The following is a 123,177-nucleotide window of genomic DNA, read 5'->3' as shown; positions in this document are numbered from 1 at the left end:
TCATTCTTCACTCAGTCCATGACGGTTTGTGGGACATGGTTGTGTGCAATTGGCTGTAGCGTCTTGCCCGCAAAATATACAGTTAATTCACTTTACAGTATATTCTGTGAAGCCTTGAGATGTCCCGAAGATGTGATAACACTCTATATCAAATACAAGGATTATTATTATTAAAATACTTGAGCGTCTGGGATATGTGAGTCCAGCAGGTACAGTTACTGCTCACAACTAGCTGGAGGTTTGAGTCTGTAAGGATACTCGGTGCTACAGTGGGTTATTATGTTGCCCTTCACCCTCAGACCTGCCTTCATTCTCCACCTGCATTGCTGATGGGGCGCTTTGTCTCTCACCCTCCCCGGGCTGTAATGTTCTCGTGTGAAACTAACATTTGCAAACCACGTGCCATTGCTCAATGCTATCAATCATGCTCAGTTGGTTCACGTCTGGTTTTGGGGGCCAGGCTCTGTGGCTTACAAAACAGTGTCACGTCACTATACTCTACAGTAAATGGTGTGAAGTGCTTTGAGGCGCCCTCCTGATGTGAAAGGCACGATCTCAAATACGAGGATGATTATTATTGGAAACTTCCCTTTCCTTTTGTCACAAATTTAGGCAAGGTTTGGCGTTAAGTGTTTCCTATCAAAAGTTTCTAGCTTCATGCTGCCTGAGTGCGATGACCAATCTGCTGTATATGGTAATATTCACTGAACTGATTGCTATTCCTAAAGTATCTAAGAGAGCTGTGAGTCTGTTTCAAGGTAATCACGCGCATGTCCAGCCCCTCCATCATCTGGAAAGCTTGACAAGGTCTTTTTGTTAAAGTCCAGATTGTTGTTGTATTTGCCTCCCAACTGGAACAGCAGCAGAGAAACTGAAGAAAACGATCAGATTTGGAATTGAGGTGAACGAACACTACTCTGCCGTCATCAAGCAGCTCCATGGGAAGAACAGCACAAAGAGCAATGTTGGGAGAGGGCATTAACAGTCCCAGGTAGCAAGTGAAGCCATCAGTACAAAGATAAATTAATTCACTGCTTCCACTGTTGGCTGATTCACTACTTCCCTCTGGTGTCCATTGTGTCTCACTGCACATTTCCATTGTTATTCATAATAATAATAATATTCCTCGCATTTGATATGGCGCCTTATCACGTCTTCGAGACGTCTTGAAGCGCTTCGCAGAATATGATGAACCAGCTTCTCACTGGATAATTCTTCAGACGTTTACTTCAAATGATTTCCACACTTTATATTTGAGGTTGGAAAGCTTGTGTTGCTCCCCAATGGGTTCGATTTAATTATATAAACTTGCAGGGGGTTGAAGTGAAAAAATACCCTGGATTTTGCCATCAGGAATACATAATAATCTTTTGGGTTTGATATAATCAGGACTTTAACGTCAGGAGGTGATCTCAAAGCTCTTCAGAGGATTTATTGTAATCGGTAACCGTTTTTGTAGATGGCAATCGGAAGGAATAGTGGTGGTGGTGTGATGGGCGGGGTGTTGAGGGGAATATTAGACAGCGTTAGGACTGAAACCCACCAAGGTTAATCCTAGAGTTAGTCACATCCAATCTGCCCCTCAACTTGGTGTCTCACCCCACCCGAAACCCCCGGAATATACTGTACGATGTTGTGTTTGCATGTGTCCTTTTGATTTGAGTTCTGAGACCAGAATGTAAGTGGGATTTAGTTTGCGCAGTAACAAATTGAATTCAAACTCTATTCTCGTAAAATGGCACAGACTAGCATAGCTCGAAGTTCTGGAACTCCTTCCCTCAATCTCTTTGCCTTGCCCCCACCCTCCCCAATTTCAAATCCCATCTAAAGACCTTCCTTTTTGAGCATGCTTACAGTCGCCTCCCCCCAAATTCTCAGACCCCGCCACTGTCAAGCGCTCTGAGACACTACCCTGCATGAAGGGTGCCATATAAATACAAGTTGTTGTTGTCTAGTTCATGGTTGGTGAGATGCTTTTGTTGCTCGTAATAGCTTACTGTGCTCAGGAATGAATTCTTCCCTCCTCACTGGCCATCAGAAATTCTGGTATTCTAAAGATTTGATCTCAACAGCAGCCAGGTTCAGTCTTGGCCAGAAAAACAGACCTGACTTCAGTGGGGAATGAGCTGGTGTTTCTGGCTGGAATTTGTGTTTATCTCTCTGGAGGTCAGGTTTAATCAACGAGGGAATACATTGCCAAAGCAATCATCACCAGCAGCTATAAAGTAACAAGTGTGTGAATAAGATGGCAGTCAAAGATCTGGGGGAGCTGGAAATTATTTGAGTTAACTGGGGAGCTGTGGCTGTTTCTGTCAAGGAACAAAGTAAAATGCCTCGTTGAGGCTGCTCTGTATTTGGCATCATTGAGTACATGACTAAATATTCTACATTGACTTAGTAGTGCTGCTGTCACCTGGACAACCGTGCTTCTGGTGGGACTGAGTGATCAGTGGCAGCACAGGACATCAGGTGATTAGATTTCCTTCTGTCTCAAGAGATTGCTACAGGTATCAGGCCTGGGGAAGAGGCTCTGACTCACAATTCACTCACTCGAATCCCAGTTGTTAGTCGATTGGCACATTGCTTTTCCGGGGGTAATCATTCCTTCAAAAATTTTAAAAAAATAAGATAATTTGTTCCCTCAATCCACGACTGTTTGTGGGACACTACTGTGCGCAATTGGCTGCCGCGATCGCCCACAAATATACAGTCAATTCACTTTACAGTATATTCTGTGAACCGCTTTGGGACGTCTAGAAGACGTGAAAAGCGCTATGTCAAATGCAAAGATTATTATTATAATCTGATGTGTACGAAGCTCTCTAGTTTGTGGATAGCGTTCCCACTTGGACTCTTTATTGAGGAAGCCAGTTAGACATCACCACATGTTAAACCCCAGTGGCAGAGATCCAATTACTATCAGCGAATTTCCATCTTAATTTTCCAAGTGACTTGAGCTCAGGAAGAACATTATAGGATTTATGACTTTTGTCTTTTTTGCATATTATTGAGCATCACAAGGGTTATAGTACAAAGATTACAGTGCTTTCAATTTGTGAAATAGGTTACAATAATTGGAATTATTCTGTATTCATATCCTTCCGGCCTCTGACCGAGATTAGTCTCGTGAGTTCGGAGATTCATTTGGGTTTTGAAGCAAATTTCTGTTAACAGATATGAATCAGCCTTTAATGCAATTCTTTAATGTGGAGGCTTTCAAATAATGGCAGTGGGTGGGGGAGAGGATTGGGGGAGGGGAAGGGGAAGCATACCCCTAGGGGTACTTCTAAGGGTCATAGGATGACTCAGGAATGCAAAAATAAAAATGAAAGTAAAAGAAAATAATGATCTTGAATTGAACTTTTTTTTAACAGTGTATATTTTCTCTAATCCCCTGTGCATAAATATTTCATTTTTGTTTACTTTAATTTAAAAATTATCATCCAAAAAAAAATAATAATCATTTGGTCACTTCAATCCAAGACGGTTTGTGTGACACTGCTATGCGCAATTGGCTGCCAAGTTTCGCCCACAAAATATGCAGTCAATTCACTTGACAGTATATTCTGTGAAGGGCTTTGAGATGTCTTAAAGAGGCACTATGTCAAATGCAGGGATTATTATTATCCACCTGTTATACACATCTTTTGATTCTGTGCATCCACAGACTTGTTTTAAGAATTACTGATTGGTATTCTGTCCTTAAACCAGCAGTTTGTCTGTCCCAAACTGTTGTGACATATAGTGTATTATATATTAAATAAACAGAAAAAATTACATTTGTTAATCAGATTATTCTGCCTTTTATTGCAACTGTGGTAACATTTAGTAGAGTGAAAATCGTAAGTTGAGCAGAAACCTTCAGACAGAAGGGATACAGTTTTAAAAAGAGTTTGAAAATCACTGCTTTAATGGAATCAATATATACGCAGTAAAAATGAAACCAAAGGCATTGGTATGAGTTTTAAAACCATGTGTCATGTAGAAATGCTTCCTGCCGAAATGTCAGAAGATTAGTAAATCATGCCTCACTGTTTGTGTATGTATTTGCACATGGTGCATGATTGTTGTCTTTAAGATTCTAAAGAAGTTGGACAATATCGACCATGACAGGCTGTTTCAACTTATCCAAAATAGTAAAACCAGCGGACACGGCCTGCAATTGAAGGGGGTAAATTCAGAATGAGTCTACGCAAACACTATTTCAGTGAGCGAATAGTGAACCTGTGGAACAGGCTCCCTCGGGAGACAGTTGAAGCAGGAAGTGTTGATTCTTTCAAACACAGATTAGTTTTCTTTTAGTAAATAACATTATGGATATAGTACATAGGTAGTTCGGGACGTATGTGCATGTGACCACCAGGAAGGTGGAAGGCGAACTAGATGGACCTTGGTCTGTTTTCGTCCAGCGTTTCTTATGTTACATACACAAAGTACAAACTCGATCCACTTTACAATATATTCTGTGAAGTGCTTCGAGAGATGGATTCACTAAGTGCAGAGCCACATTCAAAACTTGCAACCATCTGGTCTGAATAGCTTATTGCTATAGCAAGCAATGCTGTTACCAATTTGACCATTTGGAGGAGCTAAGTATCAGGCTCATTTTTTAAAAATTGTATCTTTCCTGAATGGTAGCAGGCTTAAAAATCAAATTGAACAATTTTCACTCACAAGCTTTACAGGCCTGGAAACTATTTTACAAGCTTCATTTCCTGCTACAAAGAATTCTTTTGAAATAACCAAATGTCTGTTGCAGGACAAAATATTCTTCAACTTATTCAATTTAAAACATCCCTCTCGTTTCAGATGTTCGAGATGAAAATGGAAAATCTTACATTGGTATTTTTATTTTAACATGACTGTAATTCGCTCATTATATCCATTTCCAACCCAATTTCAAATCTCTTTAAAGTACATTTACATTATGATGGATTTTCTATTCATCCCCTCAGGCTGAAATGAATGAGTTTAACACTGAATTTCCTGGATGTGTTAATTCGTACATTACCAATTCGATCAATGCAAAGAAAACTAAATTTTTTAAAACCAAATTGGAATTCCACAATATAAATTGAACTTGATTCTTGCATAACAAATGCGTATAAAATTGACTTTAAAGCATATCTTAAAATGTACTCTATCAATGTTTCCCAAGTTTTCCTTCTGTAAGGTAATTTCTTAAATCCCCTGCCACTTCTCCAGCAGTCTTCTATTTAATGGGGCCCTGGAATCACCAATAATTGGGGCAGCAATTGCCATTGATTATGATCACATCACATACCGCAAACATCCCCCTCACATGTCATTTTTGCTGATCAATTTGCTGCACACATGAAACTTTCTGTAAGTAGTGTAACATCAGTGTTGCCTGAGAGTTAAATATTGCGTTAAAGATAAACACACGGTTTAACTGAAGAACTGTTGTCATTCAAAAAGATCTGTTACCAAAAAGAACAAAATGAAATTGATTATGATTCTTGCAGAATTTAAGAGCATTAAAACTTTAAGTTCAAGTCCCCTCTTAACATTGAAAGCAACATTGTCACAGACGGCAAACTGTGACAGTTGGAGGTTGGAGGTGACGGTGCTCGTCAGGGCTCTTTTCTGTCCTCTCCATTACTGAGTGTAAATCCCTCAATGTACAGTCAATTAACTTTCCAGTATGTTCTGTGAAGTACTTTGAGATGTCTCAATGATGTTGATAAGGTGCTATATCAAATGCAAGGATTATTATATTCTATGATTTTTTGTCCCCTCTCTATTTGGGATTGGCTTCCTCCTCACTGCCTTTCTGTTTTTTTTAAGCTATATTTAACCAAGCACCAGTTGCACTGTTTCACACACATTCCTATTCTTTATTTGCATGTTTTATTAGTAAGTTGGTTTTATCCAGAAATAAGTCATGAAATTGTAACTGTCCTGCTTTTTCCACTGGGTCACAGCATGCTCTCGGTTGCCCATAAATTAAGTTTATTTAAATTTCTCAAAGTTTCCTTTATTTTCTCTCCCAGGGAGACCATATGAAATAACACTGCTTTCACGTGGCTGACTCATGTGGGTATTTGTTGTTTCCATTGGGCGTAAAGTTTTTTTGCTCTGTAGCTCAAGTATCGACTGTAAGCCCGATGAATGTGACGTGACATAGAGTACCCATTAACAATGTCACCCCCACATTAACTGGCTTTGAATTCTGTGGTTTGTTCGACCTGTTTAACATTCTCAATGTTATTTGGGAAATATATTGTAAAGTGTATTTCTAGGAGAACGAGGCAGCTAGTTTGCTACATGTGCCACATCTATATCTTATCCCACATCTTTGATGTTATTTGTATTGCCTTTTATCATTACTGACAAGTATAGTGACTGTATTTGTAGGCATGTAATTCTGTGAAAAGATTCAAAGAAAGACTGCTTGGGTTACAGTGATGCTCACAATTAAATAACTCATATTCCAATAAGAATCATTCATTTGTGTTTCTAGTTGCTGAGGGTTTTTCTCAATTAGTACAGCATTTGCCTATTTATGCTTGCGTGTATGTATTTATCTGTGAGCATTTGCCTATCAGTGTGTACCTGGCTGTTTCTGTGTGTGTTTACCTATCGCTGTTTGTCTGCCTATCCACAATAATAATAATTATAATAATACAATAATAAAGAACATAAGAAATGCTAGATGATAAAACACCAAGGTGCATCTAGTTCGCCTTCCACCTTCCTGGTGGTCACATGCACATATGTCCCAACTACCTATGTCCTATGTCCCATAATGTTATATCCTAAAAGAAAACTATCTATAAGAATATAAGAAATGCTAGACCTAAAAAGACCAAGGTTCAATAATAAATAATAAATAAATTGTGGAGTCCTGTAGCTCAGTGGTTAGAGCACTCGCTTTGCAAGTGAGAGACCTGAGTTCAATTCCAGGCAGGGAAACCTTGGGCAAGTTTCCTTACTCCACACGCCTAATAATAATCCCTCCAAAAAACCAAAAACAATAATTAAATTGGTCATTTTCAATCTACGACTGTTTGTGGGACATTGCTGTGCGCAATTGGCTGCCGCGTTCGCCCACAAATATACAGTCAATTCACTTTACAGTGTGTTCTGTGAAGCGCTTTGGGACGTCCTCCTGACGTGAAAAGCGCTATATCAAATGCAAGGATTATTATTATTATTAATAATCCTTGCACTTGATATAGCGCCTTATCGCTTTATCGAGATGTCTCAAAGCACTTCAGAAGATATACTGTCCTGGAAAGTGGATTGACTGTATATTTGTCTGTCCCTTTGTGTATGCTTGTTTTTATTTGTGTGTTAGTCTCTGGCTTCGTGTAAAATGGGATTATCTGCAGATCTATTTTGGAGTGGGTGTGTTAAGCTTATATCATTATCTGACCCAGGCAGAACAGGGCTAAGGGGTTTGTGTGCAGAACACTCCCAGTTTCAGTGAACAAGTGGGCAAGCACTGATGTCAGGAATTAAGAGTGTGCACGAAATCAGGGGGTGGGTGGGAGCGAGAGGAGTGTAAAAGGAGCACATCACAGCATTCCCCCATCTCCCACAACCAGAGCCTCTGCCTCTGTGAAGCTATTTCAACCCTGGAGCAGCAGAGTGAGTGAGTGAAGGCAGCCCAGCTGTGTAACACTGGTCAGTGAGTGAGTGAGTGCTGATCTCTGTGAGGAGGGCGATGGATGAGGTTAAAATCGCTCTTTTCGGGAGCGAAGCAGTTGGCAAATCTGGTAAGGTCTTTTTTTTTATTTTTCTCTTTTCACAAACCGGTAACTATCAAGTTTAGCATTTTCCTTTCGCCTCCCCTGCAAATGACATGACAAGGCAGAGAAATTGCTTCTCTCTCTAAACTTTGCTCTCACTCAAATTGCCCTCTGCACTGCTGCTCTCTGATGTTTTCTTGCAATAAATAAGATCTCCCTGGGATTGTTGTTCTGGTCTCTCTCTCTCTCCACCCACAGCGTTTTGTAGTCGCCATTGATTAATATTTTTATTTTGGGACAAAATTTATTCTAATCCAACTCCCCCTAACTTATTTATTCCCCCCACTGCTGTGAAAAGGCAACAGGGTTTGGCAGAAGCTTCAAGCGGATGTGCAGAAACTGCCACTTCAGCACAGGGTGAATTCTGATTTGAATGACAGTATTTGAATATTTTTATTGGGCTGACACTGTGGGTGTCAATTGGATGCATTTGAATCACAATGAAAGTATCTGTGTATCAGGTTTGCAAAGTCATTCATTGCAGTGTCTGTTTGCATTAAGTTTGCGTTAAAGTTGCGGGTCTGTGCTAATCCCGCAGTGTGTTGCAGCCACTTCTCCTGACAATGTCTTATTTTTCTTCCAGCTCTGCTCGTGAGGTTTTTAACTAAGAGATTCATCGGTGAATACGCCTCCAACTCCCGTGAGTAGATCCCCCTCTAAAACCAGCACCAGAGGGATACATACTTCATTTTCAGGAATCTTAAAGCAAGTGGTTGGTTGTTACTAACCAAATAACAACTGCAGACAAAATAAACAAATCCCATGTTCATTTCAATCAATGCATGGTCTTCAAGTTCACCGTTGTTGAAAACTTTGTGGTGGGGGGAAAAAACACACATACAACGTCTCTCAAACCACTCACCCTGAAGTTGACTGCAATGATCAGTATGCGATTTAATGCCTGTTACACGAATGAATGCTATAGGAGAATGCAGTGAAGTTAGAAATCTGTTAGCAAATGCTTTGCAACCCAGTCTGTAGGTACTTTCTACTGCAGGGGACTCATGGTGAGAGCTTGTAAGTTGATTTTCCAATAGGATTTCTGAAGATTTTCATTCAACAAAAATAGTTTTGCAAATAGTTGTCTTTTAATAATTGTCTTCTTCAGAACTGCCAAATTCGCAGGGCTGCTTTTAACATGCAAACCTTAAACATGATCAAAATCTGAGTCCACTTAAAAAAAAAATGCCTGGTTTAGCAGGAAACAACTGTGATTGTTTCTGCAGTTACCTTCAGAGGATGTTATAGAATAATTTACAAATTTAGATAAATATGTGTTTCAATACCCTAGAAATTGATTTAATACCTGTTAATATTTCTAAGACGCTGGCTACATAGGCGATACTCTAAATTTTCATTTCTTGAATTAAAAATCTACACTTTGAACTTTTAACCCACTGCCACACAATACATTTGTACGTTGCACAGTTGGAATCGTAGAGGAGACTAGCAAAGGTTCATAAAGAAAGTAAAAAAAAATGCAGACTTTCAGAGTGCTGAGTTATTTGAGTACAAGTCAGTTATTTGACATTGAATTTGACCTTCTATTCCCATCGTAATTCAGACAATTCTTTTGAACCATGAAACAAATTGTCTGTGTTCAGTAGACTTTGTGTATGAAATTTGGTACAATTATGGCGCCATTCAAAACCACATTTTAAGCAAATCAGGGTCCAACAACAAAGGAGACAAATGGGTTAATTTCTGAATTGTTTTCTTGGCAAACGATTACAAAAATTATTTTCCTGTATAAATATTTTGGGAACAGAGTTATCCGTTTTGGGGTTACTCTCAGTGCTATTGTGTTTATTTCAGAATATTGGTTGATTGAAATGTTTTAAAAGTTTTGTTTCAAACCAGAAACTGATACTTAATCCTACAAATAAAACTGTCCAGAGTTCACAGCATCAAAGCCCATTTCAAGTTTAAGTGTTTTCTTGGACAAGTAACAATCTTTTCATCGAATTTCAGGGTTACTAAAATTATGTTAGCGATTGTCTCTGCTCAACCATTTGACAACTGAAATAGATTTTATGCACTGGGTCCCAAAGTTACACAGTACAATCTCAACCTATTTCAGAACATACCGTGAAGAAACAATGACAATACAGTACACATTGAGTTTGAATTTCAGTGGGATGCAGGTGGGATGCATGGAATTCTCAGTTTGGTTTGGATACTCTTAAACATGGTAATGGGTTTCCGCATGTTTCAGACACCCGGCCGACAAAAAAAGGAGTTGCGATTTGAAAAATTCATAAGTCAGGCAGATTTTTGGTGAAGTGTTAAATGTAGATTACAGCAGTTATATAAGTAATTGAACAAATATGTTTTACAATTAAATATTCATATTTCTAAATGTTCTTTTGAAACCTCACAGATTCGCTATATCGGAAAAGACTATCAATAGATGGCCGGCAATTGAACCTGGAAATATTTGATCCATGTTCTCGGGTGAGTGAGTATAATGAAATAAAGGGTTTGGAATGGTTAGCCACTTAATTTGCATTATCTTAGTTTTCTTGTGCGTATCATGTGTCGAAATACATATTGGTACTCTCAATTTAGTTACAGCGTTGGGCAGAAGACATACAATGCAGTGTTGCACATCATGGTGAACTTTTGAAAGGAATTTCTATAAAATTTGGTGACTGTTTTTGTAAATAGACATGTCGTCAAAGTTCCACCAAAGACCTTGAAGTGAATGATCAATTTGGAAAACTGTTGGTCAGCAAACCAGAGAAACTGCCAAGAACCAAGTGGCTCAAATATTTACAGAATAAAATGTAAATGACATATAGAAACACAGAATTTCATAGCGTAGGAGGAGGTCACTGAGTCCGTGACATTCTTACCTGTATTTGTAAATCACCCTCTCTTTTTATTCATTACATTTTTCAGCATTTTCCCAATATCCCTTAATGTTCTACTGCCTATTAAAATAATTATTTTTTAAAAATTGGAATTTGCCTTCAAAATGCTCAGTCATTACAATTTACAATGTGTCCAATGATACGCTTGGAGATGTCTTCCTGGCATGAAAAGTGCCATATCAAATGGAGGTATTATTACTATTATTATTATGATTATTGTTATTACTGTTTAAATCACTCTGTACAGATAATTTCTAAGTGATTTTCAGTGCTTGGGCAGTCAGACCAATAACACAGCCACTTTACATATGAATGGATGTTATTTTTCTTCATATAATTGAGCTTCCTAAAATAGCTACATTTGTAGGAGATTGATATTTTGATCACCAGGTATTTTGTCAATAGTTTTCGAACAGTCTTATCAACAGTCCCAGAGACACCAATGACTATATGAACTATGTTAGTTTTACATTGCAAATTGGATAAGTTTCCTTCTTTCCTTGAAATACAAGATCTTGTAGTTTTCCATCTAGGTCTTCTTTGAAGTAGAAGCAAAGAGATATTATTTACCACAGACTAAACAAAAGGACAGTTCCCATTTTGACTGGAGCTGCAGATGCTTATCTGCCCCACTCACTGGCGTGTTCTGAACTCTGATGGTTGTAAATAGGGCATTAAACTGTTTGGTGTACGTGGTTTTCTTGTGACGGTGTAATATGTAATTGTTCTTTCACTTTTTTTGCAACAGAACAGTGAAACCCAATATTCTGTGGTAGAGCCGATGGAATGGGCTAATGGCTTCATTGTGGTTTATAACATCAGTGACCGGGCTTCCTTTGTGACTGCCAAAAGTGTTATTCAGCAGATTAAAGAAGCGCACACAGAACAATGTAAAAGGTAGATTATGCTTGAAGAGATGTTATTGTTGTAAACTGCCCAGTGATTGAAGAAGACAGTCTCTGGAGCCTGTTCTTAATCTTTATTAATGAACAATTCTAAGAATAATAATCTTTGCATGTGATATAGCATCTTATTACGTCGTTGAGACGTCTCATAGAATATTCTGTGAAGTGAAATGATGTTATTAAAGGGGAATGTCTGAGCTGGACTCTGAAATCCAAAGTCTTTATATGTGGTTCATGATTAGATATATGGTTAGTCATTTATTTTTTAGTATCGGTGACTAGTGTATTTTGGATCCAAATCCAGTTGTAGTTTTTTGGTCCCTTTCACAAAGGGAACCTGAGCTCCCTTCTCTGGTCTGTACACTACTTGTGTATTTGTTATGTGCAAGTCATATTAAAATCTGACTTATACAAAACTTTGCACAAGTCATATATGATATGACTTTTGCAAGTTTCACAAAACTCGTACTTTGCATAAATCGTATTAAAATATCTGGTCCTAGCTCATCCGATTTATGTGAGGTTATAAACTAAATCTCGAGATTTGTAGAGCAATAACTTTAGACTTGGTTTTGTCTAAAATATGCACACACACACACACACACACACTTACTCTCACTCTCACACACTCCCACATACACCACCACCAACAACAAGCTGCCGTTTCTTTTCCCAGTGATTTTGAAGTCCCGATCTGCCTGGTGGGAAACAAGCAGGATCTGTGCCATGCCAGAGAGGTGCATGATGAGGAGGCTCGCCTGCTCGCCATTGAGAACAAGTGTCAGTTCCAGGAGCTGTCGGCGGCAGAGAATTACCAGGAAATCTTTAACATGTTCCTCAAACTAATTCAGGCCGTGATGGACTGTCTGAGGAGCAAGACGGACAGAAGGAGATACAGTGGATCCAAATCCATGGCCAAGCTGATCAACAACATGTTTGGAAAGCGAAGAAAATCCGTATAGAAAGAAAGTGTTAACTGGCGCTTCACCCCTCCATTTGCTCATTTAGCTCTGTGTCCCTTTAACTTGTGCTGATGTTCAAGGAAATGAATCAAACGGATAGAGGTGTTTTGCTGTGGGGACACCAGCAGTTTCTACGGCATCGCGCACATGACTTTCCTTCTCGATTAGATGCTGGTATGTTTGATGCTGATCTGACCTGAGGTTTATAAGCCAATTATGTGACAAATTACTAACCTGCAGCTGTTTCCAGTTAAAATGCACTCTGTAAACAGTATGAGTGCAGTGCTCCTGTTACTGCAGAACCAAAAAAAAATGTGCGTCTCACACTGAGCGCCCTAGACTGACGATGTTGCACAGACCAGGCTTGTGAAACAGCCCAACTCAAAAACTCAGCTAGTTATTTGTTCTCTCTCTTGAAGAACATTGGGATTTCGCAACTCTTACCAACTCGTCCTTCCACAAGCTGCAGAACTCTGCACATTGTGTCCTCTCCCGTACCAATCTCCGTGAGACAATCGCCCCCATCCTCACCCGACTCCACCGGCTCCCAATCCCCCAGAGCATTGAGTTTAAAATCATTGTCCTCACTTTTAAAGCCCTTCATGGTCTTGCTCCTCCCAACCTCTGTGACCTATTAATACCAGAGCAACTTCCCTGTCTGTCCACTCAGCGGCTACTGGTCTACTCCATATCCCCCGCCCTGCCTGCCCCACCATTGGTGGTCAGGCCTTCAGCCTTTCTGCCCCCACCCTCTGGAACATCATCCTAGAGTCCCTCCACCTCACACATGTCCTTGCTTCCTTCAAGGCCTGTACCCTCTTTGACTGTGCCATCGGCCATCTTCCCTCTACCAACCCTATTGCCTGCCATGCCTCTTAATTATACCCCCCCAGCTCGAGTGCAAACCCTTGACTGTCCAGTGCCTTGGGACGTCATTCTGATGCAAATGAAGCTACATAAATTCAATCTGTTGTGTTGTTTATCATGTGCTGATTGGCAAAATTGTCTTGAGAGTGGGAATTATCATTTTAAACAAATAGCAAACATTTGGTGTGTTTAGACCTGCCTGTGCATGTGCTTATCTGCAGTTTGGAAGAGACCTCTCATCTATTCTACTGCAAATACCAAGAACTACAAATTGATTCTGCTCAGAAGCTATTTCTTTTGATGAATAATGATATCTCTCAGCCCTTTATTAAATTAATAGTTTACTGGACCATTTGCAGATGAATGAGAGTTAGCTTAATTTTGTTTTTTTAGCATATCGATGTTTGCCCACCGACTGATGCCTTTGCATACGTTCTAACAAAAACAACTGAAGAGTGAGTCAGAGATCTGATTATATTGCATTGAACACTTGGGGTCCACTCATCTGGGAACTGTGGCAGGAAGCCTTTTTCTCACTCTGCATGTCATCTGCCAGTGTGCTTGTGGGCATTGTTTGCACAAATCGTTTACTGCATTCCCCTGCAAATACACAATCATTACATTTTCCAGTAACTACAATACAATTTACATTTATTATAGCACCTTTCACGTCAGGAGGACGTCCCAATGTGAGTGAAACGCTTTAATGTGAAGCATTTTGAAACGTTTCGCCAACATGGTAAGGTGCTATATCAAATGCAAGGAATGTTGTATTATTATTAGCTGTGCTGCCCTGAGTTGCAGGCTAACCTTTCAGCAATAAGGCAAGCTCGGAGCAGAAACTCTTTCAGAGTGGGCAGCTTTCTTTATGTGTGAAGTCAGTTAAGTCTAGTCACACTCTAGTGCTGTTGCTGTACCAAGCTTATTTTCAATCAATGAAGAACCTTGTGCACATACAGCAGAACCCTAATACATTGCATATCTACATGTTAGTGTGCTTCATCGAAGCAGAGACTTGTGCTGCCTGATATGGTGAAACGCTTACAAGTCTTTATTTACTCTTATACGTTTTAATAAACTATTTAAACAATTTCAGTTTTATAAGTATCCTATTTATCAGCTACGTAAGCGGCAAGTATTGAATGTGGATTGTTAAGATGCACAAAATGTATATGACATGCCGAAAAGCACTGTACTTGGGCACTTTGTTTAATTAGCCCCATTCAGCATGAAATAAAATGATTTTGATTTGAACTGATTTTATTATTTTTATATTCAATGGACCTTACGAAAGGTTTTTTTTTTTGCAAGGAATTAATATTAGAATGGTAAACTCCAGTAGAGGAACTGACACTATTATAGGCCCTGAGGGTTGGATGGTCTTCCATGCTGTAAATTCAATGATTCTGTAGGCACAAGCAATACATACATTTACAGTTTCAAGAATGGTTGTCAAAAATATCATGCAGTTAGTTTGATCGGGCAGTAAAAAAAGAATATATTTTTAAAAACATGCATATTGTGGACAAAGAAGATACACAGGGAAAATAATGTCAGCTGAGGAATGAGTCAGTTTTGGAGGAATAAAGTGCATCTGGCACAATTGTAATCACTGTTCAGACCCGGTTTCATTTGGAGGTGCAAATTGCATCCAGACCCATGTCTCCAGGGCGGTATCACAAGGGAAAAGCAAACCGCTTCATGAGCTAATAAACAAGACACAAATTTATTCTTGTGCCAGGAAAATTCCGCTGTGCCTTTAATTACAGGATCTACCAACACAACTATGAAAACATCTTTCCCTGCAATGTTTTTTGTTTGAAAACCAGTAAACAGTACCAGAGTATCCAGCTGGTAGCTCTGCTTCCTATACTGTGCCCAAACTCCTCAAATAAACCCTACACACCACCTAAATATCACTCGCCATATGTGGATTAATGAAGGCGTGACACCCAGAGCAAGAACACACAAATGAACACTGGTGTATTGTGTGCAAGGAGTCATTTTATAAGACTGAGCTAGTCAATAAACTTATAACGATTTACTTGATGCAAAACAAATGTCTCAAAGCTTTAAGGAATGAGATTAATTAAAATGAAATTAATGTCATTATCTTGTTGAATACGATTTTCAAAGTCTTTCATCTTGGAATGAGTCTTTCGCCTGCAAAGGATTCCGTGCAGCCAGTACAATTTGTATTAATAGGTTGGCTTTGTCAAGAACCATTTGTCCATCATTAATTCCAATCAATAAGGTATGCATTTCAACTGATCTGTTTCTTGTCCATCTCTACCTCTCACTTCAAAGAAGAAAACTGACTCCAAAGTTATTGTCAATTAATAAAGCAATGATGTGACGTGCCTGAGGAAGATGTGTGCTGCACATTCCACTCAAAACCCCCAAAATCCAACTTTTTTTTGTTTTGTTAACAAATATTAAATATTTTAAAATATCCCACTTACTTTTTAAAAATCACATCCTCCTGATGTGAAAGGCGCTATACAAATGCAATTCCTAGTTGCTGTTGTTATTGAAGGCCGTATAAATAAGTGCAAGACACAGGTGATTTGGTTAAGTTCCCAATTATTTACATTTTTCTTGAGCACTTGTGTAATGAGGAACAATGTGTTCCTTTCAGAAAGCATTCACCATTCGGAGTAGTCATGCCCAACCCTAGCGTTCTTCCTCCTTCCATTTCTGATCTCCAGTTACTTTACTCAGCAAACATATTACACAATAATAATAATAATAATCCTTACATTTAATATACCAACTTATCATGTTGTTGAGACGTCTCAAAGCGCTTCACAGGATATATTGTAAAAAACAGCCACAAAATTATAATAATAATCCTTGCATTGATGTAGCACCAGTCATGTCAGGAGGACGCAGATTTACTGTGAGGTGTATTGACTGTATAGTGCTCTGATCAATACATTTGAGCAGAGCATTCAAACTTGCAGGAAATTTCACATTGTAGAATATTTTCCAATGAAAATAATGATAATGAATCAACTACTTTGGTCCAGAATTCACTTCATGGGTGTTTGTGAGATGTTGCAGTGCGCAAGTTGGCTGCTACACTCTCCTGTACAAAACACAGTCACTACATCGTACAGTAAAACCTGTGAAGAGCTTTCATACATCCTCCGAACATGAAAGGTGCCATATCAAATGCAAGGATTATTATTATTGTTGTGCAATATGGATGCTAAGTAAAGTTTTTAAACATACTTTACTCAGTAAGAATACTGCACAATTATAATAGTAAAGAGTTTACTGTTTCGTCCACAAACTCCACTTCAGCTGGAACTAATTCTATGTATGTTTTAATGGTGAAATGTGGAAACTCCAGTTGTATATCTGTTGGAGTGCTTGGAATGCCTCAACACCATGTTGCTGAAGCTTTTATAAAGATGAATGGGATGCCCTCGTGGGATTAAGGTGTCTGGATTTCTGCTCTGGAGCACTTGTTAAATGTGTTCACTGTTTGGACATTACATTGAGCCACGTTTGATAGAATTTTGTTTCAAAGAGCGATTTTTCTATTAAAACCAAATGATCTCTTTCCAGCCATCGGCTTGTTGGTTTTGTTTTGGATTGGTTTCCATCAAATTCAGAATCCATTAAAGAATAGAAGTTGCAGCCACAAAATTTCATTGCAATCTTCAAATAACTTCAAAAATAATCATTTATTTCAAGGAAAAACACACACACAGGAACAAATTCGAGGGTTTCTGACTATTTTTGTTCTTCTTGTCTCCAGAGAAGGCTTTTAATCCAATTGTTATGTAGATGGAAGTTTATAAAGGAACACAGAGCAAATCTGTCATTGTGTTGTTATATTCTGACATCAGTATGTTAACATGAACATTAGTCTTAAGCAGCCACGACCTGTTTTTTACATTGCTCCAGTTATATTAATTGAATTGCTCTGAACATTTCTCAGCTGTTTCTTGTTGGGATCAGAGAATTCTGCATCCACCTCTCGATCGGCCTGTTGCCAGCACAAGTCATGTGTAAAAAGCACTGCAAGGATTTTAAAAGGAACTAAACAATTACTTGTCAATTAAAAAGATTCAAGGTTCTTAGATTTAGAGATAGAAGGAATCTTGTGGGAAATTAGATGGGTCAGGTAGATGGTCTGCCTCTGCCTGAAATTGTTGCTCATGTTACTAACTTTTAACAAGGAGGAGGTTTGGGTTGAAGTCGATGAGACTAACTCTTTGGAATACAGCTCGATTCACTTCAGTGACTAATTTATTTCATTGCAATTAAATAATTATTACTGCTCGAGTTCCGACTGGTTTGAAAAAAGAATATTGGGCAAGAAAATTTAACGTGAACTTCTCTTTCACATTCTGATCTACTTGTACTGCATTTCCTGCTTCATCACAGATTCAAAGGTTTGTACGGTCCTTTTTGCATTACTGCGGTTTTGTTGACCTCTGTATTTCTCCCCTTCTCTCCACACGTCGCAGGAACAGGAATAATCTTGAACACGATTCCCAAATCTAAATCAATCGAGAACTGTCTAATACGCAATTGCTCAGGACCAAATAAACACTCACAGTTGGTGCTGTTTATGATTAGATCGCTGGTATTCAAAGGTATCATTTGTAAAGGTAATCAAGTGCTGTTAAATTATATGGAATGATGTGCAAACTGTTAAGGACCGTCAGCGAACTTAAAGGTATTACTGGCTTCTGGCTTCCGTCTTAAGTCACGGTCAAGAACAGTCCTGACGTGCAGGAGAACTGTGTGCAATTTGCATGCCAACATGTAGCATGTCCCCTGGGAACAATCCCACAGGTGTTGGATCTCCAGAGATGGTCGTGTGACAGGATGCAATCTGCTTGCTCGTGTTTCACAGGCAGAGGTTTGGATGGCTGCCCAGATGTGCTTTAGCTGAGAGGGTTGAAATGATCAATCGTTGGTGTTACAGTGGATTGCAATTTGTTGCGAGAACTTTGCAGAAGACCGGCTGCACTGTGCAGCTCGGAGGCAAGATTCCACTGTCGAGCAGAACTTGGCCTGACACAGGAAACAGGTGATAAATAAATTGAGGTGAAGGAATCATACCTGTGGTTTGTGATCCTCTGCTGTGTTGGGAACTGTGCCTTAATGCCTGATTGATAAATGGTATGAGAGTGGCTCGTGTAAACCAGGAAAACCCAATACTATGTTAACTGACCTCAGCTTGGCTGGTAGTGAAGGTGCTACATCTACAGACTAAACAGGAGAGTTAACAACCAGAGTTTCTGACCTTGATTATTAACTATTGATCACATCTGGGAATTTGAAGAAGATTTCACTTCATCTCAAGCCCTCCCTATAGGAGGGTGGATTGGCAGAAAGCCCAAATAGGAAGGAGTCAAAGTGAAACAAATCAACAAAATCTCATCAAAATCAAGTTGAGATATAAAAGATGTAATATTGAATACTCTAAAGAGCAGGGGTGTTCACAGTATATTTAGTTGAAGAATTCCCCTTGGCAACAATTCCACAATGTTTGATATAAAAACAGTGCAGGTGGACTTGTACGACTGACTATTTTATCTACGGTGATTATCCTGGAATGCAGGTTGGAAGTGAGAATTTTATGACTTGCAAGCTAGAAATTCCTGACTTTTTTGGGTCATAGAATTGGCTTCTGCACCCAATCAGGTACAGAGTTTATTATATTCCCTGGACTGAATCTGGGCTCCGTGACTCCAGCAGTGTGAGTGTAGGGTCCAACTGGTTTAAGATTTGTTGAACCCAGAAAATTCAGTAGGAACGAAGACTGGTAATAGGTTCTGACAGATGTAATTTAACACATCCTTCAGTTAATTTATTTGTCAGTCTGTCTCACTTGCTAGCACTCTCACCTCTGGGTCGGAAGGTTGCACAGCGGGACTTAGGCTGACACACCAATGCAGTACTGAGCCCTGTAACACTCAGTATTACACTGAATACTTTGGATGAGATAAGTTGAGGACCCCTCTGTCTGCCTGGTCTCAGATAAGCATTAAAGTTCCCTTGACCTTATTCAAAGAGAAAGAAATGTCTCGGTGTCCCGATCAATTGGCCATTCACCTCTGTCGCATATTATTATTCAGTTGTTAGTTGATTGGCAGATCACTTTCCAGGGGCAATAATCACTCCAAAAAAAAATTGGGTCACTCAATCCATGACTGTTGTGGAACACCACTGTGCGCAATTGCCTGCTGCGTTTTGCCCACAAAATACACAGTCAATTCACTTTACAATATATTCTGTGAAGCTCTTTGAGATGTCCCAATGACGTGGTAAGGTGCTATATCAAATGCAAGGATTATTATTATATTTCCTACCGTGTTTTCCCCCAGACAGTCATTGCACTTCACAGGAATTGCTTGCGAAGTGCTTTAAAATGTTTTATCGTGATAAGGAGCTATAAAAATGCAATTTATTTTCTTTTATTTCTTCCTGTCAAGTAAATGCCATTAACAAAAAGGTGCCTCTGTCTGTGGATATTTTCTTGCTAGCCAGCTTTAGTGGGAATGAATTACTGGTTCTAAATGAGCTGAAGAGACTCAGTGAAAGTCCAAATCTATCTGGCGATTAGGAGGATGGCAGTTCACTGGCAACAGAGCCATATGTTTTCCGATCGCCCTCTGACCTCAGTGCAAATTAATTACAGCTGAAGAAATAAGAACAGTAAATTCCGAAATGGATAGATGCAGGGAGACTTTTGTGTGATATATTAATAAGGTTCGTAGATCAAAGCATATTTCACATTCTGTTTGACCTCAGGACTAACATGAGACAGATACTTTATATCAATCAGTACATGCTGTAATCATAACCATCAGTGAAAGAAGGCAGTGGGTTCGATCTAATAAGATTTTAATTATGCTGACTGAATTTTATAGCACTTAAGATCTAGAGATCGTGACCCAGTTACCTTGCAATGCACGTACCCTTGTTACAGCCCCTGGTTTTGCATTTATGTGGAATGTTAAATAAACTTATCGACAGGGAGACTCAGAACTGGCTCCTAGCAGCAAAGACCCTTTCCATTATTTACTGAGAGGCAGAATCCCTCATTGACTATTCAACAATGAATCTATCAGTGGTTTGTTAAACTGTTAGCCCTAAGCTTTACATGTTTCTCTGGTTATTATTATTAATAACCATGATCTTTGCATTTGATGTAACATCATATCACGTCATTGAAATGCCTCAAAGTTCTTCAAAGGATATACTGTAAAGTGCGGTACTTTGATATCTTCCTGGCGTGAAAAGAGCTGTAAAAATGTAAAGTGTATTGTGTTGTGTTGCAGTGACTGTGTAAGTGAACCCGGCAGCAAATTTGTGCCAATTTCACCTTGGGCATTGAAGTGTCCAGTCTGATCCCATTCTTTTGTATTTCCCCATTGCTTTAAAATCAATGGAATGATGGAAGCTTGAGCCAAATGGCCTATACTAGGAGCACCCTCCAATTTAAACAGGGCTGAGAAAGTAAAATATATTGGACCCAGAGTGTAAAGGCTACAGCAAAAGGATGATTTTCATATTTGGAACAGTCAGAACAACAACAAGCTTACATTTATATAGCACCTTTCACGTCGGGAGGACATCCCAAGGCACTGGAGAGAGTATAGCATTTCAGAAATTGATGGACTGTGGAATGAAGGAACTCTTTAGAGGGTAATAGAAATAATATTGGCAAGAATTCAACCCAGAGGCAAGGAGATTGTAATGAAAGGGAATTTAGTAATTATTGAAGAGTTCAAATTAAAAGGGCACAAGAGAAATAGATGTAAAGACCAGGAAATGCAACAACACGGTCTAGAATGCATTGCCTGAAAGGGTGGTGGAAGCAGATTCGAAAATTGCTTTCAAAAGGGAATTAGATAGGTACTTAAAAAGGAAAAATTTGCAGGGCTATGGGATAAGTACGGAAAAGTGGGACTAGTTGGTAGCACTTTCAAAGAGCCGGCACAGGCACAATGGGCCTAATGCCCTCCTTCTGTGCTGTAAAATTCTATGATTTTATGAATCTAATGTGGACCTTCAGTAATAATTTATTTACAGTAGCATTAAAGAGCACTAAAAAGTCTCAGTAACAGGAACAGTTTCAAAATTTACAGCAAAAAGTTATGATTAATGATTGCACTCTATTGCGTCTCTTTGAAATTTTTTGTTATAAGGTGACTATTGGTGACATGTACTGCCCGGGATGAGTTATTGATCCTGAATTGTTGAAGGATTTAACTTGCACTGTTGAATCTGAAGTATTCTGAATTAATGACTGTATCTACTGTTTATCTCCTCATGTTACTGGGTTCTAATCAAATTTCCCCTGGTGATGTAGCTGCAACTGGTTCGCTCACAATAAATAGAACAACAACTATCATTTGTCTGATCTTAACTACTAAACACAAAGGAGAGGAACTCTCTTTCTCTCTCTGTGATGTGATGCAGAGGTATTAAAGCTGGTACATTACTTGGAAACGTCAGCTATTTGCTCGAGGGTGAATTATTGCCCACTGTCATTAACACAAAAACATGTGTCGCAAATCTAGATACAATAAGAGTTCAGCTTTCCCATTGCGTGAACAAGGGTGAAGTTAATGTTGTAAATATCCTCCAGCATTAAAAGTGAAAGATGAGGCCAGAGGTAGACTGCAATCTCTCACAGATCTGTATAACAGATTTTTCTTTATTTTCCTTATACTTTGCACGGGGCTTAATTGGCAAAGCAGGTACTTGAGTCATTGAGTTATTTGTGTGAGTTATTAAGGCTTGAGCACCACACTGTTCATTGGTGCGCCCTCTGCTGGTGTGGTCTCATCTCATTCCAATTGAGACAAAGCAATTTAGGGATCTCTCGGCATCCCAAACGGGGTGGGGGGTGGGGGTCAAGCTTGCGTTTTTTTTTAAAACGTACTCTTAAATAATTAAGAATTATTAATAACAACAATGCTAATAGTGCTTGCATTTGATACAGCGCCTTCTGATATCATTAAATTATTAAATGACATGCATTACATGGTTAAATTAAATGATTATTTATAAATTATTTATGACTTTATCACATCATTAAATTATTCAATTAAATGCACTAGGAAATAGCACAACATCTTTCAAGAAACATCTGCCAAGTTCTCCTTCAGGAGCGGAATTTTTCCCTATAAAAAATAACACTTGACTGCTCTGGCCCATGATCCAGTTATTGTGATTCAAATAAGAGATTGGGATAATTCTTGCGAATCCCATTGGACTTAACCATGCCTTTTAGCAATGTGAACGGACAAGGACAAGCTCAAAGTCTGACAGACTTTACAGAAGATGAAATGTATTTGTTTAATTTGTTGGCATTATTCTATTTTGTTTCTTGTTAGTTGCAATCATTCAAGGCAGGAAACCCTGCAAGCCAAAGCCCTAATGGGTAGGGTGCTCCTAGCTGGCCAAGCAACAGGAAGGCTTGCGAGACAGTGCTACAAACAACAACAACTTGCATTTATATAGTGTCCCACACGCAGGGTTGTGTCCCAGAGTGCTTCAATGGCAAGCTATGATGTTTTAGCTGATTATACTCCACCAATACCCCAATGCAGACACTGGCATCCTCATTGTTCTTTAAGGATGTATGACTACAGCAATGAAATATGCCCATTGCTGCCAGGAAGTTGGGAAACTATGGATCAGACAAATTACTTGATTTCCCCTCCCTCCTCCATCAGTGTTGCTGAAAAGCTACACTTTTTATTGCAGTACGTGGCATGTTGCCCCTTTTGAAAAGTATTGTACGGGTCAAATTTTGGTCACTTTCAGTGAAAAGCATGTTTGGTTCCTGCAGATTTGCTTTGTATGTGAAGGCCCCCTCTGATTCAATTTTATCCTTGATATTGCAGTCCGGGTGAGTTGCTAGACTTTAATTGCATTTGCAAACATGCTGTCAAGTTACGATGTTCATCTGTGGCAGTACTTGAGTGGCCCCCACAAAAATACACCAGTGTTTTATTAAAGATTCAAGGCCCCTAATAAACACAGTGCTTCTAAATAGGAATAAAATGCTTTATTTATGAGGTTTATGTAAAAGTTGCAATATCCTTTGTGCTTGTTTTTCTTTCTAAAACAAAGTGGAATAAAATGACACAGCCTTGTTGGAATGCCTGTATTTATTTTATCCTCATCGTTTTAAATGCTACATTTTATTGCAGTTACAGTATCTGTCTCCCACGGTCTTGCTGACATATTGATGCTTTGATGTCTGAACAGAATGAGTTGACCATGTCTGAAGATCGCTCTGGTGAGGGATGTTTCAGAGTCCTGACACTACAGGACGGACAGGCCAGGCACTCCATCCTGCAAGTAAGTTGAGCGCTTCTCTTGGTATTTTCTATTTTAATAATAATCCGTACGTTTTATATGGAGCCTGAACAGGTCGTTGACGGGAGCTTGGTTTAATATCTCAACCAAAGGATGGCACCTTCGGCACCGCTATGCACAATTGGCTGTTCGCGTTTCGCCCACAATTATTATTTTTAAAAAAGTATTTTATGTTATATTATTATTTTATTTTTAAAAAATTCAAGGGATTATTATCCCTGGAAAAGTGATTTGCCAACCGACTAACAACTGGCTTCCTACTTACTAGGTAAACAGAAGCGTGTAGAGTAAGGAAACTTGCCCAAGGTTTGGCCCCACCCAGGAATCAAACCTGGGTCTACTCGCTTGCAATGCAAGCTTGCTAACCACTATCGTACAGGACTGCACAAATAGTGCTCCACAAACAGGTAGGAGTAAATGTCCAATTGATTTGGAGGATTGGTGACCAGGACACTGGGAAAAAGACCCTTCTCTTTTCAAATTGTACCATGAGATTTTTAGCATCCACTTGAACAGACAGATGGGACCTTGGTTTAGCCTATCCAAATAAGCTTCCCCAGCACTTTATTGGAGTGTAAATTTAAATCCCTAATATGGGGCTTGAAACCACAATGTTCTGACCCAGAGGAGAGAGTTCTACTGACTGAGCCAGGATAACCCCAATGTTTTGCAATTGAGAAGAACTAAAGAGAGAAAATGTGGTTACCAGAATGATCTGAATAAATCTTTGTAAACTAAAATTGTTTGCACTGGTAAAGTTCAAATTCCACTTTGTGTCAACAGATTATAGATGAATCTGTTCCCATGTTAAAAGGATTCAGTTCCTGACCCACAAGAGGGCAGCAAAGTAACTGCAAAGCACTGAAGCTCAGAGCTGTGAGTGGGAACTTTCTCTGGTTCACTTGGATTCAGAATCACAATGATTCTACTGTAGATGTGGTAAGAGTTTGATACCATCTTATCTTGCAAAAATGTCTTAAAGTATTTCACTGAGATAGTGACAATTTTGTAGGCAAATTCGGCAGGTGATTAAAAGCCAGCAAATTTCCACAAATTATTGTGCAGGATTGTTGACCAGGATACTAGGAGAAACTTTCCCTTTTCTTTTCAAATACTGTCATGGGTTCTTTAACATCCACTTAGCAAAAGGATCTTGGTTTAACATCTCATCTGAAGGATGGCATGTCCAAAAACCCAATGTCGCCAAACAGTGTACTGAAACGCCCGCCAAGATGGTAAACTCACAGTCCCAAAGTTTTATCTGCAACATAAGAATCCGTCATCCAGCTGTGAGAAGATTCGCCCACTCCAATAAAAAAAATCTAATTTAAAAATGTTTTTTCCCCAGTAAATCAGATGATTTCTGAGGGGGAGGGAAAAAGACTTTAAACAGGCAATTTTAAAATGTTTCCTCTGGAGACAGACAGGACTCGGAGTATTATACAGTACTTGGATGTTGGGAGGAGTGAGTGAAATCCTGGCACCTGCAGAGAGCATCTGGGGGATTGTTTAAGAGACACTTAGACTGGTTCCACCTTTCATTAGAGAAAATGCTGAGATGTCATGTCTCCCCATAAGAAGGGAGGATTTTGATCAGCAAATCTCTCAGGCAGGTTCACTGGTGCCTGATGCATATCCCCATCAGTAGCAACAGAGCTTAATGGGGAAGCCACGAGAAAGTAACTTTCCTGCTGTCTCTCCTGAGGGAATGATGTATTGTAAACCAGGTCTGGAAAAGATGGCCAGAATTTCCTTTTTAAATTTTTTTGTCTTTGACATTATTCTAATGCCGTTCTTTGAACTTTACAATCCTCTCGCAGTCAACAGCTTGATCGTTGAATAGTAATGAGGCTCTTAGAAATACCCTTAGTAATTTGAATGAAATGACTTTGGATTCAGGTAGTTAAAGCATAATATAATTCAGTCTCAAATTATTGCTGAACATCAATAGTAATGCTTTCTGCGAGACTGCACCCAAGCTCTTTCCAGAAGGCAGTTGACTGGATCAGAAAGGTTGAAAATTCTTCATACCTTTCAGCTGCTATAAAAATGCATGAACCAGCAGGAACCACTTCACATCCCACCTATAATTTCACACAACATTATTCACATCATCAAGAATCGTTCACAAATCACCAAGTACTTCACAGTGACTGTGAGGAATGGGAACTGTCAGAAACTAAGAGGATATCCATAATTGTCATCATTTTCACAAAGATCCAATGAGAACTCTTTGACTTCCTATCTCCCTTCAGTGATGCTGTAAAATTGATGATTATTTTTGTATAAATAGAGGCGTCTGTGAAGCATTAACCCGGCTTCTCCTCCAGAGCTTTGCCTGTTACTGCTGTGAAACTATCGACATTTATGAACTAGTTCCAACTCTCTTTGTCATGTAACAAGTTCCAATACAGCACCTGCAGTTAGACAACAATAATAATAATAATAATCATTGCTTGTGATATAGTGCCTATCACGCCATTGAGAGACGTCTCAAAGCACTTCACAGAATATACTGTATAATTTTGGCAGCCAATTGTGCACAGTAGTGTCTCACAAACAGTTGTGACCCAATTTTTTTTTGAGGGATTGTTAACCCCGGAGAGTGATCCGCCAATTGACCAGCAACCAAGTTCCTGCTTTCCTACTTACTGCTGGGTAATCAGAGGAGTGTAGAGTAAAGAAATTTGCCTAAGGTTTCGCCCTGACCGAGAATCGAACTTGGATCCTTTTGCTTGTGAGACGAGCGCTCTAACCAACACGTTGCAGGACTCCATGTGACTGCCAAGTCTGCTGTGTCATTAACAAGTAAAAGTTCTAATATGTTATGAGGATACAAATAGGTACTGAATGAAAGTTATCCGAGTGACTTATTTTGATATGTCCTGACCAGCGCCAAACTTCTTTCGGTTGGGAGATAAATTGCTGGGCTTGATACCATAACCATAGCAATAGGGAGTCATTGAGCATGAAAATAACTGATTGCAATGGAATGATGCATATGGGTTAGTTGTGTTAGTTTTAGCGGTGGTGAACTTGAGGCAAAACATTTGTAGGAAGGATAGACTTGCCAGTATGGTAGGATGATGGACAATGGTGAAATACACACAGGTATTGGTTTGGGGCCAGTCTGCGTACAATGGCAATTATGGATATAATGTCTGAGCCCTGAAACATCGCAGAACTCCTTTTGGGCAATTCATCCGTGACTGGCATTGTTTACTATAATGTTTGTAAGTTCCTTTGTTCGCCTTGTTTCACACTTGAGAAATAACTGGACTTGTGTTAAAAAGAGCTGACTAAACAAATAAGGAACCTTTTGTCAATGAAGAACAATAGCTGTAGAATGTCCTTTGTTCTGTTATCCATAATATACCTATTGTAAAACATGGCAGAGTAACATAGCAATTACAATTTCCTGCTGCACACCTGGGCGAGTGATGAGGAAAACAAATGGTTCCCATTTCTGTTTGTTAACTGCTGAAAAGTGCAGTTTAGTGAACGTTTATTGAGGACAAGCTCCCCATTATTGCTGAAAATCTGTGTTGAGACTCACACCTGAACACTGATTTCTGTTGTTAATGACGCAATTCCTTGGCAGTCACTATCTAACTGATGGTGCTGTATTGGAATTTGCTGGATGACGAACTTTGGAACCTCAGTTTTTCATAAATGTCGATAGTTTCACGGGAGTTATAGACTGTTTTTTGTGGAATTCTTGGACTTGGTTGAATTATTTTGGAGGATTTCTGTTTGTTACAGGGGGAAATGGTGCAAAAACTGCTAAAGCTTTCCAGAGAAGTTCAGAAGAATCCATAGGTTAAAAATTCCACCTTGTCTCTAAAATTCTTGCCTTAAAATTTAAGACTGAAGAGGACGGTGGAAAACTTAGATTTAGTCATAATTCAGTTTCCTCAGTTATTAAAAAGAAGCAGCTTTCAATTGAAACATTGTCCAGAGTTCTGCATTATCTCAAAACTTAAGACAGAGGTAAACTTACAGGCTAAGGTGTGGTAAAATTCCATACACCACGTCAGAAAATATCATGAGTGTGATGTTCATATTATAAACATACCTTAAAGCTTGCAAATGAGAACTTCAGTAGACTAAATATAGTTCTCTCAATTTTAATTGTTAACACTGTGAATATGAGGAACATGTTCAAGTGTTTAAATATTTCACGTTCCGCACTTTACCATTTGTTTGAGAAAATCTGGGCACTAAAAGCCACAGCCTTGATTCAAGTCACAAATCCTGGGAAGGTTTTAAGAAACTCGAGTAGTAAATAGGAACCCAATTATTAGTCGATGGACGGATCGCTTTCCGGGGGTAATAATACCCCCGCCCCGCAAACAATGTGCACCCTCAATCCATTACTGTTTGTGGAACACTGCTGTGTGCAATTAGCTGCTGTGGTTTGCCCACAAAATATACAGTCAATCCACTTTACAGTATATTCTGTGAAGCGCTTTGAGACGTGATATCAAATGCAAGGATTATTATTATTATAGGCAGTCTTGGTGCAGTGAGCTCTGAAGGCCAGTCTGACCCTAATGGTCCACTCTGAGTCAGGCTGCCCTGTTTGTTCTGTTTTTCTTTCTGTGGGAGTGTGCTAGGAGAGGCAAAGGAGGCAAACAGCCACCATTCTGTTTGTCCTGAATTAGTAACTGATAAATAACTTAAGGAAGGTTTTCAAATGTCAGGCTGATCCTGTGCCAAGAAAAAAAATATCCCCTGGTAACCTCCTTAATAAACAAATTATAATGGTAACAGTGTGGCACATTACTGGCCCAACTAGGATTGCCCTACAAGTTGACTTGCATGGTTGAGGACCTAAACAACTCTACATTTGCCTTGGGGTACTGAAGACCAGTAATTCAACTTCAGCAAGACCCCACTTGCGTATGTTATTTTAGTTTCTGACCAGGGGGGAAACACAGGTTGATCTGGAACACTGTACATCCTTAGCCAAGAGCCTCTCTGAGCTCAGTGAAGGAGATCTGCCAAAGACAACATGGTTATACGAGCCAGGAAGTTTTATTAGTGTAGTACTTAGCATAGATGTTCCAGAAACGTTGATTGCAAACAGGGTTTAGGTCATGCCATTGAAATTCACCTGAATTTTCACTTCATGCTTTCGGTCCATCAGGCCACGTTCAACATTTAACCCATCTCTGTCCAATTACTCTGATAGGTATTCAACAAAGGGGAAAAAAAGGAAAGAAAAAGAGCATTCACATTATTGTGTAGGTACCACAAAAACAATTTTCACATCAATTTCAACTCATGTTGCAAAATGCTAATCGAAGACCAGGATGCATATCAAAGCCATTTAGTCATAAGTTGAAATAAGTTATTTATTTAACTTGGAACTCATTTGTAAAGCAAGTTTGGACACTTAAATGTCTACTCAGAGACATTTGTGCATTGGAGGAGATTCAAGCATGTATGACGTGGATGGCACAAAGCTCTGTGATGAAACTGGGCTGACAGAATTAAACATGTTCTCATGGGAGAAAAGACATTGAAATGGGATATGATCCAGGCATTTGATATTCTGAGAGACATGGATATGTAGATGTATCCAGATTATTTAACTTGTACTGTGATCACAGTACAAGAGGATTTGATTGGAAAGCCTCAAGTGAAACTAGATGTTAGGATTGCTTTCCTACAGAGAAGTAGATTTGTGGAATTGATTTGAAACTAGTCATTGCTATATTTATAACCTTTTTTTTCACATGAAAAAAATGGATGGATATGGAATTAAAAACCTGGTAGACAGTTACAGTAAAGTGCTCAAGTTGAATGCCAAATATACTTCAAATTGCTACGGTGCCGGAATGATCACAATCCTGTTTGTGTTCTTGTTTTAGATTCAATAAAACACGTGTAATATATCATTACAATAAAGCTCTGAGAGTGTGTAGCCTATGGATTTCCATGTTTGAAGTTATTGGGTGTTTTTGGCTAATAGTTTCAAAGGATCTGCAACTTAGGCAACAGCCTGGCTCAGTTGATAGCACTCTCGCTTCTGAGTCAGAAGATTGTGGGTTTATAGTCCTATTTCGGGACTTTAAACTCATAGTCAAGACTGACACTCCAGCGCAATGCTGGGGGAGCTCCTCATCATCATGGGTGTTGTCCGTTGGATGACCTGTTAACCTGTGTTCCTGTCTGCCGGCTTGGGTGGACACTAAAGATCCCACAGATCTTTAACGTCTTGAAAAGAGAAGGAATTTTCTCCTTGGGTACTGGCTAACAATCCCCCAGATAAAATTGGTCACTCACTTCACAGTTGTTTGTGGAACATTGTGTGCAAATTGGCAGCTGCATTTGCCTACTAATGAACAACAACAAATATATGTAGCACTGAAACAGTTACTATACAGTAAATCATGTGAAGTGTTTTGCGATTGATGACATGATATCAAATGCGAGGATTATTATTATAGCAAAACTCATTAATCTAAAAATATACCATTGTAATAAATACAACTTCATATATATCTCAGTGTAAAAATTAGAGAGATTTATAGATGGAGAAAAACACTCAACACTTACAAGGGCTGAAACATCTCAAGTTATTTTTTAAAGCAAATTGTTCACTGGTTAATATTAAACCCACCTTGAAGTAGTTGAGTACATAATTTCAACTAAATAATGATAGATGTAAGAAGGAAAAGGCAACACATGTATTCAATTACCTAAAGTCTATGTAATGAGCACCAATCCTTAATACATTATGATGGTCCAAAACTGTGCAATACAGTGTGTTGCTTATCCACTTGGAGGAGCTCTTCACATACTGTTGGGAACAGGGTTTGAGAACTCTGAATAGAGTTAATTCCTGTCATGGGCAAATTCAATATCCCAGAAAAAGAAATACTCATATAATTGTTCTGAGACTTTAGGTTGAGCCACTTTTTGACCATGCAATCATCAATGACGAAAGCTATCTGTACACACGTATTGTGTCTGATAGGAATAATAATAATAATAATCCTTGCATTTGATATAGCACTTTTCACGTCGGGAGGACGTCCCAAAACGCTTCACAGAACACACTGTAAAGTGAATTGACTGTATATTTGTGGGCGAACACGGCAGCCAATTGCGCACAGCAATGTCCCACAAACAGTTGTAGATTGAAAATGACCAATTTATTATTGTTTTTGGTTTTAGAGGGATTGTTATTAGGCTCTGTGTGGAGTAAGGAAACTTGCCCAAGGTTTCGCCCTCTGCCTGGAATTGAACTCAGGTCTCTCGCTTGCAAAGCGAGTGCTCTAACCACTGAGCTACAGGACTCCACGGAATGGTTGTGCAGTAAAAGGATTTCACTGTTTTGCTGATGATTCACTGAGTTTCCAGTCAATATGAAGATGTTATCTACAAAGCTAATCAAATACTATACTGAGATATATTATAACTTTTGATCATAAGTCAAAGGATGTTATTCTAACCTTGTGTGTATGACTGGTAAGAGGGAAGAGAGCGCACTGGGAATATTGTGTCCAATTCTGGGCACCCTTTCTCCATTTGGACACTGGTGTGTTAGAGAGGGTCCAGAAAAGATCCTTGCATTTCACATAGTGCTTTATCGTGACATTGACACATCTCAAAGTGCTTCACAAGATTTACTGTAAAGTGTAGTAACCATGTATTTTGTATGTGAATTCAGCAGCCAATTTGCACGCAGCAATATCCCACAAACAGCCATGTAATGAAAAATCAATTTTATCTGGTGGAATTGTTGGCCAAAAAAGGCAAATTTGGAAGAACAATGTTGATAGTAATATGAAAAACAATGGGAACATTTTTTAAAGAAAAAAAAGTTGGAGGCTAGAGTTGAGGGAAGGATTAATCAGCAGAGGAACAGGATTTCTTGGATCTTTCCAGGAGACCAACAGGCATTGACTGAGCTTCCCACTTACAGAAGGAATATTCCAATCTTGGATGGACTAGACTTTATGGAGACTTACAACGTGTTGAGGTTAAAATAAGTGCTTGGCATGAAAGAAAGAGGAAATCAATTATCTTGAGACAACTTTGGTAATGGAGAGGGCAAAAATAAATCAGTTGGAGATAACTCTTTCTTTATCAGGTTTGCTCGATTCAAGTAACCTATACAAGAAGCAGTTATTTGTTTGCTGCTGACATAATGGAAATTGCTCTTGAGAGCACATATCTCAACAGAACAATGTCCGTATCAAACATGGAGTATTGTCCAGTGTTGGAATATGTTACAAGATTGTAGACCAAGGCATTTAAGTGATGTCATGCTGAATGAGTGTCACCTGAACTCTAGGATTATATTTCTCTTTAGTAATAGGTCATCTAAAGGTAGCTATTAATATTTATGATATTTTCAATCCTCTACTTTGCCATTCAGGGTTTGGATCTTCCTTTATCCTCATATCAAATTGAGGTCTAATTACACAATGGAATAGCATTGCCTGACAGACAGAGTAAAAGACATGTGGTGTGGATTTGTTTCCATCGCCACTTTCTTTTTCTTAGAAGTTATACTGAACTGTACTCTTGGAATGGGGAAGGGGTGGGGGGTTCCCTTAACTTGTACCTGAACCATCATGATCCGGAAATAAATAATAAACATGCATTTTAAACAGAATGTTTTTAAACAGGGAAGCACAGTCCTTTTTAATAGGAAACTAATGCTGTAAAAAAGCAATCAGGAAATTGGGCATAATGCACCAGTTTCCATTAACGTCACTGGTACATGAGGTTACTGCACAAAGGACTTGATTGACATTTGAGTTACTCACATTAATCAATCCCATTTATTTAGATTACAACTAATAATAATGATCCTTGCATTTGATATACAGATCTCAAAGCACTTCACAGGATTTACTGTACTGCAGTGACTGTATATTTTGGGGCAGACAATTTGCACACAGCAAAAGCTCACAAACAGCCATGAAGTGAGTAACCAATTTTATCTGAGGGATTGTTGGCCATGACGCTGGGAGAAACTTCCTTCTCTTCTTGAATAGTGCCTTGGGATGTTTAACATCCACTTGAACAGGCAGGCGGGAACTCAGTTTCACATCTTATCCTGAGGATGTCACCTCCATCAAACTAAAATTTTGTTTTTGTCATGAGAAAATAATGTAAAAAATTCTAAACACTGAACATAATCATCAAAAACTACAAAGCACCAACCGCCTATACTCTAAAGTAGGTGAAAATCAAAAATCTGAGTGAATACAAGCAAGATGATCAAAGAGGAAAACAAATGTTACAAAGTTAAGACAAGCTGGATATAGTTCCCAAATTATTTATGTTTATTCCTAAAACAAAATGTACTGAAGAGATCTGTCAAGTACGGCTCATTAAGAGTATCACTCAATTATTTTGGTTTGAAGTTGCAAGAAATGTTGATGTATGAGACTATAATAAACACATAAAACTATTCCTTAATGTTTAAATCAATGGGGCATGGGGTAGGGGAATAATACGGTATTTTTTTATTCCCCTGACTGAATGGTGGGCTGCAACATCAGGACTGGAGATTGGGAGACATTCCTCATGGGTCGAGATAGATTTTATTGTCTTAACATTTAATTTCAGAGCATCAAGAATTTGGCCAATTTGGCCAATTGGTCAACTTTGAAGTTCCATTTTATCTTGACTTCACAGGATTCACTGTACTGTAGTGACTGTATATTTTGACAGCAGACAAGTTGCACACAGCAATGTCCCACAGACAGCCGTGAAGTGAGTGGTTAATTATATCTGGGGGATTGTTGGCCAAGACATTGGGAGAAACTCCCTTCTCTTTCTGAATAGGGCCGTGGGATCTTTAACATCCACTTGAACAGGCAGTTGGGACCTCTGTCACCTTTGCAGTCGATAATACTAATAACTTGGCACACAACTTTCCAGCTGGGAGGACTTCTCAAAGCGCTTCATAGAAGTGGACAGTAAATTGGAGTGACTGCGGGTTTTGCGGGCAGACGTGGGCAGCCGATCCGCACACGGTTAGCATCATCGAAAAATAACTCGCAGAAGAAGAAGCTGCTTCGGATTCGGAATTGAGGCTGGATTTTTAGAATCCGTCCGTCCCCCCCCCCAAAAAAAAACTCTGAAAACAGAGCCAGATGGAAAATTCTGCCTCTAAGTGGGTTGGCTAGGGGTGTGTTTGTGTGTGTGTGGGGGGGGGGGTAGGTGAGTGTGTGTGGGTGGTGGGGTGTGTTGTGTGTGTGGGGGGGGGGGGTGGGATGAGTGTATGGAGTGTGGGGGTGAGTGTGTGGGTGTGGGTGAGTGTGTGTGGGATGGGGTGAGTGTGTGGGTGTGTGAATGTGTGTGTGTGGGGGGGTGTGGTGTGGGGGTTGGTGTGTGTGGGTGGTGTGGGGGGGTGGTGGTGTATGTGTGTGTGTGTGTGTGTGTGGGGGGTGGTGGTGTGTGTGTGTGTGTGGGGGGGGGGTGTGTGTGTGGGGTGTGTGTGTGGGGTGTGTGTGTGTGTGGTGTGTGTGTGTGTGTGGGGGGGGGGGGGGGTGGGGTGTGTGTGTGGGTGTGTGTGTGTGTGTGTGGGGGTGTGTGTGTGTGTGGGGGTGTGTGGGGGGTGTGTGTGTGGGGTGGTGTGTGGGTGTGTGTGTGTGGGTGGTGTGTGTGTGTGGTGTGTGTGTGGGGGGTGTGTGTGTGTGTGTGTGTGGTTGTGTGTGGGGGTGTGTGTGTGTGTGGGTGTGTGTGGGGGTGTGGGTGTGTGTGGGTGTGTGTGGGGTGGTGTGTGTGTGGGGTGTGTGTGTGTGGGGTGTGTGGTGGGTGTGTGTGTGGGGGTGGTGTGTGGGGGGTGTGTGGGTGTGTGTGTGGGTGTGTGTGTGTGTGTGGGGTGGTGTGTGTGGGGTGGTGTGTGGGTGTGTGTGGGGGGGTGGGGGTGGTGTGTGTGTGGGGGTGTGTGTGGGGTGTGTGTGGGGGGGGGGGGGGGTGGTGTGGGGGTGTGTGTGGGTGTGTGGGGGTGTGTGTGTGTGTGTGGGGTGGTGTGTGTGTGTGTGTGTGTGGGGGGTGGTGTGTGGTGGTGTGTGGTGTGGTGTGTGTGTGTGGTGTGTGTGGGTGGTGTGGGTGTGTGTGTGTGTGTGTGTGTGGGGTGTTGTGTGTGTGTGTGTGTGTGTGGGTGTGTGTGTGTGTGGGGTGGTGTGTGTGTGGGTGTGTGTGTGGGTGTGTGTGTGGGTGGTGTGTGTGTGGGTGTGTGTGTGTGTGTGTGGGTGTGTGTGTGGGTGTGTGTGTGTGGGGGTGTGTGTGTGTGTGTGTGGGTGTGTGTGTGTGTGTGGGGGTGGTGTGTGTGTGTGGGTGTGTGTGTGGGTGTGTGTGTGGGGGTGTGTGTGTGTGTGTGGGGTGTGTGTGTGGGGTGGGGTGTGTGTGTGGGTGTGTGTGTGGGGTGGTGTGTGTGTGTGTGGGGTGTGAGTGTGTGTGGTGTGTGTGGGTGGGGGTGGGGTGGGTGTGTGTTGGGGGTGTGTGGGGTGTGTGGGGTGTGGGGTGTGTGTGTAGGGGTGTGTGGGGGTGTGTGTGTGGGTGTGTGGGGGTGTGTGTGGGTGTGTGTGGGCGTGTGTGGTGTGTGTGTGGGGTGGTGTGTGGGGAGGGGGGGGGGGATGCCCAGCCTCTGCTCTTTGGCTGGAGGGAGGTTTCGAGTTGGGGACCGGGGCCGCCGTCCCGCGGTTTGAGCCTCGGGCCGCCCCGTCCAGCGAGCGGCTGCTCACGGTTTGGTCCCAGTGTCCCGGAGCCGAGCGAGAGAGAGAGAGAGAGAGGGGGTGACACACAGCGTGACACACAGGGTCACAGACCGGACCCCCACCCCCACACCCACACACACAGAGTCCCGCACCGGGTGGGTGAGTAACCGCCCCCTCCCCCCCCCTCCCCCTCTCCCGAGAGCCGCCGCCGGTTACCAGAGCCTCAGCCGAGACCGTGAGACGGGCTGAGCGCCGTCACCATGACAACGGGGACGCGGGGATGGGGAGAGAGGAGGAGAGGGGCAGGAGGGGGGGGGTGAGGGGGGTGTGTGGGGGAGAGGGGTCATGGGGAAGAAGAGGAGGAGAATGAGTGGAGGGGGGGAAGGATTGGGAGGAGAGAGGATATAAGGGGAGAGGGAGGGAGGGGAATGAGTGGGGGGGGGGCTGTGGGGGGGAGGGGGAGGTGGGGGATTGGGAGGAGAGAGGATATAAGGGAGAGGGGAGGGAGGGGAATGAGTGGGGTGGGGGCTGGGGGTGGGGGGGGGGGAGGCAGGAGTGGGGGGATTGGGAGGAGAGAGGAAATAAGGGGAGAGGGGAGGGAGGGGAATGAGTGGGGGGGGGCTGGGGGGGGAGGGGGGAGGTGGGGATTGGGAGGAGAGAGGATATAAGGGGAGAGGGGAGGGAGGGGAATGAGTGGGGTGGGGGGGGAGGGGGGGGAAGGCAGGAGTGGGGGAATTGGGAGGAGAGAGGAAATAAGGGGAGAGGGGAGGGAGGGGAATGAGTGGGGTGGGGGGGGAGGGGGGGGGAGGCAGGAGTGGGGGAATTGGGAGGAGAGAGGAAATAAGGGGAGAGGGGAATGAATGGAAGAAGCAGCCAGGAGGGGAAGGAGGGTTGGGAGGGGGGGGTGGGGGGGGGGCGAGAGGGGAAGTGGGAGAAAGGGATTGGTTAGAGTGGGGAGGGGATAAGAGGAGGAATGGGAAAGAGGAGGGGGGGGGGGAATGGCAGAGGAGAGGGGGGAAGGGGGGGGAGGAGGCGGCGGCGAAGAAGAAGAAGATGATGATGGGGAACGGGAGAGCGGGAGGAGCAGTGGGAAAAGGAGGCAGAGAGGGAATGGGATAAGATGGTAACGTTTTTCAACCCCTCAGGTGCCGCCTCCTTTGCCGAATCGCCGCAAATCCCCATCTCTTTAATTCCTTGGAAGAAAACTGTGGGCTGAACCGGGCGTCACGGGTGGGCTGCCACCAAACTGCTGTCCCCGTACAGGAACTTATTGTCGACGGAGCTCATTCACTTTACGTATTCAATCAGTAGCACTTTGTGGTTCAGACAACAGAGCGTCTTTGTTCTATTTCCTGAGTAATCGGTCTGTTATTCACAGGTGTTACAGGATTCAATGAAGAATAAAAGTTGGTACAACAGTTGTATACAAAATCCAGGCATGCATGGAGTTCTCAGGCAGAGTCCTTTTATGGTCTGTTGTGGTGGGGGGGGGGGGGGTTTGCTTAAAGAAAGAGATCCGATTTCGACTTCATGCTTGTTCTGATGACATGTCAAGTGGAGAATAGGGAGACCTTTTTAAGATTAATTAACTGTTAACTGTTAAAAAAAAATCATCTTAAGTGACCGTCTAGCTTACATGTAAATAGGATTATAATAATCCTCGCATTTGATGTAGTGCCTTAAAGCATCAACAAGACGTCTCAAAGCACTTCACGGGATACACTGTAAAATGGTTTTGACTGTGTATGTTGTGGGCGAAATGCGGAAGACAGTTTGCACACAGCAATATCCTGCAAACAGCCATGAAGTGAATGACCAATTTTATTTGGGAGATTTGTTGGCCAGGACACCGGCAGAATCTCCCTTCTCTTTTCGAATAAAGCCATGGGATCTTTAATGTCCGCCTGAACAGTCAGATGAGACTTTGATTTAACTCTTGTGTAAAAAAAAAGCTATTTATTTTTCTAGCCAATACACATTTGCTAAAAGCTATCAATATTGAAGTTAAGTGACAGCGGAAATCAGAATTAAAGAAGCCATTTTCTTATTAGTGAAATTCAAAGTGTGGTAACCAAATCTGGAAGTTTATGTGCTGAATAATATAGTACTTTTTTTAAACAAAGACCAGACTACCAGTTTCACTGATGATTGAAGCTAGTGTGCCGAGTGTAGCAGAGTGCAAGACTGACAGGCTGCGCTCTTGGGAAAAGGTGACCAACCACATGTGAGTGAGGATTCAACTTCACTATCAAGCTTGCACAATTCGCAACCTTCACCTTTATACAAAGTACTTGGATAATTTGCCATGCCAACCGCATGGGCCTGCGTAGCTGTTTATTTGCAGGATAGAAGTTCAGTTTTGCTCATCACAACAGTGTTTAAATGGCAAGTTAAACATTTGATGTCACGTACCTATAGTTTCTTGATTAGATAACTTCACACACTATTGGTAACTGTTGCTGATTGCTGTTGCTAAACAAATAGAAGTTATGACCATTAACTGTAAACATTGAAACAATAAATACCACTGAGTCCTGTGAGGCATACTTGTGTTGCAGTGAGCAGGACACAACCTCCTCTACTACCTACGTAAGTAGAAATAACAACTTCTTTTTAAAAGGATAGTGTTTTACCGCCTATGTGCAGTATCATTTAAAATATAAATCTGTTGTATTCTAAGGTTAAGCTGGTTTACTTATTCACGGTAACAAGATGCAACTGAAAATGCTTTAGATTCTGTTAACCCTCACTGATTTTTTGTACAGGTATCTTAGTTACCTTTTTGTTAGTGATATTTTACTGTTATAACAGCATAAATGCAAAGCCATGCCAAATTTTGGTTCATTAATTCCTGCTCTAAACTCCAAATGCTTGGTCAACAATTATTAAAGAAAAAACAAATAAAATGAACCTAAGGAGACAGGGGTGGGTAACCTTAACTACTTATAGACACAGTAGCTTAATTTGATTCACAATTTGTTTTTGCTAGTTGGAGATGATGTTTGGTTGGGCTACAGTAGTTTGAAGGCATGTCAGGATTTGATTGCCGTTAATAATATATTACAGTGGATGTACTGTACATTCGGGTTAATAAGTGAATGGCGGAGAGGTACAAAGCTATAACTCATTCAGCAGTTCAGATGACGCACTGGGAATGTCAACAGAACCCCAAGACTGAATTACTCCCTTGAACTCACTGACTGACATTGATTCTTTATCAAATAAAGTCCACAAGTTTTCACAGACATACTTTTCATTCCATTGTGATCCATATTGCCAGCATTCTGTATTTGCGTAGCTAAGATTAATTGTGACCTAGAGAGTGCCAAGTTGAAATTGTCTATTCAACTTCAACTAACTTTTATGTGTTGTTTAACATTTGGCATTTTGCACATTAGCTGTTGCCTTAGTTGCTGCAGTGGTTTAAGATGTCAAATCATCTTAGCACTGCAAATGCTTGTGTAATTACCTAATTATTGAATACATTGTATTATTTAGGATTAAATTCTCATTGAATAATAATTGCATTGATACTGTAGAGCAGCTATGAAAGAAAGTTCTCTTGAACAATTAACTACATACACAAAGAGACAGCAGGTGGTTCAGGAACAGATCGTGATATTTTGCAAAGGGTAGTGTAGACAAGACAACAAGTTTAAAAATCAAAAAACATTTGACTCCTGTTTGGTGGCAATGCCATTGATTGGATCAGAGTTTGCTGGACAGACAAATGAGGGCATGAACCTCACTGAGGGTTCCATTTCTGAAGATTTTTGCTTATTTCTTTTACCTTTGAAGTATGAACCAGAAGTGTTTGCTAGCTAGAGTGAGGTCAATTGGCCTCATAAAATCTTACCTAAGTACCTGATGTAACCTTCAATTCATTCCAGTAATTGGTAACAGATGAAGATTTAATTATTTGCAGTCCGTAAAATCATGTAAAACAGTCCAGTTTTTATTTAAACATTTGCAAAAATGCAGTTTATAAGCTGGAACCACCCTTTTAAAATTCTCTTCGATTACAGCACTCGCTTGCTTATTGAATGGGTCTAACATGGACCTGTGTTTACTGGAAGCATGGTACACCCATGATGTGGCTAAAATATTGGGGCAAACCAAGGTGCTCTTATGGGTTTTCCCTGTAGGGTTTTCTTTAGTAAAGGTCTTATAACTTCTATAACTATGCAGCAGGGATCAGCCCTCACATAGTTTTGTTCTTTGGACGATGATATCTGTGAAAGTCATTATGTCCATAGACTACTGGTCATCAAAGGGATATCAGCAGATGGTTACACAAACTGTTAAGGACTACAGCATAGTGATTGTTTATCAAAGGTGTTTGCATGTAAACTCTCATTATCGTAAATGCAATTAAGTGATTTAACTGCAGGTCAGAGCAGTTAAGTGACATCAGAAATCAGAGTTAAATAAATCATTTGTTATTAGTGAAATTCAAAGTGTATTAACCAAATGTAGAACTTTATGTACTGAATAACATAGTATGGATTTTTTTTAAAAAGACGAGAATGCCAGCTAACTGAGGCTTGCTTGCCTTTTATCCTGGGTAAGCTTGAAAGCTCTAATACAACTGAACATGTTGCTTTCAGTACTTTGCGTAGATAACAACAAATTCATATGCCTCAGGTAATGAGTACAGAAAGATAAGAACGTGAAGAAGGCCTCCTGCAGCTGGTCATTTCTCAAACTATTTGTCAGCTACTTAAGTTTTAGTATAGGACTGTTCTCTTAGCAACAGAGCAAGGCTTGGACCGTAGGAGATGCAGATTAAGGCTTTCTGTGGGGGCTGATTAAGGGGCACTGCTTCACAATGAGAAAGGGAGACTTGTGACTGACTATCGTTTGTGTTTCAAGAATCAGGAACAAATATATATTCTGGTTACCTGATCGTTTAGCATGTCATTTATTGCCTATCACTCCTGGAGTTGACTTTTGAAATGTGTGTCTGCCTTGAAAGGTTGTCTCTGTTGGGCTGGAGCAATAGATTTTTGCTGGATCTACCTCAAGTTCAATACGTCCTTTGCCTGCAGTACATTGTGATACATTCTTTACTGGTCAGTAGATAAAGTACCTTTTGAATAAGGTCAGGGGAGAACCTTGCCCATTCCCTGTACTGAACAAAATGTAATCCTTGCATTAAATAGTTGACAGATTGTATCCAACACGCTGTGAGAAAGTACAGGGCAATTGTTCTATTTAAGGATCACAAGCGAAAGAGCAGGAATCTTTCTGCTTGTTCCAAAGGTTCCCTTAAGACTGCCAATCGTACCAGAACCAAACGTGCACTTGTATGTACTTAAACAATTGATCAGCACTGTACGTAGTGCAGACTGGATGGGCTTCGAGATAAATATAGCTGTAGTGGTCCATTGCAATTACGGTAAGTTTTATCCAGGTATTTTCTTTCAGGAATTGGCAACAACCTTTACAATTTTGTAACGGCTTTGTAACTTGGGTAGTACAGTTAGCTCTAGAGTTTTTTTTAGTTTTGTGCCATCAGAATTTGTTCTTTGTATGTGAATGCCTACAGTAGAGAGATGCAGTAATTGGAAATGCATCTTTCACATTCTCTTTTTTTAAAAGATAGAACTTCAACTTTTCATGTACTTTGTAACATGATCCTTTGCCTGTCTCTAATGTACACGTTTCCAATTTTGGCGTTTGCCATAGATGTCAACTTGTCAAACAATTAAATCCAATTTATATAGCCAACGACTAACTAGTGCGTGCCTTGTGTTACATTTGTGCTAGAGATTTACATGGTTTGGAAACCAGAAGCACAATTTTTATTGGCTTTATCTGTCACCTCATTCAGGAGATTTAGATCAAGGTAGTATAAATAGCAATGTAAATCTCTCGATTTCTAGGTTTGAAGTAGAAGTTGGATATATCAAACGCATAATCTGATACTTTCTGCGCTATGAATGAAGTTTGGGCAGACCTTACTATGAACCCATGGGAAGACTAAATTCAGTTTGACCCTACTGATGCAAAGTTGAATGTGAAAGCGTGCTGAAAGCAGTATTAGTTTCAGTATCTAACTGAATGCAGCAATTTATTGTTTAAGTTTGCAGTGTGCAGTAAAACCTCCCACCTTTTGCTTTGCAACAAAACAGTTCCATTGATCACTGTGTAAAAAGAAGCTTTGCTCTACTGAATCAAATTAGCATTAAATGACCTAGAAATCCATTGGGGCTAATTTGAGGATTAGGGCAGGATACTGTTGAACAGAGTGGAATATCTAAGGCGGACGCTCAACAAGGTATGAATACATTTCTTGTTGAGCATCCGTTGAGCATAGTATATTCTGTGAAACGCTTTGAGATGGTTTGAAGACATGATAAGGTGCTATATCAAACGCAAGGATTGCTATTTAATGTTATTATAACATTGCACTATTTTGGGCTCGGTATAAATATCTTTGTACATTGAATTGCAGTGATTCAGGAATAAGAATGGTCATTCAGCCTAGAAAACATGTTCCACGAGATTAGAATACGCCATTTCCTTGCCTTTTCTCCATGCTTGTAGGATGCATAGGATAAGGAGGAGGCCATGTAGTGCCCAACATGTGCAGTTTGAAAGTTTTATAAAGCAGCAAAGAGAGATTGCAAAATTATTAAATTTATTTTAAGATTGATATCAGACCAATGTGCAACACATATTTAATGTTCGATATTATGTCGCCACAAGCAAGGCTCAAGCTGGTTTATTTTAATGCTGGTTTGAGATGAAGGTTTTCTTATTGCGTGTGGCATGAAGACATTTGCACATAACATTTTCAGTGCTTTTTTGATTTAAATGCCTATAAATTTGGAATATTTTTATTTGGGGGAGATTTAGCAATATGATTTTCTTCGTACCAAGAAAGAGATGAGAATATTGGGAAATGGAATGCACCCAGGGCAATACATCCAGCACATTTTGGTCAAGTAAATTATGAGTTAGAGCTCTATCGAGGTGCTTTCAACAATGGTACCATAATTCTAACAGCTATCTTACAGCTATCTCCAGTACAGTTTTTGCTTAGTGCTGAATTTTGTCAATTTTGTGCCATACACTTTGTCCACTGCACTTGCCAGATGGACAGAAAATGTGAATTTAGGACGCTTAACCATGATAAGAAAGGTGACTAATCAGATCTGTCGATGGTACATTGAAACTCCTTGTTTCTGAGACTCAGAGGTGAAATGACAACATTATAATTCACTGGAGCATAATTTCTGGGACAGAATCCAAATTGAAAGTCAAATTTTGCAGTAAATGGAGTTTAATGTTCAGGGCTGTACTTGTGACTATTGAATAAGAAGAGCTTAAGTGTGCTCTGGTTGATAAACTGAATCTGAACATTTTTAAATATGTTCCATATTTACTTTTATGCTATGTTGGAAAGATCTTTCTAACTGTAGTAGCTTTGTGGGTGCTTTGATGGTGAAAAAACATATTCAGTAATTGTGTTCAAATTGACAGCCTATCCAAATAACATCCATTTTTCAAAATTGAACAGCTGGGAGATTTGCAAGGTATTTTAATAAATGGCTCTTGCATTATGACACATCTCTTCAGATATTGGCTGACTGCAATTTCCTCATGCCTCGAACCCCCTCCCTCCACCTCATCTGATTTACAAAACAGCACTGAAGGTGATGGGCAAACATTAGCAAGACCTACAAGAGGCATCATTATTTTTCTTAATACTTACTGCAGCCAACACACGGCTCACCTGTTAGCAGGCTTGTTTGTAAATTTATGCCGTTCCTGGTGCTGTGCACCTTACCTCTTTTGGCATTTACAGTAGAGGTCAAGTTGCTGAACAATCAACTTGCTAAAGTTTATGCAGCAGCTGTTGACCATTATTTTTTTCCCCCTGGTTGCAAATGGGCTTTGTGCCTATAATTAATTAATTAATTAATAATTAATTTGCAATTGGCTGCTGCGTTTCTGTCACAAAATGTACAGTCAATTCACTTTACAGTATATTCTGTGGAGCACTTTGAGATGTCTCAGCGACCTGATAAGGCACTACATCAAATGCAAGGATTATTATTATTATATTCTGGGAAATGTTAATCCTTCCCAACCCCTAGCTGTGCATGGGCAGTATAATTCTCTGTCTCTACTCTGTGTATTACTGGCATTACCCTCGCTCAAGAGTGGCAGAAAATTTACACATATTGCTAAACACACCTGGAGCAGAATGTCAGTCCTGCAGCAGTATTCCTTTCCGTTAATTCAATAAATCTAATTTTAGATTCCTGCAAATTAGTCATTCAAATCGACTCCTCATTTTAGAATTCTAGAACAAATTGAAACACTTTTTATTTCTCTTGCATTGAAAAAGCCAATCTCTACAGAGGGAAGACTTGGATTTGTATCAATGTTATCTGGCTTTGCAATTGTGGTATCAGCAATTGGCAAATAAATGTTGAATGTTGCACAAGCAAAACAAGATTTCGTACACAACTGTGTGCCCTATCTAGATTATCAAGACCTGGCCTAAGCAATTAAATGTACAATGGCCACAGCTATAGCATGGTTTTAATAATTGGATGGAGAATCCAGTGGAAACATATTCTATAGTAAAATCTTCGACATTGTGGGACTGACATTTATTTTTGGTACCTGATCGCTGATAAAAACAAATGTGAAATTTTATATTTTCATTTTTTGTCAAGATCAGAGTACGTTCAAATTTGAATCTGAGTGGATTCCTGGCCTGTTTAGCTTTTCTTCCTTTTGTGGTCGGTTACCACGTCGAAAAAAAAGTCCTCGATTATTCATGAGCACCTAAGTTGTCTGGCACATCATTGAGACTTGAAAGCGAAAATGTAACCTCAACTCTGCAAGCTGAAGCCTCAACATTTAGTACCATGTCACCTAAGAACTGTGAGACTTACTGGTGCTTCATACTGCACGGTTAACCATTCTCTTAATGTGGCCAGCTTGGTGAAAATGGCTCCTGCTACATGGTTTATGAACATCCCAAAGGCTCTGATGCTGTTTCTAATTCTAATTCGGGCAATGTGAGCATCAAGAGGATATTAGAATTGTTCTCTTCAAATTCTCTTCAAAGACACATTGTTACAAGAGACTTGCTTTACAAGTCTAGCTTTCTGGTGCTTAACGGCGATTAAACCACGTGAATGAAGTCCTTTTAAACTTGAGATTGTATTGCACCATTGTAAGAGTTGAGGCAAGCAATGTATGAATGCAGCTTACTTGGTGTGCAATGCAATATGAAAATCAAGTTTACTGTTTGTGACAGTTACAGTGACCTTACATGACTGGAATGACAATCATCACCTTTATGATGCACACATAATAGGACTGCATCATTTGACAGGAGCTGAGGCAGGTATTGCCTCAGTGTTTACAGAATTAGAGGAGGTGAGTTACAAGGCTGCATTTCAGTCGAGGGGTTCAGAGGATGCTCTGAACTGCTAGTGAGGTTTTAGAACTTTGTGCATGTCCCATGATCCTCTCGATTTGAAGTGCAGCCTAAGCTCACTGGTATTTATTGTTTTATATAACATTTATAGTGTAATAGTGTGAATTTGTCATGTCGCAGTTGTGTTGAACAGCTGGTTGTAAAGCTGAAGTGCAGTGATCTAGGACCTGAAGGTATAAACTTTATATTATCTAAGCCGTTAATGGCATGTTTCCTGTGGTGTATTACCGGTTGGGTCATTGGTTCAAGCCCTACATTGGAACTTTTAGCTCACAGTCTAGGTTGACGCTCTAGTGCAGTGCTGGGGGAGCTCTGCCTGGTCTGAAGTGTGGCCCTTAGGATGAGATGTAAAAGATTCCATGGCAATATTTGAAAAGAGAAAGTAGTTTCTCCTAAAACATTGGTCATTCACTTCATGGCTGTTTTGGGGCATTGCGATATGCAATTTGTCTAGTGTGTACACCTACAAATATACAGTCACTTCACAGAATCCTGTATGATGCACTTGAAGACATTTGAATGGGATAAGGAGCTACAGTAAATGCAAGGATTATTTATTCTTTGTAAATAAATAGAAGGAAATACTGTGCTTTGTAGGCTATACTGTGTATAATATTTTTCTGTTGTTTAAAGTTTCTGTATTAAAAATATATATTTTCTGTTTCCTCATTTCAATTTTTAGCATTCTTGCATAGTCTTTTTGTTCCATTCTCCACTCCCCCACCCCAGGAAACCAATATATGAGCCAAGACTTGCTTCCACCACCTGTCATGGCTGCTTTGTAACTGTTTACTGAGATGTAACGAAGGAACATATGTCTATTTCCTCCTCCTGCAAAGCACCTCATCAATGCCCCAAATCTTAAAGGTGGCTCCTAACACTATAACCTTGAAAGGCTGTTTCCTCTTATGACATTTCTGATTCCTGTTCAAAATTGTGCTCTGTGAACCTTAACTATATGTGAATGTGAATCCTTGTGTATCTATCAACTAATTTTATTGAATAGTATAAAGCTGCAGTTACAACACATTTTAGGTTACCCCAGGTCCACTGAAATCATGTCTGTAGATTGATGACACAGAATCAGTGGAGGAGCATGCGTCAGATATTTTCTAAGGCTTGCTATGGCATCATGTTCAGCTTCACTGTTTAATATTGGAAGTCTCTTGGATTCACACCAGATTCAATTCTGTTCAGCTGTAATTGTCACACATATTTTGAAAAATATGGCTTTTGAAATAGATATTCGTAGAAATAACAGAAGGATGGAAATGTTCGGCTGAGGTTATTGAGTTTCATATGTGGCATATTTCCTAAAATGTGGTTGGTTATGACAAAAGATTAATCTGTTGCAATTATAGTTGAATTATGTTGCTATGGTTGGCCTGATTACTGAACCCTGTTTCTGTCTCAGAGTTGACAGGCATTATACCTAAACAACATAAATATTTCAATAAAAGAAAAAAAATGGAGAGAACATTTAATTATTAATGGAAAGTTCTTAATAATATGAACAATGCTTCAAAACGCATGTTTCAGGGTTATTACGGTGCTCCGCCAGTAACTCTTTACAATGTTGACTACTGCTGCTTGATCTTTCAATGCAGTATTATGTTGTACAATGTTTAATGCTGGATAAATAGGGAAACTGGTCACTGAAAAGTTCATTTCTCTCCAGTTCTTATTATTTGCTTCTTTTTCCACTGTTAGATTGTGGTGCACGTATTCGGGAGGTAATTGATCTTTTTTTAAAAAAGAAAAGTAGTTGCACGAATGATGTTTAATTCATGGGAGTGAAACTCAACACTTGAATCTGCCAGTCGTGATGTATTTTAAAGATAGTCATTGGCTCATAACATTTAATAATTGAATTTAGTCTGAAAAAGTCTATTGAAGTGAGAATTACGTATTCCGTCATATTATTGCATAACTGAGTACATACCTGGTCAGAGGAAATTTGATTCTCTTCTGCAGGTTATGCCTAGTATCGTATAATTTAATGTGCATAACTAGTGACTATGCAGGTATCATATTCAATAACAAGAGTGCAGAATTTAAAGCTTCATCTTTACTGTTTCCAAAATTTGCTGCAATTACATTCACATATATAGATTTGTAGTTACTCTATACTGTTGTACTTGAGAGCATACAGCCAGATATCTGCTAGAATTATTGATTCTATTACTCTAATTTGAGGAATTTGAGAGAAATATTCTTCAATTTCTGGTGGGTTTTGATGTACCTATTCTTTGTTTTTTGTTCCTGCAGATGTCTAATTGATGGTGTTCATTGCTGGATATGTTGCCTACAAGGCTGCACTGAGCCAAGTTCTTGAGTAAACCAAAGGAACAGTGTTTGAGATTTGTTGAATGAAGTCTCCTAGCAACAGAACAGGGTCTAATAAAAGTAAGTGCTTGACATTTAACGTGTTCCATACGAGTCGGGAGTTTACATGTAAAACAATATTCTTAGATTTGTAAGACTGGGAATATAAAGCAGTTTATTGTAAAATGATCACTGTTTATTGTATTAAGGTCATGTTTACAATCCACCAAATCTAGTGATGACTACATTAACAGAGCATGCACTGATTGATAAGTTTTAAGTGGCCCGAAAGAACTTCTCTATCTGAACCTCTCGTGATCTTGTGAGTTTTTTCACTGAATAGTTTTCTCATTGCACAGAACGCATTCTCATTGATGTGTTCCAGCACACACACGTTCATTACTTCTGAACTTGAATAATCACTGTTCACTTAAATTGTTAGTTATACCATGGAATACCTTTTGAGTGCTTGTATGTTCTTAAGGAAGATAACACTTGTCTTGAGTGTTGTCACCTCTGGCTCACGTTTGAATTGTACAAAAATGTGAGTTCATATATTTGTGAGTGTTTTGTTACTGTTGAAAACGAAATTTACACCAAATTTACACCAACTTCCCCTAATCTCACTGCAAGTATTTCAAATTATTTACTTTGTTAAGCTTAAAAACTGCACTTGAGTTATTTGCTTCTAATAGTTAGTTTTGTGTTTATACCACGAAATATGCATTGAGTGCTCGTGTGTTCTTAATCAGCTATCTTGTTAGATACGCTAAATAATAAATGTGGGTTTCCCTTTGGATAAATAACAGATGTTCCATTGGAGTTAAACCCATGTTTATATTTCTAATTTGTATTTGGATTGATAAACTAGCATTGTAACGGTACTCTGTTTTCTACAGCTAGGCTTTAAGGGAAAATACTGTAAACTTCTGGGCGACAGTGATGTGTTCTGGTAATTCTGTAATAAGTTTAAATTACTGTAATAATAATAACTTTAAATGGAATGATCACCAAACTTTGAAGATGAGTGTTTCTTACATGGTGGCCATTTTGTTTTTCTGTTTCTCCTTTTCTTGCCTTACATATGCTGGGGTCAGTTACACAGTTGTCCTGCAAACCTTTGCCCAAGTAGACGATCTTCATGTGTGGCATTTGACCGTAATGAATATCCCATCTAAGCCCAATCTCTATCCGATATGCACAGCCTTTTTCCATCAGGAATTATTGTATAGCAAACAAGTGTGAAAATGCTGGTTCATTCTTTTTTCTACTCTGTCTAGACTAGTGACATTGAGGCTACTTGAAGTGTCCTGTCACCCTGCAGGATCAGCTAGAAAGACTCAGAGATCAAACCTGGGACTTTCCAGATTAGTATGGTTTAGTTTGACATGAAGCAGTAGTTTTAACAGCTGAATCATGCGAAGAATTCCTAGGGGCATTTTGAGGCTGTAGTTGTACACATTTTCAGTTCCCGAATTACTCTACCTAACTGGGGATAGATTCTAAAAAGAGAGCAGATATGTTCCCACGTATAGGGGGTGAGGGGGAATAAGAGAGTTAGTCACCTTCATTTCATTTGCACTGATAACAGATGGAATTGAGAGAGAGCTGACAGAATGTACCCTGCCTGACATCTCCATTGGGGGGCGATGATGCATGGCTTCAGATAAAAAGATAACAATTTGGATAAAACTTATGCTTGTCTCAGTCAGTCCAAGCATTTTGAGATATTCCTTCACGAAAGGTGCTATGAAAATGGAAGGATACAGATATACAAATACAGATATACAGATATGCAGTCAACTCATTTTACAGTCTATTCTGTGAAGCGCTTTGAGACGTGTAGAAGATGTAAAAAGCGCTATATCAAATGCAATGATTATTATTATTAAGTTATTTGACTATAAATTTTGCAAACAAATCTATATGATTGTTGGATCCATTTTTGGTTGCTTTGGAATGTCATGTAAAGTCCTTTTGTTAGTCACTTTGGGTGGCAGAGGGGCAAATGCAGACCAGTAATGTTATTGAAATGATGTGCACCATTCAGATAGCTGAACAAAAGCTTTTAGAAAGTAACCGAATGAATGGATGGTTTTATGTGTTGGATGGGAACACCACGCCAGCCTCTAGTGGAGGCTGTCTCACAGCTTTGTAATTTAACCACAAAAGAATAATTTCTTTGCTATTGTACATTTGCAAAATACTCTTTCCAATAAAACCTGACAAAATTGAAAGACTATTTTGCTTGTAGATTTCATGGAGAGATTATTATACTGAATCTTCAAAAGGTATAGGTATGGTTACACAGAGGCAGCGTTAGCAAGTGTAATGGAGTCATTTTCATTCAGTTGAAAGAGTGCTTAAAATTTGCATGGGGAATATTCCAAACTCATTACATTTCATAGCAAATCTGTGCAAGGAATATTAATTTTCAAATACTGCTTTCAGTGCAACTGAAAATGATTTAAGAATAAATTTAAATGCTTCGGGTAATTTTTTTCATCATAAGAACATTTTCATCGGTCTTCACAGATATATATGGTATCACAGGTTTGTAAGAATGGTTCCTCACATGCTTCCTGAGGGAGTCTATTCAGAACCTGTACCAGTCATAATCCAGTTACCCTAATAATTAGCATGCACACCTAAATGTCACAGAGCTTAGGTAGATCACAATAGCCCATTGCAAAACCATTCAGAAGATGCCATTTAGCAGTTAAAAGCCTGATCAGACTGAGGGGACTGGATCTATCCATTCCCCTCCCCAATACTCAAAACAGCTCTATTCTGCGTTGTCTTATGTAACTGAAGCTTATTAAAAGTGACTTTTGATTTGCATATATATCATGAAAAGAGACTAGCTTAAAATATTATCCAGTCACTTGCTCACATTTGCATATCCAACACTTTGCTAGCAATGTGGAACGAGCATTCTTCTGCTGAATCCCACAGATTTTTTTTATTTGTATTTAATCGCTGAACTCCCAGTAAAGATCATCCTTCAGTAGGAGTAGATCAATGGAAAGGGACCAGCTAAAGGTAATTACAGTCAATTGTCCTAATGTTTCTCACGTTCTGGGCCCTTGATCTTCAATTTACGTGTGAGAATTGTATTTTGTTCACTTTTTAAAGTTATATTGTGATGACGTTAGGTACCTTTTTGGGGATCTGCATGTTTCTTGCCTCATTTCTTTTTCCAAAGGTTTATTAGGGATAGGAATGTTTCAGCCATTTGCATCAATTATTTGAAATTTGCTCCCAAGCTCTTAAATAAAAGCTCTCTCTTTAGATTTTGGTCAAAAGGTAGGTCATGCGTCATAAATGATTTTGGTTGCAGATATCTCAAGCAATTGCGTAGAGAACATACCTTCCTTGCTTTAACTGCTTGAACATTTTAAATGTTCTTTGTGAAATAATTCCTTTGTTATGTGTATCTCTGATTTGGTTCTTGCACTGTAAAATAGTTTGACTTGTTTATGCAAAGCTTTAATATGTTACAAGACTGGTTCCTAGAACTGGGGTCCCATATTCTATAAATATATCTGATGCAGAATAAATACACTACAGTTTTGATCAGCATTACATCAGTGGAACTCAATATAATTTAGTTCAATATAATCAATATAATATAGTCTTTGCCGACTGTATCTATTTCTTCAATTGATGAAGGGATATTTTACACTGTTCATTCTCAGAATACTTGTTGAGCAAAGAATGTTAGCCCACCTACATAACTTCATGATTTCTTCAATCACTTAACCATACTAATATATTATAGTAAATGCAGTGCTGTCCTGTAGAACAGGTAATGTTTGTTCACATTGTTTGCAGTGACATTAAAGGTAGGTTGTGTTCTTTTTTTATTGGTCTCTTTTGTGGTAGACATTTCTGCTTTCGATCAGTTATTCAATAGTGGGTCAAATTCCTTAGAGTCAAATTTAATCTTATCCATTTCAATTGAAACACCATTGATTCCATTACCTTCAATGTGGTTACTTGTCCGCACATGTTTAAAATCTGGTTGGCCACATATCTGTAAAAGGTAGCGTTACGTGATGGAGTGGGTTAAACGACATGGCCTTTTCATGTTGTATTGCTGGGCTTGCATTCTAGCCTTGACATGAAATTTTTACTTGTAAATAAAATGAGCAAAGGCAATTTCTCTCCTGTTCCCAATTGGCATGAATCTTTGACCTAGAATTGCCTGTGGTTTGGCACTTTGTAAAAAGAGTTCTAGATGCGTGTGGCTGTGATAACTCCTGTAAAACCTTTGAGGAGTTCTGTTGATGTCATAAATCAAGTCAGGAGATGTAGTGGTTTATATGAAGGATAGGTGGCTGAGCTTGATTTATTTATGAATAAACCACTAAATGTTGTGGGGCAGCGTAATTCAAAAGCACAAAGGAGAAATTTGTTTTTCTCATCCACTAAGTTGTTTATTTTTTCAATGAACTATGACCTTCTTCATATTATTTTACATACCGTATTGCCCACAAAATTCACAGTCACTGCACTTTATGGTAAATCCTGTGAAGTTCTTAGAGATTTTTTGACAAAGTGATAAGGTGATATTTCAAATTTATGGATTATTTATATCTGTAGTATTGAGGAAAGGAACACACACATACAGAGAGGCCTCCAACAAAGTAATAATGGTTGTTGGGCAAAGTGAAGAGGAATTTGAGATTAGTTTGGTAAAGTGGCAAAAGAAAAACAGCAATGGCACACAAAATAGAGTATAGAGCCCTTTATCAATACATACTATACTGTTTGTGGTGCAAGACATAACCACATAAAAGGCATTTGACCAAAATAGCTAATTCTGAGGTGATCTGGACTGCTAATTCTAAATGTACATTTTACTTGATTGGTGATAATTGGGGCTATTGATTCTTGAATAGTAATGTTCTGTAAGATGGAAGGGAATAACTATAATTACCATTAGAATTCCTCAGTGGTTGTTGAGAAAACTAGGAGGAAAATCTTTATCCCAAAGCTAAAATAAAAGCAGATTTAGTTGCGTTTGATATTTATTACAATATGAAGAATTGCACACATGAGTTTTTTTGTTTTAAATTACAGTACTGTTACAAATATTGCATTTGCATTGAAAAAAAGGCTTGAATATTTTAACTTCGAAAGAGCATTTGTATTTTAAGAGATGGAGCCCTTTTCAGATTCCACCATAGAATCTGATTGTTCACAGTAAACAAGCTAGCGTTTGGGAATTCCAGATCATTTCAGTTGAAGTGAATGATGCATATTAGCACCATTGACAAGAAAGACCTGTACCAAATGAATAAATTGAAGCAATTATTAGCATGCTTTAGGGCTCTCAGCATGAATGATATAGTGCTAACAATTATCAATATTGTGGTCCTTCACAGTTTGATATAATAATGATTACTGTGACAACTATAGTCTGAGTGTAATGAGTTTATTGCTGCGGTGCATTGAAATAAATGTTAATTATAATTGTGATAGTTCATCCATTCCAAACAGAATAATCAGAATATTAACTCTCTGATGACTAAAGATAGATTTCAGCCGCATTAAAATGTATGGTTTTACTTAAATTATCCAAATAAGAAATGTCAGTACTGTAATAAAGCTTCATACATAGTTTTCTCTGCTTTTTACTCTCTTGATCCTTCCAACTGACATCTCCATCCTCCTCCATTGTATAGCCTGGAGAATGGGATAGCATCGACAGCTTCGCTATTGCTGGCAGATTAACTGCAGGGTAATTAACAACGGGAACTAGTTGCTAGGAAAGGTGATTGAGACCAGTCCATCAAACTCATTTAGAAAACAAGTTAATGCTGTGATGCTTGTTTTAAACACACCTAAGGGTTAGGTAAATTTTCTTTAGGTAGATATCTATTTATGTATGTATATGTGCAGTATACGCAGAAACTTTGTACAGTTTTTATTCAATGAATTCTCCCTCTTCCCGCACCTCCACACCTCTCCCCCACAAAAAAATGGGGTATTTTGTTACAGTGGACTGTTAAACTCAATAAAATTCAATTTGAGGAAAATGCAGTTAAAATATTGTTCAGACTTTAGGATTCAAAAGCTTAATAGTACAGCTCACTTTTGACTCTTGTGATGGATCAGGTTGTAACTAAGCAGCAGAGCAGCCTCTTGTGGCAAAAAATAAGTTTTGCATTTGTTATTTTGTGTTACAAATAGAAACCTATTTGGAGCTAAGGAAAAACTACAGAACATATTTGTATGACATAACTAATCAAACACGAGTATCCAATGTTGAAAGCTCTGGATAGCCATATGTGTTGAAGGTTTAGCTTTTTGTTTTACCCAAGACATTCTCTCTACCTTACTGTTCAGCGCCTCCCGACGTCAAAGACGCTATACAAATGTAATCTTGTTGTATATACACTGACTCATCTAAAGTACTACTGTGCAGTTCCATATTAAAGGAATGTTTTCTCTTTTGTTCATGATAACAGTGATTGGCCTTTGTATCCTGTGACCTAGATTTCTTTTTTCGAAAAGATTTGACATTGAGGTGCATTACTGGCAATGAAGCATAAATCCTTCAAATAAAACGTCCTAGCCTGTCATGCGCTTGATGGAACAGTATTGTACTGACAGCCCAATATGTTGCTTTCTACAGGACGCTAGTGTAAACAAGATGTGAAAGAAATCTCATTTTGCTGCTTGAATTGAAAACAAAGTTGTGTGGCATGAAAATGTACATTGCTCTAGAGTAATATAGTTAATTCTGCACTGTTTGTGTCAAAATATTTTATTTCTTGAGTTTTATTACATAGAAAGGAAACAATAAATGTACTAAACTTGTGTAACATAAGTTGAAAAGGCTTGCTTGCACATTTTGATTGAAATTGTCCTTATCAAGTTGAAATTAGGAATGAGGAAATAAGATAGGTTTGTGTATATCCAGAGACATTATTTTAACACTGTTATATAACTGCAATATTAGTTAAAATCTCAACAGGGCCACTGCAATTGAGGTGAACAATTTTGTGATTATTTTCTGTGATAATTGTGAAACAAAAATACTAGAACTATATGCTTAAAAGATTAATCTTGTAGCCAAGTGGTTAGATCACTGGCCTCGCAAGAGAGAGGAGCTGGGTTTAATTTCCGGGCAGGGCAAAATGTTAGGCGAGTTTCTTTACTCCACATGCCTCTGTTTACCTTGCAGTAAGTAGGAACCCGGGTGTCAGTCGATTGGTGGAATGCTTTACCAGGGGTAATAATTCCTTCNAAAAAATATATTATTTAGTACATACAGATGGAGTCCACGTCTTGCTGCTTTTGAACGAGGCTTTCGTTGAAGTAATCTTCTGTGGTCTTCGATCTTGCTAACTGTGAAGATTGGTCTAAGTTTATTGAACACAAATTGCATGTGCACCTTTCCTGCATTACTCCTATAGTGTAAAAGCATTATTTGATTTCTGCCACCTTCTGAAATGACTGAGGCAAATGAAAGTTATTTTTGCAGTGTGTGGATTCATCATTAATAATGTATGAATGTTTAGTTGTAATGTAATCTTTAGCAAAAAAGCTTCCACTCACAGCGTTAGTATTCTGCATTAATACCAGCCAAATAACAGGCTTGGGTGGATTTACTGTATATTTTATTCAGTGACTTCATATGCCATTCCCAATAAGTTAGAATCTCTAAAAGCTGCCAAACATTGCACATATCAAATGGACAGGGATTTACTACCAGTGAACTTTTGCCTGCTATTATATTGGAAAACCACCTGCACAATACAAGCTGGGTTATCACACCCGAACAGATACAGTATAAGACTGCTTTCTGTTACTGCAGCAAGATAACAACTGGTTTGATAAAGTGTACAGAGGGATAGTTCCGTAGCTTACACCCTTTATTAGCAAGTGTAATTCCATCTGTTTCGTAACAATACAGATTATACTTTCTTCCATCTCTTTAGTAATTTATGTTGTGCGACCATATTAAAGTCTGACTTTATGGGATAATAACGGTATTGAATTCTCCAGGGCACTGTGGCAACATTTCTGCACACCACCGTTACTTTGGATCCTGCAATAAAAGGATTTAATTTGTAGAGCATTACCAAATGGATTTCCGTATATGTTTTTAGCACCTTTGCCCTTTTTTTAATTTTATCCCGTGACATGCCTAGATCGCATACCTTTTTAATATGGGGTTTTCTATCCTCTCGTGAGTATAAGAGGGACTCGCTTTTTTTTGGCGATTTTCAAAAACCATCAGAAATCAAATCTTTTAAAATCTTGTTCAGTACCTCAGTTGGGATTGTTGTGTTGTAATATTTAAAGAAACATAGAATTGTAACTATTGAGAATGTATCACTAGTATAAAGAAATATATTGGGTGCTATTTAGAGCTAGTGTTTCAGCTTTTTCAAAATGTCTATGAATCATCAAAATTGCAATTTAAAATCCTAGACATTATTCATAGCCACTATTCTGAAAAAAGACTTTTTTTAAAGTACCAACTCAATAATGCTAGTAGCTTATGACTTGAATAGAAATCTTTCTTAGGTGTGAAGTAAAGTTTTCTTTTAAAAGCTTTAGCTCTCTCTACCTGAAAGGAATTGAGTAACTTTGCTCCATGCTGGTTGTCTGACCTGCTTTGTGCCAATGAAGATGAAGCATAATCATAGTGGATAGGAAACTCAGCAGTCAAAACAATTTTGCTGGTATGTACAATGTCAGCTGAATGCCAGCTCCTTAGTATATATATACCTTTTATTTGTAAATGTTTTGATAAGGATAACACTAGCCAACGAGCTAACCAAGAATTGAAACAGGTAGTTAACAAAGTAACACGCTTAATTTTTTACCAGCATTCCTATGTATAGGTAAAGGTGTCCGTGTCGAATTTTGATTCCTAATCGGTGAGTAGATGCTACCTTGTCAACGAGTTGATTTAGTTGTGTCATCATGTCTTCTTTAGAGAAATTCCTCCTGATACTGCAAAAAGGTCATACTGTTAACAATATTTTCAGTTGTTAGGAGATTGCCCTTTGGTAAGTGCAGTGCTAACACACTGATAAGACCATTTTCCATTCTGGGAAGCATGATGCAATTCTACATGCCTACTTCCATTTGTATAAATCCTTGACGAGTTGAATCTGGACTAATATCATTCACTGTTTTAAGCATTGAAAACATAATGGAGGAACATTTTGTGCTTGAATCAGGATCATTTAAGCATTGAACCTTGATCAGTGATCTCACGCGGTGGGAGTTGAAGAGAAGTGGTTTGTTCATTTGGAATTGGATCAAAATTCTGGTTAGATTATGTGCACATTTATCTTAAAAGTAAACTGTACCACTTGTTGTTGCCTCGTGATACCTAATATAAATCACCATTGTCCATTGTTTTTGTTCCACAGGTGAGACAAGGTGATAAAATAATTGAAATAACATGGATGGAACGTTATGTGGTAGATGTACCTGCTGACTACATTAGACTGCAACAGACTGAGTTTGGTAAGATTTAGTAATTGCTCAAGTGATACGTATCTTGTTACTCATTCTTAAGATAGAAACAAGGGTGTGGGGGGCTACCTTGACTTAAGTTATGTTTTTATATTTAAGGGCTGTGCTTTTCAATTTTATAAGCAAACTGGGTTTCATATTTTGTGCAACTCTTGCAAATGCTTTGAGACACTACCCCGTGTGAAGGGTGTTATATAAATGCAAGCAATTGTAATTTAGTCTCCAAAATGCTTCCGAAACTGGGTGTATTAACTGTTTCTATGTAAATAAGATGTGGTAAATATTACTTGCTGAATTGGTTTCTGTAGCTGTGGCAGTTTAATTAGATGAGTATTTGATTGTGAGATTACTACTTGCTCCACCTTCAGTAGGTCTAATTTACATCATGTGTATCTCTAGCATCCTGTTTTCAAGTCAAGTTCTCTACATTCTTCTCAATCTATTGAGTCCCAATAGTCTACTTGCAGTCTGTCTCCCTAAGTTCTGGTTCCTCTGCGCTGCTATGATTCCAATAGTTCATTTTTTGCAGAAACCATGTGCTATAATAAACTAGACTCAAATTTACTGTTACTCTCTCCATTTAAATCACAAGATGAAAAAGAACCTTAAACCCATTTGATCTCAATATTGTTATAGCTTACATGATTCTTTGGGGAATAAAGCTGCAGGGAATGAAGTCCAGAGATCATGTGATCTGACACATTTCCACTACTACAAAAAGAGCAACTCAAATTATCTATGCAAAATACTGGAGATTAGGCATTTTCTTAGAGAATCTGGACATTTTCCAGCAGTGTCCCTATTGCCTGGGATTCATAATCTTGGGGAAGAGGACAATTACAATGTTGCTGGAAATACTCTCCACCATATTGTTTATGACTGTTATAAACCACAGAAGCCTCAGACTAGACCCCTGCAGAGCAGCACTTATCCCCAGACAGAGCATTTATCATCACCAACTCCTTTTGATTTTTATTAGTAAGGCACATTTCAATTCTGTGCACCTTTATGCAATTAAATCAGATCCACTGTATAACCATTCACTACTCATTTAACTACCTCCCCAAAGAATTCCAGTAGATTTGTGAGGCATAACCTATTGCTTCAAATGTTGATTGCCCCTATGGCATCTATGCTATTTAGAAAAAGCCTAGCTGCACTGTTCAATGATATTCTTCATTACGGATGTTTGACTTACTGCTCTGTAATTCCCTGATTCATATTTCATTTCTTTCTTGATAACTCGGATTACATGAGCATCTGCAGTCCTCCAGCACGGACCTCTTGTACAATCCTTTGTGCTTGTAGAACTCTATTCAAGGGACTACCCCATCCTATGCAAATATGCTATGGACCAGTGGTGGCCAGCCCATGGCCCACTGGCCATGAAGAAGTGGCCTATTGAACATTCGCACGAGTCCAGGCAAGGCCATTCAAAATCAATGCCTTGTTTCCAGTAGCTACTGAGCAGTGATGCTCTCGTTTATAGCACAGCCATAAATGAAGGAATAGTTAATCAAGAAAATGTATTTTGTTGGTCGACCAAAAAGTTTGGCCACCACTACTATAGTTCCTTCATTATGTGTGCTTATATTCCTCAGAATATAGTTTGCTACAGGTTTCCAGATCCACTTGGAACCTGCTGTTTCCTGACCCTATAATCAAACTTAGTCTTTAATCAAATAGTGTGCCTAGTTTATACTTTAAGGGGAGATACGATTAAAGCTAGTTTCTCTTGCTTCACATTAATAATTATTTAAGAAGAGTGCAATCTGCTATTTCTGGAGGGTGTACTTTGAACAGAATGTACTCCTTCTAGGCTTTGTCTCTCCTTTACTTTGTCTCTTTTGATCATTCTTAGTGCTTTTGACATTCTTGCTTTCTTATGTTGTGGGTGCACTTTAGTCATCTTCACCTGATTTCTGCAGAATTCACGATTCTGCACAATTTCTGGAACTTAGTTCTTTCAGTAAATCTCTCCCCTTTACATTTGCCTGAAAACTTCAATTTTGCTACACATGAAATCTCAAATAATTTAGGGAAGAGTTTGTCACTGGTTTTATTAATGAACTACACAAGCTACAGTTTGATGTTTTACAGTGATGGCTCTAAAGTAACATACTTTAAATTCAATAGTTGCATTAGAGTACTTGATGCCACTATTGCGCTAAAGTATTGGGTGCAATTTATGAAGAGTACAGGTTTAATTTAGATTCAGTTGGTACTTTAATACATGGGGCGGGAGAATAAAATGCTCCATTAATGTCAAACTGTAGAGTTTTATGCTTATGGGCCTGTGCCAACCAAACTTTAAACTTTGAACTATAAATAAATATTTATAGCATCTATTTTGTTTATCTTCCTGGGGTTTCTAAGCAGTTTTCCTCCATAATGTTTGTTTGATTCTGGCATTGCTCCATTTCACTCCAAATGTTTTCTGGCACCCAACAAGCAAAGAATCAGGGTTTTGGTTAAGGTATATATGCATTATATATGCACATCAATTTTGGAGTAAGCTGTATTCCTTGTAACCCTATAGATTCTGTGAATAATACTTTTGAACTAGATTAGAATATTAGTATGTCCCCAAAGATGAAAGCCAGCAACATTATTCCATTCCTAACTCTTAATACCACTGAAACTCTATCTGGCGAGTTTTTCTGTGCCTTGTTGCTTTTCAAAGGTTCCTATCTAAAGAGAGATTGGAGCTATATTTCCTTGCAAGGCTTTTCTTTTGTAGTCTGCAGTAAATATCAATTAACATTTGATTTTAAGATGTAATCTTTGAACCATAGAACATAATTATTAATGAGTGAATTATCATTAAAAAGTGATTCAGCTGACGGCGATAGCAGAGATAAATATGTACTAAGAGCTTGCATTCCTATGGCGAGCTAAACTGACACTATTGGCCCGTAATGAACATTTTAGTTATTCGTTAGGTCGGTAATCGTTCACTATAAGCTGATTTGAAGCACATGATGTACTCTGTTCCAGCAGGAAACCCATTGGAACATTCTTTTAACCATGGTAGATTATAGTTTGGTTATTTCATTGCATTCTGGTGCTAATACTGAGAATTTTGATGATGTTTTAATTTGCATATCGTTGATAACTTTAAAAGAACTTCATTTTTATAATGGATTATCACATCGAAACATCTCACAGCACTTTACAATAATTACTGTCAACTGATGACTGCTTTTCTAGACAAACGCGGCTGCTATTGTGCGTTCATCAAAGTTCGACGAACAGCCATGAAGTAAAAGATCAGTCTGTCTGGAGGATTGTTTGCAGTGGGTACCGAGGTTATCTTGGAATTGTTTGTGGAAAGCTGGTCCTCTTTTCTATAGTTTTATTTTAAAAATATGAAAGGAAATTGTTATTTTGGTTCACTCGCTTGCCTGGAAGTCTGCACCGATGGTTGTACCACTTTCTTTGGGTTTGTACGACATGATGTAATAAAGGCACAGTTGCTATTGGAGACCTGGGCCATTCCGGAGATCATGCAGATAGTCAGCAGATCAACTTTGCTTGAGCAACTGACTTGGAGAACTTACGTGGGAATCTCCACACCATAAAAGCTGGTTAATAAGTAATTTTTGACAGCATTATTGAGAATTCCATTAAACTGCAATCTAGTTTAAACAGGATTTCATCAAAGTGCAGAAAAAGGCTCAATCCTTATGATATCCTTTTAGGAATTTCTACTCGTTTTCATTTAACCCTGAGTGTTGTAATTTGCACAGAATCCAGAAATAAGTTGGATGATTTTACATAACTTTAGTATATTGGCTATTTGAGGGCTGTAGTGAAAAATGATTGAACAATGGTTATGGAAATGATAGATTATGCTCTAATGCTTTAAGCTGAAGTTTTATTGTATACTACAGTTTGCCTGTGTAAACCAGGAGAGAGGACAATAATTTATCAATTATGGTTGGACAAACTTTGTATTTATGTTATATTTCTGAGCTAAGTGTAGATTTAAAAAACTGGGGATATTTTCACCTGTGGGTATACCTGTATTTGTGTCATACATTTTCCAGCTCTCCTCAAATAGCAGACCAAAGTGAAAACTTGTATTCTCACATGCGACTGCTCCTTAACCAATTTGAAGGATTCATTTATTGTGGCAGTGCTACCAAATCTATGTGAATTCCCCCGTTTTGCAGGTTCTGACAGGATAAGAGAACAATGAAAGTGCAGGTTTGCAGTTTGATGTGTTTCCCTTTCTCTCTACTCTCCAATCTGCCTGTGTAAATGTCTTCTGGATTCTGCTGTCATAACGAAAGTCAACTGGGAGAAAATAAGTTTCCAACGTTGCTGTTGATGTGAGTGGTCAGTTCCCTATAATGAGAATAGTCCATTTTTGTATTGAAGAAAAGGCTGTCTCACTCTCCTCTGAATTTGGTTCCCCTAAAAGTTCCTTTAATTTTTCCGTTAGAACATGAGCCAATAGATATTGATGAAAGAAATACCAGCAAATTGGGTAAACACAAGGGACATCTGGCACAAACGTAATGGTAACCAGACAACATTGGAAATTTCCAGCTAGGATTCGTGAGTCTTCATGGTAAGCCAGACAGGTTGTTCAGCCGTAAACAAGTTAAGTTTCCTCGGGGAGACCCGTATTTCTCTCCCCTGCCCCTCTTTGCTGGAGGATATTTGTTTCAGATAATTTTATTGTTCTTCAAATGATGAAATGTTTGGAATGGTTTCATCAGGCGTTGGGATTTGTGTTCAAATCCATTGACTTTCTGGCACCTCCTTACCTCTCCGACCTCCTCACTCCCCAATCCACCACCCGGAGCCTCCGCTCGACTAGCACCGGCCTCCTGCTCGTCCCTCGCACCCTTCACCCCACCGTCAGAGGTCGCGCTTTCAGTCACTACTCCTCAAAACTCTGGAACACTCTCCCTCAATCGCTCCACCTTGCTCCCTCTCTCCCTTCTTTCAAGACCCACCTGAAAACTTTCCTCTTCGATTGTGCTTACAGCCACCTCCCCCATCCCCCCGGCTCGGAGTCAGGCTCTGCCACTGTTAAGCGCTCTGAGACTCTACACTGCGTGGAAGACGTTATATAAGTGCAAGTTGTTGTTGTTTGTCAAATTATTTATTTATGATTCCAGAGTGGTAGTAATCCGTCCTCAAATTGAACCTTTGCTAATCTAATACTATTTTGTGCATCCTTTTCATCTGCAGTACACATCTTGATTATATGCAGCAATATGCAGTTGATACATTTCATCTGCATATTCAAGACACCAACTGTCTTAAAGTTAATCTAGATAGTTTTTTTCCATTGGGTTCCTTCATCACCTCTTTTCTTTCTGCTCACTTTCATTTTCTGAAAGAATATGCAAATACAATGTTAAAAAATCTATTATCATTCCTGGTGGTAACAAAAGGGGAATCTGTCTCTGATCAGCTGGTTATTCTGCATGCCAGCAGGCAACCACAGCTATCACTGACATTCAGAAATATTTTAAAAAGAAAACCATATTATCTATTATAATGAGACTGTTCCCCAGTTGGTCTATGGCTCATATTCCATACTCTCCTCCATGTCGTGCTGTGATCAGAGTGATTTCATACCATTTTTTATCATTTGAATTTAGTAAATTTCCACTTACAATTTAATGTGTTGCTCAGCTGCAGTTTCAAAATGAAGTTCTGTAATTCAAGGGTTATTAAGCAGTTCGTGTTTAATAATTAACACCTGTCCGGGTGGTTGATTCACTCTAATGCGTTTTAATCATCAGCTGTTTTACCGCTTAACATAACATTTACTTTTACTCTTGCTATAAAGTTCACTAACCAGTCTGGTTAATGCGTTTCTTATGGACTTTAGTGGTGTGGCTTGTGTTGAGGAACATAGATGATGATAATTTTACAAAAGCAAGCCATCTGGATTTGGTAAAACGATGTTTCGTAGTAGCAAAGAATGGAAATCTAAAGATCTCCAAAGAATAAGGTACTTATACCCTTGCAAATTGTCCCTACATTCAGCCTTAGTTCTTGTATCTCACTTGCATCTAATTTTTGTTATTTCAGCTTTTTAATCTTGTCGCAGTAAGCGAGAAATGTTGTTTTCCCAATTACTTATTTTTGGAAATGAGGTTTATGGTTAAATCTATAAATATTTCCTCATGTGTGACGACATTGCAATGACTCAAATAATCTTGTGACTGGGCAAAAAAAAATCCTAAAATGTAAATTGTTTCCAATTTTTCTCTGATAAATTCCAGGAATAAAATATTGATGTTCAGTGAAAAGACCCGAGCATTCTAATGTACTTGAATTTCCAAGATCAGTTGATGTTTCTGAGTCCAATAACATTTCTGCTAATACTGTACTATTTCTTACAGTAAATGTGTATATTTTTAGTGATGTTGACATGAATGCCTTTGAAATTTAAAGAAGTTCCTAAAGTAATTATACAGATTTGTAGGCAGTATGGCACTAGATTTTGACAATCTTTTGATAATATTGGACAGTGTACTTGAGGGAATTTTTAGCAGAGGTTACCTCAGAAATACAGACTCTCTTCCTCTCTCTTTTCTCTCTCAAGCAATGATCCTAAGCATTGATTTGCTCTAATTTTAACATCTAATTTTAAGGTTTAAATATAAGAATGCTTGATGTGCTTTCTTCTTTAAAATTTTATGATTTTCGTTTGTAAAATCGCTTTCTTTCCCTCTGTGTAACATTCCAGAGCCATCACTGGATTAGATGCTTTCTGGATGAGTGTCATCATGCATTTCTTAACAGCTGGTTAAAAAATCATTGACAAATTCTAAGATGCGGGTTGCCTGTCTCTGCTTGAGTCCTTAATTATTTATGTATTAATAGACGTGACCAATATGGACTTCACTGAATTCATTAGAACTGTGGCTATTTTACTATTGTCATTTGATTGCTAGGTGCATTGTAGCACAATCTGACCATGCAGTGTTTTCTGACAAAAGTTTACACAATTAGATTTAATAATTGTTAAAAAATCATTGTTACCTCAGTTCATAAAAACTTAATTCCAAAAACATTGTTCCCTAAGCACGAATCTGGCTCCAACAATACCTACAAGTTTTAAAATTCAATTTGGAAAAGAATCATTGAAATTGACAGTGCAGGAGGAGACCATTCAGCCCATCGAGCCTGCACCAGCTCTCAGAGCAAAGCTGTCCATTCAATCCTGCTAACCTGTCCTACTCCATACCCTTTCAAGCCTTTATCTTTCATGTACTTGTCTACTTGCCTCTTGAACCCACAACAGACTGTGCTTCTATCACCTTATATCCCAGGGAAGGCAACTAAATGAATAGGACTTTCAGACACGATGGCCTCCTTCTGTGCTGTAAGATTCTATGAGCTGTACCAGATGTCATACGTGAATTGTTTGAAGCTAAAACTTGTATTTTAATCCCAGTTTCTGCTAAAATTGTAACTATAATTTGTAGCAACAGATGTTGTTAGAATCACAGCAACATTATATTGCTAATTGCACTATTATGTTGTGTATGAATATTGCACGACATTTTAGCGGGGCAACAATGCCACTTTAAGCCAGATTCCTCCAAGCCATTGAATAATTTGGTTTTAAATGCCTTCAGGGCACGCGAAATACTACTGTGGCATTGCTGCCAGAAGTTGAGAAGGTGGCGGTCTCTGTGCTGTATTATCATGGTACGCAGCAAGTCTCCGGTGTAAAGGTTCAGATTAAAAACTGAGCAGATAACATGCCCGCAAATAAACCTTTTAAAGTAGACTTAATTATTTGTTAGCAAGTTGGGTTATGCAAACCTAATTGACTCATTCTAAATCTCATACTAAAACTGTACTGATAAGATAAATGGAATGACACTGCCAAATGAACTGAAATCATTTGTTATTAGTGTCAAGGACTGTGTTTCTACTTATTCACTTGTGATCCATATTGAATGAAACTCACTAAAGCATTTCTTTGCTGTGTAACTGTTGCAGTCTATCAGAGTTACGACCAGATTTACAGAGAAATGTAATTAATAAATGTTGTATCTTTCAATTTTTGAGGTTTTGTTTATCTCCGAGTCTGACCAAACAATAAGAATTTCACAGATCCATCTTTCAAACTAAAGCAAAACCTCGCATTATCATCCTGTTTGTTGAAACTTTCCTCTTGGAAGGGATATGCAGTTGCATATGGGCATATATCTGATTGTTTCCCAATGTAATTCAGATAATATGTTTCAAAATGTGACCCCAAAATGAAGTGATTCATAAGCACTCATATACACCCAGGCAAACTCACCATGTTATTCTTGCCATATTATTGTAGATCAATTTCACTCATGCCAACTTCAGTTGAAAGACAAATGGATCAGGATTTGGCAATATTGCCCTCCCCACCACTTCATCCATTAATAATAATTTGCAATTTGGGGATTTTCAGTTGTTGATTTAATCTCTGAAATACCGATTAAGATTCATATTTTGGATGAAGCAATATTGCCCCCCAAATTTAATTTAATTTAAGAGCCACAGTAATTTTCAAGGGATCTGATCTTCTCAATGAGGATAATGACTAGGATTTTGCCTTTTCAACTCAGTTTTAGTTTTCTGTAACAATTGCATTAATCAAATAAATTAATTTCAAGATCAAAATTAATTAAACCCCATAAGTATTCAATATCAGCAGGCCTGTAGAAAATTAAATTTTGCCATCCTTTCAAGTTCTGTATCTCAAGATGGGCAGAGCTTCTACATACCCAATTTATTCCATGTCATTACAAATTTGTTGTTCATATCTTTGGAATAGCCTACTGCAGATTTTGTGTTATCTGCATAGAGATATATTTTTGTGTTCAGTTGCTCTGGCATCTTTATTTCTTCATGTTCACATAAGCCGGACTGAGAGACTCCATGGCAACGTTAAAGTATGGTGAAGATAATGGATATCCCTGTTGAGTTCCTGCTCAAATGGAATTATACTTGATAAAAATCCATTAGTGACTACTGAGGCTTGAAGCGCCTCATTTAGTACATGTATTCTTTGCCAATTGCTCTCCGCTTTTTCTATATGAAGTCTTCCTTATGGTGGATTACACAGGTGTCAGCAGCTCACCTGGACCCTGCCCAAGTGATTCTTCATGTGTGAGGCTGGGATAGTGAGTGCCAACAGACTGTTTAAACGCAGAACGTGTCTTAGCTGAATCTGATCCTGTCTCCCTTGATGTTCTCACACTTTCCAACAGGTGATCATTGTATAGTGATAAGAAGGAAGAACCCTGCCTGATTGTTTTTTTTATTCCTCTGCCTACCTAGCCAGGTTAGGTGATTTGTAGTGTTTCAACTGTTACCTTGAGATCAACTAGCTCAGCATAGAATCCAACTTGTGGTTTTCTGCTGTGTAAGTCTCAATGCTGTAATGAATAGTGCCTTTTCCCACAGGTCATCAGGGGAGTTGTTAGATACATGTTTCTTAAAAAGAACCTGTGATATATGCTATTCATCTCTATGAAATGTCTTCCCATGAAAAGGTTTCTCTCTTTCGTTCTGTCAGATTATAGGCACATATCCAGATGGAATTTGTCTATCACTACATTGAGGGTAAAGCGGTCCATAGTTTGGAAGAAGCTTTAGATCTGACACAAGGAAGAACAAATATTTGTTTTTCTTATTCGTCTGTTTATGGGTTGGGTTCTGTCAAGTAGAATTGTTTAGAGAATTCCTGAAAATTGTCTTCAGTTCGACTTAAAGGTGATAGTCTATAATTTGGCAGTTTCCCTCCTGTTAGCAGTTTGGCTCACATTGCCCTGGTTACAGTTTACCTACTTTTTTCTCTTATGAAAAGTATTTTCCTGATGCTTCCATTTTTTTATTCTGTATGAACTTCTTAATTTATTATATTAATGAGATCTGTTAGAAAGCCAGGTGCATGTGCTCTTTATTCATAATCTAATTGCAAGTTTAATAATCTTCACAATTGACATGTGGGGCACAAGTGCTTTATAACTGCCCTCTAAACCCTAATATACAGTCTCAAAATGACTTCAGTTGTTTTTGTTAACAGTAAGGTTGATGAGATTGTTCTATTAGCATTGGTTTTAGCAGCAGCTGTTAGTACAGATGTTGCCAGCCAGGCTCTATCATTGATGCATGAATGACGTTCACACTGTAGGATTAAAATTGCAATATCATTAGTGCTGCTGTTGTTAATTGCCATAACATTTTCCAACGTACATTTGCAGGTCAACTGGAAACTGATACAAGGGTATCTAACGGGTTAACAGATTTTTTTTTGCAAGGTGGTTAATAAGCTTATTAATACTGCTCAGAAGTCTGCAAGATGTTTTCTTATCTCTTATTGATTGAGCTGGTCATTTACATTCCAGTCTTGGTTGGGGCAGCTCCGCTAATTGATGAATGTTTGTGTGCGCGTGTGTGTGCCTACATTGAAAGTGTTGGGTTTATATTGTGTTGGTATGTGGGACAGAAGCTGATATCTAGCCAACTTAATACTGATGGGTATTGTAAAGGTGGTAAACTAGTTTCACACCACATAATTTTCTTTCACTAGAAGCAGTATGAAATCCAGGGAACAGGAGGTGAGTTTTCCTGCCAATTTTTTACCTTTGTATCTGGAGTGTTAGTGGTACTTATTTTGCACTAGAGGTCTGGTTCTGCAATAAAGCCTATTTGTGCATTGGCACAAACTAAGTAACAAAAGCAAACAGAACAAATCTATTTCAGTCTCAGCATACCTCAATTCAAAAGTAATGTCTGTACTAGACTGGATGTGTTTGGAATTGTTGCAAGGATATCTAGTTTATAAGACATTGAAGGAATAGGAAAATAAGTCAGGGAGCTAGTCACGGCAAAAGTATGGCAAAAAATGGCAAAAAGAGGCAAAAATAGGCATAGCTTCCTACAGGTTTGTTACTCCATAGGGTCAGTGTGGCTTAATCCTAAACCATAAGAATGAAGCTGAAAAGGTTTAACTCCAACTAATGATTTAATGGGTTGTATCACTGGAGTGCTATCTTTCGGATGAGATATTAAAACCGAGGACCCATCTGCTTGTTCAGATGGACGTTGAAAGATCCCATGACGCTACCTGAAAAGAGAAGCGAGGTATCCAATTCAACAATCCTTCAGTTAAATTGACTTCATGGCTGTTTGAAATATCTTTCTCTGACAAAATTTGCTGCTGTGTTTGCCAACAAATTAACCATCACTACACTTAACAGAATTACCTGTGAAGTATTTTGAGACATTTTGATGTTCTTTAATAAACATGATATGAAATGCAAAATTATTTATTATTTATCTACAGTTCAATTATAGGGTGTCTCAGGATCTCAATAAAATGCCTTCACAGCGTGCTTCTGTCAGCCAGACCGCTGAGTGCAAAGTCCCTCACACAAGGATTGGCGATGAATCAGCTATTCGGGTATGTCAGCATTTTTAAAACTTGCACCTATGATACTCACTTTTTGTTCAAAATTTGGATGTGCTGTCCTTGGTCTTTCTCATTGTCATTGTTTAATATGGTACATTACATTTTTTTTAATACACATAGGATATACCTTGAAAAATATTTTTACATTTTCTATCCAACAAGGATATGCTTCAATTATTTTATCGAGTCAAATAAGTGTCTAAAATCAAAAGTACTTTAACACAAGTGCAGAAGTTATTACTGCTCAGAAGTGACCTCAGCTAAACGTCAGGATGAGATTCACGAACAAACCATTTGCCTAACTTCAATTCTGAAACAATTCATCACTGATTTGAAACCTCATTCAAGTGGATGAACAATAATCATTTTCTTAGTGTTGCAGACGTGTCAAGATTGCTAATGTCATGTCTTAAAAATTTTAATTATTTTTTCTTTATTAGGGTATCTACAAATTTGGCCACAAGTTAGGACAAGGCAGTTATGGCATAGTGATTGAGGCGACGCATCTTGAGACTGGTAAAAAATGGGCAATCAAGAAAGTGAACCGTGAAAAGGTGAATTATTCTGCTGATTTGTTTGTTTAGTTTGATGTAATACCTTGGTGTTTGTATTTATGTGGGGAACGGAGAAAAACATTTTCTTTCATTTAAAAATAAGTTTAAAAAATTGAGCTACTTAAATGGAATCTATTGTATTTGTAGGGAAAATGATCACTGGCCATAATATGGATCCTCATTTAAGTAAGCCCTAGCAAGTACCAAAAAAAAGGAGCTTGCATATGCAAGATTCTCCATACAGAAATGGAGCTATGAAATGTATTATCATTTGGAGAGGGTGTGCAATGTTTTGAGTTTTACTGTTGTTTCCAATGCAGGCTGGGAGTTCAGGTGTGATGCTACTTGAACGGGAGGTCAGCATCTTAAAGAGAGTCAACCACGAGTATATCATTCATCTGGAAGAGGTCTATGAAACTCCTAAAGTAAGGATAGCTCAAAACTCAGGACTTCAAGCTTTTGATTTCATTCTGATATCAGACATGTTTCATTTAGCCAGCATTTTTAGCCACTTACATACAGCAACAGCCTTTTACTTTTTTCCGCCACAGCCAGTAACTTGTTAACTAAGGTGCCCATAACCTCGCATACCTATCAGCTAGCTATACCATTTCAATAATTAAAGTATTAATAGATGCCACAATTTCTATTATTTTTCAGTTAGTTATTTGTAGGACAAAACTATATATATATAGTTCCAAGAATAAGTTGCCTCTATAACACACAGCTCACTGGAAAGTGCTGTTTGTATTCTCAAAGGCAGCATTATAGAACTTGCAGACACATCCAGGTTTAACATCACGCTCCTTTCTGGGGTTTGTTGAGAGATGTTCCCTCAACATCCAGCTACATTTTAGCTGCCTCTGATTTAACTTGCTTTTCGGTTTCTTTGGACTTTTTTTCCCCCTTTAAAGTCGAACTCTGTTCCAGTGTGTATTTATGCCTACATAATTTCCTTAGCCTTCACCAATAAATACATTTGCCTGAGCTATGTAGGATCAAAGGATTCTTTTTTATAACATCTGTGGTGCAGATCATTGGTAGCAATGGTATAAAAGTGTTTACAGACAGTTCATGGTTTTTTTAAATAATATTGTGTGTGTGCATTAGGGGATATGGGAATAGGGCAGGTAATTAGAGTTAGGTCAGAAGATCAGCCATGATCTTACTGAATGGCGGGGCAGGCTCGAGGGGCCGAATGGCCTACTCCTGCTCCTAATTCTTATGTTCTTATATATAAATATGAATAATTAACAACAACAACTTGCATTTATTATAACGTCCTTCACGCAGGGTAGCATCATAATTAATATGAAACCACAGATGAGATTGATGATAAATAGCACAATTGGATCAAGCGTCTTTCCTGTTTATTATTTACCTGCTGTTATTGTTCCTTTAAGAGTGTTGAAAAATATCCAAATATTTTGAGGAAGCAGTTCTCTAGTCAGATGCCTCAATATGAGGCACCCTGCTGCTGTGTGCCTGAAACTCAGGAGGTTTTGGGAAGATTTATAGACTGCTTGATCATTATGTCTTGCCAATGTGTTCTGCTGTCCATGGTTGATTACCTTATAATTTGCAAGTGCAGACCAGTTTAAACCTGCTAATAGCATTCAGTGCTGGCTCAATGCTTCTTCTTTCGGTTTATGCAAAGCATCCATATTCTGCAGACAGTGCTTAGTGCATTTTTGCTGCAGATTACAATTTTTAGGCCTGTACAGAGCATTACATGGGACACAATTTCATTGAAGAGCAGGTGGCATTGCCAAGCTGGCTTTGTGTTTTACCAGGAATTGGTCACTTTATTGTCCTTGAAACAGGATTTTCAAACCAAGCTCAAGATGGCTGCTGCATTTGCTTACAAAAAGCCACCACACATGACAGTAATTACTGTAAAATGCTTGGAGCTGTTTTGATGTTATAAGCACTATAAAAATAAGATTTCTAAATAGATATTTAAGTGGGTTGATGGTTGTAAACCAATACTATTGTAACCATCACTAGCAATCTGCAACTTCAATAGTTTTTGAAAACATTTTGCAGAATATGTCAAGAGAATGGTATTGAAAAAAACCCAGCACAGATTTGATGAATTTGGCCTGTTCCTGTGCTGTAACTATGATTTCATGATTCTACTGCAATGAGTGACATTTACTGTATTAAACATATGGATGCGATAAAACGACTGCACCTTGCAGTCCAAGCCCACCTTAACAGAAAACTTTGATTTCTATGAAAGGCAAACTGCGGTAGAATAGTGGGTATAATAGGCTGAAAATAGCATTTGTTACTCCCCATTCATCTCGAGAAAAGTGGGACCAACTGGGTTAGAGGTGGGAAAGAAGCTTTCAATAAAGTTCTTCTGAATCCAAAGGCCGCAGACAGCATTAAAGTCTGTTTTTTGGAAGCATAATTACAGTATGTTATACTTTGTGGATATAAGATCTCATTAATGGATATTGGTTTCTTTCAGCGAATGTACATGGTGACTGAGCTGTGTGAGGGTGGAGAACTGAGTGGAATCCTTCAGAGGAAAAAGTTCTTCAATGAGAAGGAGACGAGGCATGTGATTCAGAGCCTTGCGAGTGCAATCGCTTACTTACACAAAAACGGTAAGATTTTGTGTTTACTTTGTGTTTTTGCAAAGTAAGACTCTAATTTTACAATTTCCATTACAACTCTGTAATGGAAAAGTCCGCATTTAATGAGAGATCTCAGTTAAAGTGGTAATTTAACGGGTACGACCACACGTAATAAGAAAATTATTTGGGATTTTTCAGATTTTATGCGTTCAATAAAAATGCTAATGTATCAGCATTGCGAGTTTAATTAACTAATTTTTTTTTCCAAGTGTATATCATTTTAACTCTTCTCAAATCGGATTTCCCATCCCCCAAACCTCCTTCATGATCTGGGCCATGAGCTCCACTGTGGCAGTCTTCGATGTCACTGCAGTGGCATTGAGAGAAAAACCACTATGGGCTCATAAAGGCTTGTGCCAAAGGTTTGGTTGATGTACCAGCAACAAGGGGAACAGGACTGACGGAAAGGAATAAGTTAGAATTTATTAATAAGGCCCCTTAGGATCAGCTAGTGTTCTGGTATTAAGGACTGCATTTTGCAGACTACTTCCTGTCCCTAATATCAAAGTTGTTGTCTCTTTTGTTGTATCACTTTGCTATGGCTTTTCCATCACAGTTATGAAAGCTTTTGTTATTTGAGCGCCGGTGAAATAATTTGAACCTGGTAGGATAGGTTGGAGAAATCGTGCACTGTAGTCTGTATATTGAGGCTAATAGCAAATGCAGCTCAGATGCCACTGACCTTACCTTTCAGGTAGGTTTATTTGGCAATCTGCGCGTAGCTAGATTTTGGGAAAACCATGCTTCACATAAAGAGAATAATGGTATTCAGTAGTTCTGTTCTTAAACTAGAACAGATAATTCAACTTTTTATTTTGCGTTTATCATTTAATTAATTTTTTTATGGATTTGTCTATATTTAAATTACCTGTAATCACAGTGAGAGTGATGATATATCTTTCACTGTATTTAAAAACAAAAATCTTCTCAACACTAGGGGTCAGTGGAGTATTCAGGGATTGCAGTGTAAATCAGTTATACTGTTTGTAGCTTGAGTTCAGCTTTCATTTTTAGCTGTATTTAGTGCTTTTAACTCTACCTGGAGATCTAATGCATTGTAGACTGTGTGTTAATTCTTTCTTTCTGAACAAAGACATTTTGAATTGTTTGAGAGAATAAATAGTATATTTGCTAAACCTTTTTGACTGTGATCTCAGATCCAGACCGTAGTCACTCTAAACACCCTCGGGAAGTACGTTCAAAATCAAGTAGAGAATGCTGTCGCATCATTGGAAAATTTCTGTACTTTGGAGGAAGGAACCTGGAAGAGCCATGGAACAAGTTGTGTCACACACAAAGCAGTGTCATTTTGAATTGCAATGCATGTGTTATGAAACCTGATCAAAAGCTTTCCTCACAGGTTTATATCTGTTATGACTTGACCTTAAATTGATTGTAATCATACTAATTAACAAATTAAAAGCTCTCAACAAATCATGAAAAAAATAACAGTTTCGAGGAATGGTCGGGTGGAACAGATGAGATCACATTGATTAATATTAAAATAATTGAATAGCACACACTTCAAGACATTTTAGAATGATTTAGGTAGATGCTTAAATATAGTGCGAATAAAAGATTCCCATTAAAAGGAAAAATTAAAAGTAGCGTTAGTCAATACAGCAAGGATTTGTGCCATATTACATAAGACCAAAGTATTGGGGAAAAATATAGTGACCAAGCAACGGGTTTCTAAAATAGTATTTGGGGAAATATAAAGTTTTTTCTTAAAAGATTGTTGTTGATCAGAGTCATTTATACCCTCAGATAATCTGTCATCATTAATTAATGGAAAAAGTACCACGCATTCATGCCTTTTTTTAAGTCTTATCAATTTGGGAAACTGCACCCAGGTCACTGCGTAACTCAGTCTTGTCACCAAGCTGTAGGGGCAGCATTTTAGTTGTGCAAGCTTTCTTTGCAGAGTAACTGCAGTGCACACTAGACATGGCAATGTAACCTCATTTTAATTGGACTGTTCTTGCCAATTTTCTCTCCTCCTCCCCAAAGGCATTTGGCTTCTTCTTTTCTTCCCTTCTAACATTGATACTTTTCCTCTGGATGCCTTGACACGTTATCATTACTTATCTTTGAGCCATGACGGTGAGTGTCAACAGACTATTTGACTGTGGGAGATCATATATTCGGTCCATTCCTATCTTCACTTTGGTATCCAACAAGGGGTTACCAGATAGTGATTAAGAAACAAGAACCCTGGCTTATTCTCCCCCCCCCCCCCACTCCCGAAGCCCTGAGCATTGAGGTATTACATTGTGCCATTGCAGCTAAAATCAGCTGATTCAGCACAAACTGGCAATTGAATTTGGGATGTTCCTTGTCAATCTGGCTATGTTTATATATTAAAAACTACTCTGTTGAAGTTACTCTTGTGTGTGCAAACTATTTCTGTCTCCTCCCTCCTGTACCAGAAAGGCAGAAATTAGGTTTATACAATATTGTAACTATTTTCGCCCAGAAAATATACAGTCAATTCACTTTAAATTACATTCTGTGAAGCGCTTTGAGATGTCTCGAAGACGTGATAAGGCGCTATATCAAATGCAAGGATTATTATTATTGAGAACTTGCATTTTTTAAGAATCAGTAGCTTCTCGAATTCCTGTATGTGGATATGCTCAATGTTGTGCTATCTTTCTGCAGATATTGTCCATCGGGATTTGAAACTGGAAAACATCTTGGTTAAGAACAATGAAAGCAGCAGTGAAATTGACATGAAACTGAATATAAGGGTAAATGAAATGTACAGAAATTCTTTTTTTTAAAAAAAAGCATGTGTGTTGTGGGCTTACAGGGGTTGACGGTTTTCTTTACCCTTTTATCACAAGCAATTCCATTCTGGAACAAATTTACAAAGGCTGTTGGCTCACCTGTCAATTTATACAATCAATCCAAATACTACCCTTCAAATCCATGAGGGCAGTGTGAACCTTATACATCCAATAAAATTCTTTATTCTGCATCCTCCACGTATCACTGGAATGGGTCTGGTCTGGCTCGTATTCTGTAGGAAGGAATGGGCTCAAAGTATGTCCTCATTGTACATACTGTGATCTTAGCCAGTGAAAAGTAAGCATATTGGATAGGTGCTCGGAAAGCACTGTTGAAAAGACACAACTTTTGCATAACAGTAAATGTTGCTTCCAGTGGATCAGTTTCCTCCACCTTTCGTATTCACTAACACTGCATTAACGTCAACCATGACCATGCATTTCCCCCAGAACATAAACAACCTTGGAGCCTCCATCTTCAAAGCCTGTAGAAGTCTAAAAGGTAGGTAATGAGTTTTGGATAACCAAACTGTACTAGAATATAAAAGAAGTAAATAATTGCCTTTTTAAAATAAGTTGTTTGTAATAATTAATTAGCCATTTGCTGTTGCATAATGTTATTAAAGCTGCAATGAAACAAACATTTTCATCCTGAAACTGCCCATCGGTTATGTTCTAAGCAACTGATCTGAAATCTAGCTCCTCTCTAATATGTTGGAATGGGTCTTAGAATGCCAAGCTGGGGAATTGGATAGCCCTGAGCTTCAGCTGATATAAAGCATGAAGGTACAGTACTGAACAAATCAGCTCTACCTTTCGAAAGCATGCTCAAACACTGTGGTGACCAGTGTTTTTATACACCTGTTTTCAAGTGTTCATTTCAAGCATATTCTTGAACATCTAAACTGCAATGTTGGCAATAATCCACTGTAGATACAATGACCTCTGCAGATGAAATGTTATATTTGTAGAGGGAGCACAGAGGATGAACAATCAACACTATGAACAAAATTGCAACCATTAATTAAGAATTTTCCTTGCCACAGGTGACTGATTTTGGCTTGTCTGTTCAGAAGGGGGGTGTTGGCAGTGAAAATATGTTGCAGGCTACCTGTGGAACTCCCATGTATATGGGTAAGAAATTTCTATTAATGTACATTTTCCAATGTATTTTGTTCACCACACAACATCGCAATTGATTTCAAATAAATCGTCAATGTTTCGTTCAATTTTTAATTTTGCAAATGTTTTTTTGAGTAATGCCTTTACTATAGAAAACAAAAAATAACTTGGGTTCATAGTGTTTGCGAATGTTGCTTTTCGTTTGTGGTGTTTTGGCTCATACCCTTTACTGAGTGTGAAGATTTGGCCTCAACAGTGCTTTACATGTGCTTAACTGAAGTAGAGGAAGGTTGTACTCTTGCCACAAATGGTGGAACTAGTTGAAATGCTACAAACTGGTAATGTGTGATTTGGTGTTGTGATATATTTTGATATCAATTAAGCCTCCTCTTAATAATCTGGAATTTTGGGGATCTTAGAACCCGTATTGCAGATGAAAACGCCTTTCATTAAAAGTTTACACTTTTTGACAGGCAGAATTCTATGGCAAATTTGGGGCTAAATACAAGACAATCCCATCAAGAAGTACAAATTGGCCTCTACTGTATAAGAGCGAGTTTGAGTGACACCCAATGAAGATAAGACAATTTCCATTGTACTCACTGCCTTTCACCTATTATTTTTATGATTATGAAGCACTTTTGTCACAGACAAAATTGACTTCATTTAAAGAATTGAAATCTGACGTCATTGTTGAAGATGACAGGAAATGAATTACTGGGTGATCACACTACTCTGTATATTACAACCTACACCACCTTTTCAACAGCTCTTGCTACATATTAAACCTCAAATGATAAGCATACATTTGTCAGGTTTTAAATACATTCTTCAGCATAATGCCTTTCAGTGCAGTCTGCTTCTAAATATTAAATGAAGGTTTTGACTAAGAGCTTGGTGAAAAGCGACAGCTGGCATATTCTTGCGGTATTGGCTCAGCTCAGACCCTTGAGCCTCACTGTAATATGTCAGCAAGTAAAGTGCAAGGTCTTCTCTGAAGGTTCAAACTCAAATTGAAGTTGAAAATGTGAGTTATGTTTCTAACTTGGGGGAAAAAAAAAGCCTGAGAAAACTGAAAATCGATAATTTTTGCATAAAAAGTAAAGTTTCTTGGGTCTGCGGCATCACTAGTGAAGCTAATGCATCGGAACCCAGAAGTGATGCAATTCTATAGTACAAGGATGCTGACTCGTGAGGTTGCGAACCTTCACTGTCACCCAATGAGTGATGCTGGATTAGTAAAGATGAGTGTTACTAGTCGACTGCCATTAAATTATAGCCCTGGGAATATCCTATTGAGTCTTTCTGTTTAAATGCTTTGCTATCAAAAGAAAGTCATTTTGTACTACAATTCGACTATCCAATACACCCTATAACACATCCAATATCATAGTGCAGAGTAAGACCAGGGACCATTGGAAACACATTGGCAACATATGAAGCAGGCAGACAGGAAAGGCAAGTAATAATAGTAATTCAAGCAGTAGTACTTCTCCCAAGGTTCTCCTCTGTACTCTAATGATGAATAATATGTTCTGTTGTTTTACTTGGGTGGATTGATTAAGAGAAGGTGATCCTCCTCCTCTTCCACTCGTTTACCTTTTTTAACCGCTTTTGCGTTGGTCACCGTATAAACGTGGCAATTCTCTATATGCCCCTTTTCAATAATGGTAAATCTGCACTTTTAGGATCTCAATTTATTTATCAATTTTTTGCATGACCTAAAATAGGATTAAAAAGAGAGCCATGTCCGTTTAAATAACCATTTGTAGCATCTGCTATTACATGGCTCAGAAAGCTTGTCCTTCCTATCTGCAGGCCGTATGTATTTGATCAGAATTTCAAACCATAGCCCTCTCCTGTTTGAACACTGATCCATGTACCTTTTTATATCACATATTGCATGCTATTGTGCTCAGTCAATTTGAAATCTTTAATTAAGATTAAACAATGAGCATAGTTAATTGCTTTTGCATTATTTATTCCAGCATCTGCTTATGGTGCTACTGGTTCACACGGGAACAGCCTAAAGTCCAAATCACCTCTAATTTTTAAGTAGGTTTGTTTAGAAAGACTTGGTTTTTTTTGTATTATTTATCATACCACTTTCTTTATTTTCAGCTCCTGAAGTTATTAATGCCCACGAGTACACCCAGCAGTGTGATACCTGGAGTATAGGAGTCATCATGTATGCAATGTGAGCAGTCTTCAAAGGGATGGAAATGTTTTCTTTTAAGCGGTGGATGGCTTTTTTTATATTTAGAAAAAATAGTCTTTCTCTTCCCCCTTTACAAATTATTCTCCGTCTGACGGAGGTTGTGGTTCAAGGAAAAAAGATCCAGTGTGTTTAAGAGGAAACTTGATGGAGGCTTCTGTGGGATACAAACAAGGCACAGATTAGTTGGGCCAAACGACCCGTTTCCATGCCAAATCATTCTGTGTACCTCTGAGAGGACAGAAGAGCTGGTCCCAGTACCATCCAACACAGTCATGAGAAAGTGTGTGAGAAAAGCCAGGATGACTCTCCAAAGATAAATATAGTATAATTTTAATAATATCTTTGCATGTGATATTATCACATAGTCGAGACGTCTCAAGCGCTTCACAAGATATATTGTAAGGTGGGTTGACTGTATTTTGTGGGTGAAATGGAGCAGCAGTTTGTGCACAGCAATGCCCAATCATGGAGTGAGTGACTAAATTTATTTGGGGTATTTGTTGGCCAGGACCCTGGGATAAATTCCTTTCTCTTTTCAAAACCAGTAATGCCATGGATCTTTAACGTCCAACCAAACAGGCAGATGGGACCTGGTTTAATGTCTCATCTGAAGGACAGCACCTCCGACAAGCGACCTCTTCCCCCCCTCCCCACCACCCAGCACTGCATTGGAATGTCGCTTTAGACGATATAATTTCAAGTCCGTACGTGGGGCTTGAACCCACAATCTTCTTACTCAGAGGCGAGAGTGCTACCATTGTGCCAGGGTGACACACATTTTGGGCACCCTTCCATTTCCTTCCTCCTTGAAGTGAAATTATCTGCTCAGCACCTTTGCCTTTCCTCATCCCCCACAATTAATGTTGATAATTGAAAAACAACTTGGGTTCATCGGCTAGAAGACAGATTTCCTATATACATGTTTTATGAACTGTGGAACCCGCCTGACCTGATTTTATTATCCGAGTGTATAATAAATTAACAATTGTGCTGAAGTATATCTACTAAAACACAATAAGGAGCTGTTATTATTGTACCTATATGTACATTACTCAAACATCTATGAAACAGTCATAAATTTAACCACAGCTAATCTCTGCCAAGAGTTTATTTCAAACACAATAAAGTTCTAGTAGAAACTGCAACAGCAAACCAACCAGACGTTTTTTCAAAAAAACTTGTGAACAAACAGTTTATAAAGTCAATAGACTTTAATTGGTGGAAAATACAATGCAGTGAAAGTGGCGCAGCACCTAAAGTTTGGTATGAATCATTCGCAGGCAAAGTACGTGATCACTACACTTTGGAGTATTTCATGTGAAGTGCTTCGAGATGTCCTCATGAAGTGAAATGCACTCTTTCAAATGCAAGAATTATTATTATTGTTATCAAAGATTAGAATTACTCTTATGCAGATAAACTGGTCACATCACAGTATAAAAGGGTGCAGGTAAGTGGGAGTGAATATCTAACACTAGCATAGACTCGATGGGCTGAACGGCCTTCCAGTCATTTTTATGTTTTCTCTTTTCCTAAAGGCTTTCTGGAGAGCCCCCATTTATGGCTAACTCAGAAGAAAAACTTGTTGAGTTGATAAACAGAGGGGATCTGCGCTTTCATGATTCAATTTTGAAGGGAGTTAGTGATGGCGGTGAGTTTAATCTTTCAAAAGACTCCAAATTTGTCATGGTGGTAGCCTTAAGCTTTCAAATTGAGACTTAATTTAATGTTTGTTTCAAAACTCTGCCCAATTGTGAGTTTCAATTTAAGGCGAAGAGGTTTTTGGTCCATTCTGATCGTTTTTGACAGACTCGATTTGTTTGGGCAGTAAAAGCTGTGATCTGCTCCTACGAAACTGGCTAAAAACAATTGAGTCTTATCCAGGCTCCTTCCTGTGTCAAATCCAGCAAAGGTCTGGAGGTGATTTGGGGCTTAAAATGTGTAAAGTATTTCTAAAAAGTCATATTTTGTGAAACCCCCAATAGAGCCCTAATGTAACATGGTGGTTGGAGTCCATATAATCCTGACTTATAAAAGCGCTAGGATCCTTGGAAAGCGCTCCTGCAGTCACTGTTCAAGTGGCAGCCAGTTGGTTCGCTTCCTACACTTTACAGTAAATCCTGTGAAGCTCTTTAAGACGTTTCAACAACATGGTAAGACGCTGTAACAAATGCACAGAAAAATGGGTAAATTTAGGGTTGACAAGAATTTTGCATGTTAGCGAATGCATTACTGCTATGATTTTTGCTCACCCATCTCTAAATAACAACAACTTACATTTATATATATTTCCTCCAAATATAATCTGGATTACCAAAAGCCATCTGGTGCAATATTCATCTGAAAATATTGCTCAGTGACACAATAATTTACATTTATATAGCACCTTTCATGTTGGGAGGACATAGTAATGATAGTGAAATGGTCTGATCTTTTGATTGTTTTGTGTAGCAAAGGATGTCCTATCACGTCTTCTAAAGGTGGATCCTGCCCATAGAATCACAGCCAATGAGCTGCTGGATAACCCGTGGGTTCGGGTAAGTGTTATATCCAGTTCCTTCTTATGTTTTTTTTCCTCTTGAAATGGAGTTCCATTTTGATCAGGGGGAAAAAAAAACAAGCAAATCTTCCCCAATCTTTCATTAGAATCATAGAATGCTATAGCACACAAATGGACTGTGTAGCCCATTGAGTGTTAACATGTTATTAACAAACACTGGAAAATATGCACAGCCCCAGACTACTCTAACAATAGAATGCCAGAGTGATATGTTTATCTCTCTGAGTTATAAGACCCTTGCAAAATGTTGTAAGTAATGTACAAACCCAGTCATTGATTAGGTTCAGGTCCTCCACCCCTCCCCCTGCACAGTTTGTGGGTGGTTAAAACCTATGCTACAATCTGATTTGTGACAAACTTTTCAGGAAATATTGTTTTAGGCAGTGAGCTCATTCCGTTGTAAATAGCACCATGTCTTGCCAGAACCTTCAACTCTCCTGTGAACGCTTAATAGCCATTTGTGAGAAACGCTTTTCTAATGTGTCCCTGGACCATAGACAGACGGAGTTCTTCAGTGTAAAAAAACAATGAGAATTTAATTTCTTATCTTGCTGTCTGACCCAAATCTCTAAATACGATCCTTGTATTGCAGGGTGAGACGTCAGCCTTGCAAAGGCCACCAAATGTGCTTGAAATGATGAAACAGTGGAAAGATAACATGGATGGAGATGAAGCAGAGGCAGAACCAAATATTAACAGTACTTCATGCGGTGCTATGTATCAAAACCTGGATAATATTGCTGATGGTACTGGAAAAAGCAATTGCACTTCTGAAGTTAGCACAGAAACTGGTTGTGGCAGCAGCAAAACCTGCATGCCAGCTAAACAGGTAAGACAATTATTTTATACCAAGCGAAAAATTCCACAGCTGCTTGACGGGTACGGTATTAGAATGAACTGCCATTGCCAGGCACACTGTAGCTTCAGTAATGTGCCGTGGATCATGTCCTACACACACAAATCTGTAGAATGCTAAGGGATGTTGGTATCCATGACCACAAGCAGCAAATGATGAGGAAACGAGTATCAAATATAGATTCTGTTTTGTTAATTCTTAACACAAAAACAAAAATTCCCAAGGTAGATCATTAGATGAAAAATTGTCTTGTGATATGCCAGGCACTGATGTAAGAAGCCATATGTGACTGGAGTGTTAAATTGCTAATCATTTCGTTTTTAAAATCTAATTTTTCAGAGGAATAAGAAGAACGCAATCGTGGGTTTGTCAGTCGATGGCCCGCGTTTGATGAAGAAACCGAACAAAATCAGCAGCAACAATGTGAGTTCCAACAAAATAGTGCATTGTGACCCCCGAGTCCTCCGCTCCACCATAGGGGTCCATGTCTTCAGCCACTGCGCCCCAAAACTTTGGAACTCCCTCCCTCAACACCTACGCCTCGACCCCTCCTTCACCATCTTCAGGTTACGACTGAGACCTTCCTCTTTGACCGCGCCTACGGTCACCTTCCCCCTCCCACTGGCTTGGCCTTGTGTTCCGCAATTGTTAAGCGCTCTGAGACGCCCCCCGGTGTGGAGGACGCTATATAAATGCAAGTTGTTTTTGTTATTGTTGCCTTGAAATGAAATTCTAAATTGTAACTAAAAAAAATAATGGTTCTAATGCTGGGACTGTGTAGGTCTGTGAGGGAAAGCGAACTGGGACTGTGCAGGATTGGCAATGTGAGGGAGAGAGGACTTGATTATATAGTGCCCTCCACATAAAATAATGCTTCAAACTGTTTGATAATTATATTCAAAAGTGGTGGACATGGAGTAGGGAAATCGACTTGAATTTTAAGTACTGCCTTTTTCCCACTATGGAGAGATTGTGAAATTCAAACTTTGCTTAGATTTTGGAACAATCTTATGATTAAGATTTCTTGTGTTTTTGATTGACTTCAGCTTCCCGGAAGCAGCAAGATTTCCCCCAAACTAAAAGTGAATCGATCGCCATTGCAAGATAAGCGAGAATGGTCACCAACACATCTAGCTCCTTCAATCAGACCGAGTTCTATCTCTGCTAAGCCAGAGGTACGTAGACCCCTAACCCCAAACGCTAATGCCTCTGGATATAAAAACGCAAATAAGTCAACTGCCACTTCCAAATCCAAAAAGAGCACATAGGATAAAGAATTTTAACGGCGAAACCACTATACTGCAAAATGATGCCAAATGCAATACTTCATTGAAAAAGAACCCACGGATTGCACATTGTTACAGGGTGATCGTGGGCTTTCCTCTTTGGAACTTACCAGTGTGAATACTTGTGGTTGTGTTTGCACTTTGGATTCTACATTGTATACTGTTGAAACAAGGAAACTGTTTTCACTGCGTAGTTTTCTTTTTAGTGCGTGTTGATATTCTATAGACCACAGAGTCACTGTATTTCTTAAAGAAGCATAAGCCTTATTTTTTGATTTCAGAAATAATTTGCTGAAGATATCGCTTTTTGCTGCTGTGAATGAATTTGATATTTGCGCATTTGATTCACCCTCACTGGTTTACTTGTAGAGTTGCTCCAGACAGACAAAAGATTCAAAATGCAAATAAACCAACAAATATTCTGCAGTGAGGGTTGGGATATACATATTTTCTCAAACACGTAGTTGACTAGCTCTGAGGATGTTTACCTGGCACTCAAAGAGCTGCCTACACATTCACCACCAACATTAAGTCATGTTTAATCTATTAAAGCTGAATCAATTGCAGTGTTATTTGCAATGAGTAGAAAATTGAGCGATTTTATACTGACCTTTGCTGAGGATTAATCGAAAAATATAAAGTATTTTGGATAATAGCAACCACTTGTTAACACAAGTACTGTATTAATACAAAATGCCTATTACATGGCTAAATATAATTAGTTTGTGGCTATCTGAGTTTGCACATAATGAATTTCTGTTTTGTTTGAATATATTGAGGTGTTTTAAGATGGACTGTAGCTTGATACCATGCTGAAGGAATCCCAGAATATAGTAACTTCCCCATATCCATTCAAGGATAACTCTCCAAGTCATTTTCTGAGAGGAACAATTTCTGTAGAACTCCCAGAGCATTGAAATCCCGATATGTTGTCCAGTGTTGAGAACATTACCACCACAGAAAAGTTTGAAATTATGTATCTTTTCTTTATACTCTTGGTTCCAGTCCTGATTGGGAGAGACAGATCAATCTTCCTTCTCTTAACATTTAATTGAGAAACTTTTTTTCTAATTTAATACATCAAATTGTACTGTTTTGATTGTAAATTGCACGTAACTGCTGGTATGTTCCAGAATACCATGCTTTGTATTAACATTTTGATGGATGCTGGGCCTGAGACTTCAAAACATGAACTACATCATAAAACATGACAATCTTTATGTAATCTATTAGCATTTGAATACCTAAGCAACTTCATACTGCCGTATTGCTGCCTTTCATCTAACTCCAGTTCTAATGAATCTCTGTTGCGTTCACATTTTTATGCAGCCAATGGGTCTGATCTCATTTGATTGAGCTCTCAATGCAAACACAGTGCGACACACTGACCCAGCACAGAGCAACAGTAGTAAAACTCAAACTTCAAATGTTACCCACCATTGATTCTGCTGAAATGGAAGAGTTGGCCCAGCATAAACAGTTGACCACTGAATGAATGAAATACACCTTACTTTCTGCCACTGAATGCCACACAGAAGTAAATCACTATGATTCACCAGTGGCTGGAGTGTCCAGATAGGACATGCAAAAGTGCTATTGGAAATATGCCCAATGCAGCAAACAGAGGTTATTTATGAATTCCTATGTAATAGACTTACATATGGGCATGCATTTCATTCGAAAACAGTTGCAGAATAAAATAGTGTGGAGCAAAATGTTGAGTGTTACAAATTTTGCTTGAAAAAAACATTTGAAACTGTCAGTTACGTAAAACAACATGTTCACTGATGATACCTTTTAATAGCTGAGATGTGTAATTTCTCAAGCACGTGTAAATATTTTGTATGTAATGGCATTGTAATGGTTCTTAAAACACAGTTTTTCAAGGATTTGTTTATTTGTTCTCTTTTACTGATTAACTATAAGAAACATGATATGCAGAAGGAATTTTACTCGCAGTGGATTGAACATGTCTGTGTGCTTTTTTCATGTAATTGATGCCCTGCTTGGCATTAAAACACATTTTGTTCTTCAGAATTCCTGAACTTTGCTCTTCTGTTACCTGTTTCAGCAGTGAAAAAGAAAAGTGTTAAAAGTGCATATGCATGTTCAGCTCATTTATTACTAATGTCCTTTCCTGTTTCCCATAGCTAGCTGGAATGATTAGAGTGTGTCTGTCGTCTTCAGATAAAGATAAAAATGAGAGAGATAAAATGCATAAAAACGGGCAATTAACCTGAGATCCAAATTGAACTAACTTTGAAGGGGGAGGTAAAACATTTTTGATTATGGTTATGTCTGAATATGGAATATGTTAGTTAACCTTGCTCAAGGCTCCAACTCAGGAGATCCTGAAATTCAGTGGCATTATAGCACTTGGCTGTGAATTTGATTTGGTGACAAATGCTTAAATTATTTGCAGACTAATAAAATCATAAAATTAGATCATTGTTGCTTTATTAGAATTCCACACCTTAAAAAAAGAAATAGGTAATAAAGATGCCTTGCAAGTACATGAAGCAAAATGAGGGTTAAAACGAAGGAAGAGAAATTCCACCTGGGCTAGATTTATTTCTAACTGTGTAGCTGTTTAGAACATCAGAATTTCGCAAATTGTTGAATTCAACCTTAACTTTGAAGATGTTTTTGTGTAGTTTTAAAAACAATTTACAGAAAACTGACTTCGAATTTAAGGCTGTATTTAAGAATTTATCAAATTCCAGATGCTATGAAACACTAAGAAATATAGTAAAGCTCGAAGCCGTGTGAAATTTCTCCCTTTAGATCGGTACTTAGTGTGAATTTAAGAAAAGCTGTTGTAAAAGACCAGCAGATTATAAAGCTGTTAAATGGATTTCTCACATTAGTTTTTTTTGCAAATATTGTGGCCTAGTTGTTTTAGTATTGGAATCTTCAGCATCACTAGATGTCATTATAAAGAATATCAGAAGAATTCAATCTCTAGAAGATTCTCCAACCGGAAGGGATAAATCCTTGGGTGCTGAAAGAAACAGTGTCTGGTTAATTTTTTTTAGAAATGTAATAAACACGAGCAGACTCTGAGTATTTGGAGGTTAGCTGATGTTATTCATACTGAATAATAATACGTGCATTTGATAATAATACTTTCACATTGTTGAAACATTCAAAGTCCTTTACAGGAATTATTGTAAAGTCTATCCATTTGTAGACAAACACAGCAGCCAATTTACCCACAGCAATGTCCCACAAACACCCAAGACCAATTTTACTTTGGAATTGTTGGTCATGATGCTGGGAGGAACTCTGAGTAAATGCCTAAAAAAAATATTCTCATTTCACAATATTTTCTTATAATTAACTTATTGTTTTATCTGGATGCAATTATTAGAATTGATCGTTGTTGGTAAACACAATTCTACATCTATTTGCTGTAACTTGAACAACAGATATTGGCTAGTTATTACCAAATTGTAAGCAACCTGTTCCCAGGTCCCAAGTCCACTGAAATGCTTTGAGTTGTTTTGATGCCATGAGAAGGTGCTATGTCAAATGCAAGGATTATTATTATTAATAAGGGAAACCTAATGGTAATAACCTGTAACACACCTCCATATTGTGTAAACACTGTCTTAGCGTTGCAGCTCATGGGGGTCCAGTTGTATTATGTGGCTTGAAGCAAGCTTTTGATTTACGAAAGTGGCAAGGCTAGAAAAATGTATGTAACTGAACATAAGCTGTAATGTGCTATCACAAAAAGGCTCCGGCAACACAGTGTTGAGGCACAAATTTGCCCACAGACTGGTTTGTACTAATTAACAACTCTTTTGTGAAGTAACCGAATTCCATTTCCAGGGATGATGTTCAGTATCTGAGACCACTGTTGATAATCTCATTAACTCCTCCTCACCGCCTCTTCTCTAGTTGCGATAGCAATGAACAGTGCAATCAATCAACTAAGAGAATACAACCTTGAAACGTCATTGTTGACATCTGAACCTCACAAACTCTACAGAATTTAGAGCCAAACTCCTGATCCCATTTAAGAGCGGGTTTGTGCTGCATGTATAATTGCTGCTTTTACTTTCGGCATGGTCAGTGATTTCATCTTTAAAAACGTATAACAATGCTACAATTGAATCCAGGTATGAAGCCACATGTATCGTACAGAGGTGGAATTTGTATTTGTTCTTTGCAACTCTGTGGGCAGCTCCGATTTAAATAAAATGTGACATTACAGAAAATCATTCTTGCCCTCTTCCTGGCCACTGCAAATTACAAAGATTTACATAGAGTGGCACGGCATGGAAACAGGCTGTTGCTTAAATAGATTGGGAGCCAGCTTTGCCAAACAGCTGTAAATGGGATCCTAGCTGCATTTTAACTTTGACTCTTCACTCTCGTCTCTCTTTATTCTTTGCTACTTAAACCAATCTCCAGTGGAAGCACTAAGATGTGGCACCTTAACCATTTTCTTAGGGCTTCGGGCCTGGATGCAGACTTTTTAACGAGCTCACTTTAGCTGCTCACTGTCACTGGATTAAGTGGAGGTGGGAAGCAAGTTTCCTTTTATATTTTATTTACTGTCTCACTGGAATTTAATTTCCCTTACTACTGCCTCACCCGCTTTTTATTTTATTTCATTTTTTCCTCTCATTAACACCATTCCACAATCTGCTAATGGGCCATCAAACCTCACTGCAGTCAACCATTTCTGGAACCTGTCCCATTCTATGGGCTTTTCTGGCTACCATTTTTGTTGTGATGTAGATCTACATCTGAAAGGGTGCATCTGGCAAATAAATGATAGCTGAAAAGTGTTTCCCAAATTTCTCAGTGTACAAATGAGAGCTTAAACCATGTGACCAAAACTCAACAGTTTCGAACAAATTCTATGGCAGCACTTTTTTTGCAGTTGTTTGACAAGATACAGACTTTAAGCATTTTTCAGTTTTCTTTCCATTACCTCAAAAGTGGAAATTTCCTCTTCTAAAGAAAAAAAATGGTCACTTCTCATGTTCTAAACATGAGAATCCATAGCGATCTATATCTTGGGACATCCTTCCGACATGAAAGGTGCTCTACAAATGTAATTGTTGTTGTTTTCAAGACACAAAAAGTTAGTGAGAGATTGGACCGTTCAGCGTGGATTGCAAATCCTATCAGTTGTAGACGAGCACCCCGAAAGGGCTCGGGGTCATCAGGTAAAATAGGGGTACTGAGTCGACATAAAACCTGTGCGCGTCTAAAAACATTGTCGGGGCTTAAATTCATCGGGACACTCCGAAAACTTCTCAATTTCCCATATAGCCTGTCCGCTCCGGAACGCTATAGACATACGGAGGCTTTCGGGTAGCTTTATGTAGTGCTTTACATTGTTTTTCAAATGTTTTATGTAGTGCTTTACATTGTTTTTCAAATGTTGTTTGAATTATCCATTGACCTTCTTTGCAGAGATGTAGAATGCACCAGAGAGATAGTAGAAAATGCAATTATATAGATACATTTTTCTTGAGTTATTTAAGATGCACAGCTCTGCAGCCACATTCAGCGATGTCAGATTTGATTCTGTTTTGACCTTTCCTTTACCAGGATATCTTTTGAGTTAAGAAGGACGTGAGTTTACCGAATGACTGCAAGTTATATTGTGTCATGATGTGCATAATTAAATTGTGAGGGCTGATGTGCTTTAGCCCATGTGCAAGAGATAATTTCACCTCTGTTCCAAGCAACACTGGTGAACAATCTGACACACCTTATTATGAACCCTGTTCAGACTACAATTAAATTACTTCAGTAAAAGATAATGTAATATACACACTCCAGCAGAAGTCTGTAATTGCAGGCATTCCTACTGCAAACAAATTACTGAGCTGAAATAGTGCAGATTGTCAGGCAAGTCTAAACCTTGGTAACTTTGTAATTTTGACTGCTTTTTTTAATGAGCTTCTCTGCTAGCCTTTGCATTCTTGAAATATCCTAGGATGGAAGTGATTTTCTTGCGAATGGCTTTTCCCTTCACTCCCCTCAACATCCTTTCTCTTGCCGCTCCCAGCTCTACGATGCACATAACTGACCCCATCACAGATACAAACCTTTTTGCAGACCTTCCTCCAGTTGAATAGGGAAATGAACAGGTTACACTGTCATTTGCTGCAGTTTGGACGAGCAGGTCACTGCAGGAAAACCTTAAAATAAAGTCTCTCCAGAGAATAGCAAGCCCGTACAGATGACATCCATTCTTAATTAATAATTGCAATCAGGTCCTCTGATATGCCTGTTCAGGTTGACATTAAAAAGTGCTGTGGCCTATTCAAAAAGAGAAGGGCCTTGCTCCCAGTGTCCAAGCCAATAATTGCCTCAAATAAAACGATTCATTTACTTCATGGTTGTTTGTGGAACATTGCTGTGCGCAAATTGGCTCCCAAGTTTGCCTCCAACTGCACAGTGATTCCACTTGATGGAAAATTAGACATTGTGATACGATAAGATGCTGTATCAAAGGATTATTGTTATCCTGTGAGTTTTATATTTTTATTTTTGAATCGTATTCCTGCGTATCCATTATGTTGTGATTCCTGAAACTTTTTTGCAACTTTTTTTTGCAACTTGTGCTTTATGTAACTTCAAGTCATATTACCCCAAAAGCATCTTGAATGATGGCTATTATATGAAGAATGTATGTCACATTTTTATTTGAAGTGCTGCCATACACTTCAAAGGGTGTTGTTCAGTGCTATCAATACGTCTGTAACATGTGTTGATAATAATTGAAGTGAATACTTGCATAGCAATAGCTATTTGTCTGCTCTTCTTTTTCTCTATGACCAGTGGAAAAGCTTTGTGTAGGTGTAATTGAATCTTAGGAAGATTATATTAAATTATATGAGATGATGGATATTAAGGTAGTAAATGATCTACAGTGAACATGTATTATGTTGGCCATCAAAACGGAACTGTGTCTCATTGACTAAATGCTTTTGTATCTAAGTAACTAATCAGAGCCTACGGTAAAAGCCACTTGAAACAATGGATGACATTTTCAAAGTGAGTACCATCAATCGTTTTCCTGACATTTCCCGTTTTTTTGATGGCTTTTGTGATTTGGTTATTTGCAATTGTAATAAAGCAACTCATTTAAATATTACTGCAATTAGGCTTAACCCTGGAGAATAACTGCATTCTTTTAAAAGCATTGCTTTTAAAGTGAAACGTTGTCAAAAATGATCTGATAGGAGATTAATGTACTATGATCTTTGAATCCTGTCATCCAAATTGAATGTGTAAGTAACATGATTTCATTCACCATTATAAGAGGAACATTCAGTAGACTGTATCCTTTTTTTTACCCTGTTACTACCAACGGTTTTCAGTCAAATATAATTAATGTTTGATAACATCAACTTATTGTTAGTGGATGAATCAAAATCCATTTAGAAGTTAAATACTCTTAAAATGTGATTTTATCAGGGAATTGATCTGATTGACTTTTTGGGTAATTGGATCCTATTAAAAAAAATTATTAGCTCAGAACTCAGTTCACAGAAACAGTCATAGTTCAGTCCAGCATTTTGAAACCATATCTGTTTGAATCTACTTTACACAGTTTTCAGGAGTCTAATATTGATTTGTTTCAAGGAATCAAAGTAGAGAGAAAAAAAACAGGTGCAGTGGTGATGTTCTGCCCCCAGCTGTCTTTTAAACGGTTGTAAAGTTAGTTGATCTTAGCCATGCTTGCTAACAATTAATAATAATCCTTGCATTTGATATAGCGCTTTTCACGTCAGGAGGACGTCAATTGGCTTCAGTCTCCACACCCGGTGACTGGAGGAAAAAATTAGTGAGCGTCTTGTTCCCAATCACCAGCTGGTGATCCTTGCTGCAAAGCGCACAAGTTAGGTGAATACAATGATGCTTGCCACGATGATATAGCTCATTAAGAATTATAGTCTAGATTCTCGCATAATAAAAGTTTCTTGAGTGAGGTGCTAGTGAGCCCAGATGGCCTTTAGCTGAGGAAAAGAGGGAAAGTTTATGGGGGAGAATTCATACAATGTGCTTCGGATGTCTGGGATTCTAAATGAGGGAATTTACCATTAAGTGAAGCAAATTTAAGACCAATTTGTTGATATTGGTATACAAGTGAAGCTCCATGATTGGTCATTTACTTGAAATCAACGGTGAAATATGCGACAACATAATCTGTCTGTACTATTGAAACAAATGATGACCCTCTTCTACTGCAGTCGCTATGTAAAAGCTACAGAATTGTAAACACAGCATTAATACCTTGAGCCGACTGTAGGTGTCTCTTCAGATTTAACTGCAGTACTTCACTCTAGAAGCATAAATAAACATTTGTTTTTGTGTTTCCTAGAATGAAACCGGAACATTTAAAAAAAAAATAAAGTGCACAACAAATGCCCAGGAGTAAAGGAGTCATCGATTAGTTTGTTAAAACTATAAGATTGTGTCAGTGGATAGCTAGACTGAAGCTCGCTGTGTGCTGTGCAACTGTGCACATAAGAGCAAATAGGACAGCAAATGATCACTAAATAATTCATCCTGCATTTTATTTTGTGGACCTATCACAGTAATGTTTCCCAGGATTGAAAAGGACTTTGTTCATTGTAATCCTGCAGAGAAGCACTACATGGTATCTTCGTGTCTTTGATTATTTACGGTACATATCCAAATGACTCAAGTTATTGAACAGTATATGGAAGTTACTTTGAAGTCCAACACAAAAATGCCTTGCAAAGCCCACCACTGAGACACCTTTAAGGGGGCATAAAGGTTATTCATTGGCAACTCACAATAACAATGTTTTACATCAGAGCACATTGGAAGAATAAAACTAGAAATGCACCGCTGGACGAATAGTAAACAACGAACAACTTGATGATGTAACTAGGAATTGATCTTATGTCTCCTTGTTGCAGAATGATGTAATTTTTCCTCAAGTATTATCCAACTTCCTTTCAAAATGCTATTGTGAACCCAGCTTAATAGTCATTTATGACTAGACAATACACGTGCTAATAATCCTTTCAATCATCTCCCCGCCCCACCTTTTCTCCTTAGTGTGACACTAATACTACTATAAGTAACACTACATATAATCATCACACCTTCATCCCAATTTCTTTATGGGAAGCTCAAATAACCCAGTTTAATACAGTGATCTGCTTACTTTCCTGCAAGGCAATGCACAAAATCTGAAAGTTTTAAAAACAGCAGATGCTGTACACGTAAGACTGATATCTCCTGATAAACCTCTTCTGAATTTTGTCCTGTCCCTAAGCTGTTACTTCCCTCATCAATACCACAGCTACAAGGACACTTGTTACCATTTCTAACAAAGCAGCAAGCATTTCCTGTCACCCATCTGCTCTACTGGTGGTCTCAAATCACCTATTTGCTGTGCTCATTTAGGAATTTTTTTTTGCTGTTCACTCAAGCAAGTTGCATTACAGTCAAAGTGATGAACAAATATCCTTACACAGCAGATCAAGTGATCGCAAGGTGCAGTATAGATGAAAAAGGCCCTTTTGCCCATTTAATTGCACCCTTTCACAGTACAATTCCTCTCCATTGCAGGATCAAGCTCTTTGTACATAAAAAGGCTTATATGCATGCTGTTTTCCTGTCATTGGTGTGTAGAATGTTTTAATTGCTCAGAAGAGTGAAGTTACCTGGAGTGTGGACAGAGATAAAGTAATAATCACTCCCATATGACATCAATGTATTGTATCAGCCTGCTCGGTGGTAGCGCTCTCCCCTCTAAGTCAGAAGGTTGTGGGTTCAAGCCCTATGTTGGGATTTGAATCATTTAGTCTAAGCTGACAGTCCAGGCAGTGCTTGGGGTGTGTTGCATTTTTGGAGGTGCTGTCGTTCGGATAAGACGTTAAGCCAAGTTCCTGTCTGCCTATCCAGGTATCTGTTAAAGATTCCATGGCACTATTCAAAAAGAGAAGGGAGTTTCTCCCGGTGTCCTGGCCAAATAAAATTGGTCACTCACCCCATGGCTGTTTGTAGGACGTTGCTGTGCACAGCTGGCTGCCACATTTCCCCCACAAAATACAGTCACTATTCCTTACAGTATATCCTTTGAAGTGCTTCGAGACATCTCGACAATGTGATAAAGCTCTATACCAAATGCTGGTATTATTATGACGATGATGACTATTATGTACTTACAAGACACAAGATCAGCAGGTCCTTACTCAACCAGTTGTGGAGCAGGAAGCAATGATGATCACCAACCGTTGCAATTAGCTTTTTCTAAGTCTGTTTTGCTGATACGTAACACATTTAGCAAATGCCGTTCCTCAGAGAGTTTCTACCACAGGAATGGGCTGCTGTGTACATGAATATGGTGTATCTTTTTAGTTCCTGTAAGAATCAAACCTCCATTGGATTATATCAGAGGGAGGTCTTGAAAATATGATGAATTGCCCCAAATGTGCCAGCCACACATTCAACGTTTGTTGGGATTAGGAGTGTGTCTGTGTGCATGCTGAATGATATTAAACTGTTGCTGCTTAATTCTATTACAGGCAGATGTGGCTTTTAACTCCTTCCCCTTATCACCCTTTCACCACTGCTGAGAGGCTTCTGAAAATCTTTCCAAGTCTACTTAACCATATCTCTGTTCTCTCCTCTTAATAAAAAAATTTGTAATGGTGCTTTGTTTCAATTTTACTTTGTTTTAGAAATTATTTCACAGAGGCTAAGGCGAGAAGAGAAGTCTGTATTAACACGTAGATGATGGAGAATCTGCAGGTATTTATTGTATAACGTGCCTGTTGTCAATCTGAAACTTAATTGTAAAGTTCTGGAAGGACTCAGGTTTGTGTTGGAAAAGTTCTGCAAACAAAATCCATACCATCTTGGTGGCAAACTAGACCCCCAGCTTACAATTCGAACAGGGGGAGATCAGGATTCCACCAAGTTAGTAAGAATGAGAATGCATTGCTGGGGGTGAGGAATTGGTGAAAAAAGACTGTTAACTCATAGTGGAAAATAAGTGAGGGTCATTGATCTTCCAGTGACAAGCTGAAGTCAATACATTTTGGAATGTGGTGCATAGTCAGCCTCAAACTATCACCAGGAACATTTCAAGAGAAGCCTTAGAACATAATGATAAATGTCAGTCGGGCAGTTTATTATTACTACTCAAACTCTGGACGAGTGAAGCTTGTTTCTAATATGGGTAACTGCAGCTGCCTTTGTGTGCTTTGCCTGTCATTTGTCAGAAATGCGGAAAATTGTTGCCTACGCTTGTCGAAGGGTTGGCATTCCTGATTTTACATCTGACGTTTTCTAAGAAGTTACATTGGCCAATACTGCTCCAATTTAGTGTCAGTCTGGCTCAGTTAGTAGCACTCTCGCCTCTGAGTCAGAAAGTTGTGGGTTCAAGCCCCAAGTTGAAACTTGGAACCCATATAGTAAATGCTGACAATCCAATGCAGTGCTGGAAAGGTGCCGGTTTGTCAGAGGTGCCTTGTCATGTCTCGATGAAACTATAAGGTACTATATCAAACGAAAGAATTATTATATATTGCAAAGGGTCTTTTCCCATTGTCTGTAATTTGGAGATAAGGCTGCCACCTGGGGCGTTGGTGGTTGGGAAATATTCCTGCTGTAGTTATGGATTTGAATAATTTCTACATCAGGAGATTCCGTAAGGAATGCCTCATCAAATGCAGCAAGGAAGTCATCGGGGCAGAAGTCCTCCCACAGCTGTGGATTGCTCCCAGCACCTCAACAGAGGCAATCAGAATATCCCAACAAATCACTGACATTTCTAGTAAGCTTGGAAAGAGAAGAAAGCTGGGAAATCTGGAGAGCTGCTCAGAGAGTATTCTCCAGGGTATAGAAAAATTAGAAAATTCTCAGTTCATTTGGGTACAGGATAATAACACAGCGCGATGCCTTCAGTTTAATTGCTGTGATCCATTTGCTCTGGGCTTGTTGTCGTACAGCATAGGCCAGCAATCTTCTCAGCTTATCCCTCTGCTTCTAATATTTGGCTTTCATATAATGGCTGGTTCAGTGTACAATTAAAATCACTTCCCATGACGGCTGTGTGGTTCAGGTGTGGGGCTGGTACTAAGAATCCTTTGATGACGAAGTCTGGCTTGTCATTGCTGAGGTATAAATATTCAGGAATATTGCTGTTTTCCTTATAATTTACCCCATTCACCACGGCATAGTTACCCCCAAGACCTAAGATGCTTTCATCCACATTAGAAGTTTGATTCTTAAATCTGCATTGCTACATGTGAAATGAACAATGACGGAGGCTTATAAAACTTGGCGTGCTACCACCTTTGAGATTATTATGTGGTTGGATGTGCTGTTACAGGCATGTTATTTATGCCTGGCCCTTTTTAAAAGCAGGGACATTTTGTTCATTTGATGGAAGTGACTTAGTAGTCTCTGAAAATTGAGAAACAGCACAAATCGCTGCCAAGCACGTCCCAAACTCCAGAAGTTAGTAGAACCTGGAAGCTCCTAAAGCTGGGTGCCTATTAGCAGATATATATATATATATATATATATCATTTTGAGTTGGAGCTTGTGAACATATGCTCACATATCCAGGGCTCTGTACAACTTGATTGGTATACAGAGAGGGAAGCAGCTGCTTCTTAAGCTCCACACCTCTAATCATCACCTGCAGCCACCACTCAATAGGTAGAGATGTGATCTCGACCTGTGGGCAAGTGCTCTCTGAGGTCTGCAAGCTTTAACTTTTGATAACTTGTGCCTCATATTCTCCGAAATTAGGTATCGGGGGTCCGACCCTCCAGGGCTAGAGTACACAACCCATTCCACAGACACGAAGAAATCTCCAAATGTAAGTGGTCTGCATGTGAAGCTCTGTTTATTTACTCATGAGCATGGTAATGGGTTTCCAGGCTGATTTCCCCCCACCAACCCCCAAAAAATTTTTTATTTGTGTGTTAGGCTAGATTTATGTTGATATAGAAAGTCCTCAGTTAACTCGATGAACGATCCATAAAACATTAATTCCAAATTGTACACCAAAAGGTTGTCACAATCGAGTAGCTCTGAGATGCCGTCTGGCATGGAGGGTGTTATATAAATCCAGGTTGTTGTTGTTGTTGTTTTTGTAGCATTAACGCTGCCTCTTTCTTTCATTATTCTGATGAAGGAAACTAACCCTCATCCCATTCACAGAGGGATGCAACATCATTGGAATCGAGTTTCTAGTCGCTGGAATCAAGTGCACAGCTACCATAGGAATCAGTGCTCTGTACTTTCTGATTGGCACATAACCCAAGCTTGTTCTCGCCAAGTGTAGAGAGAGCAGGCTGATCATTTGTAGCTTGTGAACATGGGCCTGTTTCTCAGCTTGTAGGTGGAACTCTGCTTCAACAATGATGTCCTCTGTAATTTGTTTTCTTGGTTGATGGAGTGTTGAAATAACAGAATGTACTGTTACAGACACTGTGGAGGATTGGGTGATAGCTTCTAACAGGAGACATTCTAAAATTAAAACCACATGTACATGAACGCAATCCAGCTTGTTTTATGCTAGAATAGGGGCTAGGGAACAGTCTCACCACAAATTAGCATAGGAACACTTACTGTAAAAATATTGTCCACAAATGTCTAGCATTACCTGCGTATATTCTAACACCAGTCTAGGAGGTAAGATCATGATCTAGGCTGGCAGTTCTAGGAGCGTGCTGTATTGTTGGAGGTCTTGTCCTTTAGATGAGATGTTAAACTGAGGTCTCAGCTGCCAGTTAGGGGTGGATAAATATTGTGTGGCAATATTTCAAAAAAGATTAGGGGGAGATTTCCTGGTGCACTGTCTCATATTCCTCTCATCCAAACATACCAAAAGAAAACAGATCAATTGGATCTTCATCTCATTGCTGTTTGGGGATGTTGGATCAAGTTAACTGGTATATTTGCCTCTGTAAGAACAGTCAATGCACCTTCAGAGTAAAAATAACCCTGTGTGAATAATCACCTTGGGACAATTGAACATTTTGGGACACCGTGTCAAATGCAAATATTTTCTGCTATTAATATAATAATGATGCTTGCATTTGAAATGAAGCCTTATCACATCAACGAGATATCTCAAAGAGCTTCACAGGATTTCACTGTCAAATATAGTCACTGGCTATTTGTAGACACGTAGTATTTCCTTAAGCAGGAAATTGCACCCTTGAATAAAACCCTTATAAATTTGTGATATTTTCAGATAATCATTAATATTTTGAATTCCTAACTGACTGGAACTCTTACATTCAATAATTTGCTCTTTGACTGTGGTGGGTGGGAGCTGCTATATTCTATATTACTGTTGATTTGCTGTGCTGCTTTTAGAACATCAATGGCTGGACACCTCCTCATTTCACCAAATACACAAGATATACAACAATGAAACTGACATTAATAGTGGAATCCGAGAAGGTAACAGAAGTGCTCAGCTTCGAAGCAATGTGCACAGAGTTGATAATTTGTGAAGGAATTAGTATTTTTGTTAAGTACAAAGTATTTTACTGTTTCTCTGGGGATGAAGAGCTGGGGGATCATTTTGAGTTAAAAGTAGGATTTTTCAGTTTATTTTAATGGTACCAGCACACACGGACTGCTGCTCTGGTGTGATCCTTTCTCAAATGAATCTTTGCACATTTTACTGAGCACAAAGTCCAGCTTGTATCTATTGGAGAACATGCCTCGAGAAGCAGTCACTGTTTCTGAATAGGGTTAATGTTTAGCAGGAAACAAGGAACCATGGGCTCTTCAGGGCAGGGCAGGCTTGGCTTAAACGAGTTAACGCTGTAGAAACATAACATTACAGAATAGCACTATCTTCTGTGTGTCTTATCATTGATGCCTTACTGTTCGTCTTTTACCAAATGTGTTTAATTTTTTTTCAGCTTTGCAAACCAAATTTCCAAAAAAGATTCTTCTTAGAATTTCTATGATCTACTTTCTGCTGTTGAGCTTTACATTCTAATATAACAATAGTTAGTTTTCAGGTCTGAAATCCCTGGTTATACAGTGCATCTTTCAATCTATCTGCACCAGAAACCTTGATAAGCAGAGGGTATTACGTTACTGGGACATTATTGCATAACAGTCACTACATGTTTTGCCCACATAATATACGCTTCTACAGGTTTCACCCTGACTAATAGTCTAATAGAGTCAATTTAATTTACAGTATATTCTGTGAGACATTTGGAGACGTTTCAACAGCATGATAAGGCGCTATATCAAGTGCAAGGCTTATTATTATTACACTTCAAAGGAACTCATTGTATATAAGCTTTGATGTGTCGATGTGCTAAATAAAGTGCAAGTATACTTTATTATTATGGTTATGCAATGGTTATGTACTGACCAGTATGAATATTCCACTGAATACAAGTACTGTCATTTTGTCCAATGTGTACAAAAATATATAAACTCTTTAACGGTTGAATTTAACCTGGCTCCTTCCTGACCTGGAAAAGTCAGATGGTGCAGCTTAAAAGACCTTAGAGTGTAGTAAAAGTAGCAAACGCTGCTGTAATTCTCAGTGAAGATACAGTTTTAGTCCAGGAGTATTTGATGGGACATAAGGTTCTCTTTCCCCTGCCAATGGGGTTGTGATTTATATACAAGTCGTACAGAGGATAGTGAGGCCAGCTACTCCCATCACAGTCCCTCAGCTCCAGGGAACTGCAGATCACTGCGCTGGTTTGAATTATCAAAATTTCAGCTAGAAAATTTAGCAAATATTTATTGTGACTGTTTGAATGTTACAAGTGTCCTTTACAAATAAAAAATTCTGCACACATCAGAAAGTACATCTATCCTCATTCTTTTCACAAGAGGTATTTAGTAACTATAGATTGTTTAGTTGCACGCTGCTAAACCCCTCCTAAAGGCCTATTTGAAATACATAAAAAACAATTTTCATTAGTTCATATTAAAGGTACCAGTAAGGAATAGCAGATTACCTAAAGCTAAGGGTACGCTTTGTACACTTTGTATGTCCTTTGACAGCAATTTAAAAGCGGTCCCTTTAATATCCATACAGACAAAGGTAATTACTCAGGATTCTGTGTATTAGTAAAAGGTTTCAGATTTAATGTCTTCAGATGAAGATAGAGCCCAGTAAAGTACACTAATACTGAGTAATAACCCCATTACTAACTGTGGCTTTTGATGTTCATCCTTTATTTGTGTCGACATGATACATTGCACCATGAAACCGTTCATTTAGAGTAAATGGATCTGGATGTTTCTACATGTTTGTCAGTAAATGTCATCATCTGCTGGTGCTCTTTGTTGGTAAAGCAGTGGTGCTTTAACTCCTTGCCTGTTCTTAATGAGCTTTCTCCTATTTGTATTAATGAAAATAAGATTTATATCTTTGATTGTAACTTTTAATATAAGTGGAGGCCATCATATCAATACAAGCGGTTTAAGTGCTGCTGTGGTTGTGAGCCAATCCTCTGTGCCTCACCCCAGCCGTTCACCATCTTGTGCGTGTAATCTAAAGCCCCTGTCAGTATCCATCCAAACATTAAAGCAGCTCCATTGTCTCAGTTTGCCCTTTACTAGTCTCCAGTCGAGAAAACTAATCTAAAAGGTGGGGGATGAAGGTTTCCTCAAAGTACGGCAATTAATCAGCCTGCTTGACCAGGGCCAATAATGCCTCAAAACAACAACAACTTGCATTTATATAGTGCCCCTTACGCAGGGTAGCATCCCAAAGCATTTGAAAACAAAAGAGAACTTGCTTAGTCTGCCAGCAACTTGGGTCGTCCTCTGGACGTGAAAAGCGCGATACAAATGTAATTTTGTATTGCATTGGTGGGAGTTTTACAATATTTTCTGAATCTTGCCATTTACAAATATCGGCCCAAAAAGTTGCCCTGAGACTTTTTTTGTCTTTAACACTTCAATCAAGTTTCAACCCTTTTAAATACTTAACAATATTGCACGTTCTCTCTCCTCTCTCTCTCTCTCTCTCTCTCTCTTTCTGTTTGCCATTCACTTTTTGTCTCTTACATGTCATCTCCTTTCTCTATCACCAGTCAGAAATTCATTAAGATAGGTACACATTTATATCATGTTGCATATTTCAGGGATTAGCTCTTATCCTGTTAATCATGGATTTCTGCTAAGTATTAAAAATCCATTTCCAGTACCCTGAAGGTTATGTTAACAGATAGATTTAGGTGTATTTACCTATTTTTCCCCATGATACAAAATCTTGTCAATTCAGGAATGTAAGCAATTGTCGTTGTTCACTCTTTAACCTCGTGCGTTCAGATCACCAATGTTGAGATAAACTTACAAGATACATTTTCTAAAGGTATCATTATTTTACCGATTTTCCTGACTCATTTCATGGCAGCAATTTTGTTCCGACATTCATAATGCTGCTGGGATTTATGTGGGTATTATAATTAAGTGAATTTCATCTGTTTTGCATGCTTTCCATGTGCCCGGTGTCACACAATTCATATTTTCAGAAAACTGAGATGATACTTGCTTAACCCAAATGAAGTTCCTTTGGGGGAAAGACTACCAGTCCTATTATGTTTAGTTAATAGATAGCCTAAAGGTACATTTTCAGTAAACTACTCTGATCTCCTACAGTAATCAGCAAAGATAGCTTATTCATAGCCTATATTTCACGGTACACACATGGCTTCCAAAAAGGTTTATTATGGAAAGGTGGGAAAATGGAAAATATAGCATTTGTTCATAGTTAATCATGGTTCAACCAGTTTATAATGAAACTCCAGTGAAATTGTTAACTTCCCAATCCATTTAATCCATTTGTGTAATTGGTATTACTGTTATCATAATTTTAGCGCAATCATTTGTAATGGAAATTATAAACTGAACTTTTATTGTTTAGCCTATTCGGAGCAGTGGAATGCTTGATCAGTGTAAAGACAATACTTTTGGTTACAAAGAGCTTCAACTCCGAAATGACTGAATCTGTTAATCACACCTTCCAAAAAGGTCTCGTTCCTGTTTCAGCTGCAGGAAACTGAAGATTGTAATATGTTTAGCAAAGCGCACTGTGGGTATCAAGCCAAGCTCGCACTAGTTTGCAAGTCAGCCTCGCAGTGTCAATTTGTACATTTCGCAATCTGGTTTAGGATCATAACGTGTTGCTATCTCTGGCTCTGTCAACGGTTTGTAATGATTAGGCCTGCATCTGACGATAGTGAGGGATTATTGTGGGAACAACTTCACTTTCCGCTGTGCACTGTGTGTGCTTTTGAACAATGTGTCTTATTAATCAAGTGAATACCTTCAAATGTTTCCTGTGTAAGAAATGCAGACACCATAGTGGGCAGGGTGGGAGAATAAAGTGTCACGTAGAGACCAACACACTGTTAGGTGAGATATGATACAAACACCAGGTTTGAAGCATAGGTAAGCAATGTAAATCATAGCCCAAAGTGGCTGAAATGGTCTTTGGTTGATCTCAGATTAAATAAAATACAATATGCAGAGTGTGTCATGGTTGTATTGTGTTTATTATTTTCAGGAATTTGAAGGAGCAATCACTTGTCTATTCCTATTCTATTTCTGAAGAAACTGGTATAGTATTGGAGACATTTTTTTACACAGAGCCTTGTTAGGATGTGGAATGCCCTGCAGGGAGCTGTAATCGAGGAAGTATCCATATTAGCTTCAAGAGGGAACTAGATAGATATCTAAAGAGGAATAACTTGCAGGTGATTGGGGAAAAAGGCAGGTAAATGGAACTAAATGGTAGCACTTTCAAAGAGGTGAAGAGTTAAAAATATTATTCAAATGGCACAGAAAGTACTTTAATGGGGGAAATATTTTGATCTGATATCCTTTTGAAAAATGACAGACCAGAAGGTAATTCCATAAATCTTAACTGTTGGATAACAAGAATGCTTCAGAATAAAATCTGCAAAAAACTCTTAAATAACAAACTTTAACAGTTTTTCTGATGGACTAGATTAATGCCATTCTATTTCTTTCCTTCAGATTTCCAAAACCCACTTAATTTAATAATAAATTGCTGTGCTCCTAATTTTTATGCTACATTATAGTTGTCACGCTTTTTGAATTGATTAGTGTTATGGTAAGAACCGTACTAATGGGAAAAAGTAACTAGGCAGCGTTGAAAGGGAATACAAATGACTTGCACAAACTCGAATGAAACAAATCTTTTTACTCCTAATTAGTGGCCAATGGTCCACACACAGGGTCGGTGACACTAGCGCAAACACTACAATTAATCTGCCCGGAAGCTTGTATGGAGCCTGAAATTCGTTCATGAAATGGATTCAGATAACTACCAAAATAATTGGCAGACCTGCTGCTCCTGATTGTCAGATCTCCACGCCTGCCTGCCTGCCACCAATAAACCTCTCCGCACACTCCACCTGCCTCATAGTCCCAACAAACACTCTGCAAGCCCCCATTGAACCTCACTGCTTTTTCTTCTATGTGCTTTTTCATAGCTCTCTGTACTCCTTGATAGCCAGGTGCAGACCTTGGCAGGTCCAAGCTAGACTTCTCTAAGCTTTACACCTGGCTATCAAGGAACACCCGTCTACTTTATAAATTATGTGCATAGACCTACCCCGCACACCCTGACTGTTCTGATAAATCCCCCGTCTAACCACCAAACTCGCTACAAGTTTTGCCAGCCCTGCTCGGCTCTTCATTATTTCAAGCCACGGACCCATTCAAAGCTAACCTCTGTAACCCAGTGCACAACCCAAGGCCTATTTACAGCACCGACAGGCTTGGCTGATTTGTGGTCTGCTTTGTTACACATTCAGATCCTTTGGGAATATACACTTGGATGAACTGACATATGTGCCCAGTCCAAATAAAAAGTGGAACTATAATTTCTGCTTTTAAGTGATTTATTCTGAAGTAGGTTACGGTAAATATTAATACGTGAGAGTTGTTAGAGGGTTTGTTACACAGAATTAAGCTACATCAGCAGCCCTGGTACCTGCCCTGCTTACATTTTAGTTATACAAGTGTACATAGGAATTAGAAATATAATTGTTGTTGCAGCATGGAAACGAGCCAGGTGGCCAATCTAGTCCATGCTGGTGTTCATATTCCACATTCTCACCAGACGTTCTCACCCAAACTCCCTTTTAGATCTGTCATTAGCTATTTTGTATTTATGCCCCCCTCATTTTCAACTCAGCAGCAAGTGGAAACAGCCTATCAACATCCACTCTATCGAATCATTTCATGATCTGAAACCGAAGCAGAAAGCTTGTGCTGGTTTGCTTTGCTCTCATGTCAGATGACGACCATCACTGGGTGTGCATTGAGCGAAGTGCGGCTACACTGAATTTTCTTTGCACCCTGATTAACTAATGGTGCATTATCTGTGCACTGAACGGAAATCTGACCCCAGGAATTCTGTTAAGAGGGCGTACAGCTTCAAAGGGCGTCATAGTGCTGAAACCTTCCCAACCTTGTCACAGGTTCAGAATGATGATAATGGAGATAAGATCATTTGGTTGTGGTGTTATGGTCATTATGGACCCCAAGGTGCTCATTAGCACTCTCCTCCTGGGCCAGTAATGAGCACCCCAGGGCCAGTATTGTCAACAAGTGCCCTCATTATGATGTTCCTGTTACGTTTATATGCAAAGATACAGAGCGACTTCCCTTTAAGGTCCCCGAGGTTTCACACTTCTCAACTTAAAACCTTCCACACTTACTCATTAAATTAATAGTAAACAGTAGTAAATAAGGAAACATTTCACAAGCCAGCGTTCAAGGCATTGTTAGTATTTTGGAACACAGCAGTTTCCTGGAGACCTTCCTTTTAGTGAGGTTTGAACAGACAGACTAGTCCTAAGGACGAGATGTTAAACCAAGGCCTGTCAGCTACTTCTGTTGGTTCAGCTGTGTGTAAAAGATCCAATGGCACTACCCTGTCCGATATTCCAAATTTCAATCTACCAAATATTAGATTGATTGGTTATTCCTCTCATTGATATGTGTTGGACATCATTGCTGATGCAGATTAGCAACTGCTTTTGCTTTATCATGACAGTCACTTCACTTCAAAATGACTAATTTGTGAAGCACATTGAGACATTTCAACCTGATTGATTCCAATGTCCTCATTCTCATTTTCAAATCCCTCTGTGGTCTTGCTCCAGCCTATCTTTAATCTTCAGTAGCTCTCAATCTTAAGGCCACTCTCTCTTCTTTGATTCTTGGTTCCTTGCTCGTGCTCTGCTCCATTCATGCCACCATTGGAGGCCGACCCTTTAATATCCAAGCCTCTGCCCTCTGGATTAGTCTTCTTAGTCTCTTCTGAGTTATTTGTCACACCTTCTCACAATCCTTTTCGCAAAGAAATGTCTTCGCATTTAGTTGTCTTAGGTGTAACGTTAAGATGGTTCTCTAGTTTCATATTCCTCTACTGATGGGAAGAGTAGCTTCCTATCTACCTTCACAATTTCTGTGTGGAGTAAGCTGAGATGGATTCTTGTATCCATCTCAGTGATCTGCCATCACCAGTTATGGAGTGAATTGCTTGGCATCACACACAACGCGTCATTGGCATAGAGTAGCATTGTGACACCACTGAGGTAGCAATGCACAGGCCTGGCTATACACCAGGACTGAGTCAGGCGGCTCTCACTTACCCTGGCTGAATGTTTCACTGGTTCTAATGATTGGAGGGAACAGGGGGAGGATGTCAGAAATGTATCAATCGGGACTGAATTCTCAAATGAGTCTGAAATATTGAATGTTGACAGTAACCAGAACTGATCATTCCCTCTGACACAGCGGAAGGTGTGTGTATGTTTGCTTGTCTGCTCTGACACAAATAAATAAATCGAGTCAGAGTGGAGTTCCTGTGGTCGATGAGACAGACATTTGATTACAGGCAGGATTCAATATTCCCGAGTCCTGTGTGAATTCAGGTGAGATCCCAATATGTTCGGCTCTGGTGCTTTTGTTCTTTTCTGTTAAATTATAAAAATATGATCCGAGAGTACTGCATAGTGTGTAGTACAACAGAGAGAGAGCAAGAGAGAGACTGTGATCTTAGCTGGTAATGGCAAACAAAATGTCTTACTTATCTTCTGATCAGTGGGACACTATGCCTGATACAGAACATAACTGCTTTTTATTGCTGCAGTCATCTTTTCACTGAGCAACCCCTTTTACTGGGAGAGGCTGCTGGTTCCAAACCATAAAAATATTTACTAGACATAATTCAGTGGAATGGAAACCTCCTGCCTCTGCAGCTTTCTTCCCAAGTGTGTTGACTGAGGATAAGAAAATAAATGGACCAACATAATGATGATAGCTCATGCATTGCATAATGGAATATGTAAAGGACACAGAGCATGGAAGAAAAATGTAGCTCATGTCCTAGTGTTGGACGAAATTGATCTGCAGTGATGCATTGAACTTTGTATCCTGTTGGTAAGTGCTATGAGACCAAGAGCATGTTGTGAGGACACCCAGTTAAAAAGGAGGGTCATAGAAAATAGGGCGGGGAGGGAGGGGAAGAAGGTGCGAGGTAATGGGAAAGGGTAGCAAGTGGAATAAGGTCAAGTCAGTCCGAAAAGAAGAAACAGATTGGAGAGCATATGAGGGACAGGCAGAGCAAGCATGGAGCATGCAGGGGAGCGTGGGATCTCAAGTACCAAACGAGAAAGAAAGACATTGACAGTGCGTGGGCTACGAGAGGAGCTGGGAGACACTCAGTGCAAGTGAAAACATATCATGACAAAAGAACAAAATAATTATTTTCTGTGCTTAGTTGAATATTAACACTAAAAAGTTTGAAGCATAGCATTGCATCAGTCAGATGTTCTATTTATTGAGCTTATTCAATAAGCACAGCATATGGGTTCAAGAGTTTGCCTGTATATATATATACATATATATTTATTCAAAGTGGGTGTGAGAGATAGTGAGGATTGGACAGTGAGAGAATTAAAGGAAGAACTTGAGGCAAAGGAGGGGATCAGAGAGCCCATCAGGAACTGGTCACAGTGAGGGGCAACAAAAGGGTAGCTGAGGTGAATGAGTGGAAGCAAGGGTATTCCACGGATCAAAGCGCAGAGACTTCACTCTAGATAAAAACAGAACCAAGGCCTTTAGTCATCTTTTCTTCCACCCATTAGTGAGCGAATTGCTGCCAGTGAATCCTCTCTTCAGGCTCCAGAGATGAAAAGACTGTTTTGTAACACAAAGTGCAGCTGTGCGGTGTTCTAGTTTTGATATACAGTCTGCAAGGTTCAGCAATAATGGTCTTATTAAAGCCCAATTTTCTCATGCTGAACATATGAAGGAAACAGCACACCCAATCCATTCCGAGTCTGGGGACTGGTATGAGCAAACATGGAGCCCATCAAAGGAGATTCATTTGGTGACATTGTGTGATGTTGGGCAATTGGTGTCTATTTTGAAATCTTGAAGTAACTAAGTTTTGCAAACCCAATTTTAGATTTTTTTTTCTATTCCCTGTACATCGAGATGCCTCCCATTTATTTTACTTGGGATTTTTGTTTCGACTAGTGCAGGCCAGTTCCGTTCATTTCCAACATTGCCAACATAGGTTAAGCTTTCTGCTTGACACAAGCAAGTGACTATGGAGAGAATTGAGCTGAACTGAGTGAAATGCATTGAAGGGGGGAAAAAATTGCTTTTTTTGTTGACGATTTCATGCCTCTCTTTATTTAAATGAGACTAACCATATCTGATTTTCTGAAACTGAAAATGGGTATGATCAAACAAATTCAGAATTACTTTGGACCTGAGCCCATTTTATGATTTTATGACGTGGAGTCCTGTGTGTATTGCTTAGAGAACTCGCCTCGCAAACAAGAGGACCCTGGTTCGATTCCCGAGCAGGGCGAAACCTTAGGCAAGTTTCCTGACACCACACACTTCTGTTTACCTACTAGTAAGTAGGAACCCATTTGTTAATTGATTGGCGGATTGCTATTCGGGGGCAATCATCCCTTCAAAAGCAAAATTTAATCCATGACTATGTGGGACACTGCTGTGCGCAATTGGCTGCCCAGTTTTGCCCACAAAATATACAGTATACAGTATATTCTGTGAAGCGCTTTGAGACGTCTCAACAACATGTTAACTATATCAAATGCAAGGATTATTATTATTCTGATAAAACTTAAGTTTGTAAATAAAGAAACTCTAAAGCTTAACAAAGTATTGAAATAATAAATAAACACAAGTGGAAGCTTGCCATAAAGGACAATCAATAGCCAGCTCTACTTTGCCTTCTTGGTATGTCTGGCCACCATTCATTTGGAATGAAAGAAAGATTATGAAAAGTCCCCAGAACAGTGAGTTATCCTCATTACTGAACCTCATGAGAACAAAATACTAAGCATCACGCAATGCCCTTTTTTTTTCATACTCGCTCTCTTTCGCGTGCACACACACACACACACACACAATGCAGTCAATTCAGTATTGCTTCAATTAACAGAAAATGCTAAACCAGCTTCCTTTCTGTTGATCTGGCTAGGAAGGTTGTCAGCAATAAACTTCCCTGGAGGAAATTTAAAGATCAGTCCATTTTAACTGACTGTAACCTCCAGAGCTGGAGGCAGACAGACAATGAGGTCGACAGATTGAGAATTAATTGGTGCAATTAACATTTGGTGATTATTAGTATGGAGGATCCATACTCTGGGCAAATGACAGTATTGATGTTTGGACGGATACTTTGTGAAAAGAACAAAAGTTTAGAATTAGAGGTGAGGTTGTAAAGAGCGTGGACATGTTCACTGTTTATAAGATGTATTGAGGCTTCATGTGCCTTAGCTATCAGTTGTGTTTGTCTTAACTTGTATTGCACATGTCACTTACGTTGGCTGTAATAGCAGGTGGTTGGCATAAGGCCTCAGGATGTCACTCTTGCCTACCGCGAGACATGTGAAATCAGACTTTCTTACAGTGAAACCTGTCTGAACCTTTAAGTGCTTTGGGATGTCCTCCAGATGTGAAAGGTGCTGTAAAAAAGTAAATTGTATTGTAGATTGTATTGTAATGTCTAAGTCCAGCTGCTGATGTAAGCAAAGCTGAGAGAGAAATGTTTCAGCCCAGTCTGTCTGTGGCATTGTAGCCTGTTTTTCTAAATCACCCTTTGTTACTAATCCCGCTCTGCTGTGTTTCTATTTTTACATTTCACTAGATGGGTAGTAACTAGGAGGACTTTCTCTCAGGAATAAAGCTACTTGCTCCTGAATTGTGTAAAAATGGTGGGTGTGAATTGTCCTGAACTCTCTCTTCTCTCACTTTCTTCCTTCAAAACTTTCAAGCGTTGGTTAGGGAATTTTTAACATTGGTCATATCATTTAAAAGCAAACGCCTCAGCCAAGCTGCTCTTTTTAATTGAAAGTGATGTGGAGTCAATGTCATGTTGCCAGGAGAGAGGCCTTCACATTGGTTAAAGAGATCTGTTTACAATACTATGGAAAAGACAGTAGTGTGTTCATCCACAGAATCATTCAAGAGGGAACTGTATAACCACCAATGCAACAAAATACAGTCACTACACTTTACAGTAACTCCTGCAAAGCATCTTTGACAAGTCTCAATGACATGATAAGGTGCTATATTAAATGCAAGGATTATTATTGAAAGCTAATAATCACACTTGCATTTGATATAGCGGCTTATCATGTCGTTGTGACGTCTCAAAGCGCTTCACAGAATATGCTATGAAGTGGATTGACTGTGTATTTTGTGGTCATATGGGGGAGGAACCGGAAAATGGGATTAATAATAAAAGATGATTTAGATTAGAAGAACAGATAGTAGCAGCACAGGTAGGCTGGTCTGAAAAGCTTCCTTCTGTGTGTAAGATTCTATCTTTTGATATACACATATCAGCTCTATTATGGTTTGCAGACAGTAGACAATAGAACTATAGGATAATGAAGTAGAGGACAATCGAGCTGGAGGACAAAGCTAAGATATCCTGGAGAGAAAACTGCTATATTGAAAGCGAAATCCAGGAAATCAGAGCTACATAGTATGTTGGAAGTCATTGCAATTTTGGAGTTTTGGCCGATTAACTGTGAGGTGAAGAGAGATTTCACAGCCTTATCTTGTTAGAGTTTTGTCCACGGTTGGTTATCTCTCAGGAGATTGAGTGGGTACAGTTTATTATAAGGCAAATTGTACATGCTATGTGGAGGAAATTGGCTTGATAGGTCAAGTAGAACAAGGAAAGGTCATACTTTCCGTTAAGATTGGAGGTCGTAAGGGCCGTGAAACTCGAAGTAAAAATGAGGCCGATTGGTGTTTGTTTGATCGCTCAGTTGGTAAAGGCAATACCCAAAATTGAACTGAGCCAAATGGACCAGAAGGATCCCAGGTTCAATCACTGTTTCACATTGAGTTAGTTAATATCAGATTGCACAGTGTTGCAATTTGTGTCAGTATCCCATGCCATCAGTCAGTGACTGCTGCGATGCAATGCCCATGACTTGAAAATAATGCCCACTACTTACTTCTATATGCCTGAGCAGAGGTGAGGTTAGGATGGGACTTGGGTGTGATAGTCCTATAGTTTCTCTAGGCTCACACATGAAGAATGGCAACTTGAATGATATACATGAGCAGCATTGGAGCCCATGTCCCACCCCCAAACTGGAAAGACGGGATAATGGAAAATTAAAGAATGAAAAATGGAAAAAGGTAAAGAAATATGTTTATTTTTACAAAAAGTGTGTGTTGGCACAGAGAAGTAGCAGCTTGTATGAGAAGTTTAAGATTGCCTCTTGTGTTCCTCTTCTGCTTGGGGTTGAGTCACATTGTCAGAGTTTACTCAGAATCTGGCCTTGCTGTACTTTAGCTCGGTGCTGACACTCGCTGTCCAGAGTGAGATACCCCTTGTGTTGGTAAATGTTCACAAATCCCACTATGTGCATACTCACACAACACCTGTACATGTAAACACACACACGCACACAAGTGTATGCATATAACTGAGACATAAAAGAATATGGAAACAGAATGAAAAGACAGAAGCAGAAAGAAGAAAATAAGCCCATCAACAATAAAGGTAAAAACCTTATTCTCAAACAAAGTGAGACAATGAGGATTAAATTGTTCCCATTAAAGATAGTTATTCTCATTGCCCGGACAGACAAGGGAGACAAGATAGATTCGGGTCTCACTATATACTTTGCTAGTCCAGCTTGTTTAAATAGTTAGTGCGCTGAAGGCCAAGTAAAGCTGCTGTTACCTGGATTTTAGTCTTAATTAGCGAAGGGCCTCCTCATTAATCTCTATTAAAAGATAAATTTGCCGTTCTTCAGTTTTCACTCTTGTAATAATTAACTTTGGTTGTCCGTAGATTTGTGTTTATGGAGGTTTATACAGTTTGACAGAAGCTTCTTTATTACAGGAACGTGATTGCTAATTTCTCTGTGCCGCGAGAAAACCTACCTCTATGGTCACCTCCCTCTCAATAGAGATGCAAGATGTTGTCTTAAAATATGAAATCACACAGAGCTGTGGAAAATTCATCAACTCATTCTGAATTTGGAAGCTGATTCCCTCAGTTCTTATAAAAAAATTGGCTTCCAAATTGAGATTCAATTTAATAACCTTCTGTGCAATCTTACATTTTAAGACAAAATGGGCTTCCAGAAGTAGGCAAGGTGGAATTTCAGGCCTCTGGTGACATTTTCTTTCTTTTTACTGCTGATCACCTTCTTAAGAGAATCCCACACGTACCTTTATACCAAAGCCTGAATGCCACACATCACTGCTGTCTATTATTTAAGGAAGAATTAGCTCCACAGATAATTACTCTCACTTAGCTGTGGAAGAAGTGAACATGCCGGCTGAGGAGATTGCCATCAATTCAGCTTTCATTCTCCCCCTTCCTCAGTAACAAGTATTCACTTGAGTCTCTGCCATTTTAGCATACAGCTGCAGAATACCTATAGACACCTGGTTTAGGTTACCAAGTGTCTATTGGTATTCTGCAGTCATATTAATACTAATAATCCTTGCATTTGATATAGCGTCTTATCACGCCGATGAGACATCTCAAAGCGATTCACAGGATATACAGTAAAGTGCATTGACAGTGTATTTTGTAAGCAATCAAGGTTTGATTCAAGAAAGATCAAATATTGCTACAAGTGCAAAGGTTTCGTAGCAGACCCATACAACCATGTGCTTTTAAGGTTGTAGTGTGAACAAACCAAACCAACGTGGGCACAAAGCATACTAATAGTGGAAGGAAAAGGCAGGTGTGTGGCAGTTCTAACAGAAGACCGCAACCTGAAGAAAGAAAAGAAAAGGGTCACAGATGCATTGCAGAACACTCGAAGAGAATTGAGGATTAACACGTAGGTGGAGGCTCTTCGCATGCTGTTGCATTTCCTGAGACTAATCAGAGAGCTTTGGGCTGCATACGTGAAAAAGTTCAAGGCTCCTTCCTATGTACATTTCAGGTTAGCTGAGACCTTGCGAGCGGCGTTTCATCTCAGAATAAATTATAACATTAAAATGAACGATGTTGGGATATAAAATAATAAATATATTGCTGATTCAAGCATAGAATTCCAATCTACCAAATCCCTTTCCACTTGCACCCATTATACGGAGTTTCTGATCCAAGCATAGCACTTAAAAGTATAATCCCATTCCAAGCATAAAATCTTTCCCAATTATTTGTGTTGCATTTCTAAGTGCACTGAATATTATCAAAACAGCTCTCAACGGTTCTGTTTTGCACACTAACGACTTCTTGTAAAACATCATATTTTGTATAATTAAGCGTTTTAATTTAGATTCACGTGCAACATGAATGATTAAATGGGTGAGATATAAATGTTACAAATTGGCCTTTTTTTAATAAGCAGAACAATGGTAATCCTGATTGGAGCATAATATTTTCTGGAAAGCTGCAAATGTGTTTAATTGTACACAAGAAATGAAAGGAAAATACTTTGTGTTAACTGAATGGTACAGTGAATTGCAGATTAATATGCTATTGATCTTTTCTCTTGACCTGGAAGAATTTATGTTTAGGGTGCAAAGTTGTCAATTATTTTTAAATTCTTCTTGGGTTTATTCGATGTGGAACTCTTTGGGGAGAAGAACCAAAGAAAAGGTATTGATAGTTTTCATTTCGCTGAATTCAGTGACTCCATTGTGACCTTTGAGCATTCTAATGCTAAAAATTTCAAAAAAAACTCTTGCAAAGCTTGCACAATGGATTGACAGCTTAGCTATTGCTGGAGATTTAAGAGATCAACCAATACAAATGGGAGAACGATGCAACTTGACTCGGCAACACTGCATAGTTAACCTGAGTTGGTGTACATGTAATGCAACATTGGCTGTGATCAAGTGTTGCCAAGTACTGCTGACAGCACCCTTGTTGATGGAATCTGTTGACGTAATTTATACCCATTTCCCATCAACGTTTTCTGCCTGCCATATCCCAGTGACCTTGAAGTTACAGGAAAACAGCGTGAGAACTATTTGCAGAAACCTCAACTTGCTTTTAGATAAGTTTCTCTCTGGTAAAAGAGCATCTCAACATTTCACTTGACAATGGTGCCCACAAATAACCAGCGGCGAAATAAGAAATGTTAAATCTGCTGACAAAAGGCATGGTCCTTTTAAGTTTAAAAAATGCAAGGAGGTTTCAAGGAGGCTTTTGAAGGCAGGAGAGACGGTAAGGGAGAGAGACGGTGAGACGAAGATAGATGGCAAGGCAAAATGGCTCGGAAGAGTTTCACAAGAGTGACTGAAAGTTTGAAAGTGAAAGGAGTGAGGAGCAAATGATAAACCAGATTCAGAAGATAACATTGCCCCATGTTTTTTTTCCCAGGCATGATTGAAGCTAAGACCATGACTATGCTTCAAAAAGAATTGGATAAATATTTGAAGAGGCACAAAAGAAAAGAATAATGAAAAAGAGCAGAGAATTGGGATTAGAGTGGACAGTTCTTTTGCAGTATCTGATACATACATTGTGCTGAACAGGCATTGCTATAATATTTGTGATTCTTTGTCAATACAGACAAAATCACAAGTTCAGGGATATGATAAACTTCAAGAAGTAATTCTTTACACAGGATAATCAACAGTTAGAGTAATTTGCTAGGAAGAATGGTAAAGGCCAAGACAAAGGACTAATTGAAGAAACAGTTTGTTCTGATACCAGAACTGATTACTTAGAGAATAACAGTTTGTCCTCTTCTCATGAGGCAGGAAGAGTGGGCATTCTGGATGGATGAGTTCATATGGACTGATTGATCTTCGTTATCGAAAGTTCTTTCGTGTTCTTATGGGATAGAAAATCCCTTTGCATGATGAGAAGTGGTATAGGTGTTAGACATTGTCCAGCAGTATGAAAACCACAGAATTGTGGACAGAAAGAGCACTTGAACTTGATGTTTGGCAAGTACTCAACTGCTGGTGGTACCAGGTCCTTACCAAGAATTTTGATCACAATGCTTTTACTTTGTATTGTTAAAACCTTATCCCAAGAGGAGACTATTTCAGCTAATAAAACCAACGTTAAATGGGAAACTAGGGGATATGAGGAATTATTTGAGGTTTAGTTCTTTGAATGGACTAGTTGAAAGCTGCCATTATACAATTATTGAAGTGGCTGCCGATGACTACCAGCAGTCGTATTGATCTTGTTTTCAAATCTTTATGGCCAATTATACAGTAATTTCAGAGTCACATCATTAGTAAGTATTTTTCCTCTCTTGCTGGTTATTAAAATTAGTTATTTTGGAAGTTTTTATTGATGTGATGCAGCGCGGCGAAGTGGGCTGAGATCTTGCATGGTCTGAAAATCAAACTGCCTGCTGTAAAATTGTGAACCAAAAGAGTCTTAAGTTAAATAAGATATTGCGTAGACTTTGAACCAGACAAAGATCTTATTCCATGATTCAAGGTTTGGATGATCCGATCAGAGGGCTTAGAATATCTGAAATCGCTCAGTACAAATAAATTAGTTTTAGACTCTTTCACCCCTCCCTATTATTTTGTCCCCCCACTGATTCCTACTGAATTATGACCTTACGGTTGCATGAAGCACGTTAACATGGTGAGAAAAGTTCCAAATGGAATCATTTTTTAATGGATTTTTCCTTTAGCGATTTAATAACAATAATCCTTCCATTTGATATACTGCCTTATCACATTGTTGAGACGTCTCAAAGCGCTTCACAGGATATAGTGTAAAGTGGATAAAAATAAAGACTTTTGTGATGCCCATTTGTTTGAGGTTCGGTTTGATATTGAATAGAAAAAGGGGGAAGGGAGGTTGAGTGAGGAATCTGAGTCATGCAAATGAGGATTCCTTCCAGTAACTGGAGACACATCTCACAATCCAATTCAATCTGTGTCCAGAGTGGACTTACTATCGGTCAATGGGAATTCTGACAGGAATCCTTAGGAATTCTATTAAGGAATGCTACAATTTAGGGGCAATATTACATTATGGGAATAAATATCGCAAATTAGCAATGGACAGTATTTCAAGGGGAAGACTCCCTCTCTCATTGAACATCAAATGTAGAATTATTGGACTCTCTCAGTCCTTTTCTTACTATCTCCCGTTCCATGTTCAGATTCATCCTGAACTGCTCATCGAACCACAAAGCCAATAAATCTCCAAACCACTTCCCCTTGAAGAATGCTTAATCCTGAAAATGTGGCAAATGCAGAAAAAGTTAGATTGGTTGCCGTTGAGCGTGTCAAGGATTTTTTTTTGGCTCCATGGCTCACTGAGGCAGCCAGGAACTTGAGAACAAGAGATAGCGACAGTCACAAGCCCAAACGAACTAAACCCACCAAATCTTGAAGATTAAACGTTTTTTCTGCTGCAAAGAGATTCTTACATTGGGCACAATCATGATTTATTTGCCCATTCTTGTGCAGTGTGGGGTGGGGGGTGCTTCTAGCTCTGACCTCATGGCTTGGCTGATCCACACAGGAATCAAATATCAACAATAGGGATTATAGATGCTGAAATATACCATGTCCTCTAAAACTGCGATGATATTTGTTTTTCTTTTGCAGGAAATAATGTTAGTTTCAGAAAAACTAGAGATTTATTTAGTATTAAAATGTTAACACTAAATAAAACACTAAATAAAATTTGAATGTTAAAATGATAACACTGAATAAATCTTTATTTTTTGACGTATATTTTGTTCGTTTCGCCCACAAAATATACAGTCAATTCACTTTACAGTACAGTATATTCTGTGAAGCACTTTGAGTCATCGCAACAAAGTGATAAGGTGCTATATCAAATGCAAGGACTATTATTATTAATAAAACGTGGGGGGCAATATTCAATGTAATCCAATAGCTCATATCTATTATATTTGAATCCATAGGTCCTTGAAAATGATACTGAATTCAGATCATGCATTTTATTGCTAAACATACCAATATGCAATCTAAAGACTGTGCAATCTTTTAACTGAACAAGTATGTTTTTGCAGTGGAACAAGTCTGTCTTTGGTCCACAAAATCTGTTCATTAAAGTATTTCTGATTATTATTTTGTAGCATTGTAGGAGATACCAACGATATCACAGTTTTTATTACTTTTATTTTCTTCAACTCCAGAGGTTTGGTGCAATTTACACTTTCAGCTCACTCAACATTTCCCAGAGATTTGGAAAAATCTGTAAACTCTTGCACAAGAAAATAACAATTCTATCGATCTTGCATAGTTTACTAGTTCCCAGGACTTATCAGGTTACATGCCCTGTGCTGTGTCTGTAACCTGGATGTCTCACAAAATGAAATGGCATTTTATATTGTGCAGTGAAGCAGTCAAATAAGAAATTACTGTCTCATATTTTCACATCTTCTGCTAATAATTTCCAGGTACTGTTTGCAAAAACTGTTATTAACGTATACATTTCTCTACTAGGCAATGCAATTTAGGAGAAGAAGCTTAAAAATGAAAGTAGCTGAACTGGTTTCAGATTTCATAGCAGAGCAGCTCCCTGTTAAAGGAAGATTTCTCCCAGGTTTGTTTCCTGATGCTACTAGGATCAGCGTGCTTCACTGCTGAGACTGCTTCAGCATGTTGACTCCGACTGTAACCAGCAGATTATTTGGCTGCCGCTGTTAGCTTTTTCAATTCGATTTGACTCGTTTTAATACTAAAAACAAAGGGGGAAAAAAAGTGTGCAACACCAGACACAGTCGGAAACCAAATGTTATATCATTGGACGCAAACATGTTAGGCATCTTGCCCCCTTTTAAAGGCCTGAAATGTCAGCTTGTCAGTCTTTATTAGACCATTTGATCTTACTTTAATTTGCACTGAACATTTTAATATTAGTCACTCACTCCGTGGCTGTTTGTGGGGGCATTGCTGTACACAACTGGCTGCCGCGTACACCCACAAAATCGACAGTCAATCCACTTTACCGTAAATCGTGTGAAGCGATCTCGATGACATGACAAGACGCTATATGAAATACAAGGATTATTATTATTTAACTTGTACAGAAATGTGAAAAATCCCAAATTCATTCTTGATTTGGTAGATTAAGAACTGCAGAAAAATAGATCTAGATTAGATGTGAAATGAAGAGATTTCCACAATTTCTATGTGATTGTACATTTTAGGACAAAATAGTCTTCCAGGCTAAGACTAGGTGGAATTTCAGGAATAACGTCAATTTGCCAAGAGAAGAATCGTTCTCACCAGGAACTCATTTTTCCATTGTTACTGTTTGAACCCTGAGCTTATATAAAGAGTTGCATTGTTTTTAAATTACACTATTCAGTGGAGAAACCAATAGAACAGTAGAACACCACTCCACAACCTCTCAGCTAGTTAGCAGACAATCACTTGGAGCAGAAGTAAAAGAACTTAAATGAACAGAGAACAGAGAATCCTGATTTCATCAGGATTAGTCTTATGTGGAGTAGACTGTATTTCAGGAGAAAACACGGGTCAGAGCTTTGTCAGTGATGAGCTCCATCGATGTTGATGACTAAAATAAATGTATTAGGCTAAATTTCACCAAATGGTTGGAAAATTTCCTTTATCACATTGAAAGGTCTCAAATTGCTTGTAATAGAAAGAAAGATAAAGCATTCTCATTGTCACTACTTTGCCTTCAGATGATGATAGATAGAAACTAAATCCCTATTAATCTCTTTTCACAAGCCACAATGACTAAATCCACATTCACTGCTTCCCAACTCTGAGTTATGGGCACATTCACATATCCCATTTTCCAAATCTCTTTTCCCAAAGGAGATCTGCAGAAAGTACACATATCCTTTTGGGCAATGTCCATGTTCATTGGAATGTGAGCACTGCGGGTTATTGCTGTACATCTTGAAAAATCCAAATTAAATGATTTAAACATTGGATGGACCATTCTGATTTCATGAGTTCCCCAACAGTCATGTTAAGCACAATGAGGCTTATTTATGTATCGTTAAAGAATGAATCCTTCTATGGAAGCATTGCCTGGACAGTAATGAACACAAGCTTTATGTATACAGGGCACAGTAAAAACTATGATGATGATTTTGGCACAAGGTGAAGCCAAAAGTCTTTCTTTTTCCTGCCTGTTTTGTACATTTTATTCCTCTCCATGCTCGAGCTGCTCACCAGAACATGTCAGTGACAATTTATAACACTCATTTTAATACATAAGATATGGAATAATGTGGATCATTAGAGTTTAGAAACGTATTTCTTTGGTTAACAAATATTTGTAGCCGGGATTAATTGATCCTAAAAGTTATACTTATTAAAGACGTAATAAGAGTGTACAGCTGCTTCCAGTCCAACTTGCATTAAATGTATTGGGCTATGGATTATTCAATATCTCTAAAATTTGCTTTAACAAATGAACTCTAGGTCGGGTCATTTGTAACATGAGCAGAGCTGTGCTAAATGCAGCTGCTGATGCTGTCTTCATGCTGCTATAATGAACAGTGTTAATGAACGACATTATGCTTATTATGGATCTCCTTTATTACTACAAATTCAGTACATCTGAACCTTCATCTCAAATCAGCTCATTTCACATTTAAAGGTTGCAGTTGTATAGCTGAAATATGTTTTAATCCTCCCACCCCACACAAACACACACACGCAAACACTCTCTCCAGAGTGCACTCCCATTAGAGAGTGTACTCTTCCTGTTATTATTGCTCTATAGTATTATTTCTTCTCTTATTCAAACAAAATCGTCTTAACTGGAACCCCCTCCCCACCTCTTCTTGGTGAGCGAATGCTCCCCTCCACCCCCCACCCACCCCGCCACATTTCCAGTTGTTAATGTTAAGCAAGGATCATTAAAAAGAAAATGTCCTGACCTGAATTGGCAATATCGTCCATTGTAATTACAGAAGAATTGGAGTCATTAACTCACCTCGAACAGCAGGTTTTCATTAGGTGATAAGAGTGTGCCACGGTCCCCACTGAGCTCCTTACGCATGGTTTATTGTGTGCCTGTGGCAGGAGGTTTGGCAAAATCGACTCCAACAATTAAGTCCAATATAGTTCTGATTTTTAATAAAAACCCTTTCGTCACAGTACTCAGTATTTGGGGTTAGGAGCATGAATCTGGATCTCTCACTGTTGCTTTTGCTGCCAGTGCTTGCATCAGTCACAGTGCAGGCTGGGTCCTGGGATTCTACATTAACACAAACTCATTTGAATATGTTGGGAATGAATAGGCACCTGGACTGATGCTGAATCAGACATTATTGCCCCTCAGGAGACCTGGAATTGTACGTTGCAGTGCAGATTGGAGGGCCCAGGGCATCACCGTGACAGGGTGAGGCAGAAGTGGGCTTAGGCTCAGCCAAAGGCACTTGTATCAGCTGCCACCCCTCATCACAACATTAAACCTATGCTGCAAATGGCTAACGTTTTTACACTCTTCGTGTTCATTGAGTTAGAGATTTTTTTTTGAAGCGGAGCACTGTACTTTTTAAGGCAGTGACAACATGAATAAATATGTTTTGCCCAAAGTAATGACACAGAGGTGCTAGCGGGCACCTAGTGAGACTTCACAAAGTGACTGGACAAAGTGAGGCTTCAGTCTGCAAAGTGGCTTGAAATTAATACAGATTCTACCAAGCACTGGGCTCACTCCACATTGAAGGATACTGTTGGAGACTAGACTTCTGAACATAACAGCCCAACCCTGGTATTGCAGACATTTGTCGATGGTGCACAGCAGCTTAGAGTAAACTTTTCTATCAGATCTCAGTGATCACCATCCCTGTAAAACCTGTAGTGTAAATCCACCACCACCACCAAGAACAACAAAATGACATTTATAGAGCGCCTTTTTCAAGTCGGGAAGACGTCCCAAGGCTCTGAGGCTCCCAAAAGCTCCCTATTCCAGCATTAGAAGCTGATCAACCTTTGAGAGGGAGATCACTCCTTTTGCAAGATTCCACACATCTAAGAAACCGTCAGTGCATCTCATCCAAGGGTTAAAGCAAGCATTTCCGTTGGTTGTTTGGAAGAATTCCAATTATCACTGTTTGAAATTCATGGGATCATAAGGCCTGAATCGCAAGTCCCTTCTGGAGCCAAGTCTGCAAATTATGGGTGCTCACGGGCTCTTTAGCTTTCTCCCAGGAAGACATTTGCGAGAATCAAAGCTTCGTTACTTAAAACTCAAAATTGTCAACCACAAAGCCATACTTTTACAAGATAGAAATTACAAATTGCGACAAAACATAACTCCGCTCGATAAAGATAAATGAGAGACGACACTGTATTTGATTCAGTGGCCTGATTCAAAAAAGCTGGTTTAGGAAGAAAGCAGTTGTAAAACAGATGCTGAATAATTATTTTTCACCCCAAGGAGGGACCTCCGAGTTTGGAAGCTGGTGAATATTTTATCAAATGCTTTTTCAAAGAGAGCAAAGCTGTGTATGAAGAGATCACACAAATTCTCAAGGGGGGGGTGGAGTGGGGGGGCGTGTGAGGCTGGGGAGAGAGTCTTAAAAATGCCTTACATCTGGTCACAATCATGAATTCTGAAATCTGATTTAACTGAGGACAATCCATGAATTGGACAATCCAGAGTTTTAGGAACCGGTTATGTGATAACCAGAGGACCACAGAAAGCAAATGCTGTTTAAGCAAATCGCAGTCCCCAGAACACAAAGACTGTCTTTCGGTCCAGTTGCTTTTCTTCTTGGATTCAGGTTTATCATGGTGCAGGGTGACCAATAGCAACAGGTGAACTTTTCCACCCCAACACCAAGCTTCACATTTGAATCAAATTTGCTTCAATACAAGGCTCATCCTCCCTGACCTCCAACCATTGGAACATACTCTCTTGTTTCACCCTCCAGTGCCCTATTAAGCTGCAGTAAGCCCCTTTCGGAATAAAATATTGTGTTTCCTGGATAGAGCGTTACTGTATTTCAGTGAATCGGGGTGGCTGTTTGGAGGAACAGACGGACGTTAAATAAGAGGCTGCTCGTGAAGACTGAGCTCCATCAGCACTTTTGTAAAGTTAGGGCAAACTCAAAGTAGCTGAGAGGAGGAAAACTATCACTGGACAAAGAGAAATTAATGAGAGGCCTACAAATTCAAGGGAAGATGCTGTAGATATAATCAGGCCTATTCTCCCCCAAGGATCGATAGGTGAAATAGAGTCTATCAAAGAAGCTGATCATGTGTCCATTAACTCCTTCAAGAAAGAACTGGCTATGTATCCGGTTGGTTACGGTTCTGGGGAAAACAGAGGTCGACGTAGACAATACTTCACAGAATGCAATATGTCTGTGCCCAGTTGTCAGGGGAAAGTTAGCTTTGGAGGGAAGCAGATCTCGGTTTAACAGTGGAGTTAAGTGAATGCTTATGCATAGTTGAGGGAATGCATGAAGGGAGCAAACAGGTTGGTATGGTGTTAATAGTTTCCAGTCAAATTTACAAAGTGAATTCACCTGTACTTTCTGTTTGCTTTTGTTGTCCTTACTTTGAAGCTGTGACCCTTTGTTCTTTTGGTTGTTGATTTCAAGGTTTCCAGGATTTGGCAGCTCCATAATCAGTCTCCAGGCCACTCAATAGCGTTAGTTCCCATGAAGTACAGCACAATCTCCCTGGGCTACACTCATGCTGTAACTGACATCATTCATCTGTTAAGAACAAATGGGAAGTGGTGTAAATAACATTTTGGGATAAAATTACAGAATTTTGAATCTTTAAACATCATAATTTTAATAATGGATCCTCTGATTCTCAGTACTGCTGTTTGCTGTTAGTAATTTAAATTAGAGATTAACTTTAATTCCTCTGAAAAAAAACTAATTGCAATGTTCAGACATCTGAAGATCTTAATCAGCGGAAAGTAAATGGTATTAGTTAATGCAAAGCACTCATTTAATGTTTAATCCTTCGGAATGTTCAATAAACATTGTTTGGTTTTTGGTGTCTTTTTCTCTGTTCCTGTTAAAGGTATATTAACTTTTATTGTGTGCCGGCCTGGTGAAGTGATCACATTTTTGCCTCTGAGTCCGAAGTTTGTGGGTTCAAACCCCAAGTCGGGACTTGGAATCACATAGTCTAAGACACTCCAAAGCAGTGCTAGGTGTGGGGACGGGGTGGGTTGCATTATCGGAGGCACTGTCCTTCAGATGAGACATTAAATCAGATGAACAAAGGACCAGAAATGGAATTAAACAAATATTTCCCCCTATTCTTTGGTCAGCCGGGCAACTGACACATGTGGAAGCCCATCACCATGCTTATCCAAATAATATCCAAACAAGAACTCAGAGTTCCACATATGTGTGCCACCTACACATGGATCAATTGGTTCAGTCATTGCCCAGAACATATGTATGCAAACACAGATCAGGTAATGTCCTGAGTTTGAATTCTGCTCTGAAGGAGTTGATCTCAGCTTGAGTGGGATCACGGTTTGATCATTAAGCTACTCTGCCCTGCATGAAGGGGTTATGTAAATGCAAGTTGTTGTTGTTAAGTAACAGTAGACTGGTAGTGTATTTGCTAACCAGCTGGTAAGCCCACGACTGTTTGTGGGGCACTGCTGTGCGCAATTGTCTACCGCGTTTCACCCACAAAATATACAGTCAATTCGCTTTACAGTATATTCCGTGAAGCACTTTGAGATGTCTCGAAGACGTGATAAGGCGCTATATCACATGCAAGGATTATTATTAAGTGATCGAGTGTGGAGTGGATCAAGTTCATTCTCTGCAAATGAGTTCCTGTAGGTGTTGGTGTATAAACCTCAGCATAGTTTAAGTAAGTATAGCATAAGTCTGGCTTTGGAGATGGCTTGCAGGGAAGGGCATATTTAACAGAGGTAATTACCCCCAACATTTCCACAGTTAAAATAGAAGGATACAAATATAGATTTCAAAGCTGTAATTTTTAATCTCAGTGTCCAGATGATGGCTATTTATTATTGGAGATTTGCTCTCGTAGTTAATGTCATTATCTGGATCCGTCGATCAGATTACTGCTTTGTAATTACTCCTGGGGATCTGTTATTCTCTGCATAATAATCAGCTGTGATTTGCATAAGAAAATTGAGTTAATTAAAAAATAGATTTTTGCCCAATACTTAAAAAATAAATCCTAGATTTGTCAAACTTGGAGGCGTGAATATTATACTAATAGTGATGACAGTATTGTACAATACATAGAGCAAGAGAGTACAGATAGGCTGAGGCAGTGGACAGGAAGATCAATGATCAATGTGCAATGAGTGACCAGTTACTGCACTGTAAGGGAAAAATTTCACCTGGGTTTAGATTTGATACTAATAATCCTTAAAAGCGATACAGCACCTTTCATGTCAGGTCAACGTCTCAAAGTGCTTCACAGGATTTACAGTAAAGTAAGTGGACACAATTCTGTAATCAACATAGCATTTCAGAGTGTCCAGAATTTGTCAAATACTGATGTAGAGTTCAAACTGAATTCAGCAATTTGCCAAATTCTGGACGGTCCGAAATGCTACTTTAACAGAGTAAAGCTACACCCAAGTGGAATTTTCCCTCAAAGTAAGAGTCTATGGAACATTGGGGCTTTACATAATGGAACGGTGGTACACTGGTGATCAAACTAGCTCTATCTTATCAGCATCCCTCCAAGTCTGCATTCAATAGACTTTTTGAGACTGTCACAATGAATGACTAACTGTTGACTTCAAAAGACTAAATCCACACTTCTCCCCAATAACTCAATACCTTTGCAAAACGTGGACAGTCTAATCTTCCACCAACACGGGATAACATATTAATGATTTATTCTAATTAGGCCTCATTTCCATATATAAATTAGGTTAATTAGAAAATAGACTTTTCTTCACAACTCGAGAAAAAAAATGTAACCCTTATCTTCATGAAACTTGGAGGAATATAATCTTCCTGGTGTAAGGAATAAAATATTAATAAATTATGCTAACTAGTCTTAAATTTTATGTGCAAATTAGGTTAATTAGAAAATACATTTTCTCTTGCATCTGGAAAAAAAAGTAATTCCTATCTTAAAAACTTGGAGTGTATAATCATTATGCTATTAGGGATAAGATATTAATGATTTATGCTAATTAGGGACTCATTCGCATACGTGGATGAGGGTTAATTACCAAACAGACTCTTCCCTCTAACTCAGATCCGGTAGGTGGACAATGTGTAAAGCAGGGATGGGTCAGAAAAGCCTACACTCACTTCAGGGAACTGCAATGTGATACTGTTTGTTCTTAAAACAAGTTTCAAGTTTTCTGTAAATGCACATCAGTATCTTAAAGCACTGCATTAATCTCTGCTATGCAGCAGAGATTTTGTTTGAAACTCATGCTTCATTTATGCCCTGTAAAGCTTTGAGGCGTTATTCTACATAGAAGACGCTATAGAAGTGCAGGTCATTGTTTTATACTAGCAAAGAACTGAAAGACAGTCAAGGTCCCTGGCTAGAT

The 123,177-nt window shown here is 38.8% G+C and overlaps 2 protein-coding genes across 7 annotated transcripts; both read left to right on the top strand.

Moving 5' to 3' along the window:
- Positions 1 to 7,534: 7,534 nt before the first annotated feature.
- rerglb (RERG/RAS-like b) lies at positions 7,535 to 13,008 on the top strand. The gene is made up of 5 exons (XM_007887548.2): positions 7,535 to 7,742; positions 8,359 to 8,415; positions 10,156 to 10,229; positions 11,397 to 11,545; positions 12,230 to 13,008. Exons 1-5 carry the CDS (start codon positions 7,691 to 7,693, stop codon positions 12,513 to 12,515), a joined length of 618 nt encoding a protein of 205 aa, XP_007885739.1. The 5' UTR covers positions 7,535 to 7,690; the 3' UTR covers positions 12,516 to 13,008.
- A 27,665-nt stretch (positions 13,009 to 40,673) lies between these two features.
- stk33 (serine/threonine kinase 33) lies at positions 40,674 to 84,242 on the top strand. Of its 6 annotated transcripts, XM_007887545.2 has the most exons (16): positions 40,675 to 40,835; positions 47,172 to 47,309; positions 56,630 to 56,726; positions 67,294 to 67,321; positions 68,050 to 68,166; positions 68,616 to 68,729; positions 69,050 to 69,154; positions 71,206 to 71,344; positions 74,036 to 74,124; positions 75,210 to 75,297; positions 77,407 to 77,482; positions 79,042 to 79,154; positions 79,955 to 80,040; positions 80,656 to 80,892; positions 81,259 to 81,342; positions 81,966 to 84,242. In XM_007887545.2, the coding sequence occupies exons 4-16, from the start codon at positions 67,301 to 67,303 to the stop codon at positions 82,185 to 82,187; spliced, it is 1,491 nt and encodes a 496-aa protein (XP_007885736.1). In that variant the 5' UTR covers positions 40,675 to 40,835; positions 47,172 to 47,309; positions 56,630 to 56,726; positions 67,294 to 67,300; the 3' UTR covers positions 82,188 to 84,242. The 6 variants fall into 6 exon arrangements, with proteins under 6 accessions (XP_007885734.1, XP_007885736.1, XP_007885733.1 ...); XM_007887543.2 differs by lacking the exon at positions 67,294 to 67,321 and having other exon boundaries at positions 40,674 to 40,835; XM_007887542.2 differs by lacking the exons at positions 40,675 to 40,835; positions 47,172 to 47,309; positions 67,294 to 67,321 and adding an exon at positions 56,377 to 56,526.
- The last annotated feature ends 38,935 nt before the right edge of the window (positions 84,243 to 123,177 follow it).

Source organism: Callorhinchus milii, unplaced genomic scaffold, assembly GCF_018977255.1.
Source record: "Callorhinchus milii isolate IMCB2004 unplaced genomic scaffold, IMCB_Cmil_1.0 Scaffold17, whole genome shotgun sequence".
Classification (NCBI taxonomy): Eukaryota; Metazoa; Chordata; class Chondrichthyes; order Chimaeriformes; family Callorhinchidae; genus Callorhinchus; species Callorhinchus milii.
The sequence above is the reverse complement of the archived record's forward strand: the minus strand, read 5'-3'. Positions and strand labels throughout refer to the sequence as shown.

Bases quoted from the DNA above. Each gene is read 5' to 3' on its own strand.
- rerglb (XM_007887548.2), top strand. From the start codon at position 7,691: ATGGATGAGGTTAAAATCGCTCTTTTCGGGAGCGAAGCAGTTGGCAAA. The intron at 7,743-8,358 runs GTAAGGTCTTTT...TTTTTCTTCCAG, and splicing joins CGAAGCAGTTGGCAAATCTG to CTCTGCTCGTGAGGTTTTTA. The intron at 11,546-12,229 runs GTAGATTATGCT...TTCTTTTCCCAG, and splicing joins CACACAGAACAATGTAAAAG to TGATTTTGAAGTCCCGATCT.
- stk33 (XM_007887541.2), top strand. From the start codon at position 62,663: ATGTTTCGTAGTAGCAAAGAATGGAAATCTAAAGATCTCCAAAGAATA. The intron at 75,298-77,406 runs GTAAGAAATTTC...CTTTATTTTCAG, and splicing joins TGGAACTCCCATGTATATGG to CTCCTGAAGTTATTAATGCC. The intron at 81,343-81,965 runs GTGAGTTCCAAC...GATTGACTTCAG, and splicing joins ACAAAATCAGCAGCAACAAT to CTTCCCGGAAGCAGCAAGAT.